Below are 144,179 nucleotides of genomic sequence, written 5' to 3'. Positions count from 1 at the left end.
TGTAACTCCAGTTCTGGCCCTCCAGTTGCTGCTATATTGACTCTGTTGCTATGGTGTGTCCTGGAATTCCTTTTCTGGCAAACCACCTTTTTGAAAGGGGGCAGGAAAGATGAATCATCCCTGGACACTATCCAGGAGAAGAGAAAACCTATGGTTACTGGCTCCTCTGGCACCCAGACATTTGGGTGGCCAGAGACAACACAACATCAATGCTAAGATGAAAGAATCTTAAACACCAAATAGCTCCCAGTGTGTCCTGAATATGAAGAACATAAAGGTTATACATTGAAGTGGGGGGGGGGGTCCATTTCTCTTATAGAATCATAGAAATGTACGGTTGGAAGGGGCCTCAAGAGGTCATCCAGCAAGTCCAAGTAAACCTAGACCATCCCTGACAGATGTCTGTCCATCCTGTTCTTACAAACTTTTAATGATGGGAAATCCACAATTTTCCTTAGAAACTTATTCCATTATTTACTGAGGGCCAGATTATTCCTGGTTTTCATATGCATACACAGCCTGTGGGTAGAGATGGCAAAAGGAATCTACAGACACTGATCCCTCCTTCACACTCTAAGGGCCCCGTGTCCCAAAACAGGAAGGACACAAGTAGCTCTGCACAGACCTTCTTCACACTGGGGATCAGCTTTGCAGCACGCTCCCTGTGTGCCCAGGAGCTGCATCAAATGTTCTAACTTCCTGGGGCAACTTTGCACTACCCCCTACTATTCCTCTGGAATAAATTTAAGCCTTAAGAGAAACAGACTGAAGCTGATGCCAGGAAAGTCTATGCCAGTATTTCCATTTTCAACACAATAAGAATCACAAGGCATTGCATGGAATACCAGTTAATAGTTCTTAGTGCCAAAAACTTGGGTTGATTGATCATTCATTCAGTAACGGGACACTGTTGCTGGGTCAGTGGCTACAACTTTATTTGTGCTGGTATCTAGTGCTTCTAAGAACAGCATAAAAAAGCTTTTAGCTACTTATTGTCCCCCAGGGTAGGGAGGAGAACTATAGTAGTTTCTCAGAGTAATGTGCATTTATCCCAAGGCATGGTCATATTTTTTTTACCTTGTGGGCTGTGCATTCCCCTTAGGCTATTCACTGCATCCTATAAACCATGCTAGATTTGTTACTGGGAGCAGTGGGGAATAGGGCCAGTGGACATGCTTGGGCTGATGCTATTTTAAAGTAGGTTTGGGAGGGGTTCTGGAAGTTATTGAGAAAATAAAATGTCTAGGTTGATATAGGGTGGGTCAGGAACTAAACTATATAATGGCTCATTTTCTTTGGTATTTGTACCCTGCAGAGAACCATGTTGTAGTTTCCCTTCAGTCCCCCAATCAGTTCATTTGATTTCCGCTGACTCCTTCCACATTGTCATCTAGTCATCAAATGCTCAAACTAAAATACAGAATTCAAACAGTGGTGCCCACAGCTAGATGCATGGTGTACACCATTGGCAGGGAGAAAAGCTTGCCTCACAGCTGTGCTGAGGATGAGCCACACTTAACACCCCCACTGCCCACTCTGGTTTCATCCTCTGTCAAGCTGAGAGGGCATGTTGAGGATAAATCTGAGTGAATGGTATTGCAACCTGGTGCCTGCAAGTCACAGCATTGCTCGGGTTTGTCTCCACAGCCCCTTGTTTATGACCTGAGTGGCACTGCAATCCCTATGTCCCAGAAGTCAGACAGGAGAATTGGATATAATGTTCTAGTAATGGTTTCACTAATGTTTTACACAGTAGTATGAACACCTACCTATTTCTAATCAGTGTTCTCCTGTTTATACATCCCAGGATCATATTTACTCACTAAAGTACTGCAGTGTAATGAGAGCCCATGTTCAGTTGGCTTTCCATTGCTACTTATATCCTTTTCTCCATCACTGTTTCCATAATACTGTCCCCCAGTTTATTAGTGTGTCCGACTTTCTTTGTTCCTATATGTATGATTTTGCATATAACAATTCATGCTGGTCACTTAAGGACAGCTTATTGTGAAATACAATTCACTTTGGAGAACTGACCTGACCTCATTATTTACTACTGTTCTGATTTGTGTGTCCTCTACAGGTTTTACCAGCAATGATTTTATATTTTCTTACACATCATTGATAAAATTATTGAATAGCATTGAGCAAAGAACAGATACTGATCTTGCAATATCTTTTTGCAGTGGCCCCTTTGTATTTCTCTGTTCTCTCAACAGCAGATTTCATTAATCTGCTATTGGCTCTCACTTCTAAATACCTATGAGTATGTCTACACTACAGCACTAATTCGAATTAAGTTAGTTAATTCGAACTAAGCTAATTCGAACTAGTGCACCTAGACCTAAAAACTAATTCGAATTAGCGTTTTGCTAATTCGAACTAGCATGTCCACATTGAGTGGACCCTGAACCGAAGTTAAGGATGGCCGGAAGCAGTGCCGGCAGGGCATCAGGTTAGGACTTAGAGCATGGAGCTGCTGTCTCAGGCTAGCCGAGGGCTGTGCTTAAAGGGACCCAACCCCCACCCCAGACAGACAGTTCTCAGGGTTCCCCGCTTGCTTGTCTACCTTGATGAGGGACAGCAAAGCAGTCCTGTCTTGGAGTGCCCAGAGTGCCCACACTTGGCACATCACAGCACTCGGCCATCAGCCCTGCTCCACTTGCTGCAGGCTACCATCCAGGGGGTCAATCTGGGGGCTGTAGGGGAGCTTCCACCCCAAGGAGCCCACAGAGCCACCCCAGTCCTCCCCATCGGGGGCTTGTACCCCATTCCTCCCTCACCTCCTTCCACTTAACCCTCCCTAGCCCCCCTTCCTGATGTAAAAAATAAAGGACACGTGTGTTCAAAAATAGAAACTCTCTTTACTTAACAAAACTGGAGCTGGGAGGGGGGGAATTAACCTCTGGGGAGATTGGGAAAAGGAGGTGGGAGAGGGGAAGAGAGAGGGTGGAAGAAGGGAGGGGGAAATCTGGGAGTAGGGAGCTGGAAGGGGGAAGCCAGTGGAAGAAGGAGGAGGAGGGGAAGTATCAAACTATGGTACGCCATATCTTCAGTACTGTGCACAGATGTGATCTCCTCACCCCAGAAAAGATATTTTGGCCTTGGAAAGGGTTCCGAAAAGGGCAACTAAATTTATCAGGGGTTTGGAACAGGTCCCATATGAAGAGAGGCTAAAGAGATTGGGACTTTTCAGCTTAGAAAAGAGGAGACTGAGGGGGGATATGATAGAGGTCTATAAAATCATGAGTGGTATGCATAAAGAAAAGTTCTTCATTAGTTCCCATAATAGAAGGACTGGAGGACACCAAATGAAATGAATGGGTAGCAGGCTTCAAACTAATAAAAGAAAGTTCTTCTTCACAAAGCAAATAGTCAACCTGTGGAACTCCTTGCCACAGGAGGCTGTGAAGGCTAGAACTATAACAGAGTTTAAAGAGAAGTTAGTTAAAGTCATGGAGGTTGGGTCCATGGAGTGACATTAGCCAGGGGGTAGGAATGGTGTCCCTGGCCTCTGTTTGTGGAAGGCTGGAGATGGATGGCACGAGACAAATGGCTTGGTCATTGTCTTCGGTCCATCCCCTGCAGGGTACCTAGTGTTGGCTACTGTCAGCAGACAGGCTAGTGGGCTAGATAGACCTTTGGTCTGACTTAGTACGGCCGTTCTTATGTTCTTATGTTCTAAGCTCAGGGCTCAGGGTCGGGGGTCTCACTGGACCTCCTTGATTTTCATGCAAACCTGCTCCTGGGTTTGCATGTGGACTTTGGTGCCCAGGCTGGCAGCTATCCTGCCCTAGACAGCCACTTTCCTGTGCCTAGTGCGGAGGTCGTGGATGTTGGAGGCCTCCCCCCAAACTTGGATGAGGTCCACGATCTCCACACTAGACCAGACGGGCGCCCGCCTCTTGTGGCCCCAGGCAGGCTCCTGGGAGCCGCCAGCCTGGTCTCGTGCTGTGCCAGGTGCAGGGTCTGCTGGCTGGGTGCTGGCAGGCTTGCACCTGGCATGGGCACCGTAGCCAGACCATGCCCCTTTAAGGGCTCCGGGGCCGGGAAGGGGACAGAAGAATTTCCCTGGTTGTGCCCAGAGTGGCCACCAGGGAAAGCTGGGAAGGGCTAGCCTCCCACTAGTTCAAATTAAGTGGCTACACAGCCCTTAATTCGAACTACTTAATTCGAACTAGGCTTAGTCCTCGTAGAATGAGGTTTACCTAGTTCGAATTAAGCGCACCGCTGGTTCGAATTAAGTTCGAACTAGTGGTTTGCATGTGTAGCGCCTAATAAACTTAATTCGAACTAACGGCTTTTAATTCAAATTAACTTTGTAGTGTAGACATACCCTATGATATTAAGGCCGATCTGTACTCAAGCCCCTGCAGGTTCCACTAGTCATCAGTTAATTTCTGCTGTTTATAAACATTTGTTAATGGTTCCTCATCAAATCTTCATTCCTCATGACAATAATTTATTATGAGCTATTTCACCCTAATGTTGATAAGAATAATTCGTAAACCACTAACAAAGACTTTACTGAAACAACTATCAGTCCAGATTTAGTGAAAGTGGCAATAGTGTGCAAACTACCTCCCCACCCTCCATCTCTAATCAGATGAGAATGCAAATCTAGCCTAGGGGGAAGTGCTAATCTTTTTCAATGTTCTTGCTGAAGCCCTTCCCTATTAGGGCTCCTTGGCATTTGGACTCTGTGGCAGAAGGAGTTGAATAGCATCTCTGTCTATTAGATTCTTCTTCACACATGCAAAGGGAAGTAGCTAATAGAAAGAAATGGAAATCTGCCGTGACTAGGTCAAAAACCGCAGCTTAGGTTAATACACTTTTTTTAAGGGCAGAAGGGACAAGGACAATCATTTAGTCTAACATCCAGCATGGCACACTCTTTGGAATTTCACCCAGTAATTCCTGCATCATGCCTTTGGTTGCAGTCATGATTCTTATCCTGGCATTCTCCCACTCTTGGATCATGCCCTATTTTCTTGATCTTGCCCTGCCCCACAGCTTCAGCCTACACTCCTATAAAAGTACCTACTACCAGCCCCATCTCTATAGATAATGAGGGATTTGGTATCCTCATGTATGATAGCATTATCACTGCCTATGCAATGAAACAGCAACAGTTTCTACTATTCTCTACTGCACAGAGGGAGTCTTTTGTGCCGATGAAGTACACAAGGAAAAGAAGAATGTTGTCTTTTAATGCCTAAGGATATTGACCAGATTCTTAGCGGATGCAAATCTGCCTAGATCTATTGAAAGCTCAGAATCTGGTGCTATTTATTTAAGGATATAATAATAAAAGATGGCTTACATAGACTAGAACATTTTGTTTATGAGGAGTTAGAAAAGTTTCCATAGCATGGAAAGTAGCTACCATCTGGTCCATGCAGGATTAGCTAATCTTTTCTATTTAAGGATGTGTACTTAAATAACTACTTGTTCCATACTTCTGAGTTTTTCTGCAAAGGAAACATATGTTCACTATTATTGCCATCAGAATGAATTTTAGAAGGGTCCATAAGTTTAGAGTTGCTTTTTAGAACACCAAATAATATTTTTACAAATAAAATACTCACTTAAAAAAATAGTATGGTGCTGATAGTATGAAACAAACTATTTGGTTCATGTGATTTTATAAATATGGATGAGAAATTTCAGGTCTTTTGTTCTTTTTTTCATAGCTGTTTTGGAAAATAATAAAAGCCTGGATGGGTTGGTCTTTCAATTTTAGACTGTTTGTTTCTTCTTCCCAGGAACTATTTTCTCTTGGTTTGTACAATGTAACCTGAAAAATCACACCTAAGCATGAAGTGAGACTGTTCAATGTATGGCTTATCTAATCTAGATAATGGAGTCTAAAGCAAGCCAATAAATCAAATTGAGGCAGTGGTGAATTCAAAACTTTAAAAGCAGGGAAAAATGCATGAATATTTAACAGTCACTGCCAAAACTCAAATCAAATCAAACAGTTTCTTATTTTAGCATGGTTAGAATCTATGCTAAGTAGACAGGTTCAATGCAAAGAAAAGAAGACTAGTCTTGTGAGCAATGTACTGGAGTGGGGCATGGGAAATCTAAGTAAAATTTCTTGTCCTGTGCCAATTTGAGCAATCTATTAACATCATTCTGTGCCTTAGTTTTCCATGTGCTCAATGAACACAGCAATAATGCTTCCCTCTAACCCAGTCTGCCTTTTTTATTTAGGCCTTGATGCTATACACATCAGCTATGCATGAAGGGACCTCTTTGTCTCCATGGAAGCTCAAAGAAGACAGGGGGACATTGTGTGGGTGTAAAGGTCAGCTTGAGATGAGTTGCTTGCAGCAGCAGCCGGGCTGTAAGGCTATGTCTACACTGCATGATAGTTCAAAATAAGATATTCAATTTGAGCTATGCAAATTGCGTATATTATTTTAATCTTATTTCTGCACAGCACCAAATTTTGAAATAAAGCACTATTCTGAAAGCACTACTCCTCATAGGTTTACAGGGATGTTGGAATAGCGAACACAAAATGACGGGCTTGCTGTGAAGACACAGGATAGCTATTTCGGGATAGCGTTGCAGTGTAGACATAGCCTAAATTGCACATTCTTAGGGGTAAGGACTGTCTCATATTATGTATATGAAAAGTGCCTAGAACAATGAGATATTGCTGTCTATTGGGATTTAGGTGCCACTAATAAAGAAATATATAATTTTTTTTATATGAGTACCTTTTCTTTCTATGTCTGGAAGCTGGGGGGGGGGGGGTTACTGTAATTTCAATCAAATGGCCACATTGGGTTTTGTTGGTGATGAAGAATGATTTCCTGTTTTGATTTAAATATTTACAATGAGAATCATAAATCTTCTACTGGGGAAGGTTTTGGATATGAACAAATATGAGCCTTTTGGGGCTTTTCATACCATATTTTTCTTTACACTTTAAATCAATTTCTTTTTTAGTTATTTGAGAATTTATATCTCAATCACAAATAATAATTTCTACCCTTCTTTCAGCTCTTTTCATTTTTTAAAACATCATTGGATAGTTGGATAGTTTTCAGACTGATATTTCCAACCACTTTATTTTTAATTATTTTTCCAGTTTTAACTGCACATCATTTCACTTAGGTCAACTTTCTGTAACATTTCATATCCCTTTGAAGAGACTTTGGTTTTGAAGTAAATCTGCCTTTTTTATTTCCTGCTTCCCTTGTAAATTCTGTTCAATTTATTCTAGCCAGCCTGGTTCTGATTTAGATTTCCTTTATTTACATTTCATTATTTTCACCTTTTAAACTTTTTCACCCAATAATTTCTTATTTTCCAGTTCCTTTCAACTGCCTGAAAGTGCTTTTTCTTTATTATATTAGATCTTTTCTTCCTATGTTGGAAGACTTCTTTTTTTAAGATCTTTTCTCATTTTTGAATACACTTTGTTTCCTTTGCAACCTCTCTGCTGGTAAGATCACAGCTTTCTTCCTGTTGCTGAAAAACTGGTGATCCTCTTTAAAACAGAGCCCTGTGGTTTCTTCTATTATGCTTTGTGCCTGAGATATCTAACCTTCCTTTTAAATAAAGAAAACTCTTGAGCTAATTTAACTTTTAGTATTTTATTATCAACATTTGGTTTTCTAAAGAACGAATGGAGGGAGAATGGGACTCATCAACCTCTAGTCTGGAGAGTTTCTTTTCACTCTTTCCATTTCGTATAAAAAAATCTGTTTTGCTCTGTGATAAGATTGGCCCCAACATGCAGCGAGGAAAGAGGCTTGTTATGAGGGGAAAGGACTGATAATAATTGTGACAGAATATTGAAAACAGCATTAAAGGAACAATTTGGCTGTGAGGCTTTTTTCCAAGCTATTAAAAGTTGCACACAAAGAGAACAAGGAATAGTTCTGTTCTTTTATTTTTCACACATTCTGAAAAAGTCCTCTTGACTGAGACCAAAGTCTTGTCTTATCTTTTATTTCTGTTTGCTAAACCTGTTTTCTATTTCTAACCGGTATTTTTTAACCACTTTTAAAGTCTAATAACATTTCTATCTATATGTACTGACAATGCTAGTTTTCTTCTTGCTCACAGTTACACACAATAGCTTAGAGTAACTTAAATCTTGGTATGACAAGGTACTGGAGAACATCATAGTGGTCCAATCTAATGCCAACCAAAGTCAATGGAAAGACTGCCTTTGACTTTAGTGGGCTTTGAATCAGGCCCTAGTTTTGGTAGGCAGAACTGTGGCTGCAGTATGAAGTACACAGGTTGGACTTCTGCTGCTCCGGGACTCCACTGCTCCAGGGATCTCTTGCTCCATGGTTCTGCTGCTCAGTTGCTCTGAGTTTCCACTATCTCGGGGCCACTGGAGCTCAGCTGCTCTGATCCTGATAGAGCTCCATGGCCAGCCACTGGCCACTGACAATCCGCAGCCCCAGGGCTGCACCGGAGTGCCAGGACTTCACTGCTGGAGCTGGGGCTCACTGGTCCAGGGGCTGTCTGGTCCAGTAACATCCATGGTCCTACTGGATCATGGATGTTGCCAGACAAGAGAGTCCTGGACCAAACAGGTTCAACCTGTATTCCATATTGTGCTTTCTTGCTACCAGTATACTGTCAGTTCTGGTTATTTTGTATTGCCATAATTTCACTCTGTTGAAAATCAGGAAAATTAATTTAAAATTTTAATATCTTTCATCTTTATTGGCATGACAAGGTGTGTACACAGGTGTTCCAAAATTAATTTACAAATTCCATTCTGTTGGCAATGTGTATGGAGAATGCTTTGATTGTTTTCTCTGTTTTCATGCGGTGAGGCAGAGTGACTAAATGTGCTTCATTAACAACTCATTACTTTAATTCATTATCTCTTGGAGAAGTCTACAGCACTTTGCTTTATACCATGTAACAAATCCCTACTTAATTCTGCCTTAATTGCCTTCTTTCCTCATGCCAGGAAGCAGAGATGAAGTCACTCTTTGATCAGCAGGGCTTGTCTAGACCTCACACAGAAAGTTTCCTTAAGGTCAAATCACTTAGGGTATGTCTACACTACCCCGCTAGTTCGAACTACCGGGGGTAATGTAGTCATCCGCAATTGCAAATGAAGCCCGGGATTTGAATTTCCTGGGCTTCATTTGCATGAAGCCGGCCGCCGCCATTTTTAAATGCCGGCTAATTCGAACCCCGTGCCACGCGGCTACACGCGGCACGGAGTAGCTAGTTCGGATTAGGCTTCCTAATCCCAACTAGCTGTACTCCTCATTCCACAAGGAGTACAGCTAGTTCGGATTAGAAGCCTAATCCGAACTAGCTACTCCGTGCCGCATGTAGCCACGCGGCACGGGGTTCGAACTAGCCGGCATTTAAAAATGTCGCCAACCGGCTTCATGCAAATGAAGCCCAGGAAATTCAAATCCCGGGATTCATTTGCAATTGCGGATGATTACATTACATTCATGCCTCAAACTAACGAGCTAGTATAGACGTACCCTTTGTGACTTGTCTTGGAGGTAAAATATGTTGCGCAGCTCACACTTTGTGCCTGGCTCTTCTCTTATCTTGCAAATTGTCCATATGTCTGACTTGGATGACACTCTCTCACGTACTTACATCCAGACACCTATCAAATGCTTTCCTGACTACAAATGTACACAACAAATAGCCAACCCAGTGGGATCCAACATAACGTTTCTATGACAGTTGTTCCTCCACTACAGTCTAACTCCTAATCAGTTCTCAATTTCCAATTCTTTTAAAATCAAAAGAAAGCATCCTGCCCCCTTTCCAATGAACAAGTACGCTGAAGTAATAGAAAATGAAAGAAAATGATACTATCTGCTCAAGATAGTACATTTATCAAAATCTACTTGGAATAAAACCATGTACTTAGAATAGCAATTACATTATAGTCACACAGGCCATCACCTGAATACATATTCAGTTTCCCTGCTAGTGAACAATATAAATAAACCTTCACAACATCAAGTAAATATATACTTATTTTAAAAATGAGTGAATTCCTGCAAAGCCTATCATTCAAGACATATTTAGGATAGACTACACTACAGAATCTCAGTGCTTTCCAGGTGATGAAAGCTAATGGCCCTTAAAGTTAACTTGAAAGCTACCGGGAAAGAAGAAAGCTCATATATTACACACAAGGACATGAATGTATGGCCACAAAAATATACTCTCTTAAATGGCCAGAATGTCTGAGTGGTTGAGAAAATATTCTCATTATTATCCACTGTAATTTTTCATGTGTTAAGGACTATGATGAGCGGTAGAGATGAAAGATTGTTCATAGGAGGCAGGAAAATGGTGAGGACATGGCCAATGGCTGTCTATTGCACCAAAACACAGCATAGGGGAGGCAGCGAATTATATCTATTACTCTCTCATTCCATGCTGTATAAGGATGGGAGCTTCCTTGAAGCAAAGTAGGCCTTAAGCTAGGGCTAAGGCTTCCAGTTCTTAGCCCAATACCTGTCTCAGTATATAATACAAAGTTATTGGAGAAAAGGCACCAGGAGCAGAGACTGTACTTAAACAACATATAAAAGTGAACAATACAAAGACATAACGAAGACTCAAAGAGAGAGAAATAAACTCCTATGTTATGGTGTACAAGCCTCTCATTGGGCCAGGAAGGGAAGGAATTAATGGCCTGTTCTGAAGATGGGGAATAAAATCAGCCACTGCTGCATGCCCTATCAGAAGCCTAAGGGGATGGTCTGGCAGCTGCTGAAAGTTATCAGGAGGAGACAGGGAAGATGCTGATACCCCTGGTGCAAGGATATCTATTTTTTAAGCTTAAAAGGAGCTGGCTCTGAGGGACCTATGAAACAAGTGGCTTCCTTGGTGAAAGAAAAGATCACTCAATAGACTTGTGGGTGGAACGAACAGAGCAGGTCTTCCTTATGTTAAGAGATAACTTGGGAACAAACTGCATGTTTTTCTGTTTATTTTCCAAGAAAAGATGATGTGGGACTCTGTGAATCAGACTGATTATTCAGAACTCCCTGGATAATAGGAATAATAGAATCATGAAATCCCAGGGCTGGAAGAAACCTCAGGAGGTCATTGAGTCCAGCCCCCTGACCAAAGCAGGATCAACCCCAACTAAATCATCCCAGCCAGGGCTTTGTCAAGACGGGACTGGCATAACCATGAGAGCTGACCAGCATCTGGTGACTAAAGGGTTAACTATGTCTCCTGTCTCTAGCCACCTGGTCAGCCAATAACAACACAGGAAGGGGTTTCAAACTGGGAAAAAGGAATTTTTAATTTTTCCCTCCTTTGTCTGAGTCAGAGCGGTTTTCTTCCAGGTAACAGGGAGATGGGAGGTCATCTCTCCCTCCAAGAAAAGTCTCCTCAAAATGTGTAAGTAGGACAAAGTTAGTTAACCCATCAGGCTTTATTGTTTTCCTGGTTTGGGAATGTGGAAATTATGTCTGTGCTGTTAAAAGTGGGTTTTTCCTCTTTTTTGTAACTAAATCTTGAGCCCAGGGGATCCCCCTGAGTAGATTAATAGGTGGCTCTTTTCCATCTAGTCACTATACTGGCAACTATGGTTTTGTTTTGATGATAACAGTTTGCTTATTTTTTTATTAACCTGGTATTGGCTTATTTCTGTATCTTGGAAAATCTGTCTGTGGATATCTGCATTCCTCTGACTAGAGGGTAGCTACCACAGACTGCAGCTTGTATTTTCTCTTTTCTTTTTCAAGCTCTTTGGGAAAAGAGTTTGAGGTACCCCTGAGGTTTTAGGGGTGGGAGTGGGGGATGTTTCCCAAGTGATCTCTTCCCTGGTTTTCTTGGAATACTTGGGTAGTGGCAGTGGTTTTTATTTCCCCAAATTCAGGTATTAGGATTTGGGAGGGAGGGCAGAAGATTTTGTATCAAAGCCTGTAGAGATCAGGTTTTGGGGTACTTTTGTAGGCCCCCACCTATGCATTTATAGTGCCAGAGAGGGAAACAGCTTTGACATGGTGGTAGCAATGGGATTCTAACCCATTCCCCATAGTACTGGCCAGCCCTCATGGTTATGTCAGGGACTTAAAAGCCTGTAGGAATGGGGATTCCATCTCCTCTCTAGGTAACCGATTCCAGTACTTCACCACCCTCCTAGTGAAATAGTTTTTCCTAATACCCAACCTAGACCTCTCCTACTGTAACTTGAGACCATTGTTCCTTGTTCTGCCATCTGTCACTTCTAAGAACAGACTCTCTCCATCATTTTTGGAACCTCCTTCAGGAAGTTGAAGGCTGCTATCAACTCCCCTCCCCTCACTCTTCTCTTCTTCAATCTAAATAAGTCCAAATTCTTCAGCCTCTCCTCATAGGTCATGTGCTCCAGCCCTCTAATCATTTTGTTTGCCCTCCACTGGATCTTCTCCCATGTGTCCACATCCTTTCAGGGGAAGAGGAGGAGAGGGCACCCAGAACTGGATGCAATACTCCAGATGTGGCCACACCAGTGCCAAATAAAGGGGAATAATAACTTCTGTAGATCTGCTGAAAATGCTACTCCTAATGCACCCCAATATGCCATTAGCTTTCTTGGCTACAAGGGCACACTGTCAAGTATCAGAGGGGTACCCACTTCGTCTTTGCCCATGAAAGCTTATGCACCTACACTTCAGTTAGTCTATAAGGTGGCACAGGACTCCTCGTCGCAAGGGCACACTGTTGATTCATATCCAACTTCTCATCCACTATTATCCCTAATTCCTTTTCTGCTGAACTGCTACTTAGTCAGTCAGTCCCCAGCCTGTAACAATGCTTGGGATTCTTCCATCCCAAGTGCAGGACTCAGCACTTGTCCTTGTTGAACCTCATTAGATTTCTTTTGGCTCAATCTTCCAATTTGTATAGGTCACGCTGCACCCTAACCTTAGCTTCCAATGTATCTACCTCTCCTGCTAGCTTAGTATAATCCACAAACTTGCTGAGGGTGCAATCCATCCCCTCATCTAGACCATTAATAAAGATGTTGAACAAAACTGACCCTAGAACCGATCCTTAGGGTACTCTGCCAGAAACTGACCACCAACCTGACATTGAGCTGATAATCACTACCCATTGGGCCTGACAGTCCTGCCAGCTTTCTATCCACCTTGATATGCCTTGATCGGAATCAAATCAGCTGAGTACTTCATTCTGGAATACAGCATAGACCACGCCCAAATCAGTGATTTGTACTAATTGATTTTCTTGTAATAAAAATAGGTCCTTTCCCCACCCAGTAACTTTTGGAGGCATAGGTGCTTTGGTTCCAGCTGAGACCACCTAGCCCTTGAGTTATAAGAGACTTGCCCGTACCAACAATGGATGATATTTTGCATATATATTAAATTCAAAGGAAAAGAAATTCTAAAAGTATTTTAATGAAGATGATTCTCCACAAGTGTTAGAAGATATGAGATTAATGACTTTCTCTACCAATAGCAATCCAAGGAAAAACAAACAGGTAATTTGAAACCTCCTCTGCAGCAGTAGTTTTACAAGCTGCATGCCATTATATAGGTATACAACCTACAGTAAATGTATTTAATTTAGATTATGTTATTCTAGAATTCATTGAAGAAAAAATGAATTACCACAGAGCCCTGAGAGAAGTATTTGGATGTGTTACAAAAATCATGTTCTAACTGTAGCCATTGAAAAATTTAACTTTTCAGGAAATAAAATGTAATTCGTTAGACATGTATTTCTAGTGAGCAAGTCTGCCCAGATTCTATTGAAGTGCAGACAATTATGCATATTGATAGAAGTAGTTTTTCTACTGATGGAAAGTCATTTCTAGGCATTACAAATTATTGTGCTAGATATATTAAGAGCTATTCCAGTGTATTTATATCTTTGAGAAACTGTATTTCAATAGATTAAAGAATGTAAAACAGCATCTCAAAGCATAAACTTTCAATTATGTAAATCTCCAACTATTTCCTGTTCTGATACAACAGCCCTGTGGAGCTAGGAGGAATTTAAAACCAGAAAGAAAGCATCAATGTCCACAAAAAAATGTCATATTCTCATCATAGTCTAACGAAGATAGAGCAGAAACATTTTCAAGGAGGGAAGGAAGTTTGAACTGTTGACTGGTGATGCAAATACTTTAGTCTTTACTTTTATGGAGCTAATTTGAGTAGTTACAGACCACCAAAATTGATTTCACTAATACCTGAAATCCCAAATATTAAATAGACAAAAAAAAGAAAAAGAAAAGAAAAGTGGGGATTCAGGTGGCAAAGGCTCTCTAGCTGACTGTCTGCAAATTCACTGCAATGGCACTTCTTATCATAGAGAAAGTGAGAAACTATGTTATTTCATATGCTCTATTCAGAAAAATAATACATCCTACAAATACTTATGCATTGAAGTCAATATGACTGCTCATACACATAAATGTAAGTACACATATAACTGTCTGCAAAGGATTAAATAGGCTAACTCAGACTGGATAATCTCTGTTCTGAAGCTATGAATATGAAGGTGGTTCTACAGGACTAACTAAAATAATGTTGTTTTTTGGAAGGTTCCATTTAATAGTATGAACTGCAGAACATTTGAGTTATACATTTAGCTAAGGCTAACCTCTAGTGAACAAAAAGATATGGGTCCCTGAAAAGGACAAAGATATTGAGGAAATGTGTGATCTTGCATGTTATGCTCACTTGCTAGCCATGGTCAGCACTGAACCAATTTTATATGTTACTTCAATGAAAGGAGACACTGCTTGAATTGGCTTTATTGGAAATGCCCACTTACTCCAGTGTATTTCCATCCAGTTTAACAATTTCTGTGTGCGATGAAGTAGCTGTAAATTGTATGGACTGCTACAGAATGGTCAAGTAACAACTAGCTAGCATCTGACAACTAGCTAGGAATAGACATCTTACAGTTGGAGTGGTGTCATTCCCATTTTGAAAGTCAGTCCTTTCTGCACCAGATAGCTTTCCATAATCGATAGAATGTCAGGTACAATTAAAGCAGACCTTAATGAGAATGATTAAAACTGGTACAGAAATACTCTTCAAATGCAGTCTTAGCTTACACCTGTTCCAAATTATTTTCTTATGAAGGTGATTTCATATATTCTTGACTTTTGTGGATCAACAACATTCATCATACTGTAGCTTGGGAGTTTCTCTGAGGACCAGATATTTTAAATTAATTTATTAGGTTGCCCTGGGAGCTGTGTGGATCAGCTGTGAGTAATGCACCTCTATAAATGACAGAGTTAGCACTTTGTGAAAGTCATCTTGTTGTGTTTCAGTTACTTTTTGTTTAATTTTTAAAGGATATCATTGAAATGTCACGAGTGACATTTCAGAAACCTAGAAGAAATAAATACTTTGAGTTGTAACAGCACAGTGTCTTGCCATGTAAATGGGAAATATCTGTATTCTTTCTATTCCCAATTTGCCAAATAGAGTTAAGTGAGCCCAGAAAATTCTGAGGTTTCAACATTAGCTGTTATTCCAAATTGGTACAGAAGTTGAAATTCTCATTTTTTTTGGTAGAATTAAATTGTCAAAATACTTCAATTTGGAAATGTTAAAATGTTTCCTTTTCATGTTATTGATCTGACTCAAAACTGCATTTTGAATCAGTTAATAATGAACTCCATTTTCTCATAGTGGAATATTGCTCTGTGAGATTGGTAGCTGGGGAGTCTGCTGCCTCCATTCTGTTTTATGGGCTAGGCTCCCTGACCAGACTACATCTCCCATGATGCACTTCAATACATGTAACCCCCAATGATGCCCCATGGAACTCAGACAAAGGGAAATCCACTTTGCATTATAGGAAATGAAGTCCTTCTGGGAGCTGCACCAATAGAAGAGAATGAGAGCTCAAATTGAAACTGCCATAAGGAAATATGCTAACAGAGAAGTGCAGTTTAATATTTTGTTGAATCTTTTGAAAACAAACTGTTTTGTTGATAACCCTGAAAGAAAGTATTCGGAGTCAAATTTATTCAGGAAAATAAAAAAAAAATCCACAGAAAATTTCAAATGTTCAGAACAGCATTTTCCATTGGAACAATAATACCAGCAATAAAATTCTGATCAGATCTAGTGTCAAGGCAGCATATTTTTTTTACAGTTTATTTATTTTCAAAATGTAATTTATCTGGTCCTGGAAGGATTCTATAGTGCAATTTTTTATAGATTTCCATATGGGAGACAGATAATTTACCAGAGCTTTTGACAAAACCTTCTCTAATAAAATGTAAAATTGTCTCATTGGAAAAGTTTTTAAGAAGCACATTCTACTTTTGTCTCATTGCTATGCACAAGTATTCTTAACATGATTCATGGTTAAGAATAAAAGTACAAATCTTGTAAAAATAAGAATTTTGCTGAGAGATATGAGCCAACAACTTCTTAAAGCTGAAAATCTTTCTTCCAACTTTGTGTGCCAGGGTCCTGACCCAAAATTCTGTAAAACTAATAGAAAGAATCCCACTGACATGAACACACTTTAGATGCAGCTCAAGGTGAAATACTTGTTTTGAATGACACTAAAGCTAATCAGGCTAATTTTTTCTACTACATCTTGACTTACACTTGATACGCAAGAATGAAAAAAAAAAAAGTGAAATAGTCCAATAGCCAAGGATGAAAGTACAAACGTGACAAAATATAGCTCTTATGAAGAGTTGAATAATGTACCATCATCTCTTTTGAAATGGTTTGATCTTTAAAAGATTTTTTTTAAAAGAGCATATAGAATTCTTTCTTAATCTCCAACCTTTGAGAGAAGTATTAAGTATTATTTGAGCTGTACATGTGGAATATAAAAGAAACTCAGAATGACTAGGTTATGTTCATTTAGGGTTCTGAAATACCAAACAGTTGTCTCTTACTTTGATTGCCCAGTCTAGATTACAAGATGTCAGCTGTAAAGATAATCTGCTTGTCATGAAATATAGTTAACTTCTCTTCAAAGATTCTGCAGGATATTAATAATCACCAAACTTCTTCAATTTAGGACTAGCAAGATTGCTCACATTTGCTGTCCTGAAAAACAATTACTATTCAGGAAAAGATTTTATCTTAGGAAATAAAGAACTCATTGTAGACACATGACCTTCTGAAGCAGAAGTCTGGAAACCAGACTTAAATCTGAATGACAGATGAATTAAGAGTGAATGCTATCCTATTTGAAATGAGACCTCCAGGGTATGTCTACTCTGAAGTTAGACAGCTGGCCTGTGTCTGCTGACTTGGACACATGGGACTTGGGCTGCAGCCCTATAAAACCGCAGTGTAGATATATGGACTCAGGTTGCAGCCTAAGCTTTAAAATCCATGAGGGAGGAGGGTTCCAGAGCTCAAGTGCCAGCCTCAGCCCAAACATCTACATTGCAGTTTTACTGCCCTGTGAGCACTGCATCCACTGACATGGGCCAGCAGCAGGTGTTTAACGGCAGTTAAACTACATCCCCTTGACTAACAGTGCACTTGGCTGGCAAATTCTCTGAGAGTTCCTGGGTACACATTTGCCTAGTGACAAAGCGCTTTATTAAGCAGAGATTTCTCAAGATAAGTATGTTCGAAATGGGAGGTGCTATAGAGGGGATTTGGATATCTGAATCTTCTTTTATGTCAGAAACTTTCTATACAATAATTGGGAAATCTATCCGTTTAGGTATCAGAATGGGAAGAATAAACTATAGACAAATGTTCATTAGAAACTTGGAAAGCGATGGAGATAAGGAAAGGGTATTTCCCTCAAACTGGTTCTTTTTTTCTTTTTTCCCAGGGGATAAGAGGTGTTTTCTTTGTCCGAAGCATCAAAGATGGCCAAAGCTGGAGATGGGACACTGGGCAGGATGGTCTGATGCTTTGAGGTGACCCCAAGCGGTCCCTCTTCTTGCTCACGGGATCATGGTCTAATTGATCTCCATATTTGGAATTGTCAGATTGGCAGGGACTGGGATTTTTGCTTTTACAATTGATCCATGTCCCATTCTACAGCGAAAGACCATCTACTTGTTGCTATTTTAAATTCTAAGTCATTGCAGGGACCTGAGGAATTAGTGTACCTCACTTCCTCCCATCCTTTCCCTGGGCACAAAATATTTTAGTCTCCGGAGGGCTGTTTTTCACAAAAAACAACAACAACAACAAAAAAAACCCTTCACTTACATCCATACTGCAATCACATTCTTTGGAAAAAAAATCAAAAGAACAGAGGTGCTCTTCCAACATTGGTAAACCTCTTTCTATGAGGAAGCAGTCATTTTTGAAAGAGCTTTTCGGAAAAAGGCATGTGTGGATGGAGAACTTCTTTTGAAAGAAGAGGAAAGAGGAAAAAGCAAAGGTGCCCTGGAGGCCACTCCGCCCATAGTAATCACAGTTTACATGGAAGATAGCGTCCATTCAGTGTGGACACTATCTGTCAAAAGAGCAGATCATTTTTTCGATGTACTTTTGGGTTATGGCTACACTGCAGCTCTCTTGCGCCAAAGCCTATGCAAATTAAGTGTGGATTAGCATATTGCCATGCTTCATTTGCATAATTAATTAGGGGCCATTTTTGTGCAAGAGTCTTTTGCGCAAAAAGGAGCTGTGTAGATGGCTCCTTTTTGCGCAACCCCTCCTCTTCCTAATTTGCATACGCCCTTCATTTGCATAGATTTTTGCGCAAGAGAGCTGCAGTGTAGACGTAACCCAGCTGTGTGGAATTTAGTGGTTTGTGACACACCAGAGGCGAGAGAGGATAATGGACTCATTTATTCTGACCTTAAACTCTATGACTTCCCTTAGACACTAAATTGAAACAGGGAAAAGGAAGGAAAATATAATTAAATGCTATCCCCGCCCACCTCAGCAATTTATATCACAATTGTGTGACCTGTAACTCCTGAACCTTCTAGAAACAAGCAACTTTATATTCCTAGTTTACCTGCCTGTACAAAAAAATAAGAAATTATGTGATTTTTCAACAATAATTTAGGAATCTCAAAGTAGTACATGAAGAAATGAACCATTCATAGTTTATATGTGTTGAGAAATGTCTCTCATATACATTTCCAAATGGCTGCAGAAAGATTCCTTTCAAGTCATAATCTGTGGTGTCCGTGTGAAAGCTAACATTTAGCAGTAGTCACGAATCTTCCCATTGTATTATTAGTGTAAGTGCAATATAAACAGGCATGGTGGGAAAAGAACTGGAATGACTGATATTCAGCTTAAGCTACATCCAGACTGCAGGCTTCTTTCAGAAGAAGCTTTTCTGGAAGAAATCTTCCAAAAAACCTTCTTCCAAAAGACAGCATCAACACTGCCAAAGTGCATCGAAAAAGTGATCTGCTTTTTCGACAGATAGCGTACACACTGAATGGGCACGATCTCGCATGTAAGCTGTGATTGCTATGGACTGAATGGCCATCAGTGCACCTGTGCTTTTTCCTCTTTCCTCTTCTTTTGAAAGAACTCCCTCTACACACGTCTTTTTCCAAAAGAGTTCTTTTGGAAAAAGGCTTCTTCTTCATAAAAAAAGATTTATCAATGTCAGAAAACCCCCTCTGTTCTTATGATTTTTTTCTGAAAGAATGGGATTACAGTGAGGATGTAAATGAAGGGTTTAAAAAAAAACTGTTGTTTTTCTTAAAAACTCTGCAGTGTAGACATACCGTCAGTCAGCTCCTATTGTCTTGCCCCAAAGAGGCAGTTGCTGTCTACAGAGCATAAACAAGGGTTAAAAACACATTTGTGCCATATGATGGACCATGTATCTTCATCTGATATGAGGCAGGGTAGATCCATTTATGGTGCAATACGTTCATCTTACAAGGCGGATGTTTCTGGTAGGTGGATACATTCACTGTAGCTGTCTGGTCCCATTTGTTGCTAGCCACATCTGGGGACTCAGTACCATAAAACTGCTGCTGCTATAGTGTTGAATTGCAGCGGAGTATCTCAGGATCTTCTGTCACTGCAGAATCATCACTGAAGTAGTAAAATTTTATTTTACTTTTTCTCCTTTTATAGCCTTGAACTGATATTATATTTCAAGTTCTGCTCACTTCACTTCTGCCTCTACATTTCTTTATTGCTTTTCAGGAAAATATAACTGTCTTAGAAAAGCATAGTTTTGTCCCTTCTTCTGGTTCCCCAAATCATCCCTTTGCTGAAAGATTGCAGATGTATGACAGTTTGCAGATTGGCTTCCCAATGGAGGAAAAATCAGTGATGCAGAATCTGAGTGTATTGTAAATGTAATTCACTTTATTTACACACATACACCATCTTGAAACAAGATGGTCAAACAACATTCAGGTGTATCTCTTCTTCTAAGAGTCTCAGTCCAGCACCAATTCTAATTCCCTGGGATTGACAATGTCTGTAAGAACCTAAAGGACTAGAACGTGATTCTACAGGGGTTCTGTGGTTCTGATACTTCTGCTTTGAAATTAGGAACTCATCCTGGGTTTCCGCTGAAGGACCCTGTAGCCAGACACAAACCCCATCTTGTTTTTCCACAAACCCCATCTTGTTCCCCTCCCCCCCCCAGAGAGCAAGAGAAAGGCAGTCAGCCTTTGATGCCCTGGGAACACAGGTGTGCTGCCTGTCCCTGACTCTACCATAAACAGAAACCAGACAGTAAATGGGCTAGCTGACGACCCGGGGCCTCCCGTCGCCCTGATGGCTAGTACCAGTAATTGACACGCCTGCACTGTCCCAGGAGAGGAATCTTCGCCCATCACATACCAGAGGTGCCCATTGTCTGCATTTTCCCAGGTGTAAATTATGCTTTGCACCCTTCGTGGGAAACTTGGCATTCAAAGCCATTTTTCCTAATTGGGCACTTGAGCCCAGGAAGAAGCCTACATAACCCAAGGGGTATAAAAGAGGTTCAGCAGCCCACCCCATTTGAGCTCCAATCATCTATACCTGCTGGCAGGTATTGATTGTCTCCCGAGGTCTGTGGGACGCCCAACCTCGCCCTACTTCTTCCCGAGGGATTGAGAGAAAGACGCTGGCCACGCCAAGTCTGGAACGCAGGGGTGAGAATATATACCTGCTATGTGTATTTTGCATGCATTTAATAAGAGCTCAGAGAACCAAAAGGGTTTCATGGTACCTGTAAGTGGCTTATTAGTGTAATTTCTGTCCTGTCCTTTGTAGTGGCTGTGTTATCTGTAACACAGTAGTAGCATTTAACAACTAAGTTTACCCTGTAACAATAAAATAGTAACTGTTTAAGCTTTAACCTGACTCCTTCAGTTGCTGTAACAGAACCAAGCACAATTTAAAAGAACTTCAGCCGGTCATAAGGGACTCACTGCCCTGACCGTCGGCTGACAGACCCTGAGAAGTTGGATGCTGCAGGAAGTACCACCTAATGGGGCAGAACCTAAATGTCATTCCCTGAAGCCTTCTGATTGCCGGCAGACAAGAAGGAAATCATCATGGGGGAAGTGCCCAAGCAATGATGTATTGTAGAAGGTCTGCTTGCTTCTATTCCAGACCTCTCTTTGCTGTGAATGCTAGACTAAGGCTTCTGATGCATATACATCTCTGACTCCACTAGTTGCTTCCTGTCTGTAACCTGGTGCCTGACCCTGAATTTTTAGTATCCGGATATGGCTTGACCCTGACTGCTCCACTTGCCTGTCACCTGCAACATGGTGCCTTACCCTGACTTCCTGGTATTCCAACCCCACAAATTGTCTCCTGGCCACAACTTGGTAACTAGCTGGTGCATATAGGCTGCCCATGTCCTGACCCTGACACTGCCTCAAAAATTGTCTCTAGTCAGAGCCCAACTGGTTAGAGAAAGCTCTCCAACCTCTGAGTATGTCTCCACATTAAAACCTGGCATAACTCCAAACCAACAATAACCCAGGATATCTTTTCAAGAGTCAAAATTTTCTTGCAGGCTTAAAAACCAAACATAGAATACTATGCATAATAGTGCCTTCTGGTAACACTTAATATTTATGATCAAGATATGATCATATCATTAGCACTGTTGAAAAAATGGAAGAATTTGAAATCTTCTTCAATACCTTTTGGCCATCTTTGCACAACATAACATACAGTACTCCAAGGGTATGTCTACACTAGCTCATTAATTTGAGCTAGGTAGGCAAATCAGGCAACCGTTGTTGCAAATGAAGCCCAGGATTTAAATATCCGTGGGCTTTATTTGCATGTTCCCATCCGGCCGCCATTTTTATATCCCCCTTAGTTCGAACGAACTGCCCGCGGCTACATGCGGCAGTTTAAAGTTCATCCAAACTAAGTCCTTAGTTCGGATTAACTGTTACACCTCATTCAATGAGGTGTAATAGTTAATCCGAACTAAGGACATAGTTCAGATTAACTTTAAATTGCCGCGTGTAGCCATTGGCAGTTTGTTCGAACTAAGGGGGATATAAAAATGGCGGCCGGATGGGAACATGCAAATAAAGCACGGGATATTTAAATCCCGGGATTCATTTGCAACTCTGGTTGCCTGATTTGCCTACCTAGCTCGAATTAATGAGCTAGTGTAGACATACCCCTGGCTCTTCCAATCAATCTTATTTGTAATCCAGGATGGAGTCAATGAAGAAGCTTTTGCTTCAGGATTTCTTTACCAGAGATATTTTACATCTATTTTTTTGTTACTTTTTACAAGTGAAGAGGATATAAACTGCAAATCCAGTATATACATTTCTATTTTCCAAAATAAGAAGATAGACTGTTTCAGTAAGTTTGTTTCATAAACTGAAATCTCTTATTTTATATTTTACTGGGCCATTCCACCCAACCAGTGCAGTGCTAATATATAAGTTCTGTATGACAGTTTAAGACACTTATTATTTATATTTATACAGGAAAAAGAATGAAGCCAGAGATTCATTTTTAGAACTTAACCTCTGGATTTATTTTTTTGAGTGGGAATGTTGTTATAAACTCACTGGGGACAGAATAGATACTATAGATTGGACAAGTGTTGTCCCATTCCAGCTGAAATATAGAAAGAAAGCTCATAGATTTCAGCTTAGCTCTCAAAATTCTGCCAACAAGTTTATTGGGGTTGTGTTTCTTTCTTTCTTAAATCAGCCTTTTTACATTGTCAATGGTAAAACTGTAATACAAAATATTCACCATCTATGGAGAGGAGCCCAGAAAAAAATTGCACAAAGGAATACCAACTACCAAACAAATCATGTTGCTTCTGATTAAATGAAAGCAGAGTATGTTTTTGGAACAAATGTCTGGTTTGCTGATAATTTCTCCTATTCCCTTTTCTTCAGTAGAAGTATATTTATTTATGGAAAAAATATTTCCCTACTTGAATTTATTTTGAGCCCCCCTCTTTCCATTTTATAAAATGAGGCAGTGGAACATGAGTCATGCTGAGTTTGTGGTCCTTGCTCCCAGGACAAGTCTCTTCCTCAAATCAGGCTAAAATCAGCAAGTGCCATAAGACACTTGGATCAATTCTCAGGACCATTTGATCAACAAAATCCCATGAAGTTTAGAAGGAGGCCAGGTGCTCCAATAAATGAGCTGCATGCCTTTTGGAACACAATTCATTTGCAAACTGGGGACTTCCTGTAGTTATGTGCTGTAGCAATAAGAGTGGCAGATGAGAACTTCAAGCAGAACAATGACAAACACATTCTTTCTTTAGAATACAGTAGTCATTGAATTACTATTCACATATACAGGGCTAAATCCTGTGGTGCTTATTCTTTCTTTGTTGGGCAAAAATTCCATTGACCCAGGCCCACTTTCTCATGAGTTCCTCTTATTTTGGGTGACATGGTTTTAAATGCCCAAGATGGCTCAACATATGATTAGTGGATCTCTGAAACCAGTGGACATTTGAATATTATAGATATAGATATAGACATAGATATAGATATATATTTATTTCCCCCCACTGTTCATAAAACAATATGGATTAAACAGATGTAGAATCTACAAATATCAGGCAAATAGATTTGACATTGGAACTAATAAATGCCCAGGGTGGCTGACAGAATTGACAAACTCATGGGCAAAGAGTGTATGGAGAGGGGAAGGATTCATGCTATTGGAAGGGGTGGGACCTCATCCACAAGGCACAAGGCTGGGAGCAGACAGTCCTCAGTGCTACCGGGACTTCACTGTGCCCCTGGCACCTTTTAGTGCCACCTGAAGCACACCATTTCGTGCTCTGATAGCTGATGGCAGTAGCTGAGAGTTCCAGACCCTTTTGAATTGTCAGGCAGGTGGCCCTATTGGTGGGTCTGTAAACGTCACGGCTGTGTCTACACTGGCATGAATTTCCGGAACTGCTTAAAACGGAATACTATTCCGTTTTCAGTTTTTCCGGAAAAGGAGCATCTACATTGGCAGGCTGCTTTTCTGGAAAAGCCCTTTTTCCGGAAAAGCATCTGTGGCCAATGTAGACGCGCTTTTCCGGAAAAGAGCCCCGATCGCCATTTTCGCGATCGGGGCTTTTTTCCAGAAAAGACTACTGGGCTGTCTACACTGGCCCTTTTCCGGAACAGTGTTCCGGAATAAGGACTTATGCCCGAGTGGGAGCAGAATAGTTTTTCCGGAATAGCGGCTGATTTTGTACAGTAGAGCGTTGTTGCTTTTCCGGAAATTCAAGGGCCAGTGTAGACAGCTCGCAGCTTATTCCGGAAAAGCGGCTGATTTTCCAGAATAAGTGGCCCAGTATAGACACAGCCTCCAGGAGTGGATTCAGTACCACTAATCTACCCCAATGTGTATTTCTTCTATTGAATTTCTCTGTTTCAAACCTGAAGCATGTCGGCCCTTCTGCAAGCTTCAGATTTAGATTTTACAGGGCAAACAAGAATTTCATGTGAATGGCACTATAAGGCCGTGTCCAGACTCAGGGGTTTTTTCGGGAAAAGTAGCCTTTTCCCGAAAAAACTTCCCCTGCATCCAGACTCAAGCCGCGTTCTTTCGAAATTATTTCGAAAGAACGCGGCTTTTCTTTCGATGGCGGTAAACCTCAATTTACGAGGAAGAACGCCTTCTTTCGAAAGTTCCTCTTTCGAAAGAAGGCATTCTTCAATGTAAATAGGCCGTCTTCAAAAGAGAGCATCCAGACTCGCTGGGTGCTCTCTTTCGAAAAAGCGGATTTCTCTTTCGAAAGATCCGCCTGCAGTCTAGACGCGATCTTTCGAAAGAGGCTCTTTCGAAAGATGCTTTCGAAAGAGCCTCTTTCGAAAGAAGCCTGCAGTCTAGACATAGCCTAAAAGTAACACTTTGATATTGGTTTCATTATTTTAGAGTTGTTCACAATTCAAATATTAAGTTTTTATCTAACCAGTTTTATTCTCATTCATAGAATCATAGAACCATAGAGCTGGAAGAGACCTTAGAAGGCCATCAAGTCCAGCCTCCTGCCTAAGGCAGGACAAATCTCAATTAAATCAACCCAGCCAGGGCTTTGTCAAGCTGAGACTTAAACACCTCAAGGGATGGAAACTCCACTACTTCCCTAGGTAACCCATTCCAGTGCTTCACCACCCTCCTAGTGAGATAGTTTTTCCTAATATCCAACCTGGACCTCTCCCACCGCAACTTGAGACCATTGCTCCTTTTGTTCTGCCATCCATCACTACTGTGAACAGCCTTTCTCCAGCCTCTTTGGAACCTCCCTTCAGGAAGTTGAAGGCTGCTATAAAATCCCCCCTCACTCTTCTCTTCTGCAGATTAAATAGACCCAACTCCCTCAGCCTCTCCTAGTAGGTCATATGTTCCAGCCCCCTAATCATTTTGGTTGCCCTCTGCTGGACCCTCTCCAGTGCATCTACATCCTTCCTCTAATTGGGGGGTCCAGAACTAGACACAATACTCCAGATGTGGCTTCACCAGAGCCAAGTAAAGAGGAATAATCACATCTCTGGATCGACTGGCAATGCTCCTCTTAATGCAGCCTAATATGTCATTAGCCTTCTTGGCTACAAGGGCACACTGTTGACTCATGTCCAGCTTCTCATCTACTGCAAACCCCAGGTCCTTTTCTACAGAACTGCTACTTAGCCAGTTGGTCTCCAGCCTGTAACAAAAATCAAACATTGAATAAAATAACTAGGATTCCAAATGTTAACCAGAAATTGTGTGATTTTTCTCTTTCACTTTTCTTTGGGAGAGATCTCGGGAGATATGGCTTTTAAACCATATGGGCTGCCAGTCTTTTAGTTCAGAGTAATATCCTCTAAGATCTTCTTTAATGTATCCACTTCAGCTGAATCAGCTTAAATAACAATCACCCATAGACAAAATTTGCTTTTGGGAACAGGGGTTGGTGGACATTAAGAGCATTCACAATGAAGCCAAAGTACTAAGGCTATGTCTACACTGGCCCCTTCTCCGGAAGAAGCATGCACAGCAGGCAAGTCAGAATAGGGAAATCCGTGGGGGATTTAAATATCCCCCGCAGGATTTAAATAAACATGGCCGCAGCTTTTTTTCCGGCTTGGGGAAAAGCCGGAAAAGAGCATCTAGACTGGCGCGATCTTCCGGAATAAAGCCCTTTTCTGGAGGATCTCTTATTCCTACTTGCGGAATCCCCCGCGGATTTCCCTATTCTGACTTGCCTGCTTTGAATGCCTCTTCCGGAGAACGGGCCAGTCTAGACATAGCCTAAGGATTTAAACTTATTGTTCCTGTGACATTTTAAATTTAGGACACAACAGAGCCATCCATGTATCACCTAAACTAATTATTTCCTCTTACAAGAAAGTTTATGGCCATATTAAAGAAAATAAAATGTAGCTGATTACAGAACTATAAAGGACATTGAAAGATAGCTCTGATCTATGATGGGGGTATCTCAGTGACTTGCAATGAGTGCAAATAAAAACACATTCTGCACATAAACTACTTCATATCAAGTGGATAAGAAATATAATCTTTCTTATTTCCCCTATTATATATTTTAAGTTTATGTTCCTCACATACAGTGTTATTATTGTTACAGGCAGTCCCCGGGTTACGTACAAGATAGGGACTGTAGGTTTGTTCTTAAGTTGAATCTGTATGTAAGTCAGAACTGGCGTCAGCCGCTGCTGAAACTGATCAGTTTCAACCGCGGCTGAATCTGGATGCCAGTTCTGACTTACATACAGATTCAACTTAAGAAACCCAGGCATCCCCAAGTCAGCTGCTGCTGAAACTGATCAGCGGCTGATTCCAGGAAGCCTGGGGCAGAGCAACTCTGCCTCCGGCTTCCTGTAGTCAGCCGCCGGTCAGTTTCAGCAGCGGCTGACTTGGGGACGCCTGGGGCAGAGCAGCTGGGGTGCTGCTGGGTTGCTCCAGTAGCGCAGCTCCTCGGCGCTACTGGAGCAACCCAGCAGCACCCCAGCTGCTCTGCCCCAGGCGTCCTGATTCAGCCGCTGCTGAAACTGACCAGCAGCGGCTGAATCAGGATGCCTGGAGCAGAGCAGCTGGGGTGCTGCCAGGTTGGTCCGGAGCGGCGCTGTGGGACCAACCCGGCAGCCCCCAGCTGCTCTACCCCAGGGGTAGGCAAGAAAAGCCTGGTCTGCTGGGGGGGGGGGGCACTAGCTGCACCCCCCCCCCGCAGACCAGGGGGACAGGAGCAAAGCCGCGGAGCACGCCTGCAGTGAGACAGCCCAAGGGCGCCTGGGCTGTCCCACTGCGGGTGTGCTCCAAGGCTTTGCTCCCCGTCTCCCTGCAGACCAGCACAACTACAACTTCATGTAGCTCTAAAGATCAAAGAACTGGTTAACACCTGCCAGCATAAAAATACCAATTTGTCAGCTCATCAACTTTGCATTGTGTAACAGACTAACCCTTCAAATGACTTATCTCCCAGATAGAAGGAAGGCTAAAGATGGTTAAGTGAGGGAATCAGGGCATGCACACAGCTTCTGGTGGAGGATGTGAGGAAGAAAGGGGGACTTCACCCCAGCATGGGAGAAAGAAGCAAACATGGGCACAGAGAGCCCTTAGGATGGGAGGTAGTGACTAACTCAAGTATGGAGGAAAGGGTGGGAAACAGAGAGTACTTACCATGGGAAGATTATGAGGAACTCTGGAATGATGCAAACAAACAGAACCTTTGGCATGAGTGGAAGGCTGGGGACTTCTGGTATGTTGGATGGGGAGAGGAAGAGAAATGTCACCCATTTCCAGCTTCTGGCAAACAGAGGCTAGGGACACCATCCCTGTCTATCCCAGCTAATATTAATTGTTGGAGCTTTTGATGGAGGACCCTGACATGCGGCAGGAATAGGAATGGGGGTTACTTGGAAGCCTTGGTATAAGGGAGAGGAGAGTTGCAGAGAATTCCTGTAACCAAGCAGGTGGGAGGGTGTCACATCGAGCTAGTAGTGGGTAGGTGAAGAAGACGGTTCTGGTCAATCAAACATGTTTGGCCTACATAATCTAATATGTGTGCAACTCCCTAGAATAAAAAATGTCTAGGATCAGCAAGAAAATAATACTGAAAATGCTACAAGTTTGAATATAAAATTAATATGTTTAAAAACCTATATTGTCTTTGTGGCACAAAGTATATCAGCAATAATACAAAAGATCAGGGAAACGTCATAGAAAGGCAATGGATCATCTTCCAGGCTTTCAACTTTCTCTGTTCTCCGCCTTTGCATTCCCCTTCCACTGACTTCCCCATTCTCCACAGCTTTGAACACAAACATCTCTTCTCTTTTAAGGCTCTTCCTGGTTTGTCCATTCTACCAGCTGAGTTACTTATTTTGGCTTCTGCTCTGTCAACAATTCTAGCCTGTCCAGTTTTCTTCCAACACTTTTGTCCTTTCTCTCCTGCTGTCCCTGATGCATGGGAAAAATGCCCTGTAAAAATTCATAAAATCACAAATGTTATATACCTCTTCCTCCTTTAAACTCATCTTTTCCATGAAGGTTCTAAACACTTAATAATGGCTAGGCAACAAGTGCATTGTTACTCTTACTTATTATGTGAATCATAATTGCTCATTGTTATCTGGTGATTCCTTGTCTGTTTTTGATCCTCTCCCTTCCTTCTCTCTTTCCTCGTCTATTTAAACTGTAGCTCTTCAAGGCAGGGTCAGTTTTTTCATTGTTTATGTGCAGCCCCCAGCACAATGGGACCCGAATCCAAGATCTGACTCCACTGTTATGCAAATAAGCATCAGTTCTGTTGATTATTCCTCACCAAAACAGACAGTGTTTAACACAGACTGACTATAACTCCAGTCAACTTCTTGGTTTGTTAAAGTAGCTGAATGGGGAAAACAAAAAAGCACTAATAACAAACAAATGGCTATGAATGATCTAGGCAGGTCTATTTATGGAAAAAAAGATGACAAGCATTAGGAAGAGATTTGCATAATTAGTACTTTACCACATGGCTTAGCTTCATTAAATATGCTGAAAAGCATGCAGCAACTCAGAATGCTCATAGTAATTTTCCCATTCTCCCTACACATCCTGAAACCCATAATCAGTACTGGAGCAACAGCACTATAAGTGGTATAAAATACTAGCTGCATTTTGAGTTTGTGGATAGTTCTATAATTGTACTCCATATGTAAAGCAATCAAATTAGTTTTGGCAGGTGTTGCTGGGAGCAGCGGCAGGGTTATCTCATGAATTCCAAGCAAATAAAGTGATTTCTCCAGGTTATGAAATAAACATAGGTTGTAAAAAGAGAAGTCTTTGCAGAAGGGACTGAGGATTTCTGCAGGAAATATATTAAAATTACCTGATTACCTTGAGACTCCTGCTTAGAAACACAGTGTCTCTTGGTAATCTAACCTACCCGGTATCCAAAGAAGTTCCAATTGGCTGCAGCTAAGAAAATTGCCTGGAAAGGGGTGCTTGAGGTTGTCTCATTAGCAGTCAATTGCCACTAAGAATATTCTAGATTGTTTTCAGCAGTTTCTTGCAGAGAACTTGCAAACATCACCAAAAACCAGCCAATGCAGAACCATCCATTCATGATGCCCTTCACACAAGCAAAACGTAGAACGGAGAATTGAAAAATGTGCATTTCCCATTTCTTTTCTTCTAAATGGAATAAATAACTCTTCACCGTGACTTCCAATACATTTTAACTCACCTGCATTCCACATGGCTATGACACCATGCAGAGAAGGCAAAAAGTTTTTGCCTTCCAAAAGAAGTGTTTATCTGTGGCTGATGCTGAGGTAGAAATTCTTCAGCCCACCATTTCTATTGACAATTGTCTCACTGAAACCTAATTTTTAGAAGTGAGACAGGAGACTGAACTAGTATAACTTTTATTTGGACATCGAGGAAGTCTATGTTTTCCCGGCTGTTAAATGAGCTTATTGTGTGTTACACTCACTGTAGAGGTACATCTAGACTGCGGGGTTTTCCAGTATACTGGAGGTATTCCAGAAAAACTCTACCACATCCAGGGAACACGTTTGCTCTTCCGCTTTTTTTATCAGAAGAGAAAACATGCTCTTTCAGAAGGCCTGTCTTCTTCATTCTATGAGCTGGTGCTGCTCCATGATGTAGGTCTAGCCTCGCAGGGCTGCCAAGTGCCGCTCGTGGTATGCCTGCATTTTTGCAGTGGTCTTGCGGAGCCCTCGGGTGTGGGATCATGTCCCGGGTGGGGTGGTGTACCCTGCACGTGCAGGTGGTGCGGCTGTGAAGAAGAAGAGAAGTGGTCAGTTCTCCCTGGGGACACAGTGGATGATACCCAGCCCCCCCTGCTAGGTGAAGGCGACCGTGCCCTGCACCGTCAGAGCCGATGTGCTTGCACAGAGGCCAAGCTCAGCATATCCAGCTCTGCCCAGGAGTGGAAGCTGCCCCGAGACCGCACCCATGCCCCTGTGCTGTGTATCGTGAGGCCGGGGAGGAGGGGAGATATCCCCTGCCCCTGTGTAGAGGGGGCGTGTGAAGGGAGGGCATCCTGCTGTGTCCCGCCCCGAGGTCAGGAGCATGTCGGCCATGTTCCTCCACCTAGTGCAGAGATCATGGACATTGGGGACCTCCTCCCAAATCTCAAGGAGGTCCATGATCTCCACATTAGTCCAGGTGGACGCATGCCATCTATGGCCCCTGGCTGGCCCCTGGATGTTCAGGGACTGGGCGGGGGACAGCTGGCTGCCACTGGCTGCCATTGTGCGGCCACTGTGTGAGGGTCTGTGGCTGCCGGCAGACCTGGCTCTGGCACGTGCCCAGTGGCCAGAGTCTACTCCTTTAAGGGCCCTGGGACTGGGGGAGAGGAGAAGGGTTTTCCTGGTTGTGCCCAGAGAGGCCACCAGGGGAAACTGGAAAGGGCTGGAGGCCCCCTATTTCAAATTAAGTGTCTATACAGCACTTAATTTGAAATAGCTATTTCGAATTTAGTGTTATTCCTCATAGAATGAGGTTTACCAAATTCGAAATAAGCGCTCTGCTATTTCGAATTAAATTCGAAATAGCGGTTTGCATGTGTAGACACTATTGAAGTTAATTTGAAATAACTACTGTTATTTCAAATTAACTTTGTAGTGCAGACATACCCTGATAGAAAAGCCATTGAGTCTGGTTTCAGAATGAAAGTCGAGTCCACTGCCGGGTGAAGTTCCATGGTCTCTATCTTGCAGGCTAGATAATCATAATGATCTCTCTAGTGTTAAAATCTACAATTCTTGGGAGAAGAAAAACAATAGATATGGCATATCATACAATTTCATCACGAGCTTTGCTGCACATTCTTCTATGTGAACACTAGGTAGAGCCAAATTGCAGAGAACCAGTAACCAGGGCAGAGTAAAAGATTTAAGTGTACCTGAAACTATCCACATAGTAAAATTAATTCGGCCACTGGTCATCTTTGCATGAGATGAGCGAGCCCCCACTCTAACACAATACTCCACTGCTTCATAGCAGAATGCTATTGCTGAAGTGTGTAATGTGTGAGTGTTGGCACACTATGTAGTTTTGGCCTAGTTTTCCACACAATTTTCCACACTGGCCCAGTTTTCCACACAGGTTCTTACATGTTTTGACCTTAGTTGCCATCTTTGTAAGATGGCCACAGTATATGGCAGTCCTTAATGTGATGTCGAAATAAACTGGGTGGGAATTGTGTGAATATTTGTTAAACCCTAAGACCTATGCTCAGCTGTCTGCCTGATTGTGCATGATGTAAGTGGAAGATACTCAGCACAGCCTGTTTTCACTTAGTATCAGCCACCAAATGATGAAAATAATTGGACATAGATACCAAATCTGCATTCAGAACACTCTCAAGTATGTCAAAGGAGTGTGACTGAGTGCTGAGGAATAGGTCATCTGCATACACAAATCTACAAGGCCTACTATACATTCAATGTAAATTGAATAACATTGAAGGTAATATTGTTCCTTGCAGGAGGCAGTTCTTCAGGTGGCTCCAAGCACTTGTTCTACCAAGATGGACAAGGAAATGTCAATTTCTCAAAAGTAGAGCCATTCCACGTGCTAACTCACTTGTCGTACTTCTAGGCAATTTCACTAGCAGGCCCATGTGCCATAGTGTATTGTGTGCCTCAGTCAGGTGAAAGAAAACTAGATCAGTTTGCAACTTGGAATCCATTTTTGCTGAAAGTTGTAAGTGTTCACATGTACTCGATCACTTGTACTACTACAACCATGGCGAGAACCAGCTTTCTCTGGTGACGGTATACTTTCCACAGATGGTGAAATTCTTTGCAAATCAGATCTTCAAGCTCCTTAAGCAGCTGCGTAGAGTGAAATTGGTCTGTAGCTCAAAGGCAAGTGTAGTTTCAGCAACTTGACGACATTTGCTTGGCACCAAATTCTAAGCAGCCTGGATTCCTGCAGAACTCTGTTGAAAAACCAAATGAACCATTCCCCAATCATGAGGATCCAGATGTTCCATAAATTCAGGTGTAATTCTATCATATCTGGGAGCTGGACCCATTTTTAAATCATTCAGCGCTTTATTTAATTCTAGACTATTCTCTCCGATATGGACACCATACAGATTCTCTCCACAACAGTCATGTTCATCACATGGGAGGAGGAAAATACCTGATAAATCTTTGATTTCCCCTAGAAGATCTAGCTCCTCATCCCCATAATAAATCTTTAGTCAAGAGCAAGTAGTCTTCTGAAAAATGAGATGTGAGTGTCTATGCCAGGCAAGTGGTACACTACTTTTCTTTAGGGGCTACATATAATGAGACCTGAAATACCCTTGTATTAGAAGAGACAGAAGTGTCATAAGAGGGTAGCAATAGGAAGATGTGATGGAACCAGACCAAAGCTGTTGACCTGAGGAAGAAAGCCAACAACATCACAGGATGACCCTGGACAGCATAGGTTGTGGAACAAAGTAGTGTTAAGCAGAAAGTTAAGTATGTTTTATGAGAATGGAAGTTTTGCTTTCATCTTGAGACTTGATGCATATTACATTTTATTAGAATTAGGGGGTTGGAAGAGAAGGGGATAGGTGATGGAATGACAGGTATATCTTCAGGCTGTTTGGGAAGGGAGACTTTGGTCCCATGGATATGGTGACTGAGAATTTGTTTTAAATCAGTCTGAATATAGTAATGGACAGGGAAGTTAAACTGGGAAAGTGACTTGCCAAAGGCATCTGATCCTATCTGTTTTTTTCATAGAATATTATTTAATAATAGCTCTAGAAATCTTTCTTTGGGTGCTTATCTGTCTAAAAATCCAAGTTTCACATCTTAGATGTCACATTTTAGAGTCAGATTCTGATATCCTTTCCCATGGTGAATATCAACTTAATGAATAGTTCCAATGAAATCAGGATGCTTCTGAAGTAAAGTGCTACTTAGATCTCAATGCTGATCTCAGTGGAGACCCCTGCTTCAAGACTGCAAGTAAAATAAGGCCATGCAAAATTAATCACAAGAGCAGTTTCCTGTAATTAACATTAAAGAAAATCATAAAACAAAATAAAAAGCAGTTTAATGCTATTAGCTGTGAAAGGTTCTTAAATATTGCAAAGAGTTCTTCAACTTGCAGTACATAGCACCAGGCAGTAAGAATATCACTGCACAAGAAATATTATGTAGCTAAGAGAATTCGAGAATTCAGATATGTAAATTACAAAAAAAAAGAAGGGAGAATATATTTTATGGGAAGGTAAGTGTTTATGATTAGAAATGTTTATGAAGTACAATTCTCACACTGTAATGATGACTCAGGGAAGTGCAATGAAACTATTGAATTGATTATGACAGATTTGCAGAGAAGGCAAAATACTGGGAAGGCAAATAAAAGCCAGTTTAATAGTTATTCACTTGCAACATGAAATCATTTGTAGACATTTGGAGCAAAGTTCACCCTGGCATTGTGTGCATGTGATTAGAATTGAGTAAATGAGCATACGAGTTGGAACAGGTCACACATTCCATGTGTGAAATTTGCAACAGGGTTGTGACTCAAAAAATAGCATGAAAACAATTGTTATGGTAAGAAGGTGAATGAGACTGAAAATTTCCAAATGAGGGATTAGTACACACAGAAACTACCATTTCAAAAGTGGGGCAAACTCTTCAGTTACTACAGACTAATATAGCTTCATTGATTTCAAAAAACTCACACCAGTTATCACCAGCTTACCATCTCTGCAATATCCTTTGTATATCACATAATTGAATGGCCATTATGTGTGTCTCATTTTAGTTCCAGATCTACCTAAGAAACGTGTGTTTTAAAGTGCTGGAATGTTTGTGGAGTAGACCAATTGTGGAGTGGTGGCAAGGAATTCTCACTACTTGTGTAATTGGAAGAAAAAAAATGTGAAAATAATTTGACCTCACCTTAAGCTTGAGGCAATTTGACCTCACCTTAAGTTTGAGGCAATTTGACCTCACATTAAGCTTGCTGTTTTGTTTTTTGGCAGGAGAAGTATATACACATTCCATAGTCAAACAGCAACAGCTGGTTGTGTACAGACCTGCTCACTAATCCTGGTATCAAGAACAACCTCTTTTAAGAAAGCTATGGATGATGCCTCCTAAGGCAACCAGGAATGACTGAACACCTTTCTCTGGGAGATGGTTGTTAAAAGTAAGTACATGCTTATGTGGACATTCTTTTTAACTTCCTACTGACATGCATAGGGATGATCCCATAGCCCACAGTAATAGCCTATTCTTTTCTGAAAGTATTATGTATAAAGTCTTTATATATCAATTTAACAGGATTTGTAAACTTGTTCTAAGATCCACTGTGTGCTACCGGTGGCCTTTTTTGCATTTCCCAGCAGTTTTGGCTGTGCTCAACAAAGAGTCTAAGTTTTTCTTAAAGTATTATAACCCTGTATTACTGCGTGGTTGTCTGCCAGGATTTAGGCACACAACATCCACAAACTACAAGGGGAGTTATATCGCTAAATAACAGTGCAACACTTTGAAAAGATAGAAGTAAATAGAGTCATAGACTCAGAGTTAAAAGTCAGAAGGGAGCATAGTAAGACTGTATAAAAATCCTTGGAAACAGTCAGTTTTCACAGTTTAAACAGGGCATGACCACTTGTGAAACACACAAAGTTGCAGTTTGTTCAGAGAGCCCATGGCCCTGATACTTTCCTGTCATCCTTGGGATGATGGGAAAATTTCCACTTATCTATCCATATACATCTTCCAGCCCTCTGACTTTCTCTCTGAAGCACACTCTGCAATGTCCCCATTTCCTGTGTTGCCACCTTCCTCACAAGGAATGTTCCTCACACGGAATGCCTGTTCTTACATAGCCAGTTCCCACTTCCTTCTTTTTCTTGCTACCACAATGCAACAGAACCTGATTGGTTCTCTTGTATGAGGGCTCTCTACACTAACACAAGAGGGATCCCATTTGCCCCTGACTCTGCTGCCCAAATTCATCTCCAAGTTGCCTGAAATGTTGTTTATTTCCCAACATTCTTCATTAAGCAAAACATTTTCCAGCAATACTTATTTGAACTTGATCCCATCAAAATGAGCTGTGAAAATTAGTCACCACTTACCAGATGGATGATAACTGAAATATAATACATAGTTTTTCTCCTCTGCTTCTTTCTTTGCTGGCTGATGCTTATTATGATAATTTTTCAAAGAAATTGCTTTGTCCTTCTTGAAGAGCATGCACTGTGTGTAAGTTTGTGTTTCCTGCCAATCATATGCCCCTACCTCCTCTTTACCTGACAAGTAGCCCATCATTGTGATGTATCAGTATGAATAGCCAGAGCTTGGCTCATCAAGTGTACTTATTTCTCAATGAGCTGCTGTTAAGGTAGGAAATGAAACAATTCTCAGATCTTCCAATGCAAATACGTGTCACTTTCTTGATGATGCTAGGGGAATACACAATGTGTCTTGAAGTGACATTAACTGAAAAACTCTCTTCAGGATGGATACAAGATCTTTCATTTTCTTGACCAGAAGATTGCCTTTATCCTGGTCAATTTGAAATGCTTTAAAGCAGGTTTTCAGCAGAGAAATATTTTGCTTAAGAAGCCACCCAGCACTGTTTTTTGGATATACTTTAAACATTATTTTTGCAACATGCTTACGTGGTGACCAGGTAACATTATAGAGAATGTTGGGCTATGTTTTCTATTTCGCATGAAAGTAGCAAAAATCAGACTTGAAAAGGTAAGAAAGAGGGAGGAAAGGGTGGGGAGCCAATCTATGAATCAATATATCAAACAACATTGTTCAATCTGTTATTCATAGTTTGGCATATGCTTTGAATTCTGCTGTTGCCACTTAGAGTCCTTAAGGTTTAAAGATATTGTAAAAGTTACTTTCCAGTCAACTGAGCAGCAACAACATAAAACACTGAGTGGAAGGAGTGGGTCCCTCCTGTTAGCGTGCAGCTGTATACATGAAACATTTTTATGAGCCATTTCTTTTCCAGCTGCCAAGTGGCTTTTAAGTGTTAAATAGTATTAACATGTTGCTTTTGTGGCAGCCAAATGCCTCTTAACATTCAATATTAAAAAGCAAACATTATTTTTTCCAGCCATTGACCAGCTCGTATTGTTAAATATTTTACTAACATGCTTTTCCACCAGCTCTGACTGCTGCACTTTTGTTTAAAAATTAATTTCCTAGCCACTGAAAAAAGTTTACAATTTAACTGTTGCATATGATGTAGATTTTTTCTTTGCCATGAGATAGGATAAATATTTACCAAAATGGATTGTTTTTTCATCACCAAGCAACACACCTTCTCTAAATATGGTACAGTTTAAAAGCACTTTCTCTACAAAGTTGCTTCTTCTGCTGCTCCTCCACTTGCTCTGTTAAGGACCATGGGATGCTTTCTGAGCCCTTTTTGCTGCTGAACACTCATTCTTTTTACACTGATTTTTTTAAAGCCATTGAAATGTGCCTATATTTGAACTAACAAAGTAGTACAAGACATGTCTGACCCTATTTGTGCCTGAGGAAAGCAATTAACTCTCCTGTGTGGCTATGGGTGAGCAGAGGAAAAATCATTCTTGAGAATAAAGCTTGAGATTTTCAAAATCCTACAGCACCTAACTCACTTCGGCTTTAAGGAAAATCCCAATGAAAATTGACTGGTTTATTCTACCAGTATTGCAACTTCTTTTATCTGTTCATTTATGCGTGTTCATCTGAATGAGCTTTTATTCATAAATACATTCAGGGAAAGTAAAAGCTACACAAGGTTAGCACCAATAAATACCCAAGAGGGTATTCATACTTACCACACCCTCCTTACTGTTTTATTATTATTTGTATAATGGTAGCATATAGGGGCCAACCAATGGCAGAGTCCCATTGTGCTACGCACTGTACAGAGTAGTAGGTTTTTCCTGACCCAAAGAGATAACCATAGTAATACACAAGGCAAAAATGGAGTGCAGGAAGAGATAGTGAACAGCGTTAGTTTGGAACTATCATACTAGTTCTTTCCACAGTTTCGATAGGAAAAAGGAGGTGAGGAGATGGAATTTTTTTTTTTGAGTTCTAGGAATAGGATTTGTTAGGAGAGGATTAGTTACTAACAGAAAAACAAAGGCAGGGAGAAAGGCAGGGAGAATGCAAGTGAAGGGAAAGGGCAAAGAAGAAGAGGGAGAGAAGGGAGAAGGAGGGCATGGAGCCCATGTGGAATGAGACAGAAGTGAAGAGTATATAAGAATCAAATAGTCAATCAGCACAGTATAAAAACTGCAGAAGGCAGCATGGTAACATCATCTGTTTTCAACATCCTCTGCTATGTAATCTGCTGAGGCTACCCCTTAAATTTTCTCCTGTTTCCTCTGACCCCTGGGGCTGGTTTCCCACTAGAATGTCTTTATTCTACACTCCAGGATGGTCCTGGCAAGTGAGAGGCATTACCACTGTGTTCAGAAGTGCTGCATGAGAGATCTGGTTCTAACTGAGCCCCAGTCTCCATGTTGTCCCTTCAGTCCCAGTTCCACAGAATCTGCTGTGACTGGTTTTGTATTTGTTTCATCTGGCCTAACTTATTCAAAGCCCTTTTTGAGTAGACAGTGAGAAGGGAAGGAAAGACTATATTTGTTGCAGAAAAGCAGGATGACAAATTAAAAAATGTAGATGTCAAAAATTACATTAACAGACAGTTTAGTTTCCTTGGTGGTATGTTGTGCCCCTGTAGACTGTTGAGTTGAGCAAAACTCAGACATCTGGAAAACAGGAATTGCCCAGTTAAAGTTGCATGTGTAACCTTAACTCTGCCCTCTTTCAGCAGTGCACCAATATGACCCATTAAGATACATACATTTACTCTCCCGGCTATATCATTGATGAAATGTATAAATTCTTCACTTTTTATAGCCCATTCCTTCTCATCTACGTGCTTACATCTAAAGCTACAAAAAGGGGGAAAGAAGGTTACCCATCACTAGGGCCCTGACCTAGTACAATCTAGTGCTTGAAGAACCTACATTTGTCTCTGAGATAATGGCAGTAAGCCATTATCTCAGTTTAAAACAGTTTGGGCATACTGTTAAACTACAGAAGTTTCAGTTACTGTACATTTCTGAAGCCTCTCCCTTTATAATTTTTAGAAGCTAATAGCAAAGGAATTAGATCTTTCATGAAAGTCAGGAAAGTATTTGCAAGAATTAGAAGCACAAGAACTTGTGAAGACTGTAAGACTAAGTAAACCAATGGCTGGAGGCATCTCAATGTGTCCATTAAAAGGCAGATTTGCCAATCTGGGAAAAGGAGTCCATATTAGCAGGTCTCAGGCATAGAACAGATGCTATATAGAAACAAATTAAACAAAATTCCTTACTCTGAAGAAAGACCAAATAGATGTTTCCATAGACAGCAGAGTTTGTGGAGATTTAAAATTGCAGCCTAGTGTAACACTTAGGCTGTGTCTAGACTATATGCCTCTGACAACAGAGGCATGTAGATTAGACACAGGCAAAGGCAAATGAAGCCGCGATTTAAATGATCGCGGCTTCATTTAAATTTACATGGTTGCCGCGCTGAGCTGACAAACAGCTGATCAGCTGTTTGTCCGCTCAGCGCGCTAGTCTGGACGCGCCCCTGCTGACATCAAAGCCCTTTGTCAGCAGCCCCGTTATTCCTCGTGGGATGAGGTTTACTGGGGCTGCCGACAAAGGGCTTTGATGTCGGCAGCGGAGCGTCCAGACTAGCGTGCTGAGCCGACAAACAGCTGATCAGCTGTTTGTCGGCTCAGCGCGGCAGCCATGTAAATTTAAATGAAGCTGCGATCATTTAAATTGCGGCTTCATTTGCCTTTGCCAAAACAACAAATCTACATGGCTCCGTCGACGGAGCCATGTAGTTTAGACATACCCTTAGTGATATGGACTACATAATGTCCTCCTCTTGTGAGTTTACATTATATCTTCTGAACAGAAAAGTTACTACCCAAAGTAGTACATAGGGCTAACATGCTTGTTTGAATATAGGTCTATGTTCTTAGAGATTTCTGGGACAAGAACTTGACTGCCTTCAAAGTAATAATTGGAAATTCATAAGTAAGCTATATAATTGCTACATCAGGCAATACCAGGCTATGATTTCTGTTTAATGAGCCACATAATGCTAATTAGTCTGATGTTTCCGTGAAACAGCATACAGTTACTTTTGATAGAATGTAACGAAACTTTGCTGGTTATACCCATATTTGGCCTTACTCTCCCAGGTTTCTACTGGTTTCCTAAATTTCTTCTTTTTTTTAAAGAAAGAATTCAGATGTCCCAGTGTCTCTCTAAAGTGGTCACGTCTCCCATCCATTCTCTGCTGGAGAAAAAAAGAAAGTCTCAATAATTTATTTAGGCTTTTTTGTGTACAAAGGGGGGTGGCAATGGGTGGGGGAAGGTTCTGACCTTTGCTTGAATAGCTGCCAAAGAGAAAAAAAATAATCACTAAATGCTGCTAATAAGTTACATACTCTTAATATATTCATACAATTCTATTTCTGTAAGTGCACAGTCACTAAAAACCTTTCTGGATCTTGAGTATTGCCAAGTGCACAGTGGATGATTGTACAGTCAGTGGTAAACCACAAAGTACTGTGGACTTGCATACTCTGATATCTTTCCTTGGTTAGGGAACAACTGGTTAGGGAAGGCGCCATTAGGGTGATGGGTACATAGTAGAAAGCCAAACAGGTTCAATTCCTTCTTTTGCTTACCACAGAAAAGATTCCAGATTTTTCCAGCCATTCCTTCTTCACCAGACAGAAAGTCCCTATCTAATTCAAAAAGTCAACCAACCCATATTTCTGTCAGTGCTATAGTTTTGGCATCAGAGTTTATTATTCCACAAAAGTATTTGTTTCAACATATATGACGAAATCTATATTTCCCCCATATTTGTCAGTAATTTTCTTTGGCCCAATATATTTCAGTCAGCTGTAAACAAGCAAAAAAAAACCAACAACAACAAAAAAAGCAGCATACAATACTTTGTTATAAAACTGGAACATTTTGTTCTACGGTGAAGTGTGCTTATGAAGCCAAATACATTTTCAATTATAGGCTCTGTTATATAGTTGAAATATAATTTTATCTGAGTTTTTTTGTACTATACGATGTGGCAGCGTTGTGGTATTTCAACTGCTGACTTTCTGACATCCCTCCAGCTCATGTATGGTCTTTCAGTATTTCTACTATATAGTAAATCTCCATTTTCAAAGGTGTATAATTCATCTGTAAAGAATCATTCTAGACTTATATATGACACACAGGAATTTCACTTCGGGAAATCATCAAAACAATCCAATTTGCCTGAATAAAGAGGAAGGGATTCTGAGCAGGGACTAACGTTAGTATTCAAAGATGCTTGTTTTAGTTGTTTAAGTTAAACAGTAAACCATTCTGGTGATTAATCTTTGGGAAGTTTGCCAGTCCCCTTGGAGATTTTATTGTGACCTTAAGTCACAAGAATGCTTTGGGGGCAGCAATACAGTAATACTGATTAGCTTCTACCCTTTCCCCTTACATTTCCCTTCTTGCATTTTGCCAGTTTTCTGCCTCCCTTTTCAGAGAAATTACTTTATTCCCTCCCTGTATGACCATTTTTGCCCATACCTAATGAACTTTGTAAAGGAATTAAAACAAGGTCTTTGTTTCTTATGTTCACTTTATGCTGACTGCCATCATTGGAGTTGGAGGCAACTCCCTCGATAAGCCAAAAGAGAGCTTGATGTTGCGCACTTGTATGTCTCAAAGACAGCTTTAGATGAATATGGTAGAGATAAAGAATAACTTGAAATAAGAACAAATTATCAATGAGATTTAAAGCTCCTCCCAACCAGAGGATGTATGGGCTATTAATTGAGGTGATATTGTTACCTGTAAGACAAGGAGGAACTGGAGTACATCCTTACTAGGGGAGATTGTTCTAGACAATTTGGGTATGTCTACACTAGCTCATTAGTTTGAGCTAGGTAGGCAAATGAGGGCAACTGTAGTTGCAAATGAAGCCCGAGATTTAAATATCCCGGGCTTCATTTGCATCTTCCCGGGCGCCACCATTTTTAAATCCCCCTTAGTCCAAACTCCGTGCCCGTAGCTACACGCGGCACGGAGTAGGTAGTTCGAATTAGGATCTCTAATTCAAACTACCAGTACTCCTCCTTCCAAGAGGTACCGGTTCCACGAGGAGTACTGGTAGTTTGAATTAGAGATCCTAATTTGAACAACCTACTCCGTGCGTAGCTACGGGCATGGAGTTTGGACTAAGGGGGATGTAAAAATGGCAGAGCCCGGGAAGATGCAAATGAAGCCCGGGATATTTAAATCCCGGGCTTCATTCGCAACTCTGGTTGCCCTCATTTGCCTACCTAGCTTGAACTAACGAGCTAGTGTAAACATACAATTTCTGTGGACAGTAGAACTTCAGAAGGCTCCTAATTCCTGCTCTTGTCTTGATGCTGCAATGTCTAGAAAGGAGAGGTGGAAAGAGGAGTGATAGCTGGGGCAACCGCAGGGGCTGGGGCAGCAATCGGTCCACCAGGGACTACAGGTGCTCAAAGAGGGCATGGCCCTGCTCCCGGAGCTCCCTCAAGCTCTCCCGCCGCAGTTGCAGGTCCTCTTGCAACCACTGCTCCTGGCTGTAGACCTGACGTCCCTGCAACCGCTGCTGCTGCCTCTGGAACTCCTTCTGGTTGCAGGAGTGCCTGCTGGCCCAGGTGTGGGTGGATGGTCCAGGCGGTGTGGTCCATCCTGCACTTGCAGGTGCTACAGCTGTGGTGAAACAAGAGAAGTGGTGATTTCTCCCTGGGGATATAGCGGATGAAACCCAGCCCTCCTCTGCAAGGCACCATCACGTCCTGCTATCCCAGGGCATGAGCTGGCCCAGGACTGCATCCCAGCCCCTGGACTGCCTATAGTTTGGTGTGTGGGTGCGGGGGAGATGTACCCTGCCTCTGTGTAGAGGGGGCGTCTGGAGGGAGGGCAGTGTCTCTCCCTGGGGTCAGGAGCCTGTCATGTGCCTTCACGTGTAGACACATGTGGGAAACAGGTCAGGGTACCCGCATGGCACCCAGCTGGAGCCACAAGTCTTGGCTGGCATGGCAGATGCCCAGGTTGCAACCTGCTCTGTGGTTGTCAAGGCCAACACGCATGGGCCCTGGGCTCCCTGTCCCTCCCTGCCCCCCATAAGGGGACCATGAGGTTGCTCACTTGTGGAGGCCTCCCCAGCCTCGGGTGAGGCTGTTGACGGGCTCTCTGGTTCCACTTGGGGGTCCTGGGTGCAGGGCACTCTCCCTGCAGGCTCCTGGCTGCTGTCTTCCTCCTCTTGCTCCTCTTCCCCTGTGTCAGGGCTCTCTGCCCTGGGGTCAATGACAACCAGGAGGGCACAGACCATCTGACCCCCCAGGATGCAGTCCAGGGTCTCAAAGTGCAGGTAGTTCTCCGGCTTAGCCCCAGGTTGGGAGGCCCTGGCATAGGCCTGCTGCAGTTCTTTAATTTTGCTGCTCACCTGCTCCTGGCTGCACATGTGGCCTCTGGTGGCTAGGCTGGCAGCCGTGCGGCTGTAGATGGCCGCATTCCTGTGCCTAGTGTGAAGATCGTGGGCATTGGAGGTCTCCCCCAAAACTCAATGAGGCCCACGATCTCCGCAGTAGACCAGGAAGGCATCCACCTTTTGCGGCCACTGGCAGACTCCTGGGAGCCGCCAGCTTGGTCCTGGGGAGTGGTGGAGGGCTGGGTGGCAGCAAATGGCTGGCTCCTGCTGTGCCAGGTGCATGGTGTGCTGTCTGTGTGCTGGCACGCTGGCAACTGGCACAGGTACTGTGGCCAGAGACTGCCCCTTTAAGGGCTCCAGGGCTGAGGGGGGAGCAGATGAGTTTTCCTGGTTGTGCCCAGAGTGGCCACCAGGGCTCCCTGGGAAGGGCTGGAGGCCCCCTAATTTGAAATAAGTGTCTACACAGCATTTATTTTAAATTAGCTATTTCGAATTCAGTGTTATTCCTCGTAGAATGAGGTTTACCAAATTCAAAATAAGGGCTCCACTATTTTGAATTTATTTCAAGATTGCAGTTTGTATGTGTAGATGCTATTAAAGTTAATTCAAAATAATGGCTGTTATTTCAAATTAACTTTGTAGAGTAGACATACCCTAAGGCAGAGGTTCTTAACCAGTGAGGTGCGCCCTCCCCAGGGGAGGTGTGAAGGGGATACAGGGGAGGTGTGCCTAGTGTGCCTCCCAGAAAATTTATCACAATTGCCTTCTCACTGGATAAAATTCTAAAGTTTAGATTTCTTCATAATTAATGTTTATAATATTAATTTCTTATTAACTTCTAGAGATCAGCACACTACGAGAGCAGTGCGAATCAATCAGGCCTATGTGATGACACACTACAATAACAGTACGTGAGCATTGCCGACTTTCATCTTCAAATATTACATAAATTTGTTAGGAGACGGTTCAAAGTAAAAAGCTCATATTATTCATTTAGGCATTGTAACAGGGTTCACTCACCCCACAGTGAGTCCCAGGGTTCAGGCAGGCCTCGGGAATCGAGCCAGGCCTTCAGCTCAGGCTAGTCCTCAGAATCACCAGGCACCAGTAAAGCCTTGGGTTCCTCTAGGTCAGAGTGTTGCCCTGCTGGCCAGCTTGGCCAGGCCTCGACGGCCCAGGCAGGAAAGTCTTCGCTGTCCTGAGGGAAGGCAGCTGTGGGAGGCCTGGGCCAGGTCTCAGCCTCATCAGCCAGGAGCTCTGGGCGGGCGGGCGGGCGGGCGGGCGGGCAGGCGGGCAGGCCTCTGTCTCCCTCAGAGGCTGGGCCCCAACTGAGCTCCCTGGCAGAGTTCTTATAGTCCTAGCCACGCCCCTTACCTTCCTGTGAGGTGAGGGGGCAGGGCTAGGCTGTGCACAAAATGGCTTCCGGGGGGGTGTAAACATGAAGTTCACTTTCAGGAGCGGTGTGAAGGTAAAAAGGTTAAGAACCCCTGCCCTAAGGTATTATATGTCAACTGGTGACAGGCTGTTCCCCCAAACCACTGTGTAATATATACAGGGGTTGTATAGAATCATCTCCAAAGCAGCAGTTGGCAAAGTTGCAGTTATGCCTGCAAGAATAATACTGAGAAGATTGACACTATGCTTTCCTTCTAGACGAGGATACTGGAAAGCCTTCAGCCTTGGTCTTGCAAACTCTGGCATTGGGAACTCTTAGAGAAGCTGTGTGTTCCATATGTGAAGAGACTGTGGGAGTGGGATTGTAAAATGTGTAGTGATGAGAGTATAATTCAGGAAGAGAATTAGGTCATTACTAGGGGTATGTCTAGACTACAAGGTTTTGTCAACAGAAGTTTTTGTTGACAAAGCTTCTGACGACAAAGAGCGTCTAGACGACATCCAGTTCTGTCGACAAAGCATCCAATTCTGTCGACAGGGTGGACGCAAAGGACAGTGTAGATGCAATAATGCCTTCTATCGACAGAACTCTGTCGATAAAAGGCGTTATTCCTCGTAGAATGAGGTTTACATACGTCGACAAAATTGCTGAGTTTTGTCGACATTATGTCGACATAACTCAAAGGCAATGTGGACGCAGGTCTAGTTTTGTCGACAAAAGTCCACTTTTGTCGACAAAACCCTGTAGTCTAGACACACCCTAGTTGTTGAACTACAGCTATCAGAGCTATCAGATTACATCCCCCCGTAGACAAGACTTTAAATTCTGAACTACTTGTTATTTTGGATAAAGAACTAAAAGGTGGTAATGGTCCCAAGCTAGGCATTGATAAATACACTAGATGCCAGCACATGTGGAATTGCAACATTGATGGCAAAATGAAACATCAATCGAACAGCAGTGTGAGTTTAATTTAGCATTTTTATAACATTGCAAACAGACTGAGCCACAGAAAAGCACCAGAAGAATATGAAAGGTATCCTGTTTAGTTTAAAGTGGTTTGCACATTGACTTCTATCACATCCCAGGTACTGTGCAACTGTGAACTCACTTTAATTTCCTCATGTTTGAAATATTGCTGGGTTTTTTGCAATTGTACACTTACATTAAACCAATAACCCTTAACTGTTTTCAAATCATGACAATGAGTGCCATCTGTTCTAGTCATTTTTTTTACTCATTTTTGAATATGATGATTTAGGTTGACCCCCAACCCCATTTTCCCCAGTAAATTAACTTTCTGGTGGTAAATAAAGAGGAGTGAAACTATTAGGGTTTTGTTCAGATAGTCAGCCATCTGCCAGCTTTGTTACTTCTGAAACAGAATGGGTGATTTAAGAGACTAAAGAGTTGTCATGCCTACTTATATAAAAAAGAAAAAAAGAAAACATTTTGCACATATTCACACCTCCTTCATATCCCTCCTCTACACTTTTCTTTTTACAAAAAAATTGAAAAAAAATCAGCATAGGTTAGTTAGCTGGTGTGTTGTGGCCATGGCTTATCATGCTGTCCAGCATGTATCATTATTTCCTTGTACTCTCCATCTGTGTTTTGTATTCACCTTTTGTCTATATTCTTTTACTGAGATTGAAAACTCTTTGGGGCAGGGATTGGTTCTTTGTTATATATTCAGACAGTGCCTGACACAATAGATGCAACCACAATACAAATAATAGCAAACCCCAGTTTCTTTACACAGAACCACACTGTAACAATGAGCACAATTTTGATCCATTGCAAATTTAATTGACCTGAATAGAATCTTTTGACATCACAAAGGTAGTTTCTCATCAGCTACATTTGGGACTAGTAGATAATCCTGTTTTAATAGTAAATTAAACAAAACAGCATGGCATGTATCTGGAGAGTTATCTGTCTTGACTTATTATAGACCTTGCTTGAAAAGTTTTCTTTGGCTGTGCAAGCTAGGGGTATGATGCTCAGCTTGTGTAAAGATTCTCATGCTAACTCTTGTCTTGCTAGAATGCCAAAGGGTATGTCTACACTACCACCCTAGTTCGAACTAGCGTGGTTTATATAGGTAACCGGAGTTGCAAATGAAGCCCGGGATTTGAATTTCCCGGGCTTCATTTGCATGTTGCCGGGCGCCGCCATTTTTAAATGTCCGCTAGTTCGGACTCCGTGCCCGCGTCTACACGCGGCACTAACTAGGTAGTTCGGATTAGGCTTCCTATTCCGAACTACCGTTACTGCTTATGGAACGAAGTGTACCGGTAGTTCAGAATAGGAAGCCTAATCTGAATTACCTAGTTCGTGCCGCGTGTAGCCGCGGGCACGGAGTCTGAACTAGCGGACATTTAAAAATGGTGGCGCCCAGCAACATGCAAATGAAGCCCGGGAAATTCAAATCCCGGGCTTCATTTGCAACTCCGGTTGCCTACATTAACCACCCTAGTTCGAACTAGGGTGGTAGTGTAGACATACCCCAAAATAGTACAGTTTGAACTTCTCCGGTCTGGGACTCTCTGGTCCTGCAATATCCGTAGTCCTAATGTAAGACCAGAGAGCCCCTGGACCCGTGAGTCCTGGCTCTGGACAGCCTTGGGACTGCGGAGTGCCAGAGGCCCTGGGGCTGTCCATGAAGCTCCAGAAGCCCTGGAGCAGCTGAATCCTGGTGGCCCAGGACAGCAGAGCCCTGGAACCCTGCAGCAATGGGGCCCCTCCCCTCTGGAGCAGTGGAGCCCAGGTGACTCTTGAGCATTGGAGCCCTGGCAGCCCCGGGGCAATGGAGCTCCAGTGCTCCGGAGCAGCAGAGCCCTGGCTCCCTGGAGTAGTAGAGATTCGGTGGCCCAGAGCAGTAGAGCTCCAGTGACTCTGGGGGCAGTGAAGTCCTGATGGCCCTGAACAGCAGAGCTCTGGTGGCCCAGATCAGCAGAGCTCCAGCACCCTGAAGCAGTGGATCCCCAGCAATTTCGGGGCAGTTGAGCCCAGACGGCCCTGGGGTGGCAGAGCCCTGGTGGCCTGGAGCAGCTGAGTCTGGCAATTTTGGGGCAGTGGGCCCTAGCAGCCCCAGGATTGGCCGAGGAGCTGGGAGCCCAGTGGCCCAGGGGCAGGGGAGCCTGGCAGACCTCCCCTAGTCTGGCAAACCCTCTCCTTCAGAATTGGTCAGGTCCCCAATATGCCACACCAGGGAGGTCCAACCTGTAGTGCAGTGATGGTAGCATGCTCAGTGGTCAATGCTGCCACTGGTTAGCTGCTTTGAGTACAAACCCACCTACATTTTGTGGGCACATACTCAATGCTACTAATCTTTGTCACCACCACTCATAGGGTATGTCTACACTACCCTCCTAGTTCGAACTAGGAGGGTAATGTAGGCATACCGCACTTGCAAATGAAGCCCGGGATTTGAATTTCCCGGGCTTCATTTGCATAAGCGGGGAGCTGCCATTTTTAAATCCCCGCTTGTTCGAACCCCGTGTAGCGCGGCTACACGGGGCTCGAACTAGGTAGTTCGGACTAGGATTCCTATTCCGAACTACCGGTACACCTCCACGACCTACCTAGTTCGAGCCCCGTGTAGCCGCGCTACACGGGGTTTGAACAAGTGGAGATTTAAAAATGGCGCCTCCCCGCTTATGCAAATGAAGCCCGGGAAATTCAAATCCCGGGCTTCATTTGCAAGTGCGGTATGCCTACATTACCCTCCTAGTTCGAACTAGGAGGGTAGTGTAGACATACCCATATTGCCTATGACATACCTATGTTACAATTTTTTGTGCATTAGCTCAGATCAGAGTTACATGAGTATCTCTATGGGTAGGTCTACACTAAAGTGGAAGGCCGATTTAAGATATGCAACTCCAGCTATGTTAATTATGTAGCTGGAATCGATGTATCTTAAATAACTGTTTACATAGTGGTAAGTCTACAGGAGAAAATTCTTCCTTCAACTTCCCTTACTCCTCATGAGGAGCAGCAGTACCGGCACCAGTAGGGTACCCTCTCAGTTTGCATTAGTGAGCCTTCAGTAGACCCACTAAATTGAAGTTTGGAAGATACTACACTGGGTGGACATGGCCTATGTGAGTAGGGAATCACACGCTAGCTGTGATATCCTACTAAAAGTCCGATTAACAATGATCCTCAAGTTGTGTAGGCATTTATACTAGTGCAAAGTGAAAGTTACAATTTTGATTTGGAAGGAAGAAATATCTATTTGTTCTTTATCAGTTAGAAGTTGTTAATCCATGCTAAAATGTATTGTCATTGAAAGGTATCCCTGTTTCTCTGTCTCAGTGATATTTCTGCTTACCTACACATTGGTTTACATATGCATTTATATAATGATAATAATTATAAAGTTATAAAATATCTTCATAGATCTGGGTGCAAGCCAGGCTCATTAGATTATCTAGTCTGACCTGTATAACACACATTGAATTTCACTGAATTTCTCCTGTATGCAGCCCAGTAATTTGTGTTTGATTAAAGTGAAAACAAATTCAGAAAGGCATCCAACTTTGATCTGAGGACTTCAAGGGACTGAGAATCCAATACTTTGCTAGGTGCCCACTTTGAATTAACTCAACTTAATGCCGAGAATATGAACACAACTCTCACTCCAAGAATAGATTAGTCAGATAGCAGGCAAAAGTGGCACCAGCATCTCATAATCCCACAGCACTTCCTACAAGACATCATGGGGAATGTGGGCATGTGCCTTTTCCAGGTCTACAAAAGAAAGGCAGGTTGGATTAGCAAGATCCTGCAATCTCTCGGGTATCTCTAAGAGAGCAAAGACCTGGTCAATTTTTCCATAGCTGGGACACAATCCACATTGTTTTTTAATTTGAGATTCACGTCATAGGCATAACCTCATTTCCAGCATCCTGCTACAGGCTTTGCTGGGAAGACTGAGGAGAGTAATCCTCCTATAGCTGGAATAAACTTTCTACTCTCCTTTTCTTAAAGATTGGGATCAGCATGCTGCTTTGTAAGTCCAAAGTTACTGTACCCACCTTTTATACAACACTGAAGAGGTGTGTTAACTATGCTGCCTCAACATTGTCCAGTGTTTTCAACATATCTGGATGAATCTCATGCATCCAGTCTGCTTTACCACTATACAGGCTCTTTACTGACATATGGACCTCAGCATCAAAATAGATCCAATCTCACTGGAGGTTTCAGGTCCATTGGGTTGAGGAGTTCCTCAGACTGCTCCTTCCATCAGTTCCTGATGATCTCCTTGGTCAAGTTCATCATTACATCACCCTATCTTAGTACAGCCTAAGAAATGTCCCTCTGGCCCCTCCTAAAGCAACGGATTATTAGCTTGAACATCTTTGAGGCCACCCAGTAACCATTCTTTATGGTCTCTCCAAACTCTTTCCAAGCCTGGGCTTTTGCTTCAATGACTGCCACAACAGCAACCCTCTTAGCCAGCCAGCACCTCTGAGCCATATCAGGCATCCAGTTCACCAGCATTGCTAGAAAGCCACAAGAAGGACCATGATTTTATGATTATAAATCATTAAAGCGTTCAAAATATATTCACTACCAATTTTCTTTCCTTTGTAAAGGAAACAAAACCCTGACCCTATGTATACTGATCCACATGAGTTCAGTGGGACTACTGATACATCTAAAATTATTTGCATATGTAAATGTTTGCAGGTTAGGGGCCTGAATTATCATCAGTGGTTGATAGCTATGTCCTAGAATGATATGTTCCATCAAGAAAATTAATAAGTAAAAAGTGTTCTGAAACTGCATCACATTCTTTTTGTGATGATTTTCCTATTAAACTGGTACCCTGAAGTTGCCTCTTTGTTTTATATCACATGGAGGAAAAAAAATCTAATTACCTTATAAATGAGTTAGGAAGATAATTGTGGATCATTCAGTACAAAAAACAGTGATGGATTCTAAATTATTTTGCTGGTATAATCAAAAGCCATGTCTCTAATGACAAAGATTTGTTCTGCAAGATACAATTAAAGTGTTATTTGAATTAGAGAGAAAATACACGTTATACTAAATGTTTGAAGTTTAAATTAAATTAGTGCTTTTTAAGTTGCCTATGATAAATATTCAAGCAGAACATGTACAGACATTTACTATATTCATTAGATAGACATCCCCATGTAATAATTTGTCTGATTAGTATTAAATCCCCATGGTCAAAATTTCTAAACCATTTACTTTTTAGTGCAAAATATCTATATTTCATCTTGGTCCCAAATAAATAATCTGGACAAAATATGTGAAAAATTATGGAAGATCTTTAACAGCTCTCAGACAAAGCACTTCAAATGGAAAAGAAAAATCAAGAAAGGAGACAAAGTTGTTTTTTCATTCTGTGATGTGAAGTGAGACATCAATCCCTAAAAACTAGATGTTTTATGTTGTTTTGTTTCAATATTCTTCATTCCCCCATCTTCTAAAGAAAAAAAACCCAATTATATTCCTCTTATCTCCATGCAGTCTTTGCAAAGTCAGTAATCATAGAAGCCTTTTTGGATTTTTTTCAAGCTCTCTGATGTGATCTAGAAATGTATATTTCCATGAGAGATGAGTTATATATCCTTTCAGCCTACTGAACTAAAAGGGAAACTTACTTTAAAAATAAATTTGATTCTTAACTCCTTCACAATTAAAGTAAAGAAAGTTCAAAGGTTTAACTTCAGAACAACTTAAAGCTTCAGTTAGCTGTCTATCAATGTGAAACACTCCATCAGATACATTACATTAATTGCGTAGCTTAGGTCGAAATATTTGGCTTTTGGTGCTGCCTACACAACAGGAAGTCAAAGGCAGAAAACTTTTCCTTTGACTTCCCTTATTCCTCATGAGTTGGAGTAAGAAGTCTTCCAGCTCAATATTATTTCAAAATAAAGGCTGGTAGTGTAGACATGTACTATGTTATTCTGGAATAACGTCAATTATTCTGAAATAACGGTGTTCCGTAGACGTAACCTAAATGACTATACGGGGAATAGCATAGAATGAAGTCACCATCTAGTAGAGGCACCAATATATGTAATAAATTTATCTTTTTTCTCAAAGTAATGGTAAAGCACAGAATGAAACTTAAAATGAAAGATCTAAACAGTTGGCAGCTTTTGATCTTACTTGCAAAGCTATGTTATAAGATTAAATGTTAATGAATAAAGTATTTCCTTACAATATTAAGAGGTCAAAATACAAGTTAAGACCCTTTTAGTTACTTGAACTTTTTCAGGATATGCTGGGGGCATCATGTTTGTTTGTTTTTTAAGTAGAAATTTTCCTTCACTATTGTCTAATTCAAATGCTATTCAGCTATATTCTCCCATTGCTGCAGAAAATTAAGAAGAAATATTTTGAGGACTTAACCATTAAAAATGGAAGGTAAAAAGTCACAGTACATATTCTTCTTTTGAGCTGTGGAGGAGACATGCCCTTGAATTTTAAAATTGTATAGTACTTTATAATGTAGAAAATTAAATAATAAAAAGACAGTTTGGAAAGACATTTAGTTTCTTAGGTTTTGAAAACTAAAAACTAAACATTCAAATGAGACTAGTAATTTGGGGTGCTTTATTTTCAGGTGTATAACTTGAAACATCTTACCAAAGGCTTACCAAATACAAAATTCTGTGACAGGTCACACTGAATTACATGATATTACTCAATATAATAAGTACTGCATCTAGTATTATGTATTTGCAGGAGTGAACCTTTAAATGTTAACCTTTTAATGAGATTTTAAAAGATTTGGTTAAATGTTTGTTCAAACACACTGCTGTGTGTGTTTGTCCACTCATACATGTACATGCTCCAGTATATGAACTAGTTTATTTGTGGCTGTTACTACAGTAAGAGAAGTTACAACAACAACATCATCAACAACAACAAAAGTCTGACTCCAGAGAATTAAAAATATGGACAAAAGTTACCAAATGAATTTTGTAATTTTCTATCTATATCTTCATAGGCAATCATATGCAAATATATATGCATTATTTTTTAAATACACCAGTTGACTTTTTGGGGGCACATGCGAAGTACGGGAAAGCAGCAAAATCATAAGAATTGCTAATGGCATGTATAGCTCAGTATCTTGTCTCCATCAGTGGCAGTACTAGATTCATCAACGGCTATAGGTGAAGTTTCCTCCAAACCCCCAAAAGTTAAGAAATTGGCTTGTGACCAGAAGAACAATGCTATTTGGTCATTTAATAATATCTTTTTAATATGTTAATATTACCTCTTCTATAAATGTCTCTTTTTTTGTATTCTAGTCAGAGCTCTATCAGTCAATACCTTGTGACTTCCACAGGATGATTGTACATTGTGTAAAATAGTATTTCCTTATCAATTTTTAAATGCCTTCCCTTTCAGTTGTATTGTGAGAAATTGTAAATAGGACTACCTTATTTGCATCCTCTATATTGTCATTATTTTGAACAACACCATTATATACCCTTTCCCTTCCCCCCTGTCATCTCCTCTGTGAATTAAACAGTTTTTGTACTTTTGGTCTCTTCAGTAATCACTCTCTTTGAACTCTCATGTCTAATGCTAATAGGAATACCAGCTTAACAAAGAACAACAAACTAGACATTAATTTCCATTGTAATAAGGCATTAAAAGAGTCTGGTGAAGAGAGGCAGAACCAGAGTAACAGATAGTAATTGCGTTGTTATTTTTTGTTGTTTGTTAAACATGCTAAAGAAGATCTTTCTAAAAAAAACTGAGCCTATTGTAAGATTGCCTGGTTCCTTATTGCCATATTTTTGAAGGATAGTGGAGTTAGTTGTCAATTGTTTTATGTAATTGTATAACATGATTAAATTCACATATTTGCACTAGTGCATTCCCTTGACTTCAGTGGGGCTTGCTGAAATCAGCTGAGATCTGTTCTAGTTAAAGTTCCATACTACTTATTTAGTATTCTACACTGTTTTACACAATATATCTATATTCTATTTCCCTATTCCCTTAAGTTGTTTAGAGGCTTGTTTTCTTGGCAAAATTTGAATACGGTTATTATAGAAACTTAGTAGGGATGGCTCTGAATTTCACTATTATTTATATTGTAGTGAAGCAGAATAGCTGCCAATGAGCCAAAAAAGCTCAGAGAGCAGCTGGGTCAAGTTTTATAGGAGAAGTTGTTGGGCCTAATTGGGATGAAGTAATGAGAGAGGCTTAGTTCATGTCTGAGCTGTTTGGGCTTCACTTACTGTTATAACAATCTTCTTTGGGAGTTTATGGGAAAGTAGAGCTTGTGGGGAGGTAGGGCAGGGGTAAGAGAGGGATCCCCCAGATACTTTCTGTAATAGAAAAACTTGTTGATGGTATAATATCTTTGAAAAGTTTTAAAGGCACATTCCACCTAAAGCCGCATAGAATTTTGAATTATTTGTGCCACATTTTTTGCACAGAATGGACACAGACCATCTCACAGTCTCATACTGCATATTGGTAACCCTGAAAAAACAGAGTAAAGGTCAAAACCCCCATTGTGCGAGGTACAGTTTTAAACACAGAAGGCAACAGTACCAGCCCCCAAGAATTTACAGTCTAATGAGAAGGGTGAGAGGCACTTCACATTGCACTGTGGGAAAGAAAGAGATTGTCCAAGGCAGAGAGAATAGAGGAGAAAGGGAGGGGGAAATCGATGTGGAAGACAGTAGAGAGAGGGAAGGAGACAGAGTTGAGGATAAGAAGTCCAGTAGAAAGAGAGAGGGTGAGTGAGGCTGAGTAGCTGAAGAGTTGCAGTAGCACTGACGGATGAAATGAAAGGAGGAAAGAACAACCAATAAGAACACAGTAAATAAAGAAATCCAGGGTCCAGATTTCAGGTGATAATATCAGGAGACTGGGAAGGCTACTCGCAGATGCTGCTGCTGTTCTCCATGTGGTAAGCTGCTGGTCCTACTTCCCCAGGGAGTTCCTTTTCATTTGTTGGGGTGGATGGAGGGATGGATGGATTTTGATGACTCTCTGGCCTGAACTGCTTTGGAGAAACAGCTCTAAGAGGCTGGATACTTCTCTAATTATGACTACTCACATATCTTTATTAGACTACTGCTATAATTTCCTGCACAAAGACAGACTAACTAGTTGAATTAATAAATGAGTGATTCTGTATCCTGGGGCTCATCATATACCAAAGCAGCCATGATAATGCTGCTGTCTGTATGATTCTGATGAGACCTCACTTGGAGTATTCTATTTATTCAGTTCTGGAAAATGAGCTGTTATTGCTATCTTTGCCTTGCCATGTAATGTTGCATTAAGTAAATTCCTTTCTTCATAAATGAGAACATTGAATGGATTCGTAATGCAATGTATCCATCCATTCTAGAAACTGACTTTTTAAAAGTTTCATCAACCAGATTTATTAGAAGTTTTAGCTTAATTTACAGATCTCTGGTACATGTATCTAGATAAGAAAATCTAGAAAGATTAGCTTTCAGAAGTGAGAAATAATTTGGCTTTTAGAACTGTTGTGACTCCTGTCATGTTAAATATTTGCTTATAAGTCAAAATGAAATTCCACTTTAAGAATTCAAAGTTTAAACTGGTAAAGATGAGACAGATTGACTTCTTTGAGCTTTTATATATAAACTAGCCAATTAGCCCATCATAAGACAGGATTTTCAGGTCTCTCCTCCACATTGGTCTTCTCTCCTAAGCCTCCACTCTCGCGCTGTCTCTCTCTCTCTCTCCTCCTACTGCCTCCCCCTCCCTGTCTCAGCTCTCCTCCGCCTCCTGCCTCTCTCACCTTCTGCCTCTCTCTCCCTCTCTTTCTTTCTCTTCTCCCCCTCCTGCCACTCACTCTACCTTTGTCTTCTCCTCCTCCTCCTGCCTCTCCCTCCCCTCCGTCTCTCCCCTTCCCCTTCCTCTTCCCCTCCCAGGGTATGTCTACACTACAAAGTTAATTCGAACTAACAGACGTTAGTTCGAATTAACTTTGATAGGCGCTACACTAGCGCTCCGCTAGTTCGAACTTAATTCGAACTAGCAGAGCGCTTAATTCGAACTAGGTAAACCTCATTCTACGAGGACTAACGCCTAGTTCGAATTAGCTAGTTCGATTTAAGGGCTGTGTAGCCACTTAATTCGAACTAGTGGGAGACTAATCCTTCCCAGCTTGCCCTGGTGGCCACTCTGGCCAACACCAGGGAAACTCTTCTGCCCCCCTCCCGGCCCTGGAGCCCTTAAAGGGCCACGGGCTGGCTACACAGTTTGTGCCAGTTGCAAGCCTGCCAGCACCCAGCCAGCAGACCCTGCACCTGGCACACCATGAGCCAGCCAACCGATGCCACCCAGCCCTCCGCCTCTCCCGGGGAACAGCCTGGCGGCTCCCAGGAGCCTGCCCGGGGCTGCAAGAGGCGGGCGCCCGCTTGGTCAAGTGCGGAGATCGTGGACCTCATCGAGGTTTGAGGGGAAGCCTCCAATGTCCACGATCTCCGCACTAGCCATAGGAACGAGGCTGTCTACAGCTGCATGGCTGACAGCCTGGCCGCCAGAGGCAACCAGCGGACCCGGGAGCGGGTCTGCTGTAAAATAAAGAACCTGCAGCAGCCCTACTCCCGGGCCTGCCTGCAAGGAGCCGACCCGGAGGCCTGCCCCCACTTTCAGGCCCTGGACTGCATCCTGGGGGCTCACGCTGTCCCTGCATCAACCCCGGGGCAGAGGGACCCGTCCTGGACACCGATGAGGAGGAGCCGGAGGACGCCGAGAGCCAGGAGCCTGCCAGGAGCCTGACCAGGACCCAGGACCCCCGAGAACCGCACAGATCACATCTCCTGTGTCGTCCGAGGCCGGGGGGGCCTCCACCTGTGAGTACCATCATGCTCCCCTTATGTGTACGGAGTGGTGGGAGGGGAGAGGGAGTCCAGGGACCGTGCGTCTGGGCCTTGCCCACCATGGAGCAGCAGCTGGGTGTCATGCAGGAGCCTTGGCCTTGCAGAGGGGGGCTGGGTTTCACCCATCTTGTCCCCAGGGAGAACTGACCGCTGCTCTTGTTTCACCACAGCCGCAGCACCTGGGACTGCAGGGCACACCACCCCGCCTGCAACAGCCACCTGTGCCCGGGCCAGCAGGTGTGGCAGGAGCCAGGAGGACTACCAGCGGCGGCACCTCCGGTTCATAGAGCAGCTGCTCCACAACCAGGAGCACTGGGTCCGGGAGGACCTTCAGCTGTGCCAGCGGAGTGTGGATGTGCTGGAGGAGCAGGGCTGTGCCCTCAGAGGCCACCTCCAGACCCTGGTGGACCGGTTCCTGCCTCCTCCTGCTCCGGCTCCTGCGGCTGCCCCAGCTCTCGCTCCTCCTCCCACCCCTGCTGCCCCTGCTCCCTCTGCTGCCCCTGCTCCCTCTCCTGCTTCCTCCTCACCCCCCATCCCTCCTGCCCCACCCTCCACACTCATTCCCCCCCGAGGCCCCCACATCCGCAGTGTTGCGAGACAGGAGAGCCAGCTGGGCCCCCCAAGCCTGAGCTTTCCCTTCCCTTCCTTCCCTTCCACCCCCTTCCAGCTCCCTCCTCCCAGGTTTCCCCCTCCCCTCTCCCATCCTCACTCCTCCCTCCCCACCCCAGTTATGTAAAATAAAGAGAGGTTTTTTTTGCCAAAACAGGTGTCTTTATTTGACATTAGGAAGGGAGGTTAGGGAGGGGAAAGGGGGGAGGGTGGAAGAAGGCCCCAGTGGGGCATTCAGGGAGAGTTCAGTCCCCCTCCTCCACAGGGAAGCTCTCCCGCAGGGCTTCCTGGATCCGGATGGCCCCCCGCTGGGCTTCCCGGACGGCAGCAGTGCGGGGCTGAGTGTACTAGCCAGCCATGCGGTCAGCCTCAGCCATCCAGGCTGGCAGGAAAGCCTCCCCCTTTCTCTCACACAAATTGTGCAGCACACAACATGCTGCCACCATGGGAGGGATGTTGTGCTCAGCGAGGTCGAGGCGGGTGAGGAGGCACCTAAATCAGGCTTTCAGTCGCCTGAAGGTCCCCTCAATCACGATGTGGGCCCTGGTCGGCCTCGCATTGAAGGCCTGCGGGAGGGGTTGAGGTGCCCCGTGTAGGGCTTAATGAGCCAGAGCTGTAGGGGATAGGCCACATCCCCCACCAGGCAGACGGGCATGTCCACAACCCTGACCCTGATGTGGTGGTCAGGGAAGAAGGTCCCAGCATGCAGCATCTGGCACACGGAGGAGTTCCGGTCCACCCTGGCATCGTGTGCCTTGCCGGACCAGCCCACATTAATGTCCGTGAACTGTCCCTGGTGGTCACACATGGCCTGCAGGAGGATGGAGAAGTACCCCTTGTGGTTCACGTACTGGGAGGCCTGGTGTTCCGGGGCACGGATGGGGATGTGCGTCCTGTCGATAGCCTCCCCGCAGTTGGGGAAGCCGAGGGCACCAAACCCCCGGATGATGGCGTCTGGGTCAGTGAGGTGGACCACCCTGCGGAGCAGCACCCAGTTGATGGCCTTGACCACCTGTGGAGAGACACAGCAAAGCGCGAATCAGTGGAGCGCCTGGGTGGCAGTGCCCCGCGCCTCACTCCCAGGAGCAACCCCCCCGGGCGGCGTGAAGTACGGCCGGGAGAGACTGGCCCCTCCGGTGCGGGGCACTTTTTCCTCCTCCCTCCTGTCACCCCATTTTCCCTGGGGCGGCCCATCCCCTCCTTGCAGCCCCCCTCTCCCTTGGCCCAGTGGCCGGCAAGTGTCGTACCTGCATGAGCACCGCTCCGAGGGTGGATCTCCCCACACCAAACTGGTTCCCGACAGATCGGTAGCTGTCCGGCGTGGAGAGCTTCCAGAGGGCGATGGCCACATGCTCCTGGAGCGGGATGGTGGGCCTCATGCGAGTGTCCCTTCTGCGCATAGCAGGGGGGAGCCACTCGCAGAGCTCCAGGAAGGTGTCCCTCTTCATCCTGAAGTTCTGGGTCCACTGTTGGTCTCCCCAGCGCTCCAGGATGATGCGGTCCTACCAGTCGTTGCTGGTGTCCAGACGCCAGATGCGGCAGGGCATGCCAGCGCCCGGGCGCCGCTGCAGTTGCGCCATAGCCCCCAGAGTGGCCAGGCGGAGAGGCAGGGGGCTGACGTGCACCAGGTGGAACCAGGCAGCCTCCAGCCATTGCTGGCAGTCTTGCAGCAGCAAGTCCATAAACTGCACCAGAATGTGCAGGGCGAGCTCTGGCTCCATGTTGCCACCTGCGGCGGCACCCCTGAAGGGAAGCACCGACACAGATGGGCGCAGAGAAAAACACTTTGCTGTCCCTCGGCGAGGTAGGCATGCAAGCGGAAAAACTGAGAACCGGCTGTCCAGGGGAGTCCCTTTAAGCACAAGCCTCAGATAGCCTCAGACAGCAGCCACACAAAGCAACTACTGACCTGATGCCCTGCCAGAACTGGTTTCAGCTGCCCTTGAATATGCCCCTGCGTCCAATCAGTGTGGACGCGCTAGTTTGAATTAGCAGAACGCTAATTCAAACTACTTTTTAAATCAAGATGCGCTAATTCGAATTAGCTTAGGGTATGTCTACACTACAAAGTTAGTTCGAACTAACGAATGTTAGTTCGAACTAACTTTCATAGGCGCTACACTAGCGCTCCGTTAGTTCGAACTTAATTCGAACTAACGGAGCGCTTAGTTCGAACTAGGTAATCCCTAGAACTTTTCTGTATGCACCCTCTCTACCCAACTCCTCCTGCAGCAAGGAGTTCCACAGGTTAACTATTTGCTTTGTCAAGAACAACAACTGGGACTTTTCAGCTTAGAAAAGAGGAGACGGAGGGGGGACAGGATAGAGGTCTCTAAAAGCAGGAGTTGGGTGGAGAGGGTGCATACAGAAAAGTTCTTCCTCAGTTCCCATAAAGAAGGACTAGAGGACACCAAAGGAAAGGAATGGGTAGCAGGCTTCAAACTAGTAACAGAAAGTTCTTCTTCACAAAGCAAAGAGTCAAACTCTGGAACTCCTTGCTGCAGGAGGCTGTGAAGGCTAGAACTGGAACAGAGTTTAAAGGGAAGTGAGATCAAGTCATGGAGGTTGGGTCCATGGAGTGGTATTAGCCAGGGGGTAGGAGTGGTGTCCCTGCCCAAGGTTTGTGGAAGGCTGGAGAGGGATGGCACGAGACAAATGGCTTGGTCACTGTCTTCGGTCCATCCCCTCCAGGGTCCCTAGGGCTGGCCGCTGTCGGCAGACAGGCTACTGGGCTAGATGGACCTTTGGTCTAACCCAGGACGGCCATTGTAAGTTCAGGGCTCAGGGTCGGGGGTCTCAGTGGACCCCCTTGATTCTCTTGCACACCTGCTCCTGGGTGGCCAGGCTGGCAGCTCTCCTGCCCTAGCCAGCCACTTTCCTGTGCCTAGTGCGGAGATCATGGATGAGGTCCACGATGTCCGCACTAGCCCAGGCGGGTGCCCGCCTCTTGCGGTCCCGGGCAAGCTCCTGGGAGCCGCCAGCCTGGTCCTGGGAAGAGGGGGAGGGCTGGGGAGCATCGGGTGGGTGGCTCGATCCATGCCAGGTGTAGGGTCTGCTGGTTGGGTGCTGGCAGGCTTGCACCTGGCACGGGCACCATATCCAGCCCGTGCCCCTTTAAGGGGTCCGGGGCTGGGCGGGGGGCAGTAGAGTTTCCCTGGTGTTGGCCAGAGTGGCCACCAGGGAAAGCTGGGGAGGGCTAGCCTCCCACTAGTTCGAATTAAGGGGCTACACACCCCTTAATTCAAACTAGCTAGTTCAAACTAGGCTTAATCCTCGTGGAATGAGAATTACCTAGTTCGAACTAAGCGCTCCGTTAGTTCGAATTAAATTCGGAATGAGGAGTAACGGTAGTTCGAACTAGGAAGCCTAGTTTGAACTACCTAGTTCGTGCCGCGTGTAGCCGCGCGGCATGGGGTTCGAACCAGCCGGGATTTAAAAATGGTGGCCCCCAGCTTATGCAAATGAATCCCGGGAAATTCAAATCCCGGGCTTCATTTGCAAGTGCGGTATGCCTACATTACCCTCCTATTTCGAAATAGGAGGGTAGTGTAGACATACCCGGGAGTAGTTATTTTGAATTAGCAGCAGCAGAGAGTCCACACTAATGGTTTTCAAAATAAGCCTTATTCCCCAAGGAAAGCAGTAGCACGGACACCAAAGCCATCCTTTTACAGAGTCGGCAGTTCAGGGTATCAATGTTGTTCAAAGACTGTGGTGTGTAACATGAAGATCCTCAGCTGGCATAAATCATTAGAGCTCCAAAGAAGACACATGAATTTTTGCCAGTTGATGATCTAGCTCATTAATTAGTTACAAAATAATGGGCTTGGTAGTGTGGATGCTCCACTTATTATTTTGAAATAGGGGGGGTTATTTCAAAATAACTCCCTGGTGTAGAACAGGGTATATTTATACATTCCCAGCATTCAATGGAACTGCTTTTCTATCCTGTATACCAGCGATTACCCACAATTACTTTCCAGCTCAGAATGGGAGCACACTGTTTCCACACTTCTGAAAAGAGAGGTGACAAAATACGATCCACATGACATCAGAGGTAGGAAATCTCCCAACAAAAATCTCTCCACTTCCAGCAAACTATGTTATTATTTGAATTTTCTAATGTGTCTCTACACATCGGTGTCATGCATAAACCTGACTAGCTCTCTCATCCATCTTGGCACCAGTCCCCCATGTTATAGCCCTTTAGAGAAATAACTGACTGTGGTTTGAGTAATGGAACCTGAGACAGAGGTGGAGGGGTATAGTGGCACGGACACCAATGCCATCCTTTTACAGAGTCGGCAGTTCAGGGTATCAATGTTGTTCAAAGACTGTGGTGTGCAACATGAAGATCCTCAGCTGGCATAAATCATTAGAGCTCCAAAGAAGACACATGAATTTTTGCCAGTTGATGATCTAGCTCATTAATTTTAAATGATGTTTTAAACTACTGATTTTTTTCCTAGAGACGTAAGTTGGGTGATGTAATATCTTTTACTGGACCAACTTCTGCTTGTGAAAAAGACATGCTTTCTGGTTTACACAGAGCTTTTCTTTCCTCTGAGAAAGGTAGTTGGAATGTCACACCTGAACAGAAGGTAGAACAGATTGTTTAATAAAAGGAGTTTTTGTTCTGTTTTGAAATGAATCACAGACCATGACCTTTTAAAAACGTTTGGGTTTACAAATATATTGCAATTTCTTTTGCTCATATAAGGGAAATGGAACTGAATACTAAACTGTATTATACTGCATTATACTGATCAGTCACCAGAAGATAGTGTAAAATAGCTCATATAAGCTAACCCGGGCAAAGTGTTTTAAAGTATAATAGAGTGAACACACCTGCTATGTCACTGATTCAGAAAGAAGCTCTGTAGTCATTCCCTAGCTGATGGAGGATCATGACAGAAAACCAACAAACAAACAACCTCCCTCCCCACAAATATTGACAAAGTATTGGAAAATCAAGATTAATGCATCATGAATTGACAGAAGTGAACAGGAAATAAGATCACTGCTAGCTGAATAATAGACATTCATAACATTTCATCCAGAAAATAATTTAAGAAATACTGTATAGAATAAACCTAAAAGAAGAGCTGGTGGAATAATGTGTCACAAAATATACTGGAAAGCTTATAGACAAATAATTTCAAATTATTCAATTAGAAATAACATTGTATATTTTTACTCCTGCCCTCACTATTATGATTCTTTTCTCTGCTGCATTTGAAGCAAAACTTAGAGGCTGTTCTATATTAGCATTTTGGCTGTGGAAAATCTTAACCCATCACAAAATTACCCAAGTATTCTGAAATGTCCTATAGGGATTTCTAGTGGTGATGGTAATGAATGAGAAAGATAGTCTGGTATTTTGTAAGGAATCTCTAGAAATTGAACTTATGCTTCACAGAGGAGTCTAAGGGGAAATAACTGGCACATACCACAACATTCATACAGGAAGAAATATTCACTTGGATGCATTTTGCAAACATATGACCATTTTCAATTCTAAGCAGACAATTAATATTTATTTTTCAATTTACTAGTTTCCCTGAAAATGAGAAAAGATAAACAAATGCTGAGTGATATTTGTTTTCTTGTAAAGAACCGAATATTTTATCTTCCATATAACAAAGATGCTATTATGCAGGTTTAGATTGAATAATGACTCTAGTAAGAAAAGAATTTTGAGAATATACGACATTCTTGTTCAACAAAGGTTTCTATTGCATAGTTTAAATCACACTTAGCATTTTACCAATACAAACAAAATTCATAAATCACAAGAACATGGATACTAGGGATGAGTTATGGCATTCTATTAAGATACAGCAGACTATATAAAAAGAATAATGTCAGTGCTTCAGTATGGTACCCAAATACTAGCTAGTTTGTGATATAAAAACATTATTTGTAGAAACTGAAAACAACACTAGTGAAAAAGAAGTATTACTTACACAGACTTTAATCAGCCATAAACATTTCACTGATTCTCTATATTGAAACAGACTGGTATGAAAAACAAAATTAATGCTATGAAATACAGTCAAGAGATTTTTAGTTAAAAGTGTCTGGCAGCTGGAAACAGAATCATAGTAGTTAGACCACAGAAAACGCCTATTTGATTACTGAGTCTGTCTCCTCTCATACTTAAGCTACAGTCCCTTGGTATAAAATGTATCACACCTTAAGCTGTTATTACATTTACATTTTCTGTAATGGACCTCTTTATGCAAAGCTGTCCTGAAATAATTTAAATAATAATGTTAATATTCTTTTGGAGAGGAATGGCTATTTTAGAAAAAAATTTCTTGGGTTAGGCCATTGATCTGAAGCTACTTAAGGTTGACAATGACAAAGTCATTCTTATTTTATGTCTGTTCTGTTCCCTCTGTTTCCTTGTCCAGTTTCCAGTGGACAGTATTCTACATTGCAAGTACCACACAAATGGCAATCTCATTAGAAAGGGGAAGGACAAATGGTAACAGAAAAGGCTGACTGTTTCTCATGCAAAAATAGGAAAATCCAAGTAAAGTAAAATTCAAATTTCACAAACTTATAGTAATCATCAGCTCACATTATTTTAATCAAATTGTTCTTTATTTCACAGTCAAATATTTTAAAATGTTAAAAAATCCATATTCTGTGATATTGTGTACACACATGCATATGAAAGTTATAGGAGCAGTTTTCTTCTTGGTAGCCGTCTGAGCAATGTTACAAAGTTCATGATTTATTCAAAGAAATCCTAAAAGTCACTTTTTGTGTCATAAAATGGCAGCCATGGCAAATTTATACCTATGTTCCTCATTACTACAAGCATCTATGTATGCAGATGGCCATTTTACATGCTGGACCAGACTGGGTATCCTGTTTCTAAAAGTAGCTAGTAGCAGATGATTCAAAGGAAGGCATAATGTGGAATAATCTGCCACCCACATGCACAAGTGGGCAGTCCATGTGTGGGGACTACAGGTGAAAGAAAATTATGACATTAATGTTTTCAGGATCAGGAGAATGAGCTGCAGTCTTCGAGAATGAACAGTTTTTGCCAGAAGCTAGGGATGTGTGACAAGAGAATGAATCGCTTGATTACTGACTGATTCCATTCATTCCCTCTGAAGCACCCAGCATTAGCCACTGTCAAAAGGCAGGATACTGGGCTAGATGGATCTTTGGTCTGACACAGAATGGCCATTTTTAGGTTCTTATGTAACTAAGGAGTAACACTGGATGTTAAGCATGCACGTCAAGAAAAATATATCCATTGTTTTGCCATAAGGATGAATATTCATTAGTTCATCTCAAAAGGAGCAGTTTACATACATCTCTTGGAGAAATCCTGGACAATTTGAAGTCAATGAAAGTTTTGCCATTAACTTGAAGGAGTCCAGGATTTTGCATCTGTATTTATTGGAACCTTTGTAGGTTGGATATCAGAGAAGATCCATCACTCTCATGAGATATCATTAACTGATGGTTTAGCGTGAGGTAGAAAAACCTAAGTAGTTTTGAGGCTTTACGGTATTTCTGCTTATTTGCTTCAGAACACAAAGAGAAAAATCATATTTTATTTAAAAAATAAGTTTGCCATTTCCCCCCTAAACCTCAAAAGTGTAAGGTTTGATTAAAATTTTAAACAAAGGTTTGAATGAATGTATTTTACCTGAGCTATTTCATATTTTGCTTGGGGGGTTAGGAAGGCCTGACAAAGAAATTGCTGATATCATGATGAATAGAAAAACAGCATCTATGCCACAGGGAAGGGAAAAAGTTGGGGACATTTTTATGTAAACATGTACGGGTATGTCTACACTACCCCGCTAGTTCGAACTAGCGGGGTAATGTAGGCATACCGCACTTGCAAATGAAGCCCGGGATTTGAATTTCCCGGGCTTCATTTGCATAAGTCGGCCGGCGCCATTTTTAAATGCCGGCTCATTTGAACCCCGTGCCGCGCGGCTACACGCGGCACGGGCTAGATAGTTCGAACTAGCAAGCCATTCCACACTATCTGTACGCCTCGGCGTGGCACGGGGTTCGAACGAGCCGGCATTTAAAAATGGCGCCGGCCGGCTTATGCAAATGAAGCCCGGGAAATTCAAATCCCGGGCTTCATTTGCAAGTGCGGTATGCCTACATTACCATCCTAGTTCGAACTAGGGTGGTAGTGTAGACATACCCTTCCTTACTAGAGGTGGTGAGAGGGAGAAGGACATACCTCCAAGAAAAGGAAATGTGAGCTTTTACACTTGGGATAATCTAACTGAAACTCAGCCTCTGGGGCTTTACTTTTCTTCTCTTTTGGATAATTCAGTTAATTGCCATAATAATTTAAATTTATATAAGGCCTTTTATCGTGCCATAATCTTTAAAAAAGGGTTATGGATCTTTAATGTCCAAACGTAACATAATCTTTACTTTTTACAGTCTCATGTTAAGGACTTCCAGATAATAAAAAAGCAGGGAACACATTTAATTTTCTACAATCCGATAAAGGGCTAAATGCACTCTGACAGCATGGTACATTTCTCAGGGTACAGCTAGACTGCTTCATTTGCATATCCTCTTCCAACCCTTTTTGTGGAAGAGGATTTTTCACCAAAAAACGCACTCTCGATGCGGCTTTTTCACACCAAAAAAAACCCCTTTTTCGAAAGCACCTGTAAACCTCATATTTTGAGGAATACAGGTTCTTTCAAAACAAGGTTTTTTTCCACAAAATATCTGCATCTAGACCGCATTTTTTTGGCGAAAAAATGTCTTCTGCAAAAAGGGTTGGAAGAGGATATGCAAATAAAGTATAAGAATATACTAATCTGTGCTTCATTTGCATTTCCTCTTTCCGAAGAGGAAAGTAGTCTAGATGTACCCTCAGGGCCACCACTATGAGATAACATTTGTAGGGCCCTACCAAATTCACAGCCATGAAAAATGAATCACAGACCATGAAATCTGGTCTCCTCCTGTCAAATCGGGCCTTTTGTGTGCTTTTTTCATGGATGAGACTAGCGTTTCTCAAATTGGGCGCCCTGACCCAAAAGGAAGTTACAAGGTTATTTTAGGTCTCTGCTGAACAGCTTCTCCACAGTCTTCTTCTATTGCCAAATTGAGGCCCTAGGTGGTACAGTCTTCAAAGCAATAGTCAGTAGCACACAATTGCATCACAGACTGCGTCTCCATCCATGACATCCCCAGTGTTCCTTTCCAGACAGGCCCAAATTATATGGCAAGTTTTTAATTGTGCTGTAAGTTGCTATAGAAAACCCTAAGGTGGATTGACAAATGACAAATGTTTGATCTCTTTGAGCTGTTTCTGCTATCACTAATGGGTAAGTGATATTTTCATTTCCCCTGAGCTGAGCTGACATTTAACATACAATCTCTGTCAGAACCAGCTTTAAAATAGCTTGAATTCTGATTTGGATGGTTTTGAATTAAAAGTTACAATCACAAACAAATGTTTAAGGTTTTTGTTGCATACAGTTACCTCCTATAGCTTAATATTTTTAAACTGAAATCTCACAAAACAGTTACCATTATGCATAAAGAAATGTGTATACCTATTGTACAAAGATGTACAGATGTACAAAGCCTGTATTGAATGAGTTGAGGCAGATAGTTTTAAAACAATAGTAACAATGTCTAAATACTAAAGCAGTTTTTAATCAGTAGAAACCTTGCACCAAAAATCAGACGGAATTAAATTGGAAAAGATCTAAAGCCATTTGAACATCTGTTTAAAATGGCCCTGGAGGACGTGGTTCATGTTGCATTAAATGAAGATACTTCAGTTTGGAAAATTATAGCTTCTAAATGACAGTAAATACTATCTTCCCTCTCTCCAAACCATACATGTCCCAAAGAGAAAAAAACAGATGCAAGCAATTTATAGTTATTTAATGGAAACTTGGTGCGGAGCCCCATAGTAAAATTGTGCCCATCAGTCATTATCCAGTCTTGTTTGGAATTTTGTTTTATATTTCCTTATTAATATAGAAAATACTATAATCAATAAGTTCCAAGCATATAGTACTTTCCTCCTCACCCACCCCAGGTCAGAGAACAGGCTCATGTTTTAGGTGCATCACAGAGGAATGTTATTTAAGGTCCCATTAACACCCTTTATTTCCATCCCTCACCTTTACATCCCTGGTAAAAATGCGGAAGCAAAATGACTTTCACACAAACAGATAATTATTTAAAAAACATTTTTAGATCCAGAAGAAGGAAACAGTGGGAATGCAAATGACTTTGTAAAGAGCTTTAATTATTGTTTTTAACCAGTTTAGCACAAGACAAATAACAAAACGTCAACAAATATCAAATGGTAGAAACTGCAACTTGGGGAGATAGCTTTCTTCTCTTTACATTTAACAGAAAACACATAAATGAATCACATTTGTAATTTTTTAAATGATAAAAATAAAACCTCCAACTAAAAAAACTTGAATTTTTAGGGGCTGATTTTTATTATACATTTTCAAACCTCTTAAGCAGCAAAACATTTTCAGCTAACAGACTTTGTTGAGAAGACCAATAGTAAAACATAAAATACTTTGGCTGAGGAGGAAATACCAACTAGGGGTCTGGATCTTGTTTCCATTGAACTCAAAGGAAAAAAATCTCTTTTGAGTTCAGTGGGAACAGTATTGGGTTATAGCTTTCATTTTTACAAGTCAGATGAGTTTTCAGTAGAAACAGCAGTACTATCTCATTTTTATTTATAGGAGTGATTTGTATTTATTTGATTTGCTGTGAGTTTATTTCAAGTTAGACTTGTTTGCTTTCCGTACTGATGCTGTTCAGTATGTTTATATTATTTCATTCTATTTCACATCTAGTAAGAGAAATCTGAAGAATAGAGATGAGAGATTGGTTGCTGTATGTTTTCAAATTCTGCTAAGATTTGTGTGTTTAACATTTTGCAACAGAACACATTTTCAAGGGTTGTATACCATTTAGAGTGCATTTGTTTATTTAAGGAAAGTTGAGATAAGAATGACTGAGTGTGAAAGCTCAGTTATACTTTCCTCAGATCTTGAGGCACAGCCTGATGGCACTACTCATGTATTTTTTTATGTGTCTTCTTCAGTTTCCTTCTTTGCCTTCTCGTTATTCTTTTTTTCCTTTTGGGTAGTAGTTCTAATATGAAAAAATAGAGCAGCTCAAAATTCTGTTTCTTAATCATAACACCAAAAACATTGTTTTGCCACCATTAACTGAATATAGGGGAAGAGGTCAACTAAAATTAATTAGAAGCAGGTGTTTTGTAACAGAAAGGAAAGGGGAGTGTAATGAGTCTGGGACAGCAACAAGGCCTCCCTCTGACCCAGAAGAGGTCCTCTAGAGCTCTTGGTGGGTAGGCCCAGCCTCACCTAGCCCCGCCCACAAGAAGCCAGAAGGCAGGAGTAGGAGTATAAGAAATGAGAGCTCAGTGAGAGCCCGGCAGCTGAACAGGCCAGACACTCGGTGCCAGCTCCCACAGTGAAGGGCTCAGCTGTGCTGCACCCAGTGGGAGGACTGGTTTGGGCTGCCAGGACTCCTGCCGGCCCCCAATGACTGGCCCAGGCTGCTGAAACTGCTGCCACAGCCTGAAGATATGTTGAGACCTCGGGGCCCCGATGACTGGACTGGTCTACCTGGGCCCCTGCCTGAGCCAGAACCCACGGACACCGCCTGAACCACATAGGAGCCACGTAGGGGGAACTGGGAAGTGGCCCAGGGACAGCCAACCCCAGGGTGACTGAGGAAATGGAGAGTGGGTGGGCAGGGTGTTGCAGCTTCAATCCCCACTGACCAACAGACCTGGTCGGCGTGTTGCAGCCTGGATCCCCGCCAATCCAGTGGCTGCCATGCTGCCACTGTCAGGGCCCTGGATTGGGATGCAGTGGAGTGGATGGGCCTGTTCCCCCGAGGGGCAAAACCCTGTACTTGTTGGTTCTCCTCCAGTGAGGAGACGCAACCCCCGCCTAGCTGGGACCTGGCTGGAGTTTTAAACTGTTGAACAGCTTGTGGTAAACATTTATCTGTATGCCCCACGCTGACTCAGGGCTGGGCCTTATAACTATTAGCTCAGGCTGGGCCATATACTCTGTCGCTTGGCCTACGGCTAGGCTGAGGTGTGCTGAGCATGGCAATTGTCCTCTTGCACAGCACTCTAGGGAGTCAGCGTGGCCTCCCACTTACTTTGGACCCTTTACAGTGAGGGAGTTTCAAACTCAATGGTGTTAGGTAAGAGCAGGTTGTTGAAAAAAAGAAGTGGAGAGGTGTCCTCTACTTTCCAGCTGGCCATAGAAGGTGAGTTTGAACAGATAGGAGTTTCAAACCCAGCACAGGAGAGACAGAGTAGGTCTCCAGGGGCCATGGAACATAAGGGATTGGAACCATCACTTCATGGTGAATGAACTGGACTTAGATACCAGATGGTGTGGTTTGTCTACCAAATGGAGTCCCTGGCTATGTCTACACTAAAGAGTTTTTTTGGAAAACCAGCTGTTTTTACAAAAAAACTTCACTTACGCCCATACTTCAATTGCATTCTTTTGAAAAAAAAAAAAAAAAAAAAAACCTGAAAGAACAGTGGAGTTTTTCTGACATTGGTATGCCTTTTTCTACGAGGAAGAAGCCTTTTTCCGAAAGAGCTCTTTCGGAAAAAGGCGTGTGTGGATGGGGAACAGGGAGTTCTTTCGAAACAAGAGGAAAGAGGAAAAAGCACAAGTGCCCTGGTGGCCACTCCTTCCATAATAATCACATCTTAAATGGGAGATAGTGTTCATTAAGTGTGGACACTATCTGTCGAAAAAGCAGATCGCTTTTTCGATGCACTTTGGCAGTGTGGACGCTGTCTTTTGGAAGACGTTTTTTCAGAAGATCTCTTCCAGAAAAACTTCTTATGAAAGAGGCCTACAGTCTAGACGTAGACCCTGCTACTGAGAAACTGCATGGATTCTGGGGAAGCAACCACTCCTTGAGGTGAATTAACTGTACTGGGAGGTGTGGGTGGGTGGGGGAGGAATGGAGGAGGAATGGAGCTAACAAAGTGTTGATTGAAGTAGTCCAGGCAGTTGCTTCCAAAATTGTTTCCATGTGATTACAAAATATTGTGGATTATCCTGGGCCAAGAAATTTGAACAAAGGGATTGCAGGACAGGAATGTGACCCAGATGGCATGGGTGTAACCAGCACCAGATGAAGGTCACAGAGTGTAAAAGTGACTCCCTTCTGTATCATGTGGCAGTAGGTGTTTCTTGAGGGGGTGGAGGGTAATCAAAGGGGGATCAGGGAACATGCCTTGTTAAGGGGTCAAAGTGGGGGATTGAAGGGAGATAATTTACCCTTTCCCCCTGGAAGGCAGGAGGTACCAAATCTATTAGGTATAGTGGAACTAGCAAATGGGACACAGAAGCTATATGGTGTCCTGGGAGCTGCAATGAGGCTGTCCGTGCACACACGTTTTACAGAAGCTAATGGTATTACACTGTTGTTACAAGCTAACTTTCAGTTATTGCAGAAGCTGGGAGCTTCCATGGATGGGCAAAAGTCTGGAAGTGATAAAAATAGAAACCTAGCATGGGCTTGAGTTTGGTGTGAGGTGATGTGGCTCCTTGCTAGGGGATGGAAACTCATATTGGGGATGGGGGGTGATACAGGTACCTTACAACAAACTCACTTATTGAGAGAGGTGTGAGTTTGTGGAATAGATTTGATTCCTTAGGGGCAGCTAGATGGGCGAGAAGGCATTGGGATTTTCCCAGTAGTCAGAGACAAATATGGTTAAGCTGGGGGTGGCTGATTTGATGGGAACTCGCCTTCTCAGTATGATTAAGGATAAAATATTGAAAGGGGACTATGAAGCTATCTTATCATTACTATTCTGGGAGATGCTGACAGAAAGTTAGCTGGGAGCAGAGCAAGCAGGGAAATGACATGCCCAAGTGTAATTAGAATACTGGAAAATTATGAAGCTGCCTTCCTCATATATGCAGGTGTTTTTGCCTAAACTTACCCACACAGGAGCCTGACATCGGTAAAAGATATGGATATAATTAGGTGACCACATACTACATGAGGGGCATGGCTTGATTTAACATGCACTGTTTAATTATGGCTGTGTCGATGACACCATGGTAGGGGTGGGGGAATTACTTTCCACACTGACAGTGGCCTGTTCATTCTGCAGCAAGGCTGAGGTTTGTTATGACATTTTCTGGGCATTTAAAGAAAGCCATTGTTTTTATAGCATCTGCAAATGTAGGCTTGCTCACAAAATGTTGTGCAGACCAGGACTTCAACAGGGTTCAAAAAAGAACTAGATGCATCCATAGAGGTTAAGTACATCAGTACTTATGAGCCAGGATGGGTAGGAATGGTGCCCCTAGCCTCTGTTTGTCAGAGGCTGAAAGTGGATGATAGGAGAGGGATCACTTGATGATTACCTGTTTTTGTTCACTCCCTCAGGGGCATCTAGCATTGGCCACTGTTGGCAGACAAGATACTGGGCTAGATGGACCTTTGGTCTGACCCAGTATGGCCATTCTTATGTTCTTATGTTATGTTCAAAATATGCTGTGAAGCCCATGCAGTCTGAAATTGTCACAGAAGGCACGGACAGCTGCTGTGGGGAAACGAAAGAGAAGAGTAAGTCAGGGGCCACCCACAGATTCATGGGGGCAGCAGCAGGTATGTAGGCCAAGGCACAATAAAAAAATTGGGGGTCTGGACAAGGCCATCCAGTTAAACTGGAAATGTTAAGGGATTACTCTAACAAGCCTCATGGAGCATATTTCAGAGATGAGTTTACTGTTGGGTTTTGGATCCCCTTTATGGAGGAAAGAAGTAATATGATTCCTTAGTGGGAAGGGATTATATTGTAATGGAAATATTTACACAGGAATTAAAGGAGAATAAAATAGTAGGAAAAATGTAAAAAACAACAAATCATTTAGTATCATTCAATCATCTACCTATACAGAACATGAAAGTTTCTCCATTTGGCTTGGTCCCTAAGAAAATGCTGGGGGAATATCGCTTATTTCACCATCTCTGAGAATCATAGGGTAATTTAGTTATTGATGGAATAATCCCAGCCTTCTCTACTGATGGTACTGTTCACAGAGTTAGATTTTGTGACCCATCTGTGCTGGTATCCAAGTGTACTTTCAAATCTGATTTACCACCTCTTGGTGCCTGTGCATCTTTCTGCCTTCAGTCTTACAGGTTTATTTTTTAAGACAATTTTATTCTGATAAAACTGTATCTGTGGGATGTGCAATATTGTGTTCAGCATTTGAGAAACACTGCTACACTGGGCAGTGATGTTCAGTGATTTACAGAAGATTTATTTAGATGGCTTTTTGTCTGCTGGCAGGGTGAATTCAGATGAATAAGTCAGCCTTGCTAAAAACCTGGGGCTACCCACAGAAGAGGGAAAAAAGCAGAGAACTATACTGATTTACCTGGGGAGTGAGCTAGACATTGGAGGATGTATTACAGCTTCCTCAGGATATGCTGCAGGAGCTACTGGGTTGATTAGGAGAGGAAGAATGCCCAGGAAAGCGAAACTCCATCTGCTGCAATTTATTATTGAGCATATTAACTTTACCTGCCAAGTGGGCATTCTGTGCTTGATTTGCAGGAGTAGCCTTCCACCTGGATACAAAAAAGGATAGTGCAGGATTTAACATTTCTAGAATTGTTTCTCATTTTGGTTACAGTTGTCATTTATGGAGTGGAGTTTGCAGATGAAAGGGTGTACAACTGGTGAGATAACATGGTGGTGATACATTATCACTCACCAGTCCTCCAGATCTTACAGAGTCATGAGGTTGGTAAATGCGTGTATACTCTGATGTTTAAGCGTTAATGTCTATTTCTATTCCATACACATGCAAAGCAGATGCACAGTCATGCTTTCCAGTAGACAGGTTCTGGGAGCTGGCACTAGGAGGCAGCAAGAAGCTTTAACAGATATTACTGGTGCTGTGTATCTTTGGCATATGATGGCTACCAGCGTAGCACAGAGATCAGAGTCACTGTAAACACCGTGGAGCTAAGAGAGAAGGTTTAATGATTTTGTGTAGATTTTGGACAGGGAAGGATGTCACTGACATGGGCCTTTAGGGAGGAATGGGTGCTGCAGTAAATGGTGTCATTGGCAACCTGGCAACTAGCATTATCAACCCTCTCCAATTATCTTTGGCCCCTACATTTATCAGATTCTTGTAGCAGATTTTTTAATTGGAAGTTTGTAGCTTTCTTGGCTGTGTCTAGATTATACCTCTCTGTTGACAGAGAGATATAGATTAGACACGTTGAAATTGTTAATGAAGCAGGGATTTAAATATCCCTTGCTTCATTAGCATAAACATGGTCGCCGCTTTTTGTCGAAAGGGACCTTTTTTTGAGGAATACAGGATCTTTCAAAAAAGGGTTTATTTTTCGATAGATCCCTGTCTAGACTGCCGGGGTTTTTTTCGAAAAAGCTCCATTTCGGAAAAAAGCGGTGGCCGTGTTTATGCTAATGAAGCATGGGATATTTAAATCCCTGCTTTATTAGCAATTTCAATGTGCCTAATCTACATCTCTCTGTCGACTGAGAGGTGTAGTCTAGACTTAGCCATTTTGTTGTTGTTCTTTTGGGATCAGGGAATGAGGACCTGGATTCTGTAGAGGCTGTTCGGGGAGGGCGTTGGAACTGAGGGTATGTCTACACTACCCCGCTAGTTCGAACTAGCGGGGTAATGTATGCATACTGAACTTGCTAATGAAGCCCGGGATTTGAATTTCCCGGGCTTCATTAGCATAAAGCCGGCGCCGCCATTTTTAAAAGCCGGCTAGTGCGAACCCCGTGCCGCGCGGCTACACGCGGCACGGGCTAGATAGTTCGAACTACGCAGCCATTCCGAACTATCTGTACACCTGGTGGAACGAGGTGTACAGATAGTTCGGAATGGCTACGTAGTTCGAACTATCTAGCCCGTGCCGCGTGTAGCCGCGCGGCACGGGGTTCGCACTAGCCGGCTTTTAAAAATGGCGGCGCCGGCTTTATGCTAATGAAGCCCGGGAAATTCAAATCCCGGGCTTCATTAGCAAGTTCAGTATGCATACATTACCCCGCTAGTTCGAACTAGCGGGGTACTGTAGACATACCCTGAGTGATGGACACTGGGAGAGGCCGTCTGTGATATTAACCCTGAAGAGGTCAAAGATGGAACAAGGAGGCTGGGGTGAATGCATCATTCCACAGAAGAGTGGCAAGCCTGGGATCTGCTCCGGCAGCAACTTAAAGGGACTGGCAGTGTCTAGAAGCCCCAGCCTCTTTGAATCATGGGGCAACTGCTCCCTTTTCCCCTCTGCCCCTCCTGTTGGTGGGCTTGCATGCTAGTGAGGGCCAGGAATGAATGAGCCACTCTGGTGACAGTTTGCCATAGTTTTATGATGGGGACCAGTGATCCAGCACACAGATTTGGTTCCCACTTATTCAAGATTGGGACAGCAATAGCAGTGACCCAGATAGGTCTAGGGGTTAGGGCAGTTCAGGAGTAGATACAAGGGGAAGAGGGTTTCGGTTCCTATCACTGGTACGCTCCTATGACTGATATGATCAGCAGAGTGGTTGTTTAACTGGAAATATAGGTTGACACTCCCTAGTCTGGACTTCCCTAGTCTGGCAACACCCTTGGTGTGGCATCATTGGAATGACCCCGTGGAGCCAAGAGTGTTGCCAAACTAGGGGGTCAAGAGAGTGGAGCCCTGCATGGCTGTGGAGCTGTCTGAGGGTGGCAGCAGGGCTGCTGGGGAGAGCCCCTGGTGTCAGTCGAGTGCAGAGCTCTGGGCACCGGTGGGGCACCTGGGGGGAGTGCAGAGAATCCCCCTCTGCAGCAGAGCTATTGTCAGCCAATGGTCAGGGCAGTGCATGGTGTGTGTGTTATACACCCGAGTCTTCAACTGCTGGGACACAAGGTCCTGTCGCAGCGGGCAGCCTAGGGAAGGCTGACGGGCGCCCCGGAAAGTTTAAGGTCCATGTCTTTGACCGCTAGGACCAGGTCCCTTCACGGTGGGCAGCCAAAAGGCTGACAGATGCCCCAGAGTTTACAGGAAGAGCTTATTACACCTCAGATTTTGACTGCTAGGATACATGATCCCTTTGCAGCGGGCAGCCTAGGGAAGGCTGAGAGAGGCCCCTATGGATCTGTCCCCTGGAAGCGACATGATCCAAATGCCCAGCTCTGCCTGTATCTGACCCTTATGACCGGCTGGAGTTCTTTTAAATTGTGCTTGGTTCTGTTACAGCAACTGAAGGAGTCAGGTTAAAGCTTAAACAGTTACAGGTTTATTAAAGAAGCTTATAAATCATATGGTTACAATGGCTATTGCTCTATTTCTTAACTGCTAACAAATATAGATCTTAAAAATGGTTACAAAGAAAATAAAGATAGAAAATAGAAACAATGGTACCAAGTGACAGCTTAATCTTTAAAGAGCTCTAAGTCTATGTGTACACCTAAGACAAAGGATCACATCCAGGTACAATTTTTATCCCCTTCTGAGCCTCTCGACTTCAGTGGGTCAAGCCAGGGCCGGTCCATCAATTCCTAGGAAAGACGAATACGAGGTGGGTGTCCCCGTGGAACCTCGGGAGGCAATGCACCTAACCTGACCAGCAGGAAAAGGTTGGATTGGCACTCAAAGTGAGTGTGCTGCTGGACCCATCTTTATACCCATGGGGTCACATATTTCTCTTTCTTATCTGTGATGCCAAATGGTGCTGGTCCTTCTTTGTGATGCCAGTTCTTACAAGGGAGTTTCAACTTAATTTACACTTGCAAGAGAGAGATAACTAAATTGTGAGTACTGGACATTTTTTACTGGACGGCTGTGTGTTCGTATCAATATAGGTGCCAGCCCAGGCTGTTCTCGCAGCCTCGAGGTCAACAATTGGCGTATCTCTTGTTTACAGCCATCCAGGGTCACAGCAGCCAGCATATCCAGGCCTTCTGTCAAGGCTTCAAAGACTATGCTGATTTTATTGCTCTGTCTATGCTCTGTATGCTTCAAGGCAAGCAAAAATGGACATTACGGGGGGGGGGGGGTTCCTCTCTGGCTACATTCCACCCCCTGATACGACACCCCACATCCCAGGATACAAGATGGCTGTGATGCCAGCACCTCTTGCCCACCTTGGGGGAATCTAAAAGTGCCCAATGGCCAGAATAGAGGGTTCAGGATCTAGAAATTAGCTAGAGTCCTTTCCTACTGCTGTATATCGAATGTGCACAGAAGAGATAGCTACATTGACTAGGCGTTGCACAACACATAGGGTTATGCAGAAAATGATTACAACAATTACAATGGTTAGAACAGTGGTTATAATAGAGTGTAGGAAAGAAGTTAGGCAAAATTCTAGCTGTTGGGCCAACCAATTTAGCCATGAGTTGTTTACATTCTTAGTTACAGCATGTCTTAACCCATACCATCCGTTGCCACTTTCCTTGCCTCCCCCCAGAGTTATTTTGAGGATTGCGGTAGTCGCTGTTATCGAACTACACCGGTCCCCATCGGAAGATGTCGCTCTTGTTCCACCAGTCGTTTGGGCTGAGAGGGAGAAACTCGATTCCCAGTTCAGTAGAGGAGTTGAGCAGGGTGTTCTGGTACAGCAGTAGCAGTTGGGATGAGGAAGAAAACCATGGCAAGTTGGAGTACCACGTCTTGCTTCAGCTTAGGTTTTTTCCATAATTCAGTCTATAACTAACAACAGCGATTGCAAGCGCTACACCAGCAAGCATTATATATACAAAAAGTTCATGGTGGTTTCCCGGATCCACACCAGCATTGGGAGGGATCCATCCCACTGGAACACTGTTTGGGGCCATTGCCTCAGTTTCCTGTAATAAAGCATAAGGTTCGCCGGTCTTGGATACAATCCAAGCCTTAGTAATGGTTATTGGTGTTAGCCCAGCGTCTGCAGTGGTCCAGACTCCTTTTCCCTTGTAGGAGTGCAGTACACGAGTTTGCGTTCCCAAGCTGGGGTGTTTGTTTACCACAGTGTCTCCAGGTGCATATTTAGAATCTTTGAGTGGTACAGTGGGGCTAGGAGAGGTTCTCCCTGTAGGGAAGAATCCCTTACTGATTGGACTGCCTGTAGGGGTCTGCCGATTGTTTAATCTTTGCACCACAGTATCCCATTTGCCATCTACGGGCCTCAAGTGGGCTTTCAACAGTCCATTCCAGCATTCGACCACACCATTAGACTGGGTCTCCTGGGGTGTTAGGACAAGGGCTATTAAGTTGTTTAGTCCCTTGATTGTAGACAACCCTGTTGCCACTCGGGTTGGGTAAGCAAAACTAATTCCTGAAATAATTTCCACTCCAGTTAAAACATACTTCCACCCTTGCTTACTGGTGGGTAGTGGACCAATATAATCTACTTGCCAGGTTGCCCATGGTACTTTTCCATCTCTTAGCCTGGCAAACCATTGTCCTTCTGTTATATGTTTCCTGAGTTCAGCACAGAGGGTGCAAGCTCGTACCAGATCCCTGGCTTGTTGGTGGGTGATAGGCCACCCCCTGGTATGTACCTGCCACACCAGCTCATCACTTCCTGTGTGTCCCAAGGTTTCATGTAGCCAAGTGTACAGGCGTTCCCAATCCACCTGGGCAGTAGAAATTTGTGCTGCTGCATCTGCTAGGTTATTTAGCTGAGCAGCCGGGGTGTTGTTCTTTGGGTGAGCTGACACATGACCTATGCTTAAGGCATGTTGGGTTGCATGCTGGTATATTCATTTCCAACATTCCCATTCCCAAACAGGCTTTCCCCTAATTCCCAATTATTATTCTTCCAGTTAGTTATCCACTGGGTGGCTCCAGCCCATACAGCATAGGAGTCAGTGTAAATGGTACTGGCACTTGCCTCACAAGCTAGTTTGATTGCTGCCAGCTCTGCAAGCTGAGCTGACCCCTCTGTTTGCAGTCAGGGGTGCAGCGGATGTGTCTGCTGAGACCGCCACAGCCTTCCCTGTCCGCTTTCCTTTGAAATAGCCAGGCAGCCTGTATTCGCATACAATGTTGGATTTGAAAGCAAGCCAAAAATGTTATCAACTCAGCCTTGAAAAGAGACAGTGAAGTTTCAAAGCTTGAATTTCTAAAATAATAATTTGTTTCTAGAGAGTTAAATTTAACCTTAAGAATTGAATGCCCAACACGAGCACTAACCAATTAAGTTTCAGTAGAATCCCTAATTTTCCCTTTGCATATTTAACAAAAGTGTTCGTAGCCAAATGTTTAAATTTGATTGTTTCTTCGCCTAGATAATTTGCACACTGCTTAAAAAAAAGAGGCTGCAAAGAAACAAGGTGTCATTTTTAAAGCAGGTTTCCTTTCACATATTATAACAATTGCTTAATTCCTTCCACACTCCCACGGAGTCCACTTTTTATCTTCACATTCCCTCAAATCACTTGCTTCGTCCTTTTAAAGAAAATGTTCCTCATTCCTAGTAACTTTCCAATGTCTGTATTACTTTCCTTATCCCTTCCACTATGCCTATAGGGCTCCAAACTTCTTGTCTTCCCCTTTCACATGCTTTTTCCTTCTTATGGTCCATCCTAATTCCTGCTAAATTACTTTTCCCAATGACACAGATTTGTCTAGTATTAATTTGGTAAGGAGGGTGGGCTTTTTAATTAGCTCCCCACATCTCCTGACTCCTTTCAATAGGTAAATCCGAATGTTTATTATTGCAGTCAGCTATTACTAATTTTAAACTTCTCAGTATAGGGTTTTCATAACATCCATGCTGCAGCAGAGTCTGTGGTGTAAATAGAGTGCTCATCTTTGGACAGTCATTTTCTTTTGGGATACTTCCGGTGGCAACTCCTTTCCCTCCAATATGAGCTTAATGATTGGGAGAGGAGTGTGAAGTGTTATGGCTTGAGCTTGAGTTAGTTCCTCTGTAGGCTGCCAGAAGCACCTTTTAATAAGGCGTGTAATTTGACTGTGACCCCTGCCATGACTTTGAGCCAAATTGTATGGGACGGCAGGGTGCAGCTTTTCCTTCTTGACATAAGGCATAGGACATCCCTGTGTTTCCCACAGTGAGGTACAAATGAAATGGGGCATAAGTGTGTATCTCACACTTATCAGCTGTCTCAGAGCTTCCTTGTGGGAAGTGGGGGTCCAGCGAGCATGCTTCCTGAGCAAATTATACGGGGAGTAGGTACGAATTAAGATTCCCTGTTTTTCCAGATTTTTAATTAGTTCAGAGACCGGAGCAATAGCTTCAGCTGGAATGCTGTACTGTTTTATCTTGATTACAGTGGAAGGCAGGAGATCGGGGGCTTGAGCCAGAAAATCCTTAAAGCCAGCTCCAAATGCTCATTTTTCTCCATTAATTACTTTCCCCTTCCCCTCTGCAGCCTCGAGAGGAGCCGTTCCTGTAGGTGCTCCATGTCCTTATTTAGGGTTCTCACCCGGGTATCTAGCTTCTGGCATTGTCTTCGCAGTTCCTCTTTCTCCCTATGAACCCTTATCAGCTCTGTTTCTAAGTTCCAGTACCTAGTGCAGGCTGCTTGCCACGCACCCTTTAACAGCCAGATGAAAGCGCCTTTCCTTAACATCACTTTGTCCCATTTAGGGTTGCCCCATCCCTGTTGGGCAAACTCTTTCTCTATACAGCTAAAATCCATGTCAATCGTGACTGGCTTCATGCTGCTGTATTTGAACCAATAACACAATCCTGCCGACTACGCCAATTCTGTCAGTCGATGGTCAGGGCAGTGAGTGGTGTGTGTGTTATACACCCGAGTCTTCAACTGCTGGGACATGGTCCTAGCAGTCAAAGACACAGATGTTAAACTTTCCGGGGCGCCCGTCAGCCTTCCCTAGGCTTCCCACTGCAACAGGACCTTGTGTCCCAGCAGCTGAAGATTCGGGTGTATAACACACACACCACGCACTGCCCTGATCATCGGCTGACATCTATGAAGCAAAAGCAGACTCTCACGTGGCAGCAGAGCAGTGTGTGTGTCTGTGACAGGGAAGTGGAGCCTCCCCTCCTCCCAGGAGGGAAAGCAAAGCCTGAGGTGGCCAAGGAAGAAAAGCTGAACCCCTGGTGCATTGACCTCTCCTGGTCTGGCAAATTCCCTGGCCCAGGATCAGTCATGTCCTGAGGATGCTGGACCAGGGAAGTTCAACCTGTATTGTACACCGTTTATTCCTTCCAAGACAAGGCATGCAATATCATAATGTATTTGTAGATTCTACACAATTGTCTGAAAGTAAAACACTGATACGAGTTTGAAGTCAGTTTCAACAGATGATGGAACAGCTATGGAACACGAGCACAGTATTAATGAGTTTCAAGGTTAAAATAATGAAGACTGGATAAAACAAGATCCTGGATATAAGATCTTTAAAACTTAAAACCTTCCCTTCCTGACTTCTCCTCTCTCTGGAACATAAGATGTTCCATTCCACAGCAGAATTAGTGGCCCATCAAGTCTGCAATCTTGCATCTGTCCTGTGATTCAGAGGAAAATGAAAAAATCCATAATGTAGTTCGGCCTTGTGCACATCCTTTAAATGAGCTTCCCTTTAATATAATTCTGCTTCAACAAAATAATTTTTGAAAGAGTTCACTTTTGTAAAGGAGGAAAGGCATGAAATCATAAGCATTTAGCAGCGTGAAAGGATACTTCAGAAGGGAACAAAAATCAATATGTTCTTGTAGTTCAGGCAACTAAGCTACAGTTTTATAAAAGGTCATAGGAACAACCCACATCTTTCCTGGTATTCCATTTGAGTGATATGATACTTGAAATGATGTGGGTGAAGAGAGACTACTCACCCCCCTAAATTATTAATATGATTGGAGCATGGCCAGTTAATATCAGAAGTGTCAGTGGTGAGACAAACATTGTAAAAAAAACCCAAATCCCATATTAGAGGCATTTCTGAATTTGTTCAATGTTCTATATTGTAACCTCTTTCTGAGCAGAACAAGTTTGCAGAATGTTTGAAAGCACATTGTTTCAGGCTTATTGTGTTTGATACAAGATCTATGATGTATGAGATAGAAGAGCAGTGTCGATTAGTGGATAAAGATCCAAGCTGGGACTCAGGAGACCTGCCTTCTATTCCTGTTTCAGCTCCTGGCCTCCTGGGTGACCCTGAGCAAATCACTTGTGTCACACTTCAGGACAACGGCACCTGTATTTGCCCCTGGTGATCCAGCAAGGACATCCACTATAAGGCTTCAAACTGTTGTCACTCTTGGATGGAGGCACAAGTGTCTCTCTTCTGACTAGGTATTCCCAGGCAGGAGAATTCCCTGTCTTTGCTGTGTCATTCTCAGCACTGACCAATTGCCATGGGATACTGGCTTGCTTTCTCTTCAGTGATGGATAACCATGCAGTTGCTACTAATATAAGGTATAGTACAGTTGTTTCTAAGGAAGCGTGTATGGTTAAAAAGCATTACAGAATAAACATCTTGGCTACATCTACACTGGTCCCTTCTTCGGAAGGGGCATGCTAATTTTGAAAGTGGGAATAGGGAAATCCGCGGGGGATTTAAATATCCCCCGCGGGATTTAAATAAACATGTCCGCCACTTTTATTCCGGCTTGGGGAAAAGCCAGAAAAAAGCATCTAGACTGGCCCGATCCTCCGGAATAAAGCCCTATTCCAGAGGATCTCTTATTCCTACTTAAAGTTCAAATCCCTTTCCTAAGCCTCAGTTTCCCAATCTATGAAATGGGGATATTGTTATCCTCTGTGAAGCACTTTGTAACCCATTTAGAGTAGGAATAAGAGATCCTCCGGAATAGGGCTTTATTCCGGAGGATCGAGCCAGTCTAGACGCTTTTTTCCGGCTTTTCCCCAGGCTGGAAAGAAAGCGGCGGACATGTTTATTTAAATCCCGCGGGGGATATTTAAATCCCCCGTGGATTTCCCTATTCCTACTTTCAGAATTAGCATGCCAGTGTAGACGTAGCCATTGAAAACAACAAAGAATCTACTCACATTCTAATAAGCTCATCAGTGTTTGCCCCAACTCTCATATGGTCTCTGGAAGGTACAGTCTTTTCACATTCCACCCTAGGGCTTAGGGGTATCCTGGTGATTGTAAGTTTTCATCAGAGTTTCAGTTCAGAGCAAGCGCATTAATAATGTTTAATTTCCACTTCATACAGTTCAGGAGTCTTTGAACAGAAGTTTCCAGAAGCAGGTTGTTAGTATACAAAGGGTCTGTCTCTGCCCTCAGTGCATATCTTCAAAAGGTTGGCTTCAGAAGGGGAGAATTTGCATTCCTCCACATCAAAGTAGTTCCTAAGGAAATGCACTACATGTATTGTTCCAAAGAGACCTTTGAGTTTCTTCATACCTTCCAGAGATTATTAATCTTCTATTCTTACCAAAGATGTTCCATAAAATCTCATAATAATACATACACATTTGCATTTGAAATACAATGAATTACAAAAGTGTTAACTCAGTAAGGTTTAACTTCATTCAGTAAAGTTTATTTTAATTCAACAAAATTTCTTTAGGATATTATAGAGTCTTGGCAATCCATTACAGCATCCCTTCCCTAAGCCTCAGTTTCCCAATCTATGAAATGGGGATATTGTTATCCTCTGTGAAGCACTTTGTAACCCACTAATGAAATGTACTTGATGAGAGCTAGGCAATATGTAGTTGGATTAATTTAAAAAGATAACTCTGAAACCTTTTTGATGTTTTAGTCTACATTTTGGAAGCATGGATCAGTCATACTCCCCATCCATATCCAGCCAGAGCTGGGAAAGTTAATGATCCAACCAACCACAGGAACAAATTCAGTGATTAATCCTATTCATGCTGGGCATATACTAAGAAAATGTCAACATGCCTATGTGTGTTAAAAATTGTACAGGAATCAGCTCAGATCTTTATTGAACTCTGAGGACCTTTCCTTCCACAGGAAGAATTAAACATCAATACAAAGCTATGTAATTTCAATATAAACATAATTTCATACAGTATTGATTTATAATCACTTTCTTTCTACAACTAATTGTCTGGCAGCACTTTATAGACTAAAAAAACATGTATATGATATCATGAGCTTTCATGTTTTGTTAGTCTATAAAATGCTACCAGACCATTTGTTGTTTTTTTTCTGTGCAGACTAACTCGGCTGCCCCTTGAAGTTTCTTTCTACAGATACCCTGCTTTTTATTTTTTTAATAATATATAAAAATAATCAAACAGTGCTTTGGAATGAGAATGTAATACTGAAGATCTGAATGCAGAAACACAAACTTTATATTAATTAGAAATTAACCCATAAGTTTATCTTTTCAGGCTGAATACTACTGTTATACAATATGCTATCTCCGGTGTTCGGTTTTCAGGCTTAAAGATGCTTCCCTATAGGCTTCCTTGGCCTTAGAGCTCTTTGCACAGGAATGTTCCTCTTTCTTGGCTTGCCCCAAAGCTAATTTTGAGCTGTTAAACTAATGGTCTATTACCCAAATAAGTTTAGTAAGGGGATCACTAGGAATTCCCCTTTCAAGATCTTTTCCAGTTAGCCAAATACGTTCTTATCTGCTACACAAATCTCTTAATTCTTTTTCCTACACATGGTGCAGCAGGACTTTACTCAAAATAAGCTATGCAAATTGAGCTACATCAGTTGCGTAGCTTATTTCAAAATAGTTTATTTCGAAATTGGGAGCTCCTCTCAACACTTACTTCAAAATAGAGTACTCTTCCTCCAACTTCCCTTACTCCTTATACAGTGAGGGTTACAGGAGTCAGAGTAAGCAGTCCTCCAGCTTGACAGCATTTCAACATTATTTTGAAATAACTGACTGCTGTGTAGATACGGACTAAGTTATTTCGAAATAATACTAGTTATTTTGAAATAATGTTGCTGTGTAGACGTACCCTCATAAAGACTCATCTATTATGTCCAGGAAAGGGTAAACTGGTTCAGAAAAAATAATTCAGTCAGGGTACATCTACATAGCAACATTATTTTGAAATAACTGAGTTTTGCGTCTACACAGCAGGCAGTTATTTTGAAATGATGTCGAAATACTGTCAAGCTGGAGGACTTCTGTAACCCTCATAGTACGAGGAGTAAGGGAAGTCAGAAGCAGAGTGCTCTATTTCAAAATAAGTGCTATGTAGAAGCTCCCTATTTCGAAATAAGTTACACAGTTGATGTAGCTCAATTTGTGTAGTTTATTTCAAGTTAAGCATGGCTGTGTAGACATACCCTCACATATCAACACAAGCGTGGGGAAAAATAAGTATATAAATACTCCTTTTTTCAAACAGAGATGCATTTTGTTGAAACTAGTTCCTCCTACCGCCCTCACTGATACTTTACATAGTCATGATTTAGATAATCTGAGCGTCTGCTAAATTAACTGTACTTTTCAAATCTTAGATTCACTAGAATTTACTAGAGCTTGAAGTCAGAATGGACTTTGAAACGCCCTTACGACATATGGCCTGAGCTGTACAGAGTCTGTCAGGGCATGTCTACAGGAAGGCTAAAGCCGAAATAAGCTACGCAATTTGAGCTACATCAATTGCGTAGCTTAATTTGAAATAGCTTATATTAGCTTTTGGCAGCTTTTTGGCACAGCAGGAAGTCTGAGATAGAGCATTCTTCCTCCAACTTCCCTTACTCCTCGTAAAATAAGGGATGCAGGAGTTGGAATAAGAAGTCCTCCAGCTTGAGATAATTTCAACATAATGTTGAAATAACTGCTTGCTGTGTAGATGCGGACTATGTTTTTTTGGAATAATATCAGTTATTCTGAAATAACACTGCTATGGAGACATAGCCTCAGACAAGCTGATATTCTGTCAGCTATGTGGTGAGCTAACAGAAAAAGTAGTAGGTGCTCTTGTGATTCCAGTCTGGGAGAAGGAACGCCTATGAGAATGGAATCCACTAGTGCCAAGAGGGAGGGTTAAACAGAGAAATCACTGTACTTAGGGGGAATTAAAGGATTCAGATGATTTGTAAATACAAGACAGAAGAAAACAGAAAAGATGTCATAGGCAGAAAGATTTCAAAAAGTTTCAGATAAATATATACACATTTTGGAACGTAACCAGCAAAATAACCTTTCAAATCACTTATTCTTTAGTCGTCAGTATTTATATGACTTAATTTACATGTTTTACATGGTGTTTTTTCTTTTAGCTTTTTTTTATTCTGACACTAATGGAGGATGTGTTTAGTTGTAACAATAACAAAGGATTCTCTTCACAGAAATGCCTACAGTGAACTTCTGGCACACTGCACCTTTCTGTGTTTTTTGTGGAGAGCTGACTGGCTGCATGTTGCTGATTCTTCTCATTTTACACTTCTAAAATCACACTGAAGAGACAAAGCAAATGTTCCATTTAAACAACTGCTGTAACTGCTTCAAAAAGTGGAGGAAAGGTGCTGGTGGTCTCTGGAATCATCAGTCCCAGATCACACTGTGAAAAAGCTTTCGAAGCTTTGCTCTGGAGAATGAACTTTCTAAGCTTATTGATTAAAGTCTCTCATGTGTATTCTCATTAGGAAGGATTTTTCTACAGTATAGAGTATAAAGATGGAGAAAAAGCCTAACTTTTGAACTGAGTATGTTAAGTTATTCTTCCCAGAGACTGTAACACCTTCTCCTTTCTAAGGTCACTAGTAACATCAAAGAACAGTCCTAGTCAGTTATTTGCTGATAACAGACTTTCTTTAATGTCTTCCAGTGGCTCAAAAGTCCCCCGGACATTAGAAAAGGTTACCTCTGCTGGGTAACTTTTAATGATGCTTTACTCTATGGCTACGTCTACACTGGCATGAATTTCTGCAAATGCTTTTAACAGAAAAGTTTTCAGTTAAAAGCATTTGCAGAAAAGAGCATCTAGATTAGCACGGACACTTTTCCACAAAAGCACTTTTTGCAGAAAAGCATCCGTGCCAATCTAGACAAACTTTTCCGCAAAAAAGCCCCGATCGCCATTTTCGCGATTGGGGCTTTTTTGCGCAAAATAAATCTGAGCTGTCTACACTGGCCCTTTTGCGCAAAAACTTTGCGGAAAAGGACTTTTGCCCGAACAGGAGCAGCATAGTATTTCCGCAAGAAGCACTGATTTCAGACAGTAGGAAGTCAGTGTTCTTGCGGCAATTCAAGTGGCCAGTGTAGACAGCTGGCAAGTTTTTCTGCAAAAACAGCTGCTTTTGCGGAAAAGCTTGCCAATCTAGCCTATGTGTACATATGTACAGGACTCGACAAATAATGCAATCTATTCACCTGTGGTGAGTAGATTGCAACCCGGAAGAGCCGGGTTCGGGTGATCTGTGCATGTGCAGAACGATCTGCGCATGCACAGATCGCTGGACAGCGCGACTGGTGAGACCTGCATATGTATAATGACAAGATTGGAGCTCTGTTAAATTTGCCCACTTGTCCTAGAAGCAGGGACCGAGTTATTTAAAACAAAATGCCATAAATCGCCATGAGAAATGTGTGCATTGTGAAAAATTGTCATAAACCACAAGGCCAAAGCAAAAGAAAGGTTTTCTTTGCTGCTTGCAAAATCAAACAATCATATGGGCAAAAAGCAAAATGCTGAAATGATCTAATTTGTAATTTATATTTCTTTCTAAAATCAACATACAGATTTTGCTAATCTATCTTGTTCATCCCATGCAATGTAAGTATTTCTATAACAGCAGGAGGAATTTTGATGTTCACAAAGTGCATATTGAGTTTCTAGCTGTTCACTTGAATCAATTTATATTGACTTAAATATTCAATAGGTGGCCTCATCTCTCAACTTTGCAAACTTTTTAATTCTTATTTACTTGCGGATGGAATGCAGCTATTATAGTAAAAGTTAACCTGTTTGTCCCATTCTAAAAATGGGAAAGAGCAATCGTAACTTTTATATTTTGTATTTTATATTATATGGTGTGCCCTAAGAGCCTTAGAAATTTGCATGCTCCCTGATTTCTTTTCCAGAGTGACTGATACCTCATTGACCATAAACCATTCCATCCTGAACTTCAATTTTCATTCCCTTTAAAGGCACAGAAATTGCAGTGTCATTTACAGGTGAGGGTGGAATGCAGCAATAATTTCAGGGAGGTGAGGTACCCAGCAGCTGGCCTATCATGAACTGGGAAGTGGACGGGAGCATGTAAGGAGTTAGCTCAAAAAAATTGGGCACTATTGCTAATACTTTTTTACAGCAGATATAAAAATAAAACCATAGACATATCCTGCCTCTAGCATAATCCTGCAATAGTACACATCATGATATTCATGCTATCTTTCACACCACACTCAAATGTGACTTTATTTCTAATAGAAGTATAAAAATCTTCAGTTTACTCTCAATTTTTTTAATGGTAGTAATGTAGATAGGAAGAAGTGCAGATGTTATTGGGCTAGGTTTGATATCATAGGGTATGTCTACACTACAGCACTAATTCGAACTAACTTAGTTCGAATTAGTTAATTCAAACTAAGCTAATTTGAATTAGCGCATCTAGACTTAAAAACTAGTTCGAATTAGCGTTTTGCTAATTCGAAATAGCATGTCAACACTGAGGCTATGTCTAGACTGCAGGCTTCTTTCGAAAGAGGCTCTTTCGAAAGCATCTTTCAAAAGAGCCTCTTTCGAAAGATCGCGTCTAGACTGCAGGCGGATCTTTCGACAGAAAAATCCGCTTTTTCGAAAGAGAGCACCCAGCGAGTCTGGATGCTCTCTTTCGAAGACGGCCTCTTTACATTGAAGAACGCCTTCCTTCGAAAGAGGAACTTTCGAAGGAAGGCGTTCTTCCTCGTGAAACGAGCTTTACCACCATTGAAAGAAAAGCCGCGTTCTTTCAAAATAATTTCGAAAGAACGCGGCTTGAGTCTGGACACAGGGGAAGTTTTTACGGGAAAAGGCTACTTTTCCCGAAAAAACCCCTGAGTCTGGACACGGCCTGAGTGGACCCTGAACCGGGATTAAGGGTGGCCAGAAGCAGTGATGGCAGGGCATCAGATTAGGACTTAGAGCGTGGAGCTGCTGTCTCAGGTTAGCCGAGGCCTGTGCTTAAAGGGACCCGACCCCCATCTGGGACAGACAATTCTCAGGGGTTCCCCGCTTGCAAAGCAGTCCTTGCTTGGAGTGCCCTGAGTGCCCACACTCGGCACATCACAGCACTCGACCATCAGCCCAGCTGCACTTGCCGCAAGCTGCCATCCGGAGGGGGGGGGGTCAATCAAGGGGCTTCAGGAGAGCTTCCACCCCGAGAAGCCCACAGAGCCAGCCCAGTCCTCCCCATCAGAGGCTCGTACCCCATTCCTCGCTCACCTCCTTCCACTTACCCCCCCAACCCCCCTTCCTGATGTACAAAATAAAGGACATGTGTGTTCAAAAATAGAAACTCTCTTTATTGAACAAAACTTGGGGAGACTGGGAAAAGGAGGTGGGAGAGGGGAAGAGAAAGGGTGGGAGAGGGGAGGGCAACTACAATGATCAGGGGTTTGGAACAGGTCCCATATGAAGAGAGGCTAAAGAGACTGGGACTTTTCAGCTTAGAAAAGAGGAGACTGAGGGGGGATATGATAGAGGTCTATAAAAGCATGAGTGGTGTTGAGAGGTTGCATAAAGAAAAGTTCTTCATTAGTTCCCATAATAGAAGGACTAAAGGACACCAAATGAAAGGAATGGGTAGCAGGCTTCAAACTAACAACAGAAAGTTCTTCTTCACAAAGCAAATAGTCAACCTGTGGAACTCCTTGCTGCAGGAGGCTGTGAAGGCTAGAACTAGAACAGAGTTTAAAGAGAAATGAGATAAAGTCATGGAGGTTGGGTCCATGGAGTGCTATTAGCCAGGGGGTAGAAATGGTGTCCCTGGCCTCTGTTTGTGGAAGGCTGGAGATGGATGGCACGAGACAAATGGCTTGGTCATTGTCTTCGGTCCATCCCCTCCAGGGTCCCTAGTGTTAGCCGCTGTTAGCAGACAGGCTACTGGGCTAGATGGACCTTTGGTCTGACCCAGTACGGCCATTCTAAGCTCAGGGCTCAGAGTGGGGGGTCTCAGTGGACCACCTTGATTTTCATGCCTACCTGCTCCTGGGTGGCCAGGCTGGCAGCTATCCTGCCCTAGACAGCCACTTTCCTGTACCTAGTGTGGAGGTCGTGGATGAGGTCCACGATGTCCACACTAGACCAAGCGGGCGCCCGCCTCTTGCAGACCCAGGCAGACTCCCGGGAGCCGCCAGCCTGGTCCCAGGAAGAGGCGGAGGGCTGGGTGGCAGCGGGTCGCTGGCTCGAGCCGTGCCAGGTGCAGGGTCTGCTGGCTGGGTGCTGACAGGCTTGCACCTAGCACGGGTACCGTAGCCAGACCGTGCCCCTTTAAGAGCTCTGGGGCTGGGAGGGGGGCAGAAGAGTTTCCCTGGTAGTGCCCAGAGTGGCCACCAGGGAAACCTGGGGAGGGCTAGCCTCCCACTAGTTCGAATTAAGTGGCTACACGGCCCTTAATTCGAACTAGTTAATTCGAACTAGGCATTAGTGCTCATGGAATGAGGTTTACCTAGTTCGAATTAAGCGCTCCGCTAGTTCGAATTAAGTTCGAACTAGCGGATCGCTAGTGTAGCGCCTATCAATGTTAATTCGAACTAACGTCTGTTAGTTCGAATTAACTTTGTAGTGTAGACATACCCATATGTACTCATCAGATTTGGCTCTTTTTCAATTCCAGCACCATAAGTTACCCTGACCTCATGAACAGTTCCTGAACTTCCTTTCCTCTCAGGGTACATCTAGACTACCGCGTTTTGTCGACGGAAGTTTTGTCGACAGATACTGTCGACAAAACTTCCGTCGACAAAGAGCGTCCAGACACATTGAGTTCTGTCGACAAAGCAAGCTGCTTTGTCGACAGAACTCCGTAGTCTGGACGCAATGGTACAGGCAATAACACCTTCTGTTGACAGAGTTCTGTCGACAGAAGGTGTTATGCCTCGTAAAATGAGGTATACCAGCGTCGACAAAACTGCTGAGTTCTATCGACGTTATGTTGACCGAACTCAGCGGTAGTGTAGACGCTGGTATAGTTTTGTCGACAAAAGTCCACTTTTGTCGACAAAACTAGGTAGTCTAGACACACCCTCAATGACAGCTACTACCACCCTCATAGCATTAAAAAAAATAATTTCCTAATGGAAAGTCAACAGATTTCTTCCTCTATGCAAAAACAAAGCGAAACAAAAACAAAAACATGTTCCTGAGAAATCTTGCATGCTTTTACAAACTTCCTGCAGCTCCCGGCCACTGTGGTGAGTGCTAGGGGGAGGGAGATGCTGACTGCTGCTGCTGTACAGGAACAGCCCTCTCCCCCCTACTGCATCACCCCCTCAGGTGGGACAAGAGAGACCCATGAATACATGAAATTGCAAACAGTGATTCTGTGAAATGCGAGGGTGTCTTGTAGTAATGTTGAGACCACTAATGACAGAGGGAAAATAAGCACTGTCCTTTGATGCCCTCAAAGCAATTGGTGTGGAGAAGAGCATTCATTCCCATTAACTAACAGAGTATTTAAAACCAACAGATCTGATCCCCCAGAGTAAGCCATCCGACTTCCAGACATCATCTAATATCCTTCCCTCATGTAAGACAGGAGAGGGAAAAATTGCTCACCACAGACTTCCAGGAAGAGTTCCTGCTGCTTTGAAGACTATGCTCCTTGAGTAACATGGGCTGCTGCACAGCGAGCAGAGGGAATCAGTGAACAAGGTCATATGCTTTCTAGAGTGCATGGCCAAAGTAGTCAACCAGTTTGGTGTCCCACTGCTCAGGAGGAGATATTGCTCACACATATACTCAGGAAGTTACATCACTTCCCATGGTGGAGACAAAGCCAACAGCCTCATGTCTGTGAGTGACACATTTTATATCCCTGAAAAGGTGATGTACATACCTGAACATGATCCTCCCATACCTTTCCCCAGGGCTTACAGTGGCTGTTGGCCCCACACTTTCAAACAAAAAGACAGATGGGCAGTAGTATAAACCGTCCAGTCACATAAAAAAACCGGTTTTCTTCCCATATTATGGTCATAAACAACTATAATTAGGACTGGGCCATTGAAATATTGTGCTGCTAGGACAGAATTAATGTTCATGGATTGGCAGAATATGTGGAAGTACACAATCACAGATGTTGGGAAGCCACAATATCGTCCTTTATGTAGTGCCATCATATGGAACTTATTACTAATGTTGCATACATCTGTGCATAGGCCAGAATCCTGACATAACTTAGACCTAAGCTTTCAAATATGTTAAACAGCCTACACTGTTTGCATTTCACACTGAGGAGATGTAGGTTGAGTAACTACAACAGTTAACCTGATTAGCCTTAATACGTGGTCTCTAAGGGCATGTCTACACTAGGGAGTTATTTCAAAATAAGTTATTTCAAAATAGCTCTATTCCTTTTAACAAGCAGGAGTTATTATTTCAGAACAACAAGCCCTTTATTTCGATGTAACAGGCTTGATAGCGTGGACACTCACCATGGGTACATCTACACTAGCTCGTTAGTTCGAGCTAGGTAGGGTAATTAGGGCAAGCGGAGCTGCAAATGAAGCCCGGGATTTAAATATCTGGGCTTCGTTTGCATGTTCCTGGGTGCCGCCATTTTTAAATCCTCCTGAGTCTGAACTCCGTGCCCGCGGCTACACGCGGCACGGAGTAGGTAGTTCGAATTAAAGATCCTAATTCAAACTACTGTTACTCATCATTCCATGTGTAGACGTACCCCTTGTTATTTTGAAATAAGGGGTGTTTTTTTAAACAAATCCCTAGTGTAGACATGCCCTAAGTTACGATGTAACTTAGCTATTTCTTCTATATTATGTGCTCTGTGCCCTATCAAATATATATTATAAAGAGTTTTGTCTGTTTGATCAAGATCTCCTCTTAAACAATATGAGCTAGGACCACCCAATTTGGTATGTAGCTTCCTCTTTTCATAAGTTAAAGAAAAGTAAGTGTTCAGTTGTGCCAGGAAAATGGGATGTGCCTGTAAAGGGATTGCTTCTCATAAAACCAGACACAAAAGAGGCAGACTCACCAAATTATGTACAATCCTCAAAACTGGCATAACTGAGTGAATGTTGAATAGGATGAACCTGGAATGGGATTGCCTTCCAATAAAAAGTATAGAAAAGAGCTTAAGTGGACAAATTTGGAGCAGCCCTCTATTTTGGAACAACTACATTGATGCTTAAAGTTTGAAAAATAGAAGAAAATGTTACTGGAAACCAAATTGACCATAGCTCTTTTTTATTACTCCACAAAAAATTAAAATAAAATAATACAAGGAATATAACACAGTTCTTAAGAAATAAAATATACACTCCAACACAATAAATACCACACACAAAATAGCATACAAAGGGGCACTTTACTGGGCACAGGAAAAAGAAAGGTGTGTATGAGTGGGAGGGTATGTCTACACTACCACCCTAGTTCGAACTAGGGTGGTTAATGTAGGCAACCGGAGTTGCAAATGAAGCCCGGGATTTGAATTTCCCGGGCTTCATTTGCATATTGTCGGGCGCTTCCATTTTTAAATGTCCGCTAGTTCGGACTCCGTGCCTGCGGCTACACGCGGCATGAACTAGGTAGTTCGGATTAGACTTCCTATTCCGAACTACCGGTACACCTCGTTCCACGGTAAAAAAAACTGCCATGTTCTTTCAATTTACTTTTGAAAGTAAATCTAGATGCAGGTAAAGGTTTTTTAAAAAACGGCCACTTTTTTCGAAAAATCCCTGTACTCTAGACACACCCATAATGTTCAAATCACTTTAATTCTTTTATTAATACAAACTTTTCCCTTAATTTGTGAAAAGTACAATCATTTAGATAAAGCATATACATTTTTATTTTATTTTTCCGCCCCATCCCTTCAAAAAAATTGAGTTAAGGTCTCAAGCAACACCAGGAATGAAACACTTGAAAAATTTAGAACATGCACTCTGGATGCGAACATATAGACTTCCAGATGAAGCTGTCAAGTGGAAAATGAATGGCATGAGGAAATGAGGGTGCTCATGAAAAAAATTTAAAAGAACCTTTACCAGGGATCGCAAAATGGTCTACCTGAACACCACAGAGTAGATGGGAGCAACTGCTCATGACAGACAGGGATGAGAGAGTCTAGTTTCTGCTCTATGTGCTAACATTGATGTAAGAACTATGTAGTAATAATAAAGACAAATAATCTACTATATATTTGAGAGAGTTTGCCTATCTGTGTGTCTGTCCCTATTGATGATTAAGTGAATGATAACTGACTTTGTAATTCTGAATGATGAACTACTAACCAAGGATAGAACCATCAAGGAGAGTAAAGAGATTTTATATAAGTTCAGAAAGGAGTAAGGACCTCTCTGTGAGCTAAGTGTTATGTGGAACTACCATGAAGTCATCCAAAGTTGGCCAAAAGATCACATCACAAAGGGGGCTATGGAAATGTAACATGTAAAAGTAGATTGCTGGCCAGAACTAAGCCAGCAGATGTTGAGCATATGGCTGAGCATGTCTTACACAATCTGTTGTGGTATAGCATGTTTGAAACGATACTGAAAATGTCCAGCAAACGTTGTGAGAAGTCATAAAGGAGATGCCTCATTTTCCCATTGGCTGATGGGAAGAGATACAAACTGTACCCTAGTTGGACATTTCAAACTTTGTCAGAAGCCTAGGTCACTTCTTTATCAGCCCTCAGCAGCTTTGTCATAAAGAGCAACCGACAGAAATTGTTCAAAATGCTCTTTTTTGTTCAACATAGTGCTCCCTAAAATCAGACATCTGGAGGAAAGAGACTGAGTAGGACGGTTGTCGCCAAGCCTGAAAGAATGCCTCTTGCCTGGTAACAGCTAAAGTCGGGAGGACAAGCTTGGAGCATCCTGGAGATCTTGGACCTCATCAAGGTGTGGGGCTGCTTCAATGGGACCTGGAGGCAGAGAGCAGCCAGATGCCTCTTGTGGCTCTCTGCTCTGGGCACCAGTGGGATGAGGAGGCCTATTAGAAACTGGCCAATGGGAGCTAAGAGATTTTACTAGGATTGGGAGCAGCAAAGCCTCCCCCTCCCCTGACTCCCAGGGTAGAAAGCCACAGGGAGAAGACAGACATTTTGAGCAGCCTAGGACTGCAGCAGTCAGGGAACCTGCCTCAGGATCCTGAACAGCTGCTGGCTGTGAGCCTCCTAGGTAAGCAATTGCCAGCCACAGCCTGCCTCTGGGATCCCTGCCCTTTCTTCCCCCCCAATTCCCTGCCCCAGGTCACCATCCAAACCCTCTGCACTCTCGTCCTCTCTTCTCTGAGGCCACATGTCCCTCCCAAACCCTGCATCCCCTCCCACATCCCATACCCCCTTCTGAACCCAACAACCCAAGCCTCTGCCCCAGATCAGAACTCTCTCCTTCACCCAAACTCCTGCTCAAAACCTACATCCTCGCCAGCACTTCAGTCTCCTAACCTGATCTCCCTTTCTGCACCCAAATTCCATCTCAGACCTCTCACTCATTCCATAGAAAAATGTGTCTCTTGATGACTTACCAAAATCTTGGAGTGGCTCCCCATCCAAAATTACTGCCCTTCCCTGAACTAAAGTCTTGCCACTGACAAACACCCTATTAACCCTTCCTTTTGAATGCTACCTGAGAAGATTGGCATAAACTCCAGAAAGTGATCAAGAAATACCTTCAGTGAATCACCTGCATAGACGGTCTCAAGGAAACAGTCATTGCAACTATGCAACTGAATTGGAGAACCCACCTTCTTTGTCAGTTTCAACTAATAAATAGAAATTATATATATAAGTGATAAATTGGTTTCATTAATTTCTTTTCATGCAGTCTGACCTCAAGTTAAAACTCTCTGAATTACTAAAATTAATGTTGCATATTAATATTTTAGTAGCAAGTTTACTTTAATTTGTCTAGAAATTACATTTAAATGCTGACTCATTTGAGAGCCTGGTGGCTGGAGAAACTCATATCAAATAACTAACCCTACTCCTATTGGTAAGAGGAAACTGCACTTCTTTTTGTGAAACCCTTAGGTGAGATCGACACTAGACCTAGAAGGTCTGCTTAAGGTATGCAACTCCAGCTACGTAGAATACATAGCTGGGGTTGGCTTATTTTAAACTGAGCTTGGTGGCATCCGAAGGGAGCAACTGCAGGGTGTAGACGTGCCAGCTGGAGCTGCCCTCAGCATTCAGTTTAGCGGGTCTATACTAGGTCAGAACGTTGATCTCTGGAGTGGCAACTGTAGATGTGCCCTTAGGATGTGTCTAAACTACATGGCTTTGTCACCATAGTCATGTAGATTAGTTTACTAGACATACCCAAATGAAGCCACAATTTAAATAATCACCGCTTCATTTAAATTAAAATGGCTGCCGCACTGTGCCCATCAGCTGTTGTTGGCTCAGCGCTGTAGTCTGGATGCTCCGTGGTCGACATCAAAGGCATTTGTCAACCTCCCCGGTATGCCTCGTGGGATGAGGTTTACCAGGGAGGTCGACAAATGCCTTTGATGTAGACTGTGGAGCATCCAGACTACAGCTCTGAGCCAACAAACAGCTGATCGGCACAGCGCGGCAGCCATTTTAATTTAAAGGATGCGGCGATTATTTAAATCGCGGCTTCATTTGGGTATGTCTAGTAAACTAATCTACATGGCTCTGGCGACAGAGCCAAGTAGTCTAGACATACCGTTCGTGTTTCAAAGAGTTGAGCTTAAAAATCTCACAGACTGTACTCAAGCAGCTTCTTGGACAAAAGGAGGAAGTCACTTTGATTTGTTTGGTTAACTGAATATTTTAACGTTATTTGAACCTAAAAGAGTGAAATTCTGAAGAAATCTTAAAAGCTTCAAAATTACCTGATATTATTTGGGGTTGTGATGTCATGCATGTATGAATGACAAAGCATATCTTTGAAAAAGGTAATTATGACCCAACTTGACATTGTTTGATAATGAAGTTACTTGTCTACATTTCAAAATTCTGCTTTAGAACTGTTTGAACTGTGTCATGAGCCTTCCCTACACTGGCATACAAGACAGTTTGTAAGTAAACATCGATCTATATTTAATGATCCGTAGATCTATAGAGGCACCAATTTCACCTGGTCAGGTGAAATTAGCTAGAATAAAAGTTTGCCTTTGTAACAAGATTATGTTAAATTGTTAACTGAAATATTTTATCTCTCAAATTGTAATATCCCATGCTGAGTTCAATTTTTTACATTGTTCAAAATATAGTCTAAACATCTTTACTATGTTTTCTGTAATTTGATTGATTGAAAAGCTATTTTAGCTAATAATAATTTTCCTGTCTTTTCTTCAACTAGGAAACACAGAGCCAAAGAACAGAAAGAAACCTACTGTAGATAATTGGTTAATTGCATAATTTGACCAATTTGTGTTTTACAACTTACTTGAGCTCTGGCTTGGGCCCATTTAACCAAGCTGTTTGATACTGATGATCCCACAGGATATTTCTTTAATTTGGAGAAGATGACTGTGGACTGCCAGCAGAATCATATTTTCAGGCTGCCCAGTGCCCGACTGACAACGCTGTGGATCTGGAAAGCAGCTGTTTCATTCTACAATACTTTATTGTAGCCTGGAGATCTGCAATGGCATCTGGATGACCCTCTCTTCTCTCATGAACTATCAGATACATGTAACTTGGACCACAGACGCTGATTCATGAATACCAGGATAGGAAATACTAGAAAGGCTCATGATACCAGGGTGCTGATGAACTCAGGATTATACTTGAGAGGGGATGAAGAGACTTTTTTCCTCCAGAAACAATATTGTTCTCTATAGTGTGCCTGTGTCAATTATTATTTTGGAGAACCTGCCCCTAACTTCATTCATTAAGTCATACTGCAACTTGAGTAATCCTGGAGAAAAGATATTCAGCTAGAAACTTCAGTTTGGTCATGAAGTGCACATTTGGGAAGCTTGATGGTGCTGCCTAGGTACCATCTGGATGCCAATGTGGTCAATACCTTTTATATAATGGGAGCCTGTGGCATTTGTGAGTGCTTCTGTCCCAAGTGGTTTGCAAATTGATTTACAAACCATGTGCCATATGTTCATTCTAAGAAATCAGTGATGTCCTATCTTGGCATCAGGGAATGACACTTGCCTGTGTCAAGGGCCACCCTCACATCCCAGACAGCTGCTGGAAAAGCACATGCTGGGACAGTAGCACATGTTGGAAGGCTTCATAGCTTGCTGGGCGTGTTCTTCTGCAGCTGAAAGTCATTGGCCTTCTATTCCTGTGAAATTTCACACATTGGTTAACACCAGGGGATAGGATTTGTGTTGTAGAAGCTGGTGTCAGAGTAGTAATGCAGTCATTGTGAAATGATTTTGTTCAGGCATGGGCAATAATTTTTAGTGTGGGGGAGGGGCTATTCCATGATTTTGGGAAATGGTCAAGAGATGCACTTTTCTTGGAGGAGGTGCGGGGTCTGAGATGGAGGTTGGAGTGTGATCTGGGGCAGAGGCTTGGAGTGCAGAGTCTTGGAGGGACCTGAGGAAGAAGAAACAGAGGGTACAGAAGGTTTAGATAGTGACCCGGAGCAGGGAGTTGGGCGGAGGGAGAGGGTGTGGTGTCAGAGGCAGACTGTGGCTGGGAGGTGCTTAATTAGGGGACTCCCAGTCAGCAATCGTGCAGGACCTCAAGGCATGCTTCTTGCCTGTTGCAATCCCAGGCTGCTGAAATTGGCTGGCTGCTCCATGTCACTCTCTGCTCCAGGGACTGAGGGTAGGGAAAATTTTGCTTTCCCCTCCCCTAGAAAAATCTCTCAGCTCCCATTGACCAATTTCCATGAAGCCTCCTCTCCTCTGGCACTGGGAGCAGAGAGCCACAGGGAACAGCTGTTCTGTGTGAACAGACACAACCCCCAACCCTCTCAAATGCCCTCTCAGCTACAGTTTGAGCAAGTTTCCTGTTATGCTGAGTAGCTGTGTTTAGAAAGTCCCCAATAATGTTAGATGCTTGTTAAAACCGTATGAATATGTAACCTGTCAGTGTATGCATGATGAAGTATGAATGAGATACAGCCAATCATAAAGCAGAATAGTATGTAATATCTTTGATGGCTGTCTACAAAGTACTTAAATGGATGTAACCTGTTGCCAGGTGGAGTCTTTTGTCTTGGAAAGATGTAACAGCACTCAAAGCTCGAGAGTGGACTGAAAGCAGTAGAGCCCTCCTGTGAATCTCAAGGGACCTCAGGGAATTCTTCATTATCTCAAGGCCGATCTCTGAGGAAACTATGGTCCAGCCAGTCTTAGCCACCTGTGAAATTGAAACCAACTCTTGCCGCCTGCAGTCTGCCTCCAAACTATCAGCATGAATGTGATGTGTATGTGAGAGTATTGCCATGCCATTAAGAATCTGTACTAATAAAACAAGTTTCAATACTGCTCAAGTTCACCCTTTGTCTGAGCTTTTTTCTTGACTGATTCCAAGGACAGGCAACACTGTGCCTGAGGGTCCTGGTAGGGTGCCTCATGGGCTGGACTGGGCAGTTTGCAGGCTTGATTCAGTGACTAGGCAGACTGGATCCAGCCCATAGTCCTTAGCTTCCCTGTCCCTGCTTTTGTCTTAACTGTTCACACTTGTCTAGGAATTTTTGGTATCCAGAGCACTAGATGTCTCTTAACAACCTCATCAACATTTTGTATGGGACTGGAAAATGCACCCATTTTTGTAATCATTCTTTCTCAGCATTGCTAACTAATCCTAAAGCTGCAACTGGTTATGGATGGGGATTGGAAGTGTTGAGTGGAAAGAGGGACCAATTAATCAGTGAATAGTGACAGATGCCTTTATTGTTATTTTAATTGTTTCATTTTTCTTCATATGAACCATGCCATAAAGACCCGTTTTCTATATTATGATTTCTTCTGCTATTAAGAAAGAGCACTCATTGCACTGTCCTTCCCCCATGCATGCATATTTGGATATTTCTCATCCTGTGGCAGTTGTGGATGTGAGACAGAGAGAAAAGTGATTTCACTCTGATAGCACCAGTTACCTCATTCTAATTCATGTGCTCAGAATTGTGGGGCCCAATGCTGAACTAGGAAATATCTCACTTTGATTCTAAGGAAGGATGGGGAGCACACACAAGTCTGGAAAACTTTAACATTTATTAAAATTACTCTATGAAATGTGTACTTGAAATATTTTTAAAAAGAAATGTAAACCACAAAATATAATGGGACTGCCAAAGGTGAATGTCTTTGCAACCATCTCCTTGATTTCCCCCTTATGGGGAGGGAAGGGAAATGATGGGGAAACTATTATTGTGGACAAACAGGGACATTGCCTGCATGAGGTTTGGAGGTAGGCACGTGGTGGGGTCTAGGACTTCTGCAGGCTCATCATTCCTGACCGAATACTCAGGAGAGTCCAGGTTTTGAATGCTGGTGGAGGATGTGGTTCCAACAGTCCTTCAACTTCCTCCTGATCACTCGGGTCTGGCGAGGAGAGGGATGTGTTGGATCCTTCACCTCAGCAACAGCCTGGGCAGCAGCCAGAGGAAAAAGAAGAGGGGAGGAGGTGGTGGAGTTAGTTCTCAAGCAGGTGCAGTGGCCACTGCAGAAGGGGGACCCTGAACTCATTCATCCAACAATTCTATCAGTTCATCATTGTCTCGTCTTCCTGACAATTAGCCAGATTCTCCCAGGGGTTCAGGAACTCAAACTGCTCTTGGTTTCTTCAGCCCATGCCAATGAACATGCCCTTCAGTAGTCTCTGTCTTCTTTTACTCTCTTTGGGATGCTGTCCTTCCCTCTTGGTGGCACGGTTTCCCTTCAGGCATTCAAAGATCATGGTAGCATTCCCCCCCCCCCCCTTTAGAAGAAGCCAAGAAATTTCCCCCATAACATACATGATCAAAATACCTGCACTTTTCAGTGCTCCAGGAACATGACTGTTTTACTACCCTTCATTCTCACATTACTTTTGACCCATAAAGAAGACACTGAGTCTATGAATGAGTAGACTCCACACCAGTACTAATGCTTTAAACATTTTAAATATTTACAGCATCTCAAGGAAGGTCTGGGGATGCTGGGGATTGTAGTTCCTTCCAGGAGTTGCATTACTGGTTTGTAATTTATTCTTTAAAGTCTGGCCAACATTTGGAGAACATCAGTGATTCCTGTAAGCTGTGTGCTTCTGCGGCTGCTCAGGAGAGATTCAAATGCTGCCCAGCTGATTAGTAGCTAAGTCTTTTGTTTCTACTGATGCCTATTTGCACATGCCTTGGTGCACACAATCATTTTGCATGTGTATAGAAAAAATATGCACATGGATGGAAAAGATTAGAGGGACCATTTGCAGAAAACAATTGTTTTCAAGGTCCTAGAATGGAAAAAGAGAGGTGGCTTTCCTCTGCTTTCCAGGGGAGGGAATGATCCAGCAATCTGTTCTAGAGAGATGTTTTTGCTTGTGGTCATCTCTCTACATCCTGCTCAATGAAGGGGTTTGGTCAGCCATGAAAGTGAAATTTGCTAAAATATTGTTACAGAACTGTGAGGCATTCAACAAAAAAAAGATTATGTTCTTAAGAAGCAAACAGTGATGCAAAAGGAGAGATATTTCATTCACAGTATCACCAGAAAATCCTGCCCACATGTGAGCATAATAAGGGTACAATGTACAGGTAAAGAAAGAGACAGCCGAAACTTTATTTGGTTTCCTGAAGTTTCAGATAAGCATCACAAGCCCACAAGCTGCTGTTTATCCAACTGCCAGACCAAATCCTTTTCCCATCTCTATTTCCCCCGGCTTGAGTACTCTCACTCAGGCTATGTCTACACTGCCATTCTTTTTCAGCAGAAGATATGCAAATCACACTCTCATTTGCATATCTTCTGCCGGTCCTTTTTGCAGAAGAGGTTTTGCCGCTAAAAAGCCCCACATAGACAGGGCCATTTGTCAGAAAAAAAACCATTTTTCACAAGATCCTGTAAACCTCATTTTTTGAGGAATAAGGGAAGTTGAGAAAAAAGGCTTTTTTTTCTGACAAATGGCACCGTCTACATGGGGCTTTTTAGCGGCAAAATCACTTCCACAAAAAGGATCGGCAGAAGATATGCAAATGAGAGCGTGGTTTGCATATGTTCTGCCAAAAAAACTATGGCAGCATAGACATCACCTCAGTGTGGTGAGAAACCAGTCACTATCTCTGCTGTTACTAAGTCACTTACAAAATTTACAGATAGCTAACTTTGGGTCAGTATTGGAATTCAGATTTTGTCCATCTGATGATTAGAGCAAAATATTCAACCAAGAGCCAAAGTGAACTCAAAATGGCCTAGCTTTGAGCAGTTAAACTTGGAGAGTTCTTTTTCATGTGAAACTTCCATCTATACATTAATGTTTAATTTGTGTAATTTAATGCATACATCATTGTTTTATTTAAGCCAGATGTGCAAATGTTTTTAATGGTTGTTGCATTCACATCTTTGCAGTTACATCTCCCAAAATATCCTGCTTTCATTTCACAAAGGCTGCTGAGATAAGTGTTTTGGTTTTTTTAATTAACTATCTGTTTACTGAATTTTATATGGTGCCTGGATTTTAAACTGCTGTGCCTGTTTCCCAGTTTAATTAATTCATCCTGGATCTTGACACACATTAAATAATGAACAATACTTCCTTTCATGTAGAGACGTGTTATTTCAAGCAGAGATGAGGAGAGGATACTGCTCAATTGGTAATGCTCCAATATCTTTTTGTGTTGGTGAGCATTCTGAATTAACAGGGACTCCATTTTTATATCATTGTCAGATGTAAGTATGGCATTTTGCAAGGTTTACTTTAGCTGTAGTGCAGAGCTACCTGAAGAGTTCTATTGGGCTTTATGCTTGCAATCAAATATTGTGTGGTCACTCTCTCATGTCTCCCTGATCCGAGTCCATTGAACCATAGTGGAGAAGCCCTAAAATTAGCACTGGATGTGCTGTACTCATTGTCATTTTGAGAATCATAAGGAAGCTGCATGGTGGAGGAAAATGGTTTGTGTGCTGCTGCTACTGATTTCCTTGAATTTGATACATTTGCCTTCTCCGGTGAAAAACAAAACAAAAAACAAAACAACCAGGGAGCTGTGATGCTGGCCAATGCTTATTTCATATTAACTGGTTCATTGTTAATACTTAAGATCAATGGATATTAGAGATGGTTTATTTATGTAGGGCAAATTGGGAGACAAAATAGGACACAGGAAGAATTTGTCTAGCTGCAGACAAAACAGAACAATTCAGGTAGCTCAGTGGTAATGAGGCTATTGCAGGAAGCATATATGGAAATAATGGGGTTTACCAAGGCATTTGAAGGAGAAGAAATGAAAATCTTTTAAAAAAAATGCAGAAAACAAGGGAGTTATTTGTACTAGTGTTTATAAATATTTTATGTTTCCACTTTACAGGTTTGATATTATCCTGCCTGACTTCATAGGAGTTAAATAAAAAGAGACTGGCATTGGGGGAGAAAGATGAGCAATCGTAAGGTGAAATAATGACAGAGAAAAGGGACATTAAGGAAATAAAAGTCAGGAGCTGTTAATTGGAGAATGCCCCTGCCTGGAGAGAAAGATTTACTCTTCTAGACCAGGGCATAAAATCAAAATGAATATTAAACCATTAAAGGATCCTGGGCCTAGAAATGTCAGAGGAGAGGAGTTGGTGGTCAGCATAGAGCTGGAGATTCATGTGATTATTAGAGGTGATAGAAGCTGCAGGAAGCAAGCATCTCTCCAACTCAAAGGTGGAGATACCTGGGCTGAATAAAATTTACCAAAGTTTGCAAGGAAAAATTAAGCTTTAGCTAAGGTGAAATAGACCTTTGTTGTTCTAAGTTTTGTGTCTGATTTCTATGTACCTTTGGGTGAATAAATAAATAGTACTGTGTTTGAAGGAAACTTTTTGAGTCATGTACTTTTGAGTACTGGGGCTGGGATGAAATCTCATTGAAGCTGGTAGCTATGAGCCACCCTTTATTCAGGATAAATGAATCCCCAGCAGAGCACCTTTCTGAAACAGCCAAAGCCACCAGTCAAAACACAGGCTACATGCAAGGCTGTGTTTGAAGCTATAAGGCTATGTCTACACTGGCAAGAGACCAATAAAACTTTTGTCATTCAGGCCTGCTTTTCACTAAAGGGGAAAGCCAACTTATGATACACAACTCCAGCTACTTAATGACATAGCTGGAATCAAAGTATCTTAAATCACATTTTGGTGCTGCCCACACAGCTGGAGATCATTGACTTCCCTTACTCCTTTTGAGAAGCAGAACTACTAATGCTGAAACGAGTCCCCCCTCAGTTTGAATTAGCAGGTCTTCGCTAATTTGAACCCTGGGAGATTGACTGCAGCATCAGCGATCTTTTCTGTCGTGTGGACAAGCTCTCAGAGGTGTGAAAGGATGTCAATACAGCCTTGTTGCTAAAATAGTAATAGAAATGTAGCCGTGTTAGTCTGGTGTAGCTGAAGCAAAATACAGGACTATGTAGCACTTTAAAGACTAACAAGATGGTTTATTAGATGATGAGCTTTCGTGGGCCAGACCCACTTCCTCAGATCAAATAGTGGAAGAAAATAGTTACAGTCATATATCTATTGGTATATATGGTTGTAATTATTTTCTTCCACTATTTGATCTGAGGAAGTGGGTCTGGCCCAGGAAAGCTCATCATCTAATAAACCATCTTGTTAGTCTTTAAAGTGCTACATAGTCCTGTATTTTGTTGCTAAAAGTGTGTGAATACTGTTTGTCAGCACTTTGGCGGACATAATAATTCTACCCCCAATGAGTGGGTTTCACTTTGTTGGACAGTGTTCTTGCCAACAATGCAGCATTTACATGGGCACGTGCTACAGCAAAACATTGTCAGTTGGTGAGGATATGTGCCCATGAATGATAAAAGTGTTATCAATTGAGCGCAAGGGTAGACATACTCAAAGTATGTGCTCTGTTGCTGACAAAGCTAATGATGCTGATTGGGGTGAAAGAATTCTGTTGGAAAAAAGAGTCAACAAACAGCAGCTATACTGCCCAACTTTTAGCAACACAACTGTAATTTCACAGCCATCTCAGTCCAGGTCTATAGTAGACCCAGAAGGTAGCTTAAGGTACTCAACTCCAGCTATGTTAACAATGTAGCGGTAGTCGACGTATCTTAAGTCAAGCATGGCGCTGTCTATTCCTTTAGTCCCTGAGAATCAAGGAGAACCAGTATCAACCAGGAGTGCCCTCACCGTTCGATTTAGCGGCTCCTTACTAGACCCACTAAATCGAATACCAGAAGATCTATCTCTGGTGGGGTAAGTTTAGAGGTGGCCATAATAAAAGCTGAATAGCAGAGACAAAGACAAGGGAGTTTGTTGAAGGCAGATAATAAATGCAAAAATCCGGATATTGATTGGCTTGTCAATGTCTATCTGTGTGTGAGAAAAATAGAAGAGAATCAGAGAGAGAAGCAGCAGAAAACTAAGGAGAGCCGGAGAAACACTTTTTCCCCTGGGGGTCCAAGAGAGAGCTTTTGGATTAAGTGCCACCTAGAAGGACAATTTATGTGTGCATTGAGCAAAGAAACTATCTTCTGGTGTTTGATCCCTACTGGGTTCAGGGAAACAGGTCACTGGGTACATTTGTTGTAAACAAACAGTATTGCATGAAAAATATCTGAGTCCAATATCAGTTTCTTTTCTTAACATAGGCTGCATGCAAGACCCTGAATTTTGGCTGACTAAACAGATCAAAAGGAGCACTTGTTACCTGTATCAACTGCTATCACAGCCTCCTCGAGGAAATGGGGCTTAAGGGTGCCAAATACACTTGGGCCTATTGAGTTAACATAGTTGGGATGATAGGTGAAGGTAGAAAAACTTGTCACCACAGGTATGGTCTCCTGAAGAATTAAAAGGGATCTGAGGCTAGGGTCACCATATAACTACTATAACAACAACAAAGAACATTCCTTTTGTAAAAACAGCATGATGTCAGGCCCTCCACTGGGAGAGCGAGAGAGGAGAAAAACAGAATATTAAGACTAGAAGATTGGCATGAGAGTCAGCTGTAGGAAGAACTAAGAGTAGAGCTGTTATTCAAGGTTGAGTTTAGCTGTTTGTAAATTGTAGTGCTTAATTAATAATTGCATTTAAATTAAGGTGCAAAGGTTTTTCTTAATATAAAAATGCAGTAATTTCCTTCTCCCTGCCCCCCAAATTCAGGTTTTTGGTGAGAGAAAACACAATCAATATTTGCAACTATTAGATGGGGTCACATTGCTTCTATTCACTAATACAGAGAGTCCTACACTTTCTGACTTTTGACTTACAATGAACAGCACTTACGACATTTCTGAATTGATGCCCTTATTCAACTTACAACATTCATTTCAACTTTATGATACCCGATACACAAAAGAGAGCACTGAAGTTCTGAGTTATGACATTTCAATTTATGAGACAATTTTCTGGAACCAATTGTGATTTAAGTCGGAGGACTGAGTTTACCCTAAAGATAATACATATTGATACTTATATTTCAAATGTAGAAAAATTGAGCTTGATTGTAACCTACTCCATAATAATTTTTGTTAGACAAACTAAATAGGAGTTAGTATTATCAATATGTATTGAGTTGAGATATTTTCTGTAATGTCATGGCGCATGCTCATATTTATATTAATGGAGTTCCTACTGCAAACTTTTCCTAGAGATTTTTCTATACATTTTCATATGTTATTAAGAGCAGTAGAGAATTCAGATGATTGAATGTTGGTATATAGCATTTGATTTGACTTTGAATAAAACCTATAAACATAATATGTCCTTTTCTGCAGAGAAGATTTGCAACCGTCATTTCTTCTTAAAAAAGAATGGGAAAATAAACTGTTGAAATTCTCCTATATCCTGATTTTAAGGGCTGGATTATTTTCAAAGAACTCAATTCCATCCACAGAAGATACTACAAAATTGATTTTGTATAACCATTGCCTTAAGTCTAAAATTTACTGCATTTATCCTCAGTGGAGCTCAAAGAGTTAGTTTTCATTCACACTGTTGTCAGGGAAAGTAATATTAGATATCAATGGGCAAGCTTTGCTGAGTACCAATCAATCTGGAGAAAAAGCAGGAAATAAGCTCAGTCACCCTGAAAGTGGTAGTGTCAATCAGAAAATCAAAAAGCACTGCAGAAGCTACAGTTCCCTGACATTTACTGAATGAATCATCACTCTTATATCCACCCTACCCCCTAGAAAATGAAGTAGAATCTGAATGAATAATAGATGGCCCCAGTGAATCTCCACAGTCAAGTCATTCTTGACTGAGGCCAAAGACGAGGAAGGATGAATTTTTCATAAAGTTAAGATTTAGTGGATAAAATGGAAGTAATTTATCACTGAGCATTTCAAAACTGGTAAATTAAATGGCTGAATTTAAATAACAAGCAAGGAGTAATACAGATATCAAAAGAACAAACTCAGAGTCCTCTTGACCCTTTGGGAGGTTAACTGACAAACATAGGGACTACTCCAAAGTCTAATGAAAGTGAAAGACTGCCATTGACTTCAAATGGATTTTGGATTAGGCACATGCTACATACATTTAAACCCAGAATTATTTGGAGAAACTTTAAATTCCACATATTTTAAATTATATAAATAACTCTGTTCTACGCCACTGGATATTCAATGCCTGGATTGAATAGCTGGAGGTTGCAGCACTTTATCTCACAAATTCATTTGGTTCAGTTCCTATCTCTTGCTTCGCTATGAATAATACATGTTTACAGACTAAGAGCCCCTTCTCAGTTTCTCTCTGAAATGAGCTAATTATTCACTATTGCTTGCTGCAGTTTAACACCATAAACTGGCAGTATAAATAATTGTTATTCAAGAGCCCATTTAATGAGTGCAGAGAGTCACATTATGAGGATGGAAAGTTGATAAGTTTGTTTGAGGATAATTGTTAACCAAATCCGCAATGTTCCTAGTGTAGCAATTTCTTTTTAACAGCGTATAAACAAGATATCCTGACAGGCTGGATTTAAAATCAATCCTCCCACAATCACTTTTTTTCTTTTATTCTAATTCAATAAGATTTACTAAATGCCTGCACATTATGAGCAAATCCCTGGCCAGCATCCCAGCTGCTTTCGAAGTTTAGACTTTATTGTAATCTTTAATGGTTATTTGCTGCTGGAAAACCACTGAATCAATAAGGAGTTATCCTCTAAAATTACGTTTCAGGAATTCAGTAATGGAGAACATTGGCGACACATAAAGGTATTGGGCTAGAACATTCATAACTAATTGTAGTCAGCTATGTTCTTGTAGCATAGGAGACACCACCTGATGCTTTAATGGGTAGACTTAGAATAGTCCTATAAATTATTGCACTAACCACTAGGGTTCATATGTGATTTCTTTAAAGGCTGTTTCTTTCAAATGATAAATCTGGATTGAACAGTGTCTATGTTTTACCAGAGCCAACACAAATATAAAAGCAGACCTGTTAAGTTTCACCTCTTTGTGGTGTGACACATGGCTTCTATAAGCTTCTCGGAATCGTACAGTCAAAGTCTGTAATTCAGATCATTTTTGTGGCCTATCTATATGATTTCATATAAAGGCTTTGGGATTAGCTACCTGCCTGTTATTGTGCTGGTACTACAATTGACCTAATTTGACTGTTTGGCTGTTTTTCTAAAGACAGATTCCTTGATACTGCCTGAAGTGTGAAATATATCAAACGTAAGGTCTTTCTTTAAACAAAAGTGGATTTGAGTGGGGCAGAGGAACACTTATGATAGATTTGTAGCTCTTCTGTAAGAGCCCAGAATTCTTCAACTAGCCATCAGAGTTTTGCTAACATCATCAAGAATTATCTCAGCTTCATGTTTAAGGGTTTATACAATTCAGAGGCTTTAGTTCCAATGAAGGCTGCAACGTGTCAAAGTGGGTGGCAAAGCAGAGAGATATGCTGAGATAATTTACAGTGGTACCAACTGCACTCCATTTCCCTCAAAGCCCAGTTCAGATAAGATCTCCAAATAACCTTGGAAATATAATATATATCCATTTTTATCTACATTTATTTGGCTAAGTAGTTAGTTTGGAAACCTCAGGACAGCAGGATGCCTTATGAAATTTCCCCTGCTTCCTTGATTTGTCCAAGAATAGGACTGTTTCAAACATCCATACGAGGATTGTATAAATACCACTGGTTGAGATAGATTTGCAGAGTTACAATTTTAATGAACTGTGCAGGAAATCTTACATTATCTCATTCAGTGAGTAAATACATAGTCAACAAGAAATGAAAAGCATTATCTTTCCAGGAACCCATCAGTGGTCAAGTTGCTTTTTAAAGGAAACCTTGCTACTTCTTTGTAAAACTTTGGGTATCTTGAACCTGGTGTGCAGCATTGAGGAAGAACAGCCATTGTTATATTCATGACTTTTCCCAAAGCAGAGTTTAATACCATGATTCTTGCTTTGTCCCTGGAAAAACAATCCTACAAGGTGCCACTTCTCAAAATGTTGTTATGTTATATAAAATGCTACACAAATCTGAGAATTAAACCATTCCTAGAAGTACCTCACTCTGATAATCCCATATCTGGGGCTATGTCTACATGACAGGGTTTTTGAGCAAAAGCTCGTGGAGCATGCACACCTCAAGTGCATTTTTGCGCAAGTAAAATGAAAGAACAGAGGAGTTTTTCCGGTGTAGACATTCATTGTTCTATGAGGAATAACTCCTTTTTGCAAAAGAGTTCTTTCACAAAAAGACGTGTGTGGATGGGCAAGAGGGGTTTTTTGCTCAAGAAGAGGGAAGATGAAAAAGCACAGGTGCCCTGGTGACCATTCTATCCATAGCAATCACTGCTTACTTGTGAGAGAACATAAAGGCAGTCTGAACGCTATCTTGTGCAAAAACGCATCACTTTTTCGATGCTCTTTTGCAGTGTGGATGCTCTCTAGCGCAAGAAATTTGTTGCGGAAGATCTCTTCTGCAAAAAGCTTCTTGCTCAAAAAGCCTGTAGTCTAGACATAGCCTGAGAATGGTACTAATACATGGTGGGGTGTAATGATAAAAACAATGAAACAAGTACATTAATAATGCAGTTTTTAGGATTCATTTCTTTGGAAGCAACTCTCATGTCCCAGCTAGCCCCCCTGCTGATGATTTCCACTTCGTACTGAGAGCAGCTTTCTCACAGATTAAGGTGATATATTTAGATACTTTCTGGGGATTATTCACAGACTGAGAACTTTGTTTTTCAGAATGAGGCTTTTTGGATAGGACAATCTGTGTTTGTTTAAGGGAGACCCCGCACTCTCGGGGACATTAAGACTTCGCCACTAGCCATGTGTGTCCTTGCAAGGGAGTGGGGGTAGGGAGGAGAAGGAGGTAAAAACTTTACGGAGAAGCTGCCCAGAGAGTGAAGTCCGTATAGAAGCCACAGAAAACAGTTCAAGTAGCGGCCAATGGAGACTGAGGATGTTCTCAGACTGCTTTTTGCAGTCTCTGATCCAGACATCTGAACTTGTGCCGATTGCCTGTTTACTCCTGCTCTTCATCACCCCTCCTTTCTTGTTTTTCCACCTAGCAAATTCCTCAGTGTCAGGATCTGAACAACAAAACAAAAACACCAACAAACAAACAAACTGTGGCAGTAGTATGGCATTTGCTGCCACCACCTTGTTCACTATATCGCTTTCCTTAACCTTTTGTCATGTTTGGGAGCTATTTGGAGCAAAAACTGTTTCTTATTCTACATCTGTATAGTGTCTATGTAGCTCTGTTCTTGCTTCTCTCCCTAGGTATCACTCTAATACATAAAAAAGAAAACTGACAACTAGGAATGACCTATCAGACTTATGGGTTTTTTTTCTTTTAAGACTTTTATTTTTCAGATATATTTATATTTTTTAAATAAATGGGATGGCTCCATTTCCTTGCATTAATTCTCTGTTTGGTAATTTAGGTGCCAGAATTTACATGTAACTTTGGAATTACACACACACACACACACACACACACACACACACACACACACACACACACACCTATTTACATTTTACAGATATGCACTTTGATATTAAGCTGAAATGGAACATTGTGTGTATTTCCAAAGTACTAAGTGAACCGAGCAAAGATGACAATATCCTTTCCCTCCCACTGTTGCTTTTGTAGGTAATAGTAGAGGCTGTGAATAAGAAAAGTGGACAATTTCCGCGTCTCAGAAATGTAGATTTACTACTAGGTAAATTATTGCATGTTGGATGGACAAAGCCCACAATTAACAGAGCCTATGAGGAGGACAAGATGACATCCTGCCATGGGAAAGCAACAGACTTAATGAAGCTCCTTAGTTTGTTTGGGGTTGAGGATCATGCTGACAACACCTTTATAGGATGTAGCTTCTTCCTCCCTGGGTGTCAGTCTGTCTCAGTTTAGCTGCCATAGAAATGAGAGCATATGGTCTCCTCTGCACCTTTATAAATAGAGAAGGAGAAGTAACTTGTGTAGCTTCCTTGCTAGACTTCGGGTATCTTGGTGCTCAAGACAAGTATCTTTAATAGTCTTGTTTTTTCTATAAGCCTAAACTGCATTTGGTCCTACAAAGTCTTCTGACCATGCCACTTGGTACTGGAATCCATCCTGAATTTGATATTTTTCCATAGGGGTGAGGAGAATGGGACTAAGGATTCCTGCTCTGAGGAAATTCTACTTAAGGAATGATAAACAAACAAACAATGATAGTCAGACTGCTCCCCACCCCAAGAAGAGATATGAAAGCAACTGGATACAAAAGAACCCTAAAAGAGGGGCAGAGATTAGCTGCTAGATCCAAGTCAGAAAAAAAAGATCAGTTCTGGCTTGAAGAACTTTTACCTGAAATAAGCACTTAAGTGAGAAAATATTATTTGTAACTATTTGCTTTAGAGTACTGGGACTAACTGGTGTTTTTTTGTTTATGTTAGCTTAGTAACTTACTTTAATTTGTCTGTTATCACTTGGAACCACTTAAATCCTAATTTTTATACCACTTTTGTTTATCATCAAACCTAGTATAAATAATTGTTACTTTGGGGGGAAAAACCATTGTGCATATCTATCTTTAATTGATAAACTTTATGAACTTTCTCTGTGTAAAACTTTTATACAGAGTAAGATGAATGTATTTGAGGTTTTGGTTCCAGGAGAACTGTGTTCCTGGATACTATCAAGTCCCTGTAACTGAGCCCTCCCATAGCTGAGCTGTCTTCAGTATCTATTATTCTGTTGCATGGTTGTTGCTCCAACTCTGTGCCTTTGCTGGAGGAGACCAGAGCATCTGGTTCAACAGGACAAGATGGTGGGGTGCCCCAGAAAGCAGGAACCAGGTAACACTCTGAAGAGGATCTTTGTGATCCAAGCCATCACAGTGACACTGAAATAAACATTGTAAAATCTGTGAGGGGCAAGCTTACCCAGCTTTTCATGTACTTTCTGAATACAGCAAGCTCGAAACTTTCGTGAATTTATGGTTAACTTAGATATTTGTTATCTTCAGGATGGTATTAGTATTTCAGTCAGAAAACACACAGCTCTTGGTATTAATGTCAATGCACATATGACCATTAATTCTAGAGTCATCCAGATCACCATTAAATAATTCAAATTTTGGTAATTACAGGATGTATACTGTGGTGTGAAATTCTTACTTTTGGAACACTTTCACTGAAATGTTTTCTAATCACATACTCATCAAAATAATTCAGATAAGAGACACATATATACCTAAAGATAATGATTCTATTACATTTTGCTACCCTCAAACTGACACAGACAGAAATGGGAAAAATGAGAAAAAGATGCCAAAGAAATATAAGGATCAAATAGAGTTCAGATAGATGGAAAATATCCTATTCCAGTCTAAAATGGATTTCTTTCTCCAGTAACACAAATGCTGTTGACCTCTTGATCTAGATTTTGTACATTGGTTCAAAACTCTGACTTTTATTAGCCTGGAAATACACAGTCTTACTTGTTCCAATAATAACTGGAAAAGTCTTAACTTGCTTTTGGAAGCAACCTTGAATGTATTTTTATCACTATGGGCCTGATGTATATACAATGCTTTGAAAAATGGTGTCCAAATCCTAGATTGAGCACTCTAGGTTCTAATACAATGAAAATAAAGTAATGATGGATACACAGGATCAGGTCCAATGGATAAATTATTCAGACTAAGCAAAGTGAAGGTGAGGAAAATATATCCCAACATTCAATACACCCATAAAATATTACAGCACACCAGTGATGTTCCTCATCTCCTGTCTTCACCTTATTTGCATTGGATTTAGCTGTAAAGGCAAGCATCCAAGTTTATATAGTTTTTCTGAAATGAAGCATATCAGATATTTACACCGGGGAAAAATGTCTAGCAATTAATCCTCTACTTACTGGGATGGATTTAACAACATTTCTAGTGTCAGTCAATTCAGTACTTTTCTACTTTTCACCAGTGGAAAATAAAACATTAAATTGGAAAGTATGATTTCACAGACTTCCAGATAAATTTGGCTTGAATTGAGTTGATAATAAAAGTGTTCCAGATTTTTTGTGTGTGTGCTATGCGGCTAGAGGGGGAAAAATCCCCCCTAGGATTTAGCACTTTTATACCATCCAAAAAAAATTCCCAATACACTTGTGAGGAGGATGAGAAAACATTATTACCTCCATTGTATAGATATAGAAACTTAGGTTGACAGATTCCTGTGACCTGGCATAGGAATAGTGAAAAGAAAGTAACTAGACACATAATAATATTACATGCACCTTTATGCTCAGGCAAATGTCACAATTTCATGTTCAAATGAAGTTTTTTTAAACAAACAAATGACCAGTTATGCAGCTAATCAATCAACTGCATGGCAATGTCTGATTTACATGCACTATCATCTACACATCCACAAGGATTTCGAAAAAGTGATCCGCTTTTTTGAAAGAGAGCGCCCAGGCAATCTGGAAGCTCTCTTTCAAAAAAGCCCTGTTGGTGTTCAAGAACGCCTTTTTTCGAAAGAGCTCTTCCGAAAAAAGGCATTCTTCCTGTTAAAAGTAGGTTTACCAATATAAAAAAACTTGCCTTGTTCTTTTGATTTAATTTCAAAAGAACGTGACGGCAGTCTAGATGCAGGTGAAGTTTTTTCGAAAACAACCAAAGCTCTGCAAATCCACAGATAATCTGCTTTATATATGTGGGTATCTGTATCTGTGGACGTGGATGCTGATATTGTAGCTCATGATATGGATGAGGATGCAGATACAAATTTAGTATCTAGAACCCTGCAAATTTGCAGATATTTGCTTTATATCTGCAGATATCCATATCTGTGGATATGGATATGGATATCCACAGCTTGTTTTTGTAGATATGGATGTAGATAAAAATTTTGTATCCTTGCAGGGCTCTATAAATGTAACACTGAAAATTAGACCTTTATTGTCAGGACTGGAATCCTAATTATCCATTCATGTAACCCAGTTCCATCCTGTAATAACTAGACCATGCCCCCTTTCCCTATATTCATAGGTAATTTAAGATAGAATATTGAAAAAAAAAGTAATTTAATTGCACCTCATGTCTACAAAACATCTGAAGGTACATAAAATAGTTCTAACAAACCTCATTCTTTACCCACATTAAAGTGAACCTATACCTTTAGAAAGGGCTCAGATCAAGCAATGTTAAATACCTCCTCACCCTACCACCCTCATTATAAAAAAGCAAACTCAGGACCTCCTTCCTGACTGCAAAGAGCTCCCCAATACTATCTCCTAACTCCTCCTCAGAATATTATATACGTGATACACTTCCAATTTAAGACGTCCCAGAAAATGTAAGATTTATGTATAGCAGGCAGACGCACAGCTTTATTGAAGAGCTGAAGCGCACTATTATTAGAATACACACTGGAATGAAATTGCAATAATTCAACCAAACATAAATTGGTAGATTTTCTTTTACAATCTTACATTTTATGTGCTTAGTCTAGAACTCCTTTCTTTAGGCTACAGAAATGACAATGAAAAATTTATATTTTTCATTCCTCTGTCAACTGCAGATGTTCCTTGTTGGCCTTGTTTTGTGGTGTAACAGGTTCCTCCATTTATACCTTTCCATTGACTGCACATGTGGATTTCATTTTGTTTCTGATCATATTTTTTTCCCCCTTCTGTGAGTCAGACAGTTCCAGCTAACTAATAGTAGCACCCTAAAGACAACCTCATTAAGAACTTAAATATGGAGGTTCTACATAGGTTTTAAGCCTCTTAGTGGTGGCAAAAAACTTCTAGAACTCGTCCCTAAAAATTTAAATACCTTTAGAGAAGGTAATTACAAAACATTAGCTCCAACCTAGTTCAACTACATGCTACTGTGCTCAGTAAGATTTCTTTGCATTATAATAATTACTGGATAAAGTTCCATGATCTGTATTATGTAGAAAGTCAGAATCATAATGGTTCCTTCTGCCCTTAAATCAATTAATTTGCAACATCACTTAGGCATTATAGAAAGCCACTGAAAATGTTAGGTAACCTTCTTTATTTAAGGCACAGATATTTTTAATTAGGTGTTTGGCACTATTTTTGAATTATGATTTTTAAATATAGAATAAAACCAGCAATAGTTCCTCCCAGCCCCTGCAAAAAGGCAAGCACCTAAGACATTTTCTCTGAAGCAGAGTATATGTACATTATTTGGCATTGTCAGTTGGTAGCAGTGATTAGTGGTGTATATTTTATTAACCTTGCCATCAATAGCCATAAATAAAATTGCACTAAGCTGTGATGTGGGCAAGTTAAAAATAAGACCATATCTATCTCTGTAGCACTGACACCATAAGTCATAAGATATATAAATATGACTGTAATTGAAACATCCAGCAACTGAGAACATCCAGTCACACTTCACTGACGTTAGAATTTCAATTGAACCTATAGATCACATCTTGCAAATAACCTACCTTCTGATATATGAGTTTTAAAAATTGACTTTGCACTTGCAGAATTAACACACTGTTTTTCCGTCTAGCTACAGCATAGAGAGTGTGTTAGTCTTGCTGGCTGACGATCGCCATCTAGCAATGAATCTAGGTTAGGTGTCCTTGCTGATGCCCTTATACCTATTAGAGAGACAAGGCAGGTGAGGCAATATCTTCTACCGCACCCATCTTGTCTCTCTTGTATCCTGGGACCCACCTGGCTACAACTACACTTTACACTTGTTTGCATTTAGTACTCCATATTTTTACTGTGCTACCTCCATGTTGCAGGGAAATAGCATCACAATAGGAGTGATTCTGGTCTTTCCACCTAGGACATGTCTATACTAGGAAATTATTTTGAAATAACTAAATTTGAAATAACAACTCCCGAAATAACTACTTTGAAATAAGTGTTATTCCCCAAGGAAAGCAGGAGTACAGATTTTGGAATAACCAGCCTGTTATTTCAAAATAATGGGCTTGGTAGTGTGGACACTCTGCTTGTTATTTTGAAATAAGGGGGGATATTTTGAAATAGCCTAGAGAGGGCCTAGAGAGATCATCAAAGTTGATATTAAGCAATTAAATCACCTGCCCGAGGGCTCTCATTTGCAAAGATCAATTTTGTTAGTAGCATTGAGCAAGAGATATAAATGTAAATTGTATTCAAACCTATGTGGGACACATTTGAAGGCCTTATATCATACCTAAAAGATATGTACATAGATGAAGACATTCATTGGGAGACACGGAATAGGGAGTTAATTATTTTTTATATTTGTAATTTTTTATATACGTAGTTCTTCTGATCTAATACTTACCTGCCCCATCATTACATTATGAGAGAGGAGTGTTTCATATGGGTTAAATTTTGTGGATGGCTTGGTAGAAATAAGTCTTACAGAATTTTCTTTATTTATATTACCTAATGCACAAAGACACTGTGTGGAGAGCTTTTATAGATTAAATATTTATGGGGTGTAGTTTCATTGATAAAAGGTTTGTATATGCAGTGAGTTGGAATATGGCCGATTATATGAATTAGGAAGGTTTAATACTTTGCTGGAGGCTTGTGAAAAAGAAAAGGAGATACTAGTAAAATGTTTCTTCAGCTTATGTTCTGGCATCTTTTTCATTCATTAAAGCTAAAGTGAAGTAATTTTTGAATGTGAAAACAACTTTCATCTTATTTGGTTAATGTTAAGGTGCAACATCTGAATAGTGGTTTGTTTCAGACATAATGTGGTTACAGAGGCTTAGCCTGTTTTTCCAACATAAAAATGGTTTGCTTCTGCAGGAAAAAAAAATGGAAGTCTTTCTTAGAGCATGTCAAATCTGCCAGTAGCTTATCTTAATTAAATTTCACACCAAAATGCTTTGGAGAATACAAATAAGTACCATGCTAAAGGAGGCTTGTGTTTGCCAATAGAATACCTATATTCTTCAGCATCAATAGATATGGGCCCATTTGGCATGGGAAATTTCCGGATGTGGTGGCACCCACTCAAGCTATGTCTAGACTGCAAGCCTCTTTCAAAAGAGGCTTTTTCAAAAGATACTTTCAAAAAAGCCTCTTTTGAAAAAGAGCATCTAGACTACAACCAGTAATTTCAAAAAAACGAGCTGCTTTTTCGAAAGAAAGCACCCAGGCAGTCTGGATGCTCCACGAGGTGTACCGGTAGTTCGGAATAGGAATCCTAGTCCGAACTACCTAGTTCGAGCCCCGTGTAGCCGCACTGCACGGGGTTCGAACCAGCGGGGTTTTAAAAATGGCGGCTCCCCGCTTATGCAAATGAAGCCTGGGAAATTCAAATCCCGGGCTTCATTTGCAAGTGCGGTATGCCTACATTACCCTCCTAGTTCGAACTAGGAGGGTAGTGTAGACATACCCAAAGTTATTATGAGGTGTGATTACCTATTGGAGGTAAAGCACTCTGAAAGCAAGAAGTGATATGTAATAACTAACTGTTGCTAGTAATATTATAATTCCTTCAACATGCTTCATGTTTATTTGTGGAAAGTGGGTCTCTCTACCTCATTGTGCTAATTCATACTTCACACCAATATACTTTTGTTTTCAGTTCTACCAGGGAGGGGATGTTCAGAGGAAATTTACTTTTTGACTCTTCACTCAAACCCATATTAACATTCCTCTAGTCAAAGAGAGCTACACATGGTTTCCTCCAAAGCCCAGGATTGATCCTAAGTCAGCCAGGGAGTGATGAAAGCCATGTTTTTTCCCCACCCCTGAATTTGAAACTTCTTCACTGTTCCTAGTCTACATCCATCTGTTTCATGCCAGGAGATACGATTCAATCTTGTACAAAGCAGGGTTCCTCTTTTTAATACAGGTGGGACCTCTGTGCTCTGGTGCGCTTGGGACCTGTCTGGACCTGAAGAACAGAGTTTGTCAGACCAGGAGAGGTTGGGCCCTCTGCCAGTCTCCCTGGTTCCTGAGCCACCAGGCTTCCAGCTCCCAGGGCTGCTGGGGTTCCACTTCTCTGGGGCACCGCGGCTCCACTGCTCTGGAATCAGTGTTCCTCCAGTGGCCTGGGGCCACCTGGGCTCAGCTCCTCTGGAGCCGCTGGGGCTCCACAGCCAGCCCCAGGGCTGCCAGCACTCCTCAGCCCCAAGCCGGGGCTCTCTGGTCCAGGGACTCTCTGGTCCAGCAACATCCATGGTCCACGGACGTTGCCAGACCAGATAGTCCCAGACCAGAGATTTTTAACCTGTAGCACGGTGCAATGCCACCCAAAGATTAGGTAAGCCCAAACCTCTTAATCAAAAACACCTAACATGTAACCAACTTCTCAACTATGCTGTAGAATGAACTAAGTGCAAATGAAAGTCTTATGAACCTAGTCCTGGGGAGCTTCAGTGAAATACTGTCTATTTATAACACTAAGGGTACGGTTAGACTGCAGGGTTTTCTCGTGTCCAGGGAACACGTTTGCTCTTTTGCTTTTTTTTTTGCAGAAGAGCAAATGTGCTCTTTCAGAAGCCCCTATATTCCTCATTCCATGAGGAAGAAGGGAGCTTTTGAAAGAGGGCTATTTTCTGAAATTTGTTCCAGTCTAGATGGGCCAAATTTCAGAAAAGCCTCTTCCAACAAAAGTATCGGAAAAAGATACGCAAAATGTGGAGTGCATTTTGTATATCTTTTTCCAATAGATCCTCCCAGTCTAGACATTCTCTTAGTCAAATAGTGCTCAGAACAGCCTCCAAACAGATTTGGACATTCTCCCGTGTTGTGTAGGCCAATTTGTACTGCTTTTGATAAATACATTGTAAGACCTATTTATCATCTTCAGTTCTAGCTTCTCAAAAGATGAAATAAAATATACTGCTCTTTTGCATTATATAGAATGTCTTTTATTAGAAAAGAAAACAATAGGAGAGATTGGAGGCATATTAGGCTAGCCTCAGGCTATGGCCATTCTATGCTATAGTAGTTATTTTAGGCAATGATCTAAAGTGTGCTCTTAGTGAAACATAGTATAATCCTTAAAGGCCTTAAGAAAGACATAATAAATAAATAAATTCCTTCCTGTAGAGGGAGGGGGGAAAAAGCCCACAGAGAATGCTTCTCTAGACAAAACCAATGCAAGGGGAAATGCTTCTGAAGGACTAGCGTCGGAGTAGACAAAAATGCTGCTAAATAGAACAGCTACAGTAATTCCTCTCCTCACAGACTTGTATCCCAGCATCAATGCTATGTCTCTCTGAACTCCCCCAAATGAACCTTTTATAATTTCAGGAAAAGCCCACATGTCAACTAAGTTTTTCTATCATTCCATCTTACTTAGGTATACAACAACATAATTTAAAACTAGATCTAGCTGCTATCTCAGGCTATGTCTACACTACAGGCTTCTTGCGCAAGAGCGCATCCACACTGCAAAAGCGCATCAAGAAAGTGATGCGCTTTTGCTTTAGCGATCGTCCAGGCTTCATGGATACTCTCTCGAAAGGAAACTCTGATTGCTATTTACAGAATGGCTACCACGGCACCTGTGCTTTTTTCGATTGCGTCTTTTTGCGCAAAAAAACCCCGTTCCCCATCCACACACATCTTTTTGTGCAAGAGCTCTTGTGCAAATTGGAGTTATTCCTCATAGAAGGAGGAATACCTACCTGGAAAAAAACCCTGTTCTTTCATTTTACTTGCGCAAAAATGTACTTGAGGTGTGGGCACTCAGCGAGTTTTTGTGCAATAACATTTGTTTTCGCGCAAAAACTCTAGTGTAGACCAGGCCTCACTGTCTCTCCCCACAGAATAAATATTTTCCTTGCCCAGGTTTTTTTTTTTAATCTTTGTACTGATAGTATTTTCTTTTTTATGACTTCTCTTAAAAGTAAAAGGGTAGCATTCCAGGTACCTCTTGTTTTCGCCCTTTTGCCTTGAGTTGAACCATCTCACTTTTTCTGCCCATGTCTTCCTTTGATTCCTTATTGAAAAGAAGAACATACAAATTAATCCTCCAAGTCTTCCACTCTAGGGCCGTGTCCAGACTCAGGGTTTTTTTCGGGAAAAGTAGCCTTTTCCCGAAAAAACTTCCCCTGTGTCCAGACTCAAGCCGCGTTCTTTCGAAATTATTTCGAAAGAACGCGGCTTTTCTTTCGATGGCGGTAAACCTCAATTTACGAGGAAGAACGCCTTCTTTCGAAAGTTCCTCTTTCGAAAGAAGGCATTCTTCAATGTAAAGAGACTCGCTGGGTGCTCTCTTTCGAAAAAGCGGATTTCTCTTTCGAAAGATCCGCCTGCAGTCTAGACGCGATCTTTTGAAAGAGGCTCTTTCGAAAGATGCTTTCGAAAGAGCCTCTTTCGAAAGAAGCCTGCAGTCTAGACATAGCCTAAGGATACTAGCTTCATTTACCCTTTTATTTCAACCCATATTATTATACACACAATTTCTTACACAGCACATTTTACTGCCCTGAATGTTCATGGGTTGACATTGCTAACAACTGAGGTCCTCAATCCACAGGACAAACAGGATATGGACCACAGCAGTGCAAGCTTCTCCTAGCACTTTGTTCAAGTATCTCAGACCATTGCTATCTGTACTTAGTCAGTTTTTAGCCTTTCAAATGCTTGCCAGCAAGGATGCCAACTGAGGGGGTTGTAATTTCTATAATACAGATATTGCACCAAGACCAGTGCTTCTATTTCAACATGGATTATATTGTGTAAAATATTGCAATTGTCAAGTTTTTCCCTGTCTCACTGATATAAAGTAATGACTAATATTTTGATGGATGGCAGGTCTGGGTTATTTAAAAAGCCCAGCTTTATGCATTTGAACAGGGCAGTAAAATAATATTTTTGGAATACGGAAGTGTTTTCACTTTAGAAATGATAATACAAGCTTGTCCCCACTTGGTATTGCTTTCAACCTACACATTTGAAAAAATAATGAGTAGAGAAAAACAAAGTTGTTAATGAAGCTGCATTAGCACACTGTATAAAAATACTTAATTACACTAAGCCTCAATACTTCTCTAATATTGCTGGGTATTGGGAGTGGGGAATGGACAAGGCTGGAAATATTAGCATGTCTCTTATGGGTATGTCAATCACAGTTAATAGGAAATGTTGGGGGGTAATCTCTTTCTCACTCGTCTCTTGCAGGTTGGGAGACAGAACTTATTACTGTGCAAATGAACCTGCCAGCCAGTTTTTGCTTTCACCTCTCTGCAGTTTGCAAGAGCTGACACTAGTTAAAAAGCTGCTTAAATGGGGTCAATAAGGAAGTTGAAACATTTTTAAAGGGTTGAGATGGGTAGCAGAGCATTAAACATGTTCTTTGGAGGATTTTCTTTTGCTGATCAAAATTTAGGGGGAAATAAATAAATAAGTAAAATATAATAGTTTTGGCCAACAGAGCATATCCTAAGATAATATATTTTATTTAATAGAAACAAAACACATTTACTCATCACAAATTCCTCATCTGGTTGCATTTTTTAAAAAATGTGAACAGTGCAGAATAAAATAAAGGAATAAAGATAAAATCCTCGTAGTTTTAGAAGCATACTTCTAATTAACCATCCTATCTCAGCTAAGGAAATATATACTCTACTGTAGCTTTGTGGAAGAAGTAAACCTCTATTACTCTGCAAATCCAGCTAACTGAAATTGATACTCCCACTTCTGGAAAATCATCTTTTCTTATGAGATGATTCAGAATTTCATTCTTTACTTGTCCTTATTTTACCTTACATAAGACCAGAGCTAGAAATGTTTGCTCTATTGCAGTGTCAGTTAGGAGTGTGAGTTTTTTTGGTAACATTCCATGTTAGCAAAAATCATACTGAGATGCAGTTATATCAGCACAAACATGCTTTTGTTAGTATACTTGAATTACTTGCCTAATTAGCATTTGGCCAGGGAAAGCAGGAGCCACATTTTTTAGGAATGTTCTTCAGCTATAGCTATTCCAGTAGGGTATGTCTACACTACAGGGTTAATTCGAGTTAGCTTAATTCGAATTAACTATTTCGAATTAAGTTAATTCAAAATAATGCATCTATATGAAAAAACTATTTCGAAATAGCATTTTGCTATTTTGAAATAGCACGTCCACACTGAGTGGACCCTGAACCAAAGTTAAGGCTGGCTGGAACCAGTGCTGGCAGGGCATCAGGTTAGGACTTAAGTGTGTGGGGCTGCTGCCTGAGGCTAACTGAGCTCTGAGCTTAAAGGGACACTACCGCCACCCTGGACAGACAGTTCTCAGGGTTCCCCGCTAGCTTGTCTACCTCGATGAGGGACAGCAAAGCAGTCCTGTCTTGGAGTGCCCAGAGTGCCTGCACTTGGGACACCACAGCACTCGGCCACATGGAGCCAGAGCTGCTCCATGGCACGTCGGTGCATCTCATGGAGTCATTGCTATCAGCCCGGCTGCACTTGCTGTAGGCTGCCATACAGGGGGTCCATTGGGGGGCTGTCAGGATCCAGGAGGCCCTGCGGGAGAGCGTCCACCCCGAGGAGCCCTCAGAGCCTCCCCGGTCCTCCCCACAGGGGGCTTGTGCCCCATTCCTCCCTCATGTCCTTCCACTTACCCCTCCCTAGCCCCCCTTCCTGATGTCAAATAAAAGACACGTATGTTCAAAAATAGAAACTGCGTTTATTGAACAAAACTGGGGGGGGGATAAACCTCTGGGGACACTGGGAAAGTAGGTGGGAGAGGAGAAGAGAGAGGGTGGGAGAGGGGAGAAGGAAACCTGGGAGGAGGGAGCTGGAAGGGGGAAGCAAGGAGAAGAAGGGGGAGGGGAAGCTCAGGACCCTGGGTTGGGGGTCTCGCTGGACCAACTTGAGTTTCATGCAAACCTGCTTCTGGATTTGCATGTGGCCTTTGGTGGCCAGGCTGGCAGCTATCCTGCCATAGATGGCCACGTTCCTCCATCTAGTGCGGAGATCATGGACGTTGGGGGCATCCCCCCAAACCTGAATAAAGTCCATGATCTCCACCCTGGACCAGGAAGGCACCCACCTTCTCCAGCCCCTGGAAAGCTCCTGGGAGCTGGCAGACTGCTCCTGGGGAGTGGTGGAGGGCTGGCTGCCAGTGGCTTGCTGGCTCATGTTTTGGGGCCACTGGGTCAGGGGCCACAGTGGCCACTGCTGGCTCTGGGCTCACAGGCTTGGAGCTGGTACAGGCACTGTGGCCAGGGTCTACCCCTTTAATGGCTCTGGGGCTGGGGGAGAGGAGAATAAGTTTTCCTGGTTGTGCCCAGAGTGGCCACCAGGGGAAACTGGGAAGGGCTAGAGGCCCCCTATTTTGAATTAAGTGTCTACACAGCACTTAATTTGAAATAGCTAATTCAAATTTGGCGTTAGTCCTTGTACAATGAGGTTTACCAAATTTGAATTAAGCGTTCCACTATTTCGAATTAATTTTGAAATAGCGGGTTTGTATGTATAGGTGCTATTAAAGTTAATTCGAAATAACAACTGTTATTTCAAATTATCCTTACAGTGTAGACATACCTGTACAGTTTGTACCTCTGTACCTCTGTATAGGTAAAACTGTCAATTGTAGCCAAAACTTAATAATCCATGTGAAAAAGCTAGATTCTATCTAACTTTCATGTTGGTGTACAGAAATGGTGTGAGGGTGAGAAGTTCTGTCCTGTCTCTCACCCAAGCATCAATGGAGCCTTCTGTGATGAAACATTTGGGTGAAAATGACTGACAGAACAAAATGAAGGTCTCCATTGCTAATGGTAAGTATTTTTTATTGTATTCTGACAACAGTGAGTCTGTTCTTTACAGTGTGTGTAAGTGGAGCTGGGTGAAAAGGGTTGTCATGAAATTTTGTGGCAGAGAATTTGTATTGCACGTTGTGTGCTAGGACATTTCATTTCTACAAAATACCTATATCCCTATAAAAACAAAGAAATTTCACTGCAACATCACCTCTTCTATGAATATTATGTATTACTACATGAAGACTCTGATATTTCTCTGGTGAATGTCTTCACTAAAAATTACAGTGATAATAATAGAAGACTCAGAAATCATTAAAAGCAGGAAGATTATTCAATGACTATGACTGATGGTTTTTCTGCATGGTAAGTTAGTCTGTAAATTGAAATGTGTACTATTTGGCCTGGCCCAAGTGGCTACTGCTGCTGAGCACTAAAATTCTCAGTATTATCTGAAATGTAACTATATGGATGTGCTCTAAAGAACTTGTAGTGTACACCAGTAGGGTCCGCGTGCATGGGTTAGTTCATGAGATGCTGGTGTCGACTAAAATGTATGTCCCTGTGGTGAGAATTAAAGCATTGTGCAGATAAGCCATGAGAAGTCTAGCCTGGAGTATACCTGTGCTACAATAGGCTCACCAGGAGCCACTTGCAATCTTCTTGCCAAATCAAAAGAAGGTTTGGATAACTCTGCCTTTGAGGAAGCCCATCCATTTCTAGGCTATTTCTAAATCATCTTAGCTAGAGATGACTTTTTTTGGGTGCTCCTAAAAATCCTTCAAAAGCACAACTTTGTGTGCTCCACAAAATGTGTCTAAAATCCATTGCAAGAGAATGTATCCTGATTTTTCTAAAATGTCTACCTTCTCTTTCCTATTATAAATTTCACAAGTTGAGCACTGTTACCCTGGAACATAATATAAATATTTCCTCCAAAGGACATTTTTGCAGAAGTTTGTCAAGCTCCATCTTGGTTTATAGTTCTCATAAAGCATTTTTCGTTTAAGACGACCACTAGTGAATAGAGTCACTAATCTTTCATTCTTCTGCTGTGCAGCACACCCAGAACATATCAGAGCAAAAAGGGGAGATTTTACGTGGAAAATCTCTACCTAGAAAATGGGGTAACATCTGTAAAATTATTGAAGTTTATAACAAGATGGGAAATGCCTTATTATAATAAATATACTGGAATGAGGTGTGTAATGTATATAAAGGGAGAAGGTAACTTTGGAGCTGTGATATACAAGTATCCATCCCAACCCCTGAATTTGAGTCTGATCAACTCAGCTTTGCATACATAATTGTATGCCAAATAGTGGTACCTGAGTCACGAAGACTGGAGTCAAACTGAGTTCTTGGGAAGCTGAGTGAAAAGAGAAAGGAAGGGAACACAACAATGGGAGAGGCAGTGCAAGAGGGAAGTCTATTGAGAGAGTATATCTACTCTGCAATTAAATACCCACCACTGACCTGTGCCACCTAACATGTGGAGCTCAGGCTAGACTTATTTAACTGAAGTATAGATGTTTGGGCTTGAGCTGCAGTTCAAGCTCTGGACCCCTCTCACCTGGCAGGGTCCTAGAGTCCATGCTCCTGCCAAAGCCTGAATGTCTACACTGCAATGAAACAGTTTCATAGCCCAAATCCTGCAAGCCTGAGTCAGCTGACATGGGCCAGCCATGACTGTTTAATTATAGAGTAGACACATCCTTAGTAACATACGTACCTTATAGCATTCAAAAGCTTTTCTAGATAAGTATTCAAGCTGGCCAGCCTTTCCCTTCAAGAGGAATACAGCTGGTAGCTATAATATTAATTACTGAGGGAAGATTTGTTATAGAACTTTCTGGTAAATGGAGATTGAACGAGGAAAGAGATCCACATGACCAAGTGGACTCTGCCAAGGTTTGTGTAAGAATCTAAAGTTCTCTTTGTCTAAATTGGTTATTTTGTGACCAGTGAGGCTAACCTTATAGTATATTTCTACATGTAGTGTGACTATGTTAATGCTGGCTTGTATTTTTTATTTTATTACTTAGTGTTTACACTTTTCAGGTCATAATAATCTGAAGTACTTCAGATGCACTTAATGTATCTGCTTTCTCAATGTAACAATAACCAATATTGTCATCAGCCTCAATTCCTAAACTAAGTTCAATTTTAAAATCACATGCATTCTCATTCACTTTACTTTTCACTCTTCTACAGCCCAATAATTTCTGGAGGTAAAGAAGAGAGGCACACAGCAACCAGAGTGGGACCCAACTAATTGTGTTGCAGCAGAGGAAGGACCTAGTCAAAAAGTTATCCAGCAGCTGATGATGATGATGTATGGATCTTCATTCTGACCAGACATTAAGGAGGAAGATTTTGACCATAGTAAACATAAAATATCCATTCTTAATGATCTACATGTAAATATCTATGTATTGCTCTGCTCCCTGCCTTTTTTTTACAGGCCGGAATTGCCAAAGATGATATTTTTTAACTCAGAATTCTGAACTGGAGTGGATTTCACAAGAAAATTCCACATAAGAAAAGCTGTATATCAAATTTCACAGAATACATAATTTGAACATGAAAAACCGGCAAAACATTTATCACAAAAATTCACTAAAATTGTTAATGTACAAAAATGTCTAAAGAAACATACACAGGTTCCTGGAAACAACTGTGCAGAGTTGTAATCACAACTTTTTAAGAAATCACAAACAAAAGCAAACAAAAGCAAAGCAAAATAAAACAAAACAAAACAACAGCCCTACCACAGTCGTATCAGAGTAAATTGGTTAGCATAGTGGAACATGCTATGTTTATATTCTGAGTGCACAGTAAATAACGGGACCTCATTTCAAAATAAAAAAAATGTGGTGAGGTTTTGTTTGTTTGTTTCTGGGGAGGAGGTTGTAATACTATTTTTACAAAATCTGCTATATAATTTCAGAGAGTTTGTCTGTCTGTATGTCTGACTGTTCAAGAACACCTCCTAAATGGTAAAAGTTAGGACCACCACATTTGGTATGTAGCTTCCTCTTATAATTTAAAGTAAGATAACAGTTTGATTTTGCCAGGTCAATGAGATGTACCTGGAATGGGACTGCCTCTCATTAAACCCTAGAAAAGGGAGATAAAAGAGGCTGACTGGGGGGTTCAACTCCCCATCTGGCACTGCTCTTGCCCTTACCACCTCTAACCCTTCAGGTGCCGTTTTTAGGGAGGGAAGGGGGAAGTTGTAGTTGATTTGTATGGGAACAGCTGTTCCCTTTCATCAAGGAGTGAGGAGAAAGAACATTTTGATTCATTCCTCACTCTGGCTGGGGAGTGCAGGGGGCAGATGAATCTGGACCTGACCCAGATGGGGGACAAGCACCCTGTCCCTGGCTCTGTCCTCTGGAGCTGCAGCAGCTGTGGAGAGGTGCTTTTCACCTCGTCCCAAGCTGCTGTGGTGAGAGAGGATTGAAGTGGCCCTCTCTCCCTGGACCAGCATTCATACTGAAGCACTCTATCCCCACTCCCGTCATCGGGCACTGATTTAAATGAAGCATGTACATTTTCATTTTATTTTTCAAAAACAAAAATGAATTGAGTTAAGGACCCAAGCAATACTGGGCCAATTTTCTAGTAGTAAAAGAAAAAAAAATTACACAGGATCTTATTCAGCAGCAATATACATTTATTTGGTAGATGGAAGAATTTTTTTCCAGTAAATTTGGGTTCAGAATTAGTTTGTAAAAGGTGAACATGTATCATTTATATTCCCTGTGAGCAGAACAACTTTGATACTCTTGATCCTTATTTGCTTTTTTCCTCTCTCTACTTCAAATGCTAAAGACTTACGTGCTTTAACCAATATTACATGATATGTGACACAAGAGACTGTTTATCCATTTTTTAATTCCCAACAAGACCAAGTAACTTCTCATTAATGATAAAGTCCTTTTAGATCATAAAAAGAGTATTCAAAAATGAATATGAAATTCTACAGGCTGAAACTCTCTTAGCCAGGATTCTCTGGTCCGGCATGGAGGGGATCAGTGGCACGGATCTCTGTAGGGCTGGCAGGCCAGTAGGCTGCCCGCAGTGAGTTGATGACAGGGTCACCCAGCATGTGACAGCAGGGCTGCCTAGTGGGTCTAGGAGCCACTGTATCTTGGTGGGTCAGTGAGCCACGGAACGCAGCTGTCAGGTGGGTCCCAGAGCCCCAGCGTGGTGTGTGCAGCTGCCTTGAGGGACCTGAAGTCATAGCAGTGATGGCTGCCCAATTGGTTTGGCAGGGAAGCAGTGCCAGGAGGATGTGGAGAGCTGGCTGGGAGGCCAGTGGGCGAGCCAAAGGGGCCAGCGGCAGGAGTCCAGAAATGACCTCTCTGGTTCAGTAAAATCCCTCATCCGGGACCTGTCAGATCCCTGGGGTGCCAAACCAGTGAGGTCTCTGTACTACACTTTTTTAAAATTCCTTGCCTTTAAATCATCTGATGACTCTTCTAATTTTAGTGCAAACAGACTCTATTTTCTTGGGCATTCACTGAACAATGGAAGTAAAGGAAAGTTTGAGAAGGGTTAGTTAATTAGTCCCTTCAGCATCTCATTCTCATAAAACCTTCCATGATAGTTTAAAAGACTTACATTTAAGGCAAACATAGCCATTCATTTGAATGTCAAACCTTTGCAATACTTTAGGCAGGACACATGGAAAATTAGATCACACATAATAAGCTTTTCCAGCTAATATCTCACTGGCCAGACATATGTTGAAAATCATAAGTGGAGGCACTGCAGTGCATTGACAAGAATCATATGTCCCATTAATTTGGCATTTTGCGTAGATATTCTGATCCTGTATTTATACTAAAATTAAAGTAGGGAGGGAGAGGAAAGTGGAAAATTGGAAAGAAAGTAAACAAGATTGATTAGTTTTTCTTGTAAATACACTGTCTTTATAACCGCTTCTAAAAGAATTTCAAGTATCCTCCATTCTGTGATTCTTTGTTCTTCTTTTGAGAGATAAAAGAAAGAGCTAAAAATAAAAAAATGATGAAAGGAAAGAAGAAAGATATCATCTCTGGAAAAATTGAAAACTGAAAAGATCAAATAGATAAGTTAATCACAGAAAGGTCTTAATGGAAAAAAAAACAAGTACAAAATTTAGAACTTAGCATGATAGGCAAATGTCAATGTGTTTAAAGTTCAGGTCAGAGAATTATCTAGGATGAACTCTTCAGAGACTTTAGCTGGCAAAGTTATTATTTAAAGCCATTCCTGTTTTAGAAATCATGCTGGAAACACAGTAAAAAGAAAGTATAGGCCCTGAAAATTTAAAAGTAACAAACAAAAAAGGCAAACATTTTCAAACTTCCTCAAAGGTTCAGAGCATTTTGTGAAAATTCAAGGAACTGGTTGGTGCTTTTTCTTTAAGGTATTGGTTGTGATAGTCATAGCCCTCTAAAGGAATTGCCCTAGCCACCAAGGAGACGGACATTCCCTCAATGACCATACCCTCCTACAACTATGTTCAGTGGAATAATGAAACAGTGGACCAATACAATGAATCTAGTTCTAGTAATGCACAGAGAGAAAACTGTCACAGCATTTGGATCTAGACCATTGGTGGACAAGTGGCTATGTTTGACTTAAATGTAAGTCTTTTAAATTATCATGGAAGGTTTTATGGGAATGAGATGCTGAAGGAACTAATTAACTAACTCTTCTCAAACTTTCCTTTACTTCCATTGTTCAATTAATGCCCAAGAAAATAGAGATTGTTTGCATTTGGATTTAGACCAGTAGTGGGTCAGATACAGGGTTAGCCCCTGATGGGCTGCTGCTGCTTACCTGCGCCTCCACAGCTATGGACACTTGCAGCTCCCTTTGGCCACAGATCAGCATTCCTGACCAATGAGAGCTGAGGGAAGTGGTGCCTGGTCCACATCATTTCCTGATGGTCCTGTTGGCTGGGAATGGTGATCCATGGCCCCTGCGCTGCAAGCCCATGAACCTGCAGATGCTCAGGTAAATGAAACAGTGTCGGCTTGCCAGGGGCTAACCTTGCAGAACTGCTGCAGTGTTATTTCTCACCCCAATTTAGACTATAGCATTCTTTCCTGAAAGAGTGGCAATTGAATTATTTTTAGCACTGAATGCAAAACTTATTTTATTTATCATAGGTTCCCTTCAACATGTTCTTTACACAAACACATACAAGAGGGAAAAAAGGAAACTAAACTAATGAAGCTATTTTGTCTGGAATCTGGAAAGGAAAAAGAGACAGATGTTGAAATTATTAGTAATTTTAGCTCTTAAATACCAGGTAATTGCTCAAAGGGGTACCATTTATGTATCAATGATGATGAACAATAATTAATTTGTAATATTTTTTTTGACCAGATCTAATTATTATACCAATTGCATCATAAATTAAATGTATCACATAGCTCCACATTTTGGTACATAGATATCACTGCTACATATGAAAGTATCATTATGTGCAATATTGCATGATATAAACTGTGTTAATGTAGTGTTAAGGTTGCAAAGTCAAACTCTCAAAAATCTGGAAATACAAGAATTAAGATTGTCCATGCAACTTTAAATTCCTTCCCTTATACATATGCCTTAGGACACAATCTCATATTACATGATCAGAGCTCTTAGTTCCCGTTTTTGGTGTTAGAAGAAATTCCAGGCATGGATCATGCTCAACACAAATGGAATCTTCAGAGATTTTACCTGCCAAATTCTAGCAAGTTTCCACAGAGCACTGGAGAACTGTATTTTTTTCAGATATTTATAACATGTCCAAATTTGGGGTTGTTTTCCTTGGATGGAAAAAAGAACATCCCTGAAATTAAGGTGACTTCCCAACTAACTGTATAGAAAACATGGATGTGCTAGACCTTCTCAACAAAATCAATGTAAGGATTTTTTTAAAATAGGGCAAAACATATTTTTCTTTTAGCTTGTTTTCAGAAACATCTGAACTGTTTGAAGTGAGTTTTTTAAAGCATTTCCGCCTGAGGCAGACATCCAGAATGGAAAAATTCAGGCTGAATGATTAAAATTTGGCAAAGTTATAAACAACTGAAAAAAGTGTCTAATGATGAGAAGTGATGGGCAACCTTTACTCTAGGTGACAATAATAATAATGTGAAAAATACTGATACATACTGAGATTTAATTATTTTAGGTTGATACTTTTTCTATAAAGCCACAGTTCCAAATCTCGATGCTGATGCCTTGCAACTGAAATCAATGCACTGTCAGAATGTATCTAGTACTGCATGTTCAAGAGCACAGACAATGTATTTTTTTCTAATGGCCTTTATTTCCTACAATTGGCAGTTGCCAACTAATTAACAAAACTTAACAAACTTTAAGAAACCAGCAACTGATTTAGACATAGTCTGCCATATTCAATCAAAGTATAGGTAGTCAGTAGTATGGTCCATTATTTGCAGTGTACAACATGAGGATTTTTAAAATTAAGACCTGGGGGAAAGCCAATAGTTGTGGAAAAGCACACAGTTTAGATGGAGACATCCCCCAGGCATGAATGTATTACAGTGGAAACTCTATATCTGAGTAAAGAGACTAAGAAAGAATTTGGTAAAGCACAAGCAAGAACTAGAGAGTAAAGTCAAACATTAAAAAGTCCCACTTAAATATGAAACACAAAGGCAAGCAATTGAATAGTGACAAAATGTATAAATACTTAGTATTTACATTCTAGCAGTTGCATATAAGATGGATACACTAAGGCCTGGCATGAAATGAGAATATTGATATAATAGGCATTACAAAATTGGTGGAATGAGATAATCACCAGGACATGGTAATACCACAGTATCAAATAAATAGGAATTACATAGTGAAGTTATGCTGGTAGGAGAGTGGCACGACATGTGAAAGAAAGCATAGATTAAAATAAAATAAAAGTCCTAAATAAATCAATCTGTACCACAGAATCTCTAGATAAAAATGCTATGATTGAAGAACAGTAATACTGATGCTTTTCCAAAATAGCTTCTCCCCTACAGCATTCAAAGTAATTAGTCCCCAGAGTTTCCTGGGGCTCTAAATCAAGGTGGTGCCTCCACCTTAGGGAAGCCTGACTCGGGCTAATTTCCAGGCTTCCCTGTAATGTAGATGCGCTACTACGAAATAAGCTATTTTAGAGTATTTCTTCTAGAATAGCTTATTCCAGTGTAGATGTATCCTTAGTAACGTCTTGTCAAAGCCCTGGCTGGGATGATTTAGTTAGGGTTGGCCCTGCTTTGGGTATGAGTTGGACTTGATGACCTCCTGAGGTCCCTTCCAGCCCTAAGATTCTGTGATTCCATGAAGAGATAAGTAGTAGGATGGCAACACTTGCAAACAATGCATAACATTGGGTCACCTAATTAAATTAATAGTATGTTTAGCTCAAATAGAGGAAGCACTTCTTCATACTTTGCAAGTCAACTGTGGAACTCATTGCCATGGGATGTGAAGCCAAAAAAAAATTAGATAAGTTCATAGAGTATATCAATGATTATTTACCAAGTTGGCCATGGACACAACATCCAGCTGCTAGCAACTGGGACTGGACAAGATATGATGGATCAATTAAAATTCAGTTGTTCTGTTAATTTCCTCTGGAAATCTGGCACTGGGCCCTATCAGAAGATAAGATACTGAGCTAGATGAAGACTTGGTCTGATTCAGTATGGCTATTCTGATGTTACTTTTTATTGTGCATGTATCTTGTCATTTGTATTCAATAAGATAACATCTAGATTTATTCCTTTTCAATTCTTTTGTATTCAGAAAAACAGTAAAACAGGACATTCATATATGTAGCCAAAGCCATGTGAAGCTTTAATTAATGTTAAACTTACCATTGGATGAGAGAAAAAAAAGTCAAAGCTGAGCCTAGGTTTTAGTTCCTCCATAAAAGGAGTTATGCATGTGATCCTGTGAAGTATGTGGATGTGTCGTCCATTATTTCATCTGGACCTTGATGGGTATTAAGATCCTGATAAGAACTCTGTAGCTAGTGCTCCTTTTCTCCTTCTCTTCCTCTGCTCTCTAGCTAGATTTGTTTTTTCCTTTTATCTCATAGATAATCTCCAGGGAAGCTAATACTGTGTCAAGCTAGTTCCTGAATGCAAAGCCAAAGTCCTGAATACAAGTGACTCAAAGGATTGTTATATACTGAAGACACAAGTAACTATTTTAACTACATTAATTATAAATCAGAATAATATCTATTATTTTTGTTTATTTATTAAAATTGGTTCTTAATTATCTGTAGAAGCTGTCTTCTGATGGAAAACTGAAGGCTTTGTATGCCATGAAATTTTCATGAAAAATATCTTTCAAAGGAACTTGTTGATTTGTCATTAAATAACTGAACATTTTCAATTTTCATCCACAAACTAAAAACTTTTGGATAAATATTGAATATTTTGATTTAGACATGCTGCCATTGAGCATTATGGAAATTGTTCTTTGGTTTGGGTAACTCAAGCCCTAATTTATCTCTTCAGATCAGCTACTTCATCTGAACTATATTTCCCATGAGGCATCATGGCCAAATACTCCCATGATGCACTGCAAAGCTCAGCAAAGGTAAGAACCATGGTAAGGATTGGGAGATACATTCCATGCCAAAAAGCCTAGCCTGTAGAATAGAATGGTGGCATGAAGAACCAAAGTACATCTCCCATGAGGCACTACAATGGCATATCTGACTAGAATTTTTTATTGTTAGCTAAACATTTTAAATTTTTGGTTTTTCAACAAAAAGCATTTTTTCATGGAAAAAAATCTGACTAGTTCTATTATTTACATAAAACTCTGCTAACCAGACTGGATGGAAAGTCACCCACTGACTGTAATGGAATCAGATCCATGTCAGTAATTTTTTTCCCTTCCTACTTCTGTTGCACCTCTTCTACACACACAGATCCAGCATCAAATAGGCCTTCATCCTGAAATATTACCCATAGCCAATGACATATGTTGCGGGAGAGGGAGGGAAATACTTCTTGCTTCAATGCGAAAATAGTGTACCACACAATTGATATATACACAGTAAAGTGCTAAAATCTTGCTAATTGTTTTCTTGTTTAATTGTCAAGTAAAAGTGCATGTCAGCCCTTTTCATTTACTCTAATTCAGTGCACCTGGCAGATTGTAACTGCATCCATGTCATTGTCTCCCCATGAAGAATAATTATGTTCACACTCAAACAGGGGTTAATCAGAGCTTGAACAATGAATGGGTTTAACATTTTTTCCGTATCTCTGAACACTGCAATATATTTGGAGAATAATCAGTGTGCTATGTGCTGTTCTGGACATCCTAACAGGAACTGGAGAGATCTATAATCTTGTTTTGTTTACTTTAGTACGATTTTATTTTCCTAATACAGTACATTAAAATATATCTATGTGCACATATAGTGGTGGTGTAGCCTACTCCTGCAGGGAGAGGGTTATAGATAAGGCAGGGGAGACTTGTACAAACTTGGCTAATTAGGTTGGGGAGCAATTATCCAATCAGGGCCAGGCTGGCCCAAAATAGGCTGCAAGGGCTGAGAGAGCACACTATTGCTCCAACCGTGGAGCAGGAAAGACCTGGTTTCCTAGGAAGCTACAGAGGGTACCGCAGACACAGCAGAGCTGGGGAAAGGCTGGCAGAACTGGGGCATTCTGGCCTGACTCAACTCCCAAGCTGCAGGCCGATACAAGGATGTGAGTGGTATTAGGGCTTTAGGGAGGCAGCTAGGACAGAAGAAGGAAGCAGTTCCACACCACTTTGCTATAATGAGTGGCCATTTCACACTGTAGTTTGTTCCTGAGGCAGGGCAGTGGGTTGATGAAGCAAGGTGGGTATAGAGGATTGGGGTTCCTCAGGAAGGGAGGACCCCAGAGTGCGTGGGTACTTCTGTGGGGCAGTACTATGAGGAAAGGGCACCACAGACCAGAAGGGATACGGGGCCTGCAGTAGCATAGAAGAGAGGTAATTGAGGGTGAGACACTGGCCAACAGGGTGTGCTCCATGGTTAGAAGAGCTAATCCCTGAGGAGACCAGCAGGAGCTGCTGCAGCAATAAGTCATGACCATTTACAGTGCACTGTCTATGTCAACAGTAGTTGAAATAGTTATATATGGTAATTACAGGCGGTTTCACACATTCATGATCCAGTCAAGTTTGCAGTAGATGTTTGCACATTAATTTATCTCTATTCTTGTTAACATGTATTAAAGAAAAATGAAGGGTTCAGCCATCTGGAAAAAAATCTTGAAACCAACGGTGCACTTTGTTATTGTAGATTAAAGTTATGTAAAATCGAGCCTTGCTAACACACACGCTATAATTACCATACTAACCAATTTTCTCTCTTCCATTGTAAAGAAAGATATACCTACATATAATGAGAAATAAAATAGCAGAGGAAATTATAGTGAGGATACCAATAAGGTTGTGTACAAGATATATTACAATATTATTACTATCAATAGCATTCATTCTTGATGTTTTATAAATAATGACAACTAAACTACAATTAAACTCACTGTATATTTTGTGATGTATTGTCCTAAAGAAGTAATTCTTCACTCGTTCTGACTGACTTTTGACTTCTTTGCACTGAGTTGTCTAATCATTAGGGGGTAAATCCTGGTGTTAATAAAACCAGTTGCAAGACATTAAATTTGGTAGGATCAGGGTTTGGGTTCTAATGTGAATCACAGATGTTATAATGTGTATCAAATCATATGTAACCCCCTTTTTCCTCCCCGGGTTACTTGGGAGCAGGTCACACTCACAAGTGCACCTGGACACCTGATGGTCTTGACATAAAAGGAAATCCTGAGTACCCCAGTTGTGATGTTGTTTGGTTGGGGAAAGCCTATCCACCCCCTTGCTCATAAAGAATGTACAATGGCAGTGCCTCCACCTGGCTAGCCCTGTAGACACTTACTGGTGTGCCTTGAGAACCTCCAGGAATAACTTATTCCAGCAATAAACTGGATCTAACTCAAGAACAACAATTACAAATCATAATAATATACATCTAATAGATTGCATTAGAATGAACAACCTTAACTTAAAGAAACAGGATTTAACAAATTAACAGTGAATAACATCAATTAACAAAGTACATGGAAGTAAAAGGAACTTATCTAGCTGCCATTTGCACTGCCAATATTTATCCCACTCCAGAGTGTGCACACTCCTGGACTCAGAGTCCCAGACTCCTGCTTGCATGGGCACGCTTGAAGAATTGCAGCTATAATGGAGATTCTCTGTAGGTAGTGTGTATGTGGGTCCCAGCTATGCAGTAGCTCTGGTTCACTGGACTGGCCTCTCTGCCTCTCTTTGAACCCAGACTTAGTCTGTATCTCTGAGGTCTGTCTCAGGCTGCATTTTCTCAAAGATGCCCAATTACTCACAGTCTCCTTCTGTGTGCTGGATACAATGTAGCTTCTAGCCACAAGTACAGCCAAAGGGCCTCCCCTCTAGGACAATCAGAAGCAGCCTGCTAGATCCCAGTTCCAAAGGCTCGCTGTCCCAGTCTGTAACTGCAACATAACAGCTCCTGAACTGGATCAAACTCCTCCACAGCAGCCTGGCTCCCTTTCTGCTCCAAAAACTGAGGGAAAAGTCCACAGATTGCTGAGTATTCCTCCACACACGTGGAGAGACTGCAGATCTCCAAAACAAAAGTCACTTCCTACCTGTTTTCCCCCAGGGCTCATGGGAATTGTAGTCTGTGAGGCTAGGTTGCAGCACACAGGATCTTCCCAGAAAATAAACAAAAGCACCTTTAGTAAGGGGACTACACATAGAAGTACAATAGTTAAAGTTACGATTTTGTCGCAAGTATTTTTAGTGAAAGTCATGAACAGGTCATGGGCAATAAATACAAATTCACAGAAACTTGTGTCTTGTTCTTGACTAAAAGTACCCTGGGGTGGGAGAAGAAGAGTTATAGCCTCAATAGGGGCTGAGTGGTGGCCACTGCTCCAGCCCTGCTGCTCCTCCTACAGCCTTGACCCAGCCTTGGCTGCTGCTCCTGATCTTACCTCAGGAGCTACTCTTTTGGCCCTAGGGACTCACTTGGCCCTGGTCATTGCTATTGCAGCTGCAGCCACTGATACAGCCCCAAAGGCTGTCCTGACCCTGGCTGCTGATCCTCTGACCCTAGGCCATTGATCTGGCCCTGGCCTCTGCTCATGTGCTCCAGTCCTCCCAGAGGCTGATCTGGCACCCCTAGGCTGCTGCTCAGATCCCAGCCACTGCTCTTGTGGCCTTGGGGACTGACTGGGCCCCAACTGCTGCTATGACCCTGGAGGCTGACATGGTGGCCTCAGCTATTGTTCTGGCCTGGTGTGAAGGGGGAGTGGAAGGGGTGGAGGGCAGAAGGTTCAGGTCTGAGGGTTATCATCCCCAAATAGGAGGTTCACATGCCACTCATGTCTCATTTGTAGAGCTTTTTTATTGTAAGATGATAAGGCCCATATCTCGGGCTCCAGCCCAAGCCTTGAAGTTTACACACAGCAAAGTAGGAGCCTCTCAGCCCAAGTCCCAGAAGCCTATCAGGTGGCATGGATCAGCCACAAAAGTTTTTTTTGTTTGGTTTGGTTTGGTTTTGGGTTTTTTTTTTTGCTATGTAAATATACCTTTAGGGTCAGGGCTGTGGGTGGTTACACTATACTGGATACCTTTAGGGTCAGGGCTGTGGGTGGTTACACTATACTGGATACCTTTAGGGTCAGGGCTGTGGGTGGTTACACTATACTGGATATCTTTAGGGTCAGGGCTGTGGGTGGTTACACTAGGGGTTGGAGCAGGAATCAGACCTAGTGGTCAGAGCAGGAGACAGGAAGAGGATCCAATCCCAGGATCACAAATGAAGGAACCTGCAGACATGCCCAGAGTTAGAACCAAAGCCAAGATGAGGCTCAGAAACCTCAGAGGCAAGATAAGAAGCAGCTGCCCTTCCAGGCCAGTGAAGTGGTATATTCAGTCAAGCAGCCTATTGTGGGCCAGTTGCACTTGGTGGGTTGTCAGGAGACTGACCCTGTTGCAGTGCCTGATCCCTTACAATGTTCTGAAGCTTTTCCACTGTGAATAATTTTTTAAAAATAGCGGGAGGTGGGAGGGAGGTCCAGTCCTCCTGCTCCAATGACTTTTTAATTACTTTTCCAAAGTGGAATAGTTTCCACAGAAACAACTACAAGAGCTGCATACCAGGAAATTCTATAACCCAGTTAGAACAATTGGCTGAGGAATAAGGCACCTGTTTCCCCATCTAAGAGTGTGTCTACACTTCACTCTTACCTCAAAATAAGCTATGCAATTTGGAATATTCATTTGACATACCTGGACATTTCATAAAAAATCTCCAATTTTTTTCGGACCTTTTATGAGTAATGATACACATAAAGGAGAATGAGTTCAACCTTTCTATTCACCCTTCAGTTTGTCCCTTTTTCCATTTTTCTATCACCAAAATGTGTAAGTGATTATTAAATAGGCATTAAATAGAAAGGCAGAATGAAATGTGATTGTAATTAAGAGCTGCATGTCAGTCAGGTGCCTTGTGCTGACATATGGGCCAATAGATACATAGTAATGTAAATGCTTTGGCCATGGTGACCAATTTGTAATTGCAAAATAATTCTATTTTTACAGCTGATACATTAGTAAAGACCTCAAAAACCAGATTCAGCTGGGCCTGGATTTTCTCATTACTGTACTTAGTGACCAATAACAACTTGGCTGCTTCTAGTCTTCCAGCAGCACATTAGTAGGACGATCTCTCCTGAGACATGCTGATAATGTATAGAGCAGAGTAGATTGCTGCTGAAGAAGTTGATATTAGCCAAAAAACAAAAATAAAAACCAAAACAAACAAACAAACAAAAAAAGAGATAGAGTAACAACTGATGTCTTCAGTGTGTACAGTATTATTAGTAGGAATCCTAGTTTTCCATGATAAGAAAAACCTAAATTCTCTGACAAAAAAAGGCATAAAGTCCAAGTATTTCCATGAGTAAAATGCAACATTGAACTTCAGCTTCCCAAGGAAAATATACAGAGGTATCAGCAGAGCAAAATGTTTTATTACTATATTTACAGTTGTAAAATGATGGAGTGATCCATTCACAGTGCTCTGTTTCTTTGTTGTTGTTGATGGTCCCGCAATTTCAGCCTCTTGTTTTTGTTTCTTTTAATTCAGTTTGTAGTTAGTGCTTTGCATGAGTTCGAGAACTGTCTGCCTTCAAAGACAATCAACAGCCTTATTGCATGCAATAAAGAACAGCACATTACTATGAAATTTGTTCTTGCCAAATGCAATGGCACAGTCTCCAAGGGTGATTTTTAAAGTTTTCAGCATCTTTTCATAATTTTAACCACTAACATCTGAAGGCTAAGGTGAAATTTGAGGTGCATTAAAACACAAACACCTATATGTCATTGAGTTACTCTATACTGTAAGTTTATTAGAGAATTTGTACCTATATAAATGAAAAACACATCCAAAAATCAGTCACAAGAGGGGGAGGTTGTGCACAACGAATAAATGAGTTTGGCATTTTCAGTAAAATTTAATGAATAGTTAAGATATGTTTTATTTTTTCAGCCAATGGATTTATCGGATCCCTGATTCTTAGTAACTGGCTTCTGGCAAATTTGCCCTCTTTACAGTTGTGTGAAGAAGTAAATCAGAAAGGCCAACTAAGTAGATACCTAAGTACTATAAAAGAGTAGTAGGGAGAACTATTTGCATTAGTGTGGTTATTATACCATCCAATTGGTATACACGAGTGGAGACTGGAGTCTTTAGATGCACACAGTGATTAGCTTTGTACAAATTAATTTTATCAGTGTTGTGTGACATTGGAAACATAATGTTTTCATGGTATGAGGACCAAAGAATGTAAGTATAATATTAGGTATTTTACTAGTTCATAGAAACTCTAAAGCTGTGGCAACTATCTGACTGCCATGCTCAAGTTTCTCACTCCTGCTGTAATCAGTCTACCTGGAAATTTTATCTAAAGAGAAAGAGCCTTTGTCACTTGCACCTCACCATCCACAAAGAAGAGCTTAACAAACAACTATAGAATAATTGAAATATAGTACTGAAAGGCCATGTCTACACTTAGGCTATGTCTAGACTGCAGGCTTCTTTCGAAAGAGGCTCTTTCGAAAGCATCTTTCGAAAGAGCCTCTTTCGAAAGATCGCGTCTAGACTGCAGGCGGATCTTTCGAAAGAGAAATCCGCTTTTTCGAAAGAGAGCACCCAGCGAGTCTGGATGCTCTCTTTCGAAGACGGCCTCTTTACATTGAAGAACGGCTTCTTTCGAAAGAGGAACTTTCGAAAGAAGGCGTTCTTCCTCGTGAAATGAGGTTTACCGCCATCGAAAGAAAAGCCGCGTTCTTTCGAAATAATTTCGAAAGAACGCGGCTTGAGTCTGGACGCAGGGGAAGTTTTTTCGGGAAAAGGCTACTTTTCCCGAAAAAACCCCTGAGTCTGGACACGGCCTAAGAGTATGTCTACACTTGTACCCTCTTTCGAGAGAGGGATGCAAATGAAGACATTCAAAATTGCAATTGAAGCTGGGATTTAAATATCCCATGCTTCATTTGCATAATCGTGTTATGGCGCTATTTAGAAAATAGCGCTATTTCAAAATAACAAACATGGTGTAGATGCGGCTATTTCGGTAGAACACCCTTCTCTTGAAATAATCCTTATTCCTCATACAGTGAGGTTTACCAGTTATTTCGGAAGAAGGGTGTTCTCCTGAAATAGCTGCATCGACACTGCATTTGTTATTTCAAAATAGCGCTATTTCAAAATAGTGCCATAACGCAATTATGCAAATGAAGCATGGGATATGTAAATCCCAGCTTCGTTTACAATTTTGAATGTCTTCATTTGCATCCCTCTCCTATACCCTATGGAAACTATTTCAAAATTACAAAATTTGATTTAATAACTCCTGATTTTACAAAATCAAAATACTGTATCCCCACTATGGAGAAGCCTCAAAATTAGTCTGAGGCAGGCTCCATTAATGTGGGTGTGCTACCTCAACTTAGAGCTCCAGGAAGCACTGGGGAGTAACTAGTTCAAATTACTCTGGAGAGTAGTTATTTCAAAATAGTTGCACTGGAGCATCAACACTACTGCTATTTCAGAATAACTATTTCAAAATTAGCTTTATTCCTCAAGAAAAGCAGGAGTACAGATTTCGAAATAAGCAGCCCCTTATTTTGAAATAATGGGCTTGGTAATGTGAACACTCCGCATATACATTGAGGGTACATCTAGGCTACACTTCTCTGTCGACGGAGAGATGTTGATTAGGCACATCGAAATTGCTAATGAAGCAAGGATTTAAATATCCAATGCTTCATTAGCGTAAACATAAACAGTCTAGATGTGGAACTGTTGAAAATAAACCCTTTTTCTACAGATCCTGTAAACCTCATTTTTTGAGGAATACAGGATCTTTCAAAAAAGGGTTTATTTTCGACAGATCCGCATGAAGACTGGCTTTTTTTTAAAAAAACAACAACTCTGGTTCGAAAAAAAGCGGCATCCATGTTTATGCTAATGAAGCATGGGATATTTAAATCCCTGCTTCATTAGCAATTTCGATGTGCTTGATTTGCATCCCTCTGTCGACAGAGGGATGCAGTCTAGACATGGCCTTAATTTAAGGGGGGTTATTTAGAAATAAAGCCCTAATGTAGATCAGGGCAAAGAGACCTCAGTAGGTAATCTAAAACAGGTCTTTTCACTGAGGCTAGCTCATCCCTGACAGGTGACTGACTAACCTGTTCTTTAAAGTTTCTAATGATGATTCCACAACCTCTGTGGGCAATTTGTTCCGATACCTAACTACTGTTATAGTTGGGAACTTTTTCCAAATGTCTAACTTAAATCTTCCTTGCTGAAATTTAAGCCTTTCATTTCTTGTCCTATCCTCAGTGGATAAGGAGAACAATCCTCCTCCCCTTTATAATAATCTTTTATGTACCTGAAGATTTTTATCATGCCCCTGTTCCTTCTTGCTCCCTTAGTAATTTTTTCTCCAAACTTAACAACTCCAATTTTTTCAGTCTTCCTTTGTAAGTCTTATTTTCAAGACCTTCAATCATTTTTGTTATTTGCCTCTGGACTTCCTCAAATTTATCCGCCTTTTTCCACAATGCAGTACCCAGATCTGGACACAGTTCAAGCCTTATCAATGGTGATTAGAGCAGGAGAATTAGTTCTTACATTTTGCTTACAACACTCCTGGTAACACATCACAAAAGAATGTTCACTTTTTTTTGTAACAGCATTACTTTTTCCATTTTGAATATGTGTACTTGATTATTGCTTCCTAAGTTTGCCACTTTGTATTTGTCTTGATTGAAATTATACTATTCATCTCAGACCATTTCTCCACTTTGTATACTAATTCTGTTCCCAAAGCTCTCCCTGCACACTCTCCCAGAAAATTTTGTAAGTATACTCTCTAAGCCATTATAAAAATCATTTATGAAGATATTGACTATCACCAAATGCAGGAGAGATTTATGTGGGACTCCACTTGGTATGCTTTACCAACTTGATTGTGATCACTACTGTCTGAATATTGGTTTCTAACCAGTTGTGCACCCATCTTACAGTAGGTTTCTCTAGCTTACATTCCCCTAGTTTACTTATGAGGCCCTGCCTCTTCTGGGGGCCTAGAGGCAACTCTGCTCCCCCCCCACCCACAACATTGCCCATGGTCCAGTGAAGTCTGTTGCCAGCCCTGGCCAGTTGTATCTACACTAGGAGACTTTGCAAGTATACCAGAATAAGTATACTAACAACACATTTTTAGTGTAGAAAATGCTTGAATTTCTTCACTTTATATATAATCAGTAAAACAATGGGCTGAGGCACATGAATAAAATGGATAACAAATTACCTATGCTTCAGTAGCATACAATGGAAGGCTTGGTCCCTGTCTACTTGAGCTCTTATATAATTATATAGTTCTCCATAACCAATGTCTAATTATCTAAGAATCAAGTTTTTACAATGCTCCTCACTCTGATATATTATTATACACATATATCATCAGCATGTACAGATGAATCAGGATAATCAAATGAGGCATCCCACCAGACTGACTATTAGAAAATAACTTCATCTGACTGAGGCTCAAGAAGGATTTGTATCTGAGAAGTAACAGTACCAATGAAGAGCAAGGCCAAAAAAAAGATTACATTTAGCTAGGGAACAAGTGGTATGTTTGTGCCTGATTGTTTCACAGAGTGGTTATTTCCATTTCATTTGACACATTGGAAATAATGATAAATAACTGGAAATAGAAAGTATATCCTTTTTAAAATGAGCACACATGTGTTTAGCTTTATAATGCCTACCTTATCATCTTCATACCAAACTATTGTCAACCATGCCACTCATACTAAATCAGTTCAAGACAATAGGAATAGAGAAAAGGAGTTTCTGCTTTGTGAGCCAAAAACAAAACAAAACAAAAAATCAAGTACAATTTAACAATCTATTGACAACTCACAGCAGTGATAAATTTTTAAATAAAACTTACTATTTGTGATAAATATGCTGGGATATTTTCTGGGATTTTTCTTTCCTCAGTTTTCATTACCTGGGGTATTAGTCTTAAAAAAAACAAGTATATTTATCATGCTGAGTCTTGTGAAACTAAACAAGTGAGGTGTCTAGTATCTTAGGAACAATATGTGATCACTACTCACCAAGTTTCGGCAGAAAGAAAAGTCTGCAACTCAATATGTTTCTGCTGCTCACTGCTGTGTTTATATTAGTAACACTAGCTATTACCATGGAGAGAGCTTGTGGAATGAGTATGGATATTTGCTCTCTTTATATGGATCATCCATCTGCATCACCATTGCTGCTTCTGTGCTGTATTGTGGTACTCTGTTGAGAGCCTTCTAGATATTTATAGTCAAGATAACTGGAGAAGATTCTTCACTGGTTTCTTGATTGACTTGCTCAAAGAGGAGAGTGGACACTGTACAGGTAGCAGGCGAGACTGGTTGCATCAAGTAACCATTTCTTGAATAATGGCTAGACTACTGCATGACAAGAGGTAGATTTTCCTCATCAAAGCAATTATTGAAAAGATCTGGACTAGACTGTGGAGCAAATATAATCCTATGTCAATCTCCTGGTATACAGAGAAAATGTGCAGATTACTCCACCCTATGGAATGAATAAACTTATTTTGCTCTTCACAGTTGACCAGAGAAGATATTTGCTTTGTCAGTTCTGTAAAACTGGATGTTTAAGTGCAAAACACATACTCTCCTCTTTGACCATGCAGCAATACACTATATAAAGTCATTCGAGAATGGCCCTATAAAGTTGGAATGCCAATCTTATTTTAAAATAATCTAACACAAATCTTAATAATGGGATTCAACCTTCATTTATTTTACATTTTATAGATTCCATGACGATTTCCAGTTTTCTTTCTAAAATAATT

General features: G+C 41.7%; 1 long non-coding RNA gene across 1 annotated transcript; it reads left to right on the top strand.

The window, feature by feature from the left end:
* The first annotated feature begins 34,534 nt into the window (after positions 1-34,534).
* Positions 34,535-98,795, top strand: LOC142829975 (uncharacterized). Its single transcript, XR_016348672.1, has 3 exons — positions 34,535-35,012; positions 44,212-44,276; positions 96,694-98,795. It is a non-coding gene; the product is annotated as an uncharacterized LOC142829975 (long non-coding RNA).
* The last annotated feature ends 45,384 nt before the right edge of the window (positions 98,796-144,179 follow it).

Source organism: Pelodiscus sinensis, chromosome 1, assembly GCF_052426305.1.
Source record: "Pelodiscus sinensis isolate ZL-2025 chromosome 1, ASM5242630v1, whole genome shotgun sequence".
Lineage (NCBI taxonomy): Eukaryota > Metazoa > Chordata > Testudines > Trionychidae > Pelodiscus > Pelodiscus sinensis.
This window is presented reverse-complemented; position numbering and strand designations above follow the sequence as displayed.